The sequence below is a fragment of the Capricornis sumatraensis genome, chromosome 13 (assembly GCF_032405125.1).
Source record: "Capricornis sumatraensis isolate serow.1 chromosome 13, serow.2, whole genome shotgun sequence".
Taxonomy (NCBI): Eukaryota; Metazoa; Chordata; class Mammalia; order Artiodactyla; family Bovidae; genus Capricornis; species Capricornis sumatraensis.
In genome coordinates this window covers 70,482,607-70,621,636 of record NC_091081.1, presented here as the reverse complement: position 1 = coordinate 70,621,636, position 139,030 = coordinate 70,482,607, and the positions used below count along the sequence as shown (strand labels likewise).

Sequence of the window (139,030 nt, the reverse complement as noted above, 5' to 3'; positions counted from 1 at the left end):
AACCAGCTTGAACATCAGGGAGTTCACGGTTCATATATTGCTGAAGCCTGGCTTGGAGAATTTTGAGCATTACTTTACTAGCGTGTGAGATGAGTGCAATTGTGCAGTAGTTTCAGCATTTTTTGGCATTGCATTTCTTTGGGATTGGAATGAAAACTGACCTTTTCCAGTCCTGTGGCCACTGTTGAGTTTTCCAAATTTGCTGGCATATTGAGTGCAGCACTTTCATAGCATCATCTTTCAGGATTTGAAATAGTTCCACTGGAATTCCATCACCTCCACTAGCTTTGTTCATAGTGATGCTTCCTAAGACCCACTTGAGTACCTGGTACATACCTATTAATACTTCAACACTCACTTATCCTCAGAAAATTCTAACTATCCCAGTAGTTTTTCATTTGTACATTTATGCCCTCACAATAATCAGCACTCTACCATAGCACATACAAAAGTTCATTATACTAATTTTAACACAGCTATCTTTTCTTAATAGGCAGTGACAAAAATTGACAAGGATTCTATCTCATTCAACTTTATATTCCTACAACTTGTAAAGCACTTGGCATCTAATTCTGCAAAATATTTACTGAACAGAATGTATCATATGTAAAGTAAAAAAAAAAAAAGTTGCTGCATGTCATATCTTTATCCAAAGAAACAAATATCTGGTGGCTCAGAGGGTAAAGCATCTGCCTGCAATGCAGGAGACCTGGTTTCGATCCCTGGGTCAGGAAGATCCCCTGGAGAAGGAAATGGCAACCCACTCCAGTACTCTTGCCTGGAAAATCCCATGGATGGGGAAGCTTGGTACGCTATGGTCCATCGGGTTGCAAAGAGTCAGACACAGGTGAGTGACTCCACTTTCTTTCACTTATATACTATCAAGTACCAAAGCAGCTGTGAGGGGGGTATTTTTCGATAGAGGCGTGGGGAGTTGGTTTTTATATCCTTTAGTGTTAATCACTCACTCATGTACGATTCTTTGCCCATCAGGCTCCTCTGTCCATGGGATTCTCTAGGCAAGAATACTGGAGTGGGTTGCCATTCCCTACTCCAGGGGATCTCTCCAACCCAGGGATCAAACCCAGGTCTTCTGTATTACAGGCAGATTTTTTACCACATGAGCCAGGAAAGCTCTCCTTTAACTATATTCATATTGCTAGTGCTTCTATTATGTCTGCCTAGGGTACATCTGCCTCATGGACTTCATAAATTTTCCTTTGTATTATATAGTAATAACGTAACAGAGAAGTCAGCTCTGTACAGAACTGAGCCTGTGTTTTTACCTTGTCTGTGCACTATTTGAAACTTCATTCAAACTAGTAGAGCTTCCTATAATTTTCAGGCAGTTTCTCTACCAAGTCATAGCATTGTCCTTCAAAAGGTGGGTGATGATCATTTTCCTAAATTTTGGTCCTATGTAGAAAAACTCTAATATTTTCCCAAGAAATGAAAAGATATTAAATTATAAAGAGAAATTTAGACTAAGTTAGGAAATCTGCCTAAACTGATATTTTGATGCTTGCCACAAATGAGTTTAACATACCAGGTTAAAAAAAAAGAAACTTCCCTGAAATAGCAGAGACCCATACGACAAGATGAATGAAACATTTTTTGTGACTTCCACATAATCATATTTATCTCTAATTTAAAAATAAAGCATATGATACCAGGAACCTAATTTATTTATATATACAAACACATTTTTCCATCATTCATTTCACTATTTCGAATTTTCTAATGACTATACAGCCAGAATTTTCTATTTCTACAGGTATACTATAGAAATAGCATACCTCTTTTAAGCTTGCACTGTAAAGTGGATGAGGATGATGAAAAACTTAACTAAAACTGCTTCTAATTTAGGGCAGAGGAACTTTAATAAATCTGAAGAGTTTTCCAAATACATACCTGAATTCCAGATGACTGAAAATACACAATCATAAATATTCTATTTTACATAAGAAGATGCTTTTTTTGTAATCACTGATAATTTGGATTTTTTTTAGTGTTTGATTAAATATTCCATTTCTGCCAGTATATCCACTATGAATTATCCTCCTTAATGACACAAATTTATGCATTTCAAATTGATTTTCATATACTACATTTAACTGGAATAAAATTGAACAAATATTCTGCATAGGAGAAATAGTCATTAAAGCAACAGGACTCCTTTATTGGTTTCTGGTAGAATAGGTGAAATTCCTCCCACCTCTTATCAAAATATAGAAAACCCACATTTGTTCAAAATATTTGGTGCAGGCAAAGCATTCTAGCTATTGTAATATCATTTGGCTAAGAATTTCTTCTACATGGATAATTGCGTTTCAAAGGATCAAAACACAATGAGATATATAATACCTATTTGATTGCAAATGAATCATTTTATGATGAGGCAGTCCAAACTGTTCAAATTTCTCAGGTACCATTTTTTCAGCTTCATTGAAGTATTGACAAATACAACTTGTGTATATTTAAAGCGTACAACTTGATGGTTTAATATATATGTACACTGTGACACGATTACTACAATCAAGTTAATCAGCATATCCATAACCACACATTGCTATCACAGTTTTTGTAGTGAGAACACTCAGGATCAACTCTTTTGGCAAATTGCAGGTATACCATACAATATCATTAAGTATAGTGACAGAGAACTGTTGTAGCTCAATCAGTAAAGAGTCTGCCTGTGGTGCAGGAGAGCTAGATTCAATCCCTGGATTGGGAAGATTCCCTGGAGAAGGAAACAGCAACCCACTCCAGTATTCTTCATGGAAAATCCCATGAACAGAGGCACCTGGTGGGCTACAGTCCATGAGGTCGCAAGAGGCAGACATGACTTAGTGACTAAACCACCATAGTCACACACTGTTCATTAAATCTCCAGAAGTGATTCATCCTGCATAACTGAATGTGTATACTCTTTGAACAACATCTCCCCATTTCTCCCATCCCTGAGTCCCTGGAAAACACCTTTTTATCTTCTGCTTTTATGAGTTCAAATACTTTAGAATCCATATATAAATTACATCATGTAGTAATTTGTTTTTCTGTGTCTGGCTTATTTCACTTGTCCTCCAGGTTTGTCCATTGATGCTTTCGAATTGTGGTGCTGGCAAAGACTCTTGAGAGTCCCTTGGACAGCCAGGAGATCAAACAAGTCAATCCTAAACAAAATCAAGTCTTAACATTCATTGCAAGTATTGATGCTGAAGTTGAAGCTCCAATATTTTGGCCACCCGATGTGAAGAGCTGGCTCATTGGAAAAGATCTTGATGCTGGAAAAGACTGACAGCAAAAGGAAAAGGGGAAAGCAGAGGATGGTTAGATAGCATCACCAACTCAACAGACAGGAGTTTGAGCAAACTCTAGGAGATAGTGAAAAACAGAGAAGCCTGGCAGGCTTCAGTCCATGGAGTCGCATAGTGTCAAACATGACTTAGTGACTGGACGACAATAACTTATATGTAGTCACATCATCTTTATCCATTAATCCATTGATGAACACTTTAGGTTGTTTCTGCTGCTGCTGCTGCTGCTGCTGCTGCTGCTAAGTCACTTCAGTCATGTCCAACTCTGTGCGACCCCATAGACAGCAGCCCACCAGGCTCCCCTGTCCCTGGGATTCTCCAGGCAAGAACACTGGAGTGCGTTGCCATTTCCGTCTCCAATGCATGAAAGTGAAAAGTGAAAGTGAAGTCACTCAGTCGTGCCCGACTCCTAGCGACCCCATGGACTGCAGTCTACCAGGCTCCTCCACCCATGGGATTTGCCAGGCAAGAGTACTGGAGTTGGGTGCCATTGCCTTCTCCTAGGTTCTTTCTATATATTGAATATTGTGCACAGTGCTTCAGTGAACACAGGGGTACAGATTTCTTCAAGATATTGGTTTTATTTCCTTTGGTTACATACCTACATATGAGATTGCTAAATCATATGGCAGCTGTATTTTTCATTTTTTGAGGAAAATCTATAACATTTTCCATAATGGTTGTACTAATTTACATTCCCATCAACAGTGTACCAGAATTCATTTTTCCCTATATCCTTGTCAACATCTCTTTTGCCCTTTTGTAATAGCTGTTCTAACAAGTTTAAGGTAATAGCTCATTGTAGGTTTGATTTCCACTTCTCTGATGATTAGGGATGTTGTGCACCCTTACATTTATATACCTGTTGACCATTTGAATGTGCTCTTTTGACAAGTGTGTATTCAGGCCCTTAGTCCATTTTTTAATCAAGTTTGTTTTGTTTTTACTGTTTGTTTTTGCTGTTTGACTGGCTGAATTATTTATATATTTCATATTAAACCACTTACCAATTATATGGTTTGCAAATATTTTATCCCATTCTGTAGGTTGCTTTTCTTTGCAATCTCATTGAAAAATAGACAAAATTCATTGTCTGTTTTTGCTTTTGCTCCTGTGATTTTGGCATCATATCCAATAAATTATTGCCCAGATTAATGTCAAGAAGCTTTTCCCCTATGTTTTAGTCTAGTAGTTTTACAGTTTCAGGAATTATGTTTATTCCTTTAATCTGCTTTGAGCTGATTTTTGTAGATGATGGGAGAGAAGGGTCAAATTTCATTCTTCTCCATGGGGATATCCAGGTTTCCCAAAACTGAGAAGAGATTAACTTTTCCTTATTATGGGTAATTAGCATTCTTGTCAAAGATCAGTTGACTGCAGTTGTGTGGGTTTATTTCTGGGCTCTCTATTCTGTTACAATGGCCTATATGTCTTTTTTTGCAAGTATACTGTTTTGATATAGCTTTGTAGTATAATTTGAAATCAGGACGTATGATACCTCCAACTTTGTTTTCCTTTCTCAAGATTCTTTTGGGGTTCCATATGAATAGTAGAATTGTTATACTACTTCTGCAAAGAATGTCATTGGGACTTTGATAGGGCTTACATTGAACCTATGCACTGAATCTATGCAATCTTCCATTGAATCTTTGGGTAATATGGATATTTTATGAATTCTTCCAATCTACAAACAAAAGATGTCTTTCCACTCATCTGTGTCTCTTGATTTCTTTTACCAATGTTTTATAATTTTCAGTGTATAAGTCTTTTGTGTATTATGTCAAGTTATATCTAATATTTTATTCTTTTTGTTGCTACTGTGAATTAAATTGTTTCCTTAATTTCCTTTTCAGCCAGTTTCTGTATTTTGTGTTGTTTGTGTGTAGAAACATAACTGATTTTTGTATGTTGACTTTGTACCCTTCAACTTTACTGAATCCATTTATTAATTCTAACAGGTTTTGTTACTTGAGTCTTGAGAGTTTTCTACATATATAATTATGTTACCTGCAAATAGAGAAAAATTTACTTCTCCCTTTCCAATTTGGATGTTTTTTATTTCTCTTTTCTTAACTCATTGCCTTGGCTAGGACTTCCAGTACTATATTGAATAGAAGTGGTAAGAGTGAGCATTATTGCCTTGCACCAGTTATTGAAGGGAACGTTTTCATTTTTTCCTCACTGAATATGATGTTAGCTGTGAGCTCTTCATAAATGGCCTTTGTCGTGAACTTTGGAAGAATGTATTCTGTTGCTTTTGGATGGAATGTTCTGTGTGTATTTGTTAAGTTCATATGATCTGATGTTTCCTTAATGATATTCTGTCTAGATGACCAATCCATCAATATAAATTATTATATTTCTATTTCTCACTTTAGTCTGTTAATACATGCTTTCTCTATTTAGGTGCCTCTATGTTGGGTTTATAAAAATTTACAAATGTTAGATCCTTGATGTTGGATTGACCCCTTTATGATTATAGAATGCCCTTTTTTGTCTATTATAGTCTTTGTTTTAAAATCTCTTTTGTCTGATATGAGTATAGCTACCCCATCTTTCTTTTGGTTTCCATTTGAATAGAACAGCTTTGTCCATCCTTTCATTTCCAGCCTGTGCATTTCTGAAGTGAGTCTCTGGTAGAAGTGTAAAGATGAGTCTTATTTTTTACCCATTAAGCCACTCTATGTCTTTCGATTGAGGAATATATTACATTTACATTTAAAGTAATTATTGATATGTATTTATTTACAGCTATGTTGTTAATTATTTTCTAGTTGTTTCATAATTCCTCTGTTTCTTTCTTCTCTTTCTCTCCTTTGTAATTTGCTAACTTTGCTTATTGGTATTTTTTAATCCCTTTCTCTTTAACTTTTGTACATCTGCTTTCTTCTTTGTGGTTACCATTAGGCTTACATATAACAACTTATAAGGACTTAAGCTTGATAACATTCTAAGGCTCTATATTTATGCTCTCTGCCTCCACCAGGTTTTATATTTTAGAAGCCGCATCTTATATCTTTTTATCTTGTATGAAAATATTAGTCTTTCAGTCATGTCCAACTCTCTGTGATCTCATGCACCATAGCTCTGTCCATGGAATTCTCCAGGCAAGAAAAGTGGAGGGGGTAGCCATTCTGTTATCTACAGGATCTTCCCAGACCAGTGATTGAATGTGGGTCTCCCACACTGCAGGCAGATTCTTTACCATCTGAGCCAGCAGGGAAGCCTTACGTATCCCTTAACTAATGATTGCAGTTATAGTCCTTTATCATATGATTCTTTTGCATTATTCTCTAGTACTCTGTATCTCGTCTTCTAATTCTCATGAGATTGTCTTTGTAGAGCAGATTATTTCAATTTTAAAGAATTAAATCTAATAAATTTAATAAATAATTTATTGTTTTATTGAAATTTAATAAAATAATAACAGTCCAGCTTATAAGTTTTTTTTTTTCACATATTATGCTTTTGGTACACTATCTAAAAGTACCCCATTCATCACCATACCCAAAGTTTTCTAGTTTTTCTTTCATGCTATCTTTTAAGAGTTTTATATTTTTACATTTTATATTTATAGGATTGACCAAAAGGTTTGTTCTGGTTTTTCCATAAGATGTTATTGAAAGACCCAAACAAACTTTTTGGCTAACACAATAGACCTGTGATCTATTTTTAGTTAATTCTTGTGAAGGTGATTTTGTCATTTTTGAAGTATGAAAAGATTTCCAGGATTGGTACCCCAGTTTATAACATTATAGCTATGGAAAATAAGGATTTGGTTTACACGAGCTTGTTTTTAACTATCAAAGAATCTATTAGTTTTTAAGTTGGAAATCATTTGCTCCAGGGGTTTCTAAATATCGGTATTTAAGTTGGTTTCACTAGAGTTACCTGGATGGTTGGATGGATTTGGTTTATTTTATAAAAGTTAATTTTTAGGAACTAATAATCAAGAAGGGACTTTAAGACATATGAACATAATTGATGATACATGCTACTACTGTGTGTAAGTGCCCAATATTCTACTGGAAATCAGTGGAGAAATAACTCCAGAAAGATCGAAGGCATGGAGCCAAAGCAAAAATAATACCCAGTTGTGGATGAGACTGGTGATAGAAGCAAGGTCCAATGCTGTAAAGAGCAATATTGCATAGGAACCTGGAATGTCAGGTGCATGAATCAAGGCAAATTGAAAGTGGTCAAACAGGAGATGGCAAGAGTGAATGGTGACATTCTAGGAATCAGCGAACTAAGGTGGACTGGAATGGGTGAATTTAACTCAGATGACCATTATATCTACTACTATGGGCGGGAATCCCTTAGAAGAAATGGAGTAGCCATCATGGTCAACAAAAGAGTCCGAAATGCAGTACTTGGATGCAATCTCAAAAACGACAGAATGATCTCTGTTCGTTTCCAAGGCAAACCATTCAATATCACGGTAATACAAGTCTATGCCCCAACCAGTAATGTTGAAGAAGTAAAAGTTGAACGGTTCTATGAAGACCTACAAGACCTTTTAGAACTAACACCCCAAAAAAGATGTCCTTTTCATTATAGGGGACTGGAATGCAAAAGTAGGAAGTCAAGAAACACCTGGAGTAGCAGGCAAATTTGCCCTTGGAGAATGGAATGAAGCAGGGCGAAGGCTAATAGAGTTTTGCCAAGAGAAAGCACTGGTCAGAGCAAACACCCTCTTCCAACAACACAACAGAAGACTCTACACGTGGACATCACCAGATGGTCAACACTAAAATCAGATTAATTATATTCTTTGCAGCCAAAGATGGAGAAGCTCTATACAGCCAACAAAAACAAGACTGGGAGCTGACTGTGGCTCAGATCATGAACTCCTTATTGCCAAATTCAGACTGAAATTGAAAGAAGTGGGGAAAACCACTAGACCATTCAGGTATGACCTAAATCAAATCCTTATGACTATACAGTGGAAGTGAGAAATAGATTTAAGGGACTAGATCTGATAGAATGCCTGATGAACTATGGACGGAGGTTCGTGACATTGTACAGGAGACAGGGATCAAGACCATCCCCATGGAAAAGAAATGCACAAAAGCAAAATGGCTGTCTGAGGAGGCCTTACAAATAGCTATGAAAAGAAGAGAAGTGAAAAGCAAAGGAGAAAAGGAAAGATATAAACATCTGAATGCAGAGTTTCAAAGAATAGCAAGGAGAGATAAGAAAGCCTTCCTCAACGATCAATGCAAAGAGATAGAGGAAAACGATAGAATGGGGAGATACCAATGGAATATTTCATGCAAAGATGGGCTCAATAAAGGACAGAAATGGTATGGACCTAATAGAAGCAGAAGATATTAAGAAGAGCTGGCAAGAATATACAGAAGAACTGTACAAAAAAGATCTTTACAACCAAGATAATCAAGATGGTGTGATCACTCACCTAGAGCCAGACATCCTGGAATGTGAAGTCAAGTAAGCCTGAAAGCATCACTACAAACAAAGCTAGTGGAGGTGATGGAATTCCAGTTAAGCTATTTTAAATCCTGAAAGATGATGCTGTGAAAGTGCTGCACTCAACATGCCAGCAAATTTGGAAAACTCAGCAGTGGCCACAGGACTGGAAAAGGTCAGTTTTCATTCCAACCCCAAAGAAATGCAATGCCAAAGAATGCTCAAACTACTGCACAATTGCACTCACTTCACATGCTAGTAAAGTAATGCTCAAAATTCTCCAAGCCAGGCTTCAGCAATGCGTGAACTGTGAACTTCCAGATGTTCAACCTGGTTTTAGGAAAGGCAGAGGAACCAGAGATCAAATTGCCAACATCTGCTGGATCATGGAAAAAGCAAGAGAGTTCCAGAAAAACATTTCTGCTTTATTTACTATGCCAAAGCCTTTGACTGTGTGGATCACAACAAACTGTGGACAATTCTGAAAGAGATGGGAATACCAGACCACCTGACCTGCCTCTTGAGAAACCTATATGCGGGTCAGGAAGCAACAGTTAGAACTGAACATGGAACAACAGACTGGTTCCAAATAGGAAAAGGAGTACTTCAAGGCTGTATATTGTCACCCTGCTTATTTAACTTATATGCAGAGTACATCATGAGAAATGCTGGACTGGAAGACGTACAAGCTGGAATCAAGATTGCCGGGAGAAATCTCAATAACCTCAGATATGCAGATGACACCACCCTTATGGCAGAAAGTGAAGAGGAACTAAAGAGCCTCTTGATGAAAGTGAAAGAGGAGAGTGAAAAAGTTGGCTTAAAGCTCAACATTCAGAAAACGAAGATCATGGCATCTGGTCCCATCACTTCATGGGAAATAGATGGGGAAACAGTATAAACAGTGTCAGACTTTATTTTTCTGGGCTCCAAAATCACTGCAGATGGTGACTGCAGCCATGAAATTAAAAGACACTTGCTCCCTGGAAGAAAAGCTATGACCAACCGAGACAGCATATTAAAAACCGGAGACGTTACTTTGCCAACAAAGGTCCATCTAGCCAAGGCTATGGTCTTTCCTCTAGACATCTATGGATGTAAGAGTTGGACTATAAAGAGGGCTGAGCGCCAAAGAATTGATGTTTTTGAACTGTGGTGTTGGAGAAGACTTTTGAGAGTCCCTTGGAGTGCAAGGAGATCCAAGCAGTCCATCCTAAAAGAGATGACTCCTGAGTTTTCATTGGAAGGATGTTGTTGAAGCTGAAACTCCAATACTGACTCAATGCACATGAGTTTGGGTAAACTCCTGGAGTTGGTAATGGACAGGAAGGCCTGGCGTGCTGCAGTCCATGAGGTCACAAAGAGTTGGACACGACTGAGCAACTGAACTGAACTGAACTGATATGAAGAACTGGCACACTGGGAAAGATCCTCATGCTGGGAAAGATTGAAGGCAGGAGGAGAAGGGGATGAGACAGGATGAGATGGTTGGATGGCATAACTGACTTGATGGACATGAGTTCGAATAAGCTCCAGGAGTTGGTGATTTTGGACAGGGAAGCCTGGCATGCTACAGTCCATGTGGTCGCAAAGAGCCGGACATGACTGAGCGACTGGACTGAACTGAACTGAACTGAGGCGTGAACAGCTGCTTCACAGCTGGGAGCTTCCAGAATGCTAAGGTGCAAAAATGAGTCACGTTTTCTGAAACTAGCTCTGGTGATTCTATATTGAAAAACACATTACTCCATAGAGAACTATTCAACGGCTATACTTTGAAAATACAGGACTGAACATATACAGCATTGTAAAAACTGTTAAAATCTTAATTGTAAGCATATGCTACTGTATTAGAATTCTCTGTATTACATCAGAGAGTTTAAATAACATCTCTAGATATATAACTGGATCCCTAGTTTACTATTTTTGTACAGGTTAACAATAATGTCTGTAGAGACTAATTACTCAATAACATTGAATAAAAATGAAATCAGGCTGGGCTTATTTTAAAATATCTCTACCTGGCACCAGCAGGACTCGGTAAAATTATGAGCTTTATTTTCTGCTCCATTGGTGAAATGTGACATAAAACTATCAAAGATCACCTGTCGTAGCGCCATATACATTTAAGTACGGAGTTTCAAATTACATTTCCAAAAGAAAGGCTCCATTATATCCTGCACTTAATAAAAGGATTAGTTCTCCAATGTAGTGGGATTCTGCTTGCCTACTCTTCCAGCACTAGCGCTACTTTTTTAGCTTGCCTCCGGAAACTCTGGATAGGTCACTGATTTCCACTGAATTCTAAGGGGTTTTGTTTACGCAAATAGCTTCTCTTAGAGGTTTGTCATGAAGTTCGGTAGTAAGAATATCGACCACTCTGGACTGTCTCCACAGCTAACCGATCCTCCTATAGGCAAGAAGTTATTTTTGAGCTTCTGTGATCACACAGGCCAAGACGCCCTTCCGCAGCATAATTCTAAGTCCTCATTAGGTACTCAATCATCGAGTGCCCCATGTCTGAAAGTGTTAGTCGCTTAGCCGAGTCCGACTCTTTGGGACTCCATGGACTGTAGCCCACCAGGCTCCTCCGTGGAGGATAGAGTGGGTTGCCATTTCCTTCTCTTGGGGATCTTCCCGACCCAGGGATCGAACTGGGGTCTCCCGCATTGCAGGCAGATTCTTTACTCTGAGCCGTTATTTTCCATGCTATTGGTTCTGAAGCCGCTCAGTGATTTCGGAGTTTACCTAGGCATAAGCCTACCTCCAAGAGAAAAGGCTACCACTCAGTGAAGAAAAGGAAAAAAAAAAAAAAGCTTAAGATATTGGAAGTCCAGCTTCGTCACAATACGTGTAGTTTTTTCCTCATCTTAAAAATATTTACTCACATCTCCCCGAAGTCTTTTAAAATAACTTCTGAGTGAGACAAACTTTAACCGTAATTAATTAATGGCTGCTCTCTAGAAACAATTTACAAGGTGTACCTGTAGAATTCTGGTCTTTTTATTAAAGACACAGCTCTTAACATCTGTTTCAAGTGTGACCCGAAACCTTCAGCCAGCAGCCCCGCCCACTTCTAAATCCGCTTAGAGTGTCGCCTCTTCCTTTGACGTTCAGCCTATCCCATATTCTCTAATGGCTCAGTGTAGCTATCGCGAGACTCCAACGGTATCCTTCGAGAGTCTCTAACCGTGTAGACTTGCGCAAAAGAGACTCATGGAGCGAGGGTCGGAGAAAAGGGGCGGGGCGTCCCGACGTGCGCGTTCACCTTAACCCCACGCTCCAGCGCGCGCCCGACATCTAGGCGCTGTGGTTTCTGGGCCCCCCGGGAACCTCCACACAAACCAGCATAAAGCGCGCGTGCCCACCTCAGGCCGATGTTCAGTGGATAGCGAATGCGTGCCCGGGACCTGCAGGGGCATCAGAGGACCCTGGGCCTTGGTGCAGAGAGGCTCTAGGGTCTTGGAGAAACAGTCTAGGTAGGCGCTTGGGTGATAGAGGGTCAGGGGTCAGAGGTCGGGGGCGGAAGGCGTTTCTGGACGCATACAGAGGTCTCAGGGAGGGACGACTTCGTTGTTTTGGAGCCTGGAAAACTAAAAGGCTGAGGGGGAGCCTCAGCGCGAGTCTCCCCGACCCTTCCCGATCCCAGATGTGCGGGCCTGGGGACCGCCGCGGCTTGCCCGGGACGAAGAGGAGCCGCGGAAGGGAGGCTTGCTTTCCCTCCGCGGACTGGGGCCTACGGTGTCTCGTTCGAGGGTCCTAGGGCCCTTTATCTCGCTCCTCTGCCTCCAGGCAGCTTGTTTGCCCAGCCTGCTGGGAGCGATCGGCGCTGACAGCCTTGTTCAGACTCCTCAAACCGCTTTTGAGTCTTTCGGAAGAAAACTGAGTGGGTATCACCATTCTCCGCAGATATGCCCCTAGAGACTGGAACTGGGCAGCTGCCTAGCTTATTGGTGTGCGGGATTGTAACTGTAGTAAAGGGGAGGCCGGGGCCTCTGAGTTAAAGTTCTCAGGTACCTCAGGAATCAGGTTAATTACATTCGCATTCAAAACCAGCCTTGCATTTTGTGCCTTTTGACTCCGTGATAGTTTCTACTTTTCTGAACCAAGATATGTTTTCTGATGGTTGGCCGTCACTATCAGATAAACAGGATTAGTAAACAGTGACTTTGTGCCTTTTTTCTAAGGGACTTGACCTTAGCAGTGAAGTAAAAACCCTAGATGTTTGGTGTTTTCCTTTTTCCGCCTGCAATGTGGAAGACCTGGGTTCGATCCCTGGGTTGGGAAGATCCCCTGGAGAAGGGAACGGCTACCCACTCCAGTATTCTGGCTTGGAGGATTACATGGACTGTGTGTATATAGTCCATGCTCGCAGAGTCGTAGGTGACTGAGCGAGTTTCACTACTTCTGTTTGAATTAACTTGTGACGTTAATAAACAAAAATACTTTTAGAGTTATTAGAGCCAGTTTCAATTATTCTTTTGGATGATAGCAAGAATGATGAAACTCCCATGAATCGAAATGATACCTGTACCGTCACCAGAAAGGCTAGTTGGTTTATGATGAGAAATCATGCTGGAAGCAAGATAGTAGTGAGCAGTAGTGGGATAAATGTTCTGTATTGCAGTACATGGCACTTCCTAGAGTTTACAGAATCCACTTAGCCAATAAGCTGGCAGTTGAGAATAAAATGGTTTTGAAGGGTGCTATTTATAAATATCCTCTTGTCAGGCCTAAAGAACTGTACTTACAGAATTGTTAAATCTATTATTAAGAGTTCAGGCTAGAAGGATTGGGGGAATAGAATCTGCTGGTGAAAAATCAAGGCCTTTTGTAAGTATCTGTGACTAACTATATTTAAGAGTTCTGCAGAGGAAAATACTGTCAACCTGCTGGGGTTATCACTAAGAAAAAGGTTGTGGTAATGGTAGGTCATTGAGAACTTCTCAGCCATCAGTAGTGATTGAGTTTCACTTGCATAAGGCTTACCTTGCAGTGTGATATCTCAAATGTATATACTTTACGTTTTCCTGGATAGCCTAAGTCAGTACCTACCATGGGTTTGTTATGTATCATTCAGTATTAGCAATTATCTTTTAATGAAGAGATAGTAATTTGGAGGGGGGGGGCGGAATCTGAATAAGTTTAATTGATATCCATCTGTTGTATTGTCTTAGTAACATTTTATGTTTGTTTCCTAGCAATCTATCTTTGTTTTCTGTTAAAGACACGGATCAGTCAGTTTTCTCTGTTTCACTCTGGGCCAGAAATTGTAAGGAGTAGTTTCACACTACCTGTAGTCTGTTTGAATGTGGTTGAGTGAGATTCATCCAAAAAGAAATTTGAGTAAAAGTACTTCTGGGTCCTTGAGAAGAGAGAGAATATTCACAGAGTTAGAGATCTTTGTTTCACATTACTTTGTATATCATTTCCGTCCTGGCCCTGACCCGGCATTGGGAGTACAGTGCTGAATAGGGTACTGTTCCTGCCCAGCTTTCAAGCAGTTCAGAGTCAAACAGCTGAGAACACTGTAGCAGTTGGAATCAGAAAGAGAAGCCCTTAACTCAGCACACCTGGTTGTGGAACGTTTTGTGGGAGATTAGAATATCGATAGGCTGAAAAGCATGAAAGGGCATTTCAAGCAAAAGGTATTTAAAGGAATGAGAGTGAAAGTGTGGTTCATGTAGGAAACTGTGATATATAATCACGTTACACCCAAACACTGGTATTTAAGGAGGGGAAGAAGGGAAGAAGAAGATTCATCTGGTCTGAGGAAAATAAGAAGGATTTAGAATTGGAATATGATTAGAGATATATGGAATTTTACTGGGACTTGACTTAATAGCTGCCAGTTAACATTATGGTTTTGAGTAGCTTTGATCAAATAATTTAATCTTCTTTGGTTCAAGAATTATTCCTAGATAAAAGTCTCCTAAAAAAAAAAGTTAAACAAAACAGGATAGTGGGGCAGAGAGAAGGCAGAATGTTGGCTCAGTAGAGAACTGAATGAAAGGAGAGCCTGCTAGAAACTGTGGTATTTATTTTTCTTGAACTTATCATTGTAATTGATAAATACTTTGATAATACTGTGACATTGGAAGAATCAAGTTGGAAGCAAACATCTGAGTGAAGTGTAGATTATAGTGGTATATATAATTTAGAAGATACTGCATGAGGATGAGTGTTACCAGAGAAAAGAACAAAGAGTAAAAGGAAAGTGTTCTGGTTCAATAATATGTCTGTTACAAGACTGTCGTAATAGAAAGGGCACATGTTAACCTCTGTTTGCAGTTGATGGCCTCAGACTGGTCACGGGACTACTATTGATGCACCACCAGATGAGCAGACATTTCCCATCTATGCTGTACTTTGCCAGGAAAGAAATGGATTTCCGTCGGCAGCTAGCTATCCATAACAAGGTTTCTCAAACTTGGCTGGATGCTAGAATCACCAAGTGAGAGTGAAAGTGTTAGTCCCTCAGCTGTGTTCAACTCTTTGCGACCCCATGGACTGTAGCCTGCCGGTCTCTTCTGTCCATGGAATTCTCCAGGCAAGAATACTGGAGTGGGTGGTCATCCCCTTCTCCAGGGGATCTTCCCACCTCAGGGATTGAACCCAGGTCTCCTGCATTGCAGGCAGACTCTACTGTCTGAGCCACCAGGGAAGAATCACCAAGGGAACCTAAAAAAATTATGGAGGTAGTGCCTGGGCCCTGCCCCAGAGATGATAATTTAATTGGCTGGGCTAGTACCAGGGCATCAGGATTTTGACAATTTCCCCCAGGTGGTTCTAGTGTTCAGTCAAGTTTGAAACACACTGATCTGTAGTTCCCCATCTTGCCACTTGAAAGTTTGGTTATTGTAAAGTGTAGTTTATAGTGTTCTCTGCTGCTGCTGCTAAATCGCTTTAGTCGTGTCCAACTCTGTGCGACCCCAGAGACGGCAGCCCACCAGGCTCCCCTGTCCCTGGGATTTTCCAGGCAAGAACACTGGAGTGGGTTACCATTTCCTTCTCCAGTGCATGAAAGTGAAAAGTGAAAGTGAAGTCGCTCACAGTGTTCTCAGGGTGATGATAATAGCAACTACCACTTACTGAATATATGCTAAATTTCAGTTGCTGTGCTCTTGTGCATACACAACGAAGCTAGATAATTTCTAAGTGCCAAAGCTAGAATTAGAATTTAGGACCCCAAAACTCACATTCTCTCATATAAGCTGCATTGCTTTGCCAGATGTGAGATTCTGTAACCAGTTGCTTTGGGGGCCATTAGAGTTAATGATTCCATCATCACCATGTTACTAATATTATGGTGGTTAGTGAGCTAGATTGTGTAACTGGCCCAGTTCCCTCCCCATATGTCCCCACCTCTTGACTGAGTCCATCTTTGTGAACTTGCTTTGGCCCATGGAACCTTAGTGTTTTTACCCTGACCAAATGCCAAAAAGTACTTGTGTGATTGGATTTGGACTCTTACTCTTCAGTCACTGTCATAATATCATTCGTGGGTTTTATTGCTGGTATGAGGAGAAGGATGATTATACTTAGGAGGGCCAAGTGGCTTTTCCCGAAACCTAGCCTATATCAGCCAGTCCTAAGATAATCTGCAGATCTGTGAAAATAAATGATTGCTGTCTCCAGGCAGAGCTTTGGGTGATATGTTATACACCATATTTATGATGGTGGCTAACTGATAAACTGGTGTAAAAGACTGACTCGATTCTGGTATTCCAACCTGTGCTCTGAGGAGAACTGGACATAGACAAGCACTTAGTTTATTAGGGACTTTCTTTATTATTCTGATCTCTTATCCAAGGTAATAGGGGAGATAAGATGCTTGAAAAGTAGTTAACTATAGTCAGAGGTTGATTGTAGACCGCCACCTCCATATTCATAAACCAAGCACTGATTAAGGGAATGGAATTCTCGTGACTGACAGCAGTTTTTGATAGACATTTTGCAATTATGAAAATGTTCAATTATTGTCAGTCCATTACGGTAGCTTCTGGTCACATAGAGCTTTTGAGCACTTGAACTATGGCTAGGGAGAATGAAGAGCTGAGTTTAAATCTTTTTGTTTTTAACATAAATACTACCTCTTAAAGTTAGATGCAGCTGTTGGCATCCTTATGGGACTACACAAACAACTTCTTTGGGGCTGTTGAGGAAACCACTCTCCTTTTAAGTCACAAAGCTAACATGTTCCTCAGTAAGAGAAAGGTTCTGTCAACAAGGAAATGAGGTAGATCTTAGGTAGATAAATAATATTACTTGTTTGTTTCATGGTTATTGTCCTAGTCAGATTTTTATATTTATTGGGCCAACTTTGCTCATTACATTTTGTTAGTAAATTATGCATTGTATCAACACATTTCAAGTTTATTAGAATAAAGCTATTAATAGTTTTTAATTCACTTCTATACCTGCTCTTTGTTTTTACCTTTTAAATCAGTTTTATTAAGATAAACTACATACAATAAAATACAACAATTTTATATATACAATTTGATGAATTTTGACAAATGTATAAAATCATGTGATCACCTGTGGAACATTTCTTTTACCCCAAAGGTTTCCCTTCTGCTCCTTTGCTGTCAGTCACACCTCTTACCACTTCCTGACCTCTGGAAACCATAATCTGCTTTCTAACACTAGATTCTTTCTTTCTCTAGAATTTCATATAAATGGAATCAGGCACTATATAGTCTTTGACATCTGGCTTCCTTCACTTAGTATAAATGTGTTAAAAATTCATCCGTGTTATATGTATCAATAGTTAGTTTATTATGAGTAGCATTCTGTTTGTTTATCCATTCATCAGGTGCTGAACATTTGGGTTGTTTCCATGTTTAGGCATTTATTAACAAAATTGGTATTAACAAATTCAAGTTTAGGTTTTTTATGATTCTGTGTTTTTTATTTCTCTTAGGTAAACACCTGTGAGTGGGATTAATAGGCTGTGCAGAAAGTATATATTTAATTTGTAAGAAGTTGACAAACTTTTCCTATTGTAATGTTTGAGAATTCAGTTTTAGTTATTCTGTGTCGTCGGCCTTTAACATTTTAACTGTTCTACTAGATATGTAGTTTCTCATTGTGATTTATGAGTTGAATTTGCAATGCCTGAATGACTGACATGGGACTTCCCTGGTGGCTCAGATGGTAAGGCATCTGCCTACAACACAGGAGACCCGGGTTCGATCCCTGGGTCAGGAAGATCCCCTGGAGAAGGAAATGGCAACCCACTCCAGTACTCTTGCCTGGAAAATCCCATGGATGGAGGAGCCTGGTAAGCTATAGTCCATGGGGTTGCAAAGAGTCAGACACGACTGAGCAATTTCACTAAATGACTGACAATGGTAAGGATATTTTCATGTGTTTAGTTGGCACTTAGAGATCATCTTTTGTGAAATGACCATTCAGCAATTTTGTCAATTTTTTAAATAAGGTTTTTCTTAAATTGGTTTGCAAGAGTTATGTATATATTTCACATACAAATCTTTCATCAGATCTCTGTACTATTTTCTCTTTTTATGAAGACTTGACAGTTTTAAGAATAAGAAGTTTACAACTTTGTTTAAAGTTAATTATCTTTTAAAGGAGTATAAAAACAAAAGAAAAAGAATATTAATATTTTTACAGATATTTTCATTCATAATGCTTTTTTTCTTTGTGTAGGTCCAAATTTCCATCTAATATCATTTCCCTCTCCCTTGAGTACTTCATTTAACATTTCTTGTGCTGTGAGTCTCCACTTTAGGTTCCACCACCAGGTCCCACCACTACCAGCCCCACCACTAAACATGGCAGCCCCCTTGGTGATGCTCTCATCTCTTGTGCTAATACATTCACACTGTCACTTAGCTTTCCATTCTGATCCCTTCTGTGTCATTCTTTACGAAGCCCTCCAAGTTTCTGGACAGCTGAGCTGTCTCATCGTTTTATATTATCTTAGACAGGGCTAGATTGGGGGCAGAATAATTGAGAATGGGTTGTTAGCAGGGGTAGAGGAGTGTAGACTGCTCTGTGTGCTGAGTTTGTCTTCACAAAACCAAAACGCAGCTTGATGTTTGTACTGAATTAAATACCATGGTTTGATCTCCACTACTTTTATATCCTCTCCTCAGATACGGGATGGTGTTGAATACTTACTGGGGACTTATCCAGTACCTGGCTGGATTTTATTTAAAAAATGAGATTACTGAGAATATATATTAAACTGCACTTGAAGCCAAATTTTATTTATACATTCCTGTCTCTTTTTTTTCAGCTACATGCTTGGAATACATTGAATTAGGCACCAGCCATCATTGTGACTTTATGATTTAACTTCTCTGAGTTCTATGTTATGTATAGGAATTGGCTTTCTTTTTGGGAAAAGGGAAAGGCTACGAACTCCAGTATTCTTGCCTGGAGAACCATGGACTGTATAGTCCATGGGGTCACAAAGAGTTGGACATGACTAAGTGACTTTAAATATATATATATAGTTTAGTGCCTGCCTTATATAGGCTACTTTCAACTTAATTGAAAAAGCTTTCTTTTCTTTTTTTCCCTATATTTTAAAATTCTTTTCTTTTACTGTCTCTGCCTTATTTCCCCTCATTGCTGTCACCATCTTATTTCTTGTACAGCTATCCTCTTATTCTGTTTATCAGCTAATTCATAAAAAGAAATACATTTCCATATTTTCATATTCCTCTTTTGAAAAAAAATATATTTTTAGAGATTTTTAAGCTATGTCAGAGTCAAGTGAACCCTTTGGAATTATAAAGCAAAATTAAATCCTGTAATGATTATATGGGTTTAAGTGTTACTAAAAGTTTTCAAACTAAAAGTTTTCAAAGCATTTCCAGAATATTTGAGAGATTTACCCATCATGCATTCAAAAATCATTATACATATTTTTAGAATTTATTTTAAACAAAAATTTGTCTATATTAAATTTCTCTAAAAAGACCGTTCAGATCATTAGGATTTGTGTGATACAAGATATTATAGTCAATGTGTTCCATACCTGTATTTAACTTATTAAAAACAATTATCCATTGCTTTATGTATCTCTTTAAAGATGTCATGTTATGTGTGGGATTATTATTCTATGTTGAATTGCTCATCTGGGAATATTTTAATACTCAAATCCTCTCTTGGAATGTCTGCTGTTGTGTTTTTCTTCTAGGGTTCACATTTACCAAGAGAACTTGAGGATGAGCAGCCGACGGAAACGTGCTCCCCCAGTGAGGGTAGATGAGGAAAAGCAACAGCAGCTTTGCTGGAATATGCATGAGGACAGAAGGAATGAACCTCTCACCTTAACCGATGACGAGCAGTCCTGCCCAGGTTTGGACCCCTCTCCTGCTCACCGCATCATCGTAGATGACAGTCTACAGGAAGAAGTGGCTCATAGAGAAAAGAAGAGATGTTCCAAAGCCGTGAGCATCTCAAAATCAGTTGATAAAGAAGAGACTGGTGGTGTTTTTTCCCCTTTGTCTGTAAAGCTGAATATTGTAATTTCTCCCTATCACTTTGATAATTCTTGGAAAGCATTTCTAGGAGAATTCACTCTTCAGCTTCTTCCTGAACAGTGTTTAATTCAAAATTTTTCTGAAAAGAGTTTTACACTAATGAGTCCCGAGTTGAGCAATCAGTTCCTGATCTATGTTCATTCAGGATGTGAAAATGTAGAGAAAAAAGAAAGAGGACTCAATGAGCCAGTCAGTATCTGTGACAAGGGAATTCAAGTGGAGTCGTCCTTCAGCAGTGAAATGTTACAAGATTTGGGATGGCTGCAAAAGAAGAAAAGAATAAAACTTTACCAGAAACCAGAAGAAAATAACATTATCAAGGTATCAATTTATGTGGTGTCCTTTAAGGTTCTTCTGCATTGGATACCCTATTTTGAAATTAACTTAGAAGGAAGCCCTGTAAAGCCAGCGATAAGCATTTCATTATTAAGTGTCAAAGTACACTTCATTGGGGGCATTCAATAACTATAAAAATATATATATTTTATATATCATAGCCAGTCATTTCCAGGCTGTACTTCTTTGGGATCTTCCTGATTCACCGTTTCCAGCTCTACTCTCAGTGACTTCTTTTGATCTTCATTATCTCTTTCCCTTCCAGTAGCAATCCTTTAGTCGTTGCCTTTTCACTTCTTTCATCTCCTTTGTCTCTGGGCTGGTATGATATGAATGCAAATGCAGTTCTAGTCTATTTTCAGTTCAGTTCAGTTCAGTCACTCAGTTGTGTCCAGCTCTTCGCAACCTGATGAATCGCAGCACACCAGGCCTCCCTGTCCATCACCAGCTCCCGGAGTTTACTCAGACTCATATCCATCAAGTTGGTGATGCCATCCAGCCATCTCATCCTCTGTTGTCCCCTTCTCCTCCTGCCCCAAATCCCTCCCAGCATCAGGGTCTTTTCTAATGAGTCAACTCTTTGCATGAGGTGGCCAAAGTATTGGAGTTACAGCTTTAGCATCAGTCCTTCCAAAGAAATCCCAGGGCTGATCTCCTTCAGAATGGACTGGTTGGATTTCCTTGCAGTCCAAGGGACTCTCAAGAGTCTTCTCCAACACCACAGTTCAGAAGCATCAATTCTTCGGCGCTCAGCTTTTTTCACAGTCCAACTCTCACCTCCATACATGACTGCAGGAAAAACCATAGCCTTGACTAGGCGGACCTTGGTTGGCAAAGTAATGTCTCTGCTTTTTAATATGCTGTCTAGGTTGGTCATAACTTTCCTTCCAAGGAGTAAGTGTCTTTTAATTTCATGGTGCAATCACCATCTGCAGGGATTTTGGAGCCCCAAAAAATTAAGTCTGACACTGTTTCCACTGTTTCCCCATCTGTTTCCCATGAGGTTATAGAACCAGATGCCATGATCTTCGTTTTCTGAATGTTGAGCTTTAAGCCAGCTTTTTCACTCTTTCATTTTCAACAAGATGCTTTTTATTTCCTCTTCACTTTCTGCCATAAGAGTGGTGTCATCTGCATATCTGAGGTTATTGAGATTTCTCCCTGCAATCTTGATTCCAGCTTGTGCTTCTTCCAGCCCACCATTTCTCATGATGTACTCTGCCTATAAGTTAAATAAGCAGGGTGACAATATACAGCCTTGACTTACTCCTTTTCCTGTTTGGAACCAGTCTGTTGTTCCATGTCCACTTCTAACTGTTGCTTCCTGACCTGCATACAGGTTTCTCAAGAGGCAGGTCAGGTGGTCTGGTATTCCCATCTCTTTCAGAATTTTCCACAGTTTCTTGTGATCCACACAGTCAAAGTCTTTGGCATAGTCAAAAGCAGAAATAGATATTTTTTTTGGAACTCTCTTGCTTTTTCCATGATCCAGCGAATGTTGGCAATTTGATCTCTAGTTCCTCTGCCTTTTCTAAAACCAGCTTGAACATCTGGAAGTTCACTGTTCATGTACTGCTGAAGCCTGGCTTGCAGAATTTTGAGCATTACTTTACTAGCATGTGAGATGAGTTCAAATGTGCGGTAGTTTGAGCATTGTTTGGCATTGCCTTTCTTTGGGATTGGAATGAAAACTGACCTTTTCCAGTCCTGTGGCCACTGCTGAGTTTTCCAAATTTGCTGGCATATTGAGTGCAGCACTTTCACAGCATCATCTTTCAGGATTTGTAACAGCTCCACTGGAATTCCATCACCTCCACTAGCTTTGTTCATGGTGATGCTTTCTAAGTCCCACTTGACTTCACATTCCAGGATGTCTGGCTCTAGGTGAGTGATCACACCATCGTGATTATCTGGGTCTTGAAGATCCTTTTTGTACAGTTCTGTGTATTCTCGCCACCTCTTCTTAATGTCTTCTGCTTCTGTTAGGTCCATACCATTTCTCTCCTTTATCGAGCCCATCTTTGCATGAAATGTTCCCTTGGTATCTCTCATTTTCTTAAAGAGATCTCTAGTCTTTCCCATTCTGTTGTTTTCCTCTATCTCTGCATTGATCGCTGAAGAAGGCTTTCTTATCTCTCCCTGCTATTCTTCGGAACTCTACATTCAGATGCATATATATTTCCTTTTCTCCTTTGCTTTTTGCTTCTCTTCTTTTCACAGCTATTTGTAAGGCCTCCTCAGACAGCCATTTTGCTTTTGTGCATTTCTTTTCCATGGGGATGGTCTTGATCCCTGTCTCCTGTACAATGCCATGAACCTCTGTCCATAGTTCATCAGGCACTCTATCTATCAGATCTAGGCCCTTAAATCTATTTCTCACTTCCACTGTATAATCATAAGGGATTTGATTTAGGTCATGCCTGAATGGTCTAGTGGTTTTGCCCACTTTCTTCAATTTCAGTCTGAATTTGGCAATAAGGAGTTCAGGATCTGAGCCACAGTCAGCTCCCGGTCTTGTTTTTGCTGACTGTGTAGAGCTTCTCCATCTTTGGCTGCAAAGAATATAATCAATCTGATTTCAGTATTGACCATCTGGTGATGTCCATGTATAGAGTCTTCTGTTGTGTTGTTGGAAGAGGGTGTTTGCTATGACCAGTGCTTTCTCTTGGCAAAACTCTTATTAGCCTTTGCCCTGCTTCATTCCGTATTCCAAGGCCAAATTAGCCTGCTACTCCAGGTGTTTCTTGACTTCCTACTTTTGCATTCCAGTCCCCTATAATGAAAAGGACATCTTTCTTGGGTGTTAGTTCTAAAAGGTCTTGTAGGTCTTCATAGAACCGTTCAACTTCAGCTTCTTCAGCATTACTGTTGGGGCCTAGGTTTGGATTACCGTGATATTGAATGGTTTGCCTTGGAAACAAACAGAGATCATTCTGTCGTTTTTGAGATTGCATCCAAGTACTGCATTCCGGATTCTTGTTGACCATGATGGCTACTCCATTTCTTCTAAGGGATTCCTGCCCATAGTAGTAGATATAATGGTTATCTGAGTTAAATTCACCCATTCCAGTCCATTTTAGTTCGCTGATTCCTAGAATGTCACCATTCATTCTTGCCATCTCCTGTTTGACCACTTCCAATTTGCCTTGATTCAGGGACCTAACATTCCAGGTTCCTATGCAATATTGCTCTTTACAGCATCCGACCTTTCTTCTATCACTAGTCACATCCACAGCTGGGTATTGTTTTTGCTTTGTCTCCATCCCTTCATTCTTTCTGGAGTTATTTCTCCACTGGTCTCCAGTAGCATATTGGGCACCTACCAACCTGGAGAGTTCCTGTTTCAATATCCTACCATTTTGCCTTTTCATACTGTTCATGGGGTTCTCAAAGCAAGAATACTGAAGTGGATTGCCATCCCCTTCTCCAGTGGACCACGTTCTAGTCTATTTATGCCTACGGAATTAACTATAATCTGGCATATAAGTCTCTCCTTTGATAGACCTTTGTCTCCTCCAGCTTTATCTGTCTCCCTCTCAACTCTTTATCACTCTGCTTTTTATTCTGTCCCAGAAACTACAGATTGATTTGTTTCCTGCATACACCCTGATGTCTTTCTGCATCTGTGCTTTCACTCTCATACTTCCCTCTGCCTGGGTTGTTGCTCCCTCATCCCTCAAAACTCCTGGTCATTCCTCAATGTGCAGCTCAGGGTTTACTTCATCTGGGGAGATCTTTTCTTAAACTCCATGCACGGTGTTATGTGCTCTTCCCCCATAATACCTGACGCACATGCTTATTTTTGCCTTGATCGCTTGTAGTGTACTTATCTTCACGACTGAATAGAATACCAAATACTAAACAGATTTTCAGCAAATGGCTGAATAAATTTATGATTCATTTCAGGCTCTACTATTCACTAGCCAAGTAACTTTTTGTGACTCTTTTAAAGACTCTAATTTCAGCTTTTTTCCATATGACATGTAAATAATATTCATTTTACCTCGTACAACTGTGCTGAAAATCAGGGGAGGTAATGTAAGTAAATGTACTTCAAACTGTAAAGAAGTTAATATGTCTTCATGCTAATACTTGACATATACTTGGATATACTTGACTCAATACGTGGAATTCTAAAATGTTAAATTCACTTTTGTTCAGTTGAAAACATCACACGTGTGTTATACATTTCTCACACTGAAAAGCAGTTATATCAATAGCCCTATTTATAGCTTCAGAATTGACTGAGGAAAGGAGAAATTTTAGAAGCGTTAGATTGTAATTCTTCCCTGTACAGTCAAACTCTGCAACCTAGCATCCCCTCTCTGGTGACTGTGAGTGCCATAAATTGTGGCTCAAGTTAAAAACAGATTTAAGAATTAGTGGTTTGTATGCCTGTGTTCTGTCCACTTCTCACCCACATCAAGTCTTGATCTCTTCTGTCTTCCCTAATCCCTACTTTTATAAATATTTAAACACTTACTGCTGCAATACCAGGGCATCTCTAAGCAAACACAGAGCAGAATATAAATAATAATGAAAAGTATTCTTTGCCACTTATTCCAGTTTAATGCTTACTGAATTTTGTTCTTTACTGAAAGAATGTGAGACTCTCAGTGATCATGGAATCAGTCCCAGCATAATACAGGGAAATGAAGGAAACTATGCTTGTTGATTATCTACCATTAGGAACTTTTAAAATTATACTAAGTGGGCTATCTCATATAGTTGTCTCTCCATTTTGCAAATGACAACATTTGGGTTAAAATCAATCATTTTGTGTGTTCTTTTAGCTCTTAAATATCAATGCCAGTATTAAAATTCAAGTATTTTGACTGGAAAGCTTTATACTACATTGTTTCACCAAAGTCAAGCTGTACAGCTTTAATCAGGGCCTATTTTCCTGAACATTTTAGTGTTTGATCTAGTAATAGGGATTAGTAAAACCTATCTGTGTTTAAGAATCTTCTTGAGGAATCTGTATTTTTAACCAGTGTCACTGATTATTCTGATGATCATCTAGCTGGGAAATCATTGATTTGGTAGGTAGAATTGGCGTTCTCATCACAGTCTCACAGGTTTGGTTCCAGTTAGGGAAATATTTTTTTCTGGCTACTTCAGTTGTGCATCATACATAGTAAGCACTGCATTTGCAAAATAAATTTGTTATTGAAAGTGGAAATATATGAGATTTGGTAGGTATATATTTAGAGTTTGTGGGGTAAATACTCTGAATACCTTTAAAACTAATGGTGTTAAAAATGTGTTTCTTATATGGTCATAAGAAATGGTGTAGTACAGTCAAAACTTTCTAATGTTGATTAATTATTTGTAGGTTGGAATTTATCTTTTGGAAGCTGGCCTGGCAAAACCAGATTTTCTGAGTGATGCAAGTTCAAGAATGAAAAAGTTCAATCAACTCATGAAGAGAGTGATGGAAAAGCTATACAATTTTATTATTCCAGGTAATTTTTAAAGTAAACTTTAAAATTGCTGCTACTGAAGAGCTGTGGATTTCTCCCAAATCCTGTATATAACAACCAGAAAAACAGCTAATAAAACCATAATAAAATTGAACAACCAACATAAAATTGCTGTATGACAAAGTTATACTTATCTTAAATGCCCCCACTACTATACTTTTTGTCTTTTTCTTTTTTTTTGCTTAATAATATGCTTAGCTTATAGTGTGTACTCAAGAAATGTTGATAGCATCACTAGGCAGAATATAAAGGGATCTGAGCTGATTGGAATTTTTGCATTATTGCTGTGTTGTTGTTTTTTTTTTATTTTGTTATGGCCGGAGATTCTTGGCCGGCCTTTGCTCCACCTCTCCTTTGCAGTCTGACAAATAATCTCAAGAGCCTGCTTCCCATAAAGACCAGTTAACTTTGCTACTGTTTCTTGGCAAGAAGTTGCATCCTTGGTCAGGACTGCAGTTTCAGAGTTGTCTGCCATTGGTTCCCAAGGGAGAGTGTGGATGGCTTGCTGCAGCCCATCAGCACGACTGGAAAAACGGCTCAGATTCTCCAAGTCCTGCTCATGGTGGGTCAGCCTTATTTCTGGTGCAAATCAGAACAGTTTTATACTGGGATATCTGGGAAATCAGTTTCTAAGCTTGGTTATTGAGTTGTTTTTCTGCAGTACATTCTTTGCGAAGCTTCATAATACTAATAATAGTAAATCATTTGCATGCTAAAGACATAAAAAAAGAAAATCACTGGTTTCAGAATTGGAAGGAATGCTTTCAAGTACATCTAGAACTTTTTCAGAGTTATGATAAGAGTCCATTATTCTGCCTTTTAAAAATAATACAACTGGAACTTTTCAAAGGAAAACTTCAAATTTAATTACTAATAATATGCACCTACACTAACAGAAATAGCCAAGCATGTAACTACACATTTATTGTAAACTTTTGAAAATCTTAAAAGGATATAATTTTTATTGAAAAAAGTTAATTGTGTATTTTGTGGTACAGTCTCTATTTTAAGGCTTGTGAGGTATGTCCTACAAATGTGTGTAAGCCTGTTTGAAACCATTCAGTAATCATTGGCAACAGGGGCCTTGCAAATTTTTCAAGAGTTTGAGGGGGTTTTTTTTTCCACATCGTAGGCATGGCATGACTGAGCGACTTCACTTTCACTTTTCACTTTCATGCATTGGAGAAGGAAATGGCAACCCACTCCAGTGTTCTTGCCTGGAGAATCCCAGGGACAGAGGAGCCTGGTGGGCAGCAGTCTATGGGATCGCACAGAGTCGGACACAACTGAAGAGATGCGGCAGCAGCAGGCATGAATCTTTTTCCACAGGGCAGTTGTGCCCAACAAATGAATCTGAAATTCTTATGGATTTGTATTGGTGGCATAAGCCCTTAGTCTCCTAATTGGCCACTGCTGCTGTTACCAAATACCTATCCTTTTTTAGCATAAGAAATAGAATGGGAAACTTTGTCTTATTAGATATAGGAAAATTGTCTGCCTGTGGATTTTTTTAATGTTGTAAAAGTAAAATAAATTACTCTTTTACAAACTGCAATAGATACTCACATTCAGTTCCTCAGAGGCTTATTAAACATCTACGATGGGCATAGCACATGCTGGCTGCTCTGAGGGGCCATAAAAACAAAAGACAGCCTTTGCTCTCAAAAAGCGTTACAGTTCAGTGGGGAAGGGATGAATGCGCACAAACGATTATACTATGAGAAAGACTACAATGTATTGTTATATCCAGTGTATAAGAGTGTTGCATAATACAGAGGAGAGTATTCTGATCAGGGAAAACATAACGTCATGAAAAAAGTATCAATTACATTATCTTGAAGGGTGGAAGCATAGATTTTTGGTCAGTCAAAAGGCACACTAAGCAAAGCCCCAGAGTCGGGAGAGTATATGGTATGTTCTGGGAATAAGAATTGCTTATAATTATAAATGTAGATCTTGTTGTTCTGAGTACACTTGTTCTTGGATATACAGATGTGTTGGAAGAGGATGAGGAAGGTTCCGATAGTGAGCCAGAGGGACAAGACATTGATGAACTCTATCACTTTGTGAAGCAGACACATCAGCAAGAAACTCGGTCCATCCAAGTGGATGTCCAGCATCCTGCACTGACTCCTGTGTTGAGACCATACCAAAGAGAGGCTGTCAACTGGATGCTACAACAGGAGCATTTCAAAAGCACCCCTGCTAGTGGCAAGTATAAGATACTTAAAGAAAGGCAAATTGATCAGAGTAATTAGATGAGAGAGTTAGCGTGGAGGAAATCGGTCAGTAAACAAATTATATTGAAAGCATGGGAGAGAATGGGTGTGTTACTGTGAACAAAATTATTTTCTAAGACATCCTTCAAAATTGACACCTAGAGAAATTCATTTATGAGTTCCCTCATCTGTAAAAGTTTGAACTGATTTTTCCAACCAGAGTAAAGCCTGCCTTGATAGAATTTTTAAAAACCAAGAAATTTTTTTTACATGCCTCTCCAACTAAGAATTGCTTTTGTAACCTGATCAGATGGAAATTGTGCTAATATGTGAAAGAAACTGTACAATTTAATCATGAATGTTAGGAACAGAAAGCACGTTTATAAAAGTGGGAGACTAACGTGACTAATCTGCATTTCCTCGTTATACTTATTTTCTTTACTCCACAAAATAAATAGTGAAATGTCATCTAGTAAGTGTTTTTATAAAAGTAGTCAATTTATGGGAATCATCTGTGTCACTGCTTTATCATTGTCTTTAAAGGGTTGGGCACTAGATGAGATTTTTACATGACCCTAGGAAGTGAAGTGCTAACCATTTCTCCTTTTTCCTATATAGATTTATTTTAATTAGTGATGAATAACTCTTCCATATTTCTCCCACTTTTTTATCCAACAAACTTTTTTAAACTTTTTATTTTGGAACTATCAGTTCATAGCCAATATTATTTCTTACTCTTGCTTCTCCCATATTCTGAATTATTTTGAAGTAGTAATGCCTCATGAAGAAGGAAATGGCAACCTGTTCCAGTATTCTTGCCTGGAAAACCCCATGGACATAGGAGCCTGGTGGTACAGTCCATGGGGTCGCAAAGAGTCAGACACAACTGAGTGACTGGATAGCAACAATAATCCCACATATCATTTCATCTGTTAATATTTCAGTTTATTTCATTAAAAGATACAGGTTCTTTTAAACAAATATATATATATATATAATGAATTTTGAAACCCCAAAATTTCTCAATATCACTGTCTCTCTTCCTTCCTAACCCCCTTTCTATTTCTCTCTCTTTAGTTTGTTCAAATCTGAAACCAAGTAACATCCATATAGTATTGGAATTACTTGGTGTCTCTTAAGTTTCTTTTAGTCCATAGGTTTTATTTCCTCTTCTATTTTTTTCTTATATTTGTTGAAGAAATTTTATAGTTCTATAGAATTTCCTACAGGTTATTTTTTTCTCTAAAATAAAATAATTTTTTTTAACTAAGGAATTTTATTAAGGTGTAACATATACAGTAAATGCATAGATCTTAAGGGCACAGTTTGTTAAGTTTGGATAAATCTCTGCATCTATGTAACTAGCAATTCAGTTAAGACATAGAACCAGACTTTCCCAAAAGTAGACACTGGCCACCCATGCCTCTTTAAACTTGAAATGTGACTGTCCAAATTATGTGGTGTAAGTTTAAAATACACACTAGATTTCCAATAGTACCAAAAGAAAAGAATGTGAAATATCTCACTACTACTTTTTACATTGATTACATATTGAAGTGATAATATTGTATTTGATTGTTAGACAAAAATATTAAAATTAATTTTACCTGTTTCTTTTAATATTTGTATCATACAGTGCTGACATAAAATATTTCCATCACCCAGCACTTTCCATCATTGCCTAGTCAGTTTTCCTACTTCAGTCCCTTCAGGAGGCAACCACTGTCATCATAAATTAGTTTTGTCTGTTTTTGAAACAGACAGTGATAAAATGTGTCCACTCAGGCGGAGGGAGTTGCCTTCTTTCAACATAATGTTTTTGAGGTTCATCCATGCTGCATGTATCAATAATTCATTGTTTTTTGTCCCCAGGCTAGATTTTGTTGATTAAATCACATGTGTCATTTAGTGGTTTTTCGGTTCTCTGTGGTTCCCATAAATTAAAACTTTCTATCTTTTAATTTTTTTCATTTTAAAAAACCTGTATGTCTGTATTCCTACTTCGTCTATTAATCACTGAAGAAGGTAACAAAAAATGACTAACCATTTCTGGAAGTAGAGACATACTTACAACTTAGCAGTTGGTTTAAACAGCTTAAAATATTGGGAAGGGATAGTGGAAGATGCTGGTTGACACAGACTCAGTACTTCATTGCTGTAGTTTTAGATTTTTTTTTTTCCTCCGTTAAGCCTTTCCTCTACTCAGACCCATATGAAAGGTTAGATCTGATATAAGTTAATGTATTAGCCCAGTGTAATTTATTTGTGAAGTTATTTAACGATATAAGGTAACTTCTTTAAGCATGTATAAAAGACAAGCTGCTTTCATTTATTCGGTAAGCCTTGATATGTATTGGTTTTCTTTTCCTGTTAATCCTCTATACTAGTATAATTTGTACATTTTGCTATACTTTGCATAATTAAAATATAATTAAGTTAAATTATAAAGTTTCCAATAAAATATAATTGCAAGTATAATTTGCTTTAGTTTTTCTGTCTTATCACTTGCTTCTATGGAAAATAATTGTACGCTAAACAAAGGAAGCAAAAGAATAATATCTGAAGAATGAGAGCGGGGTCCTGGCCTTTTACCCACATGTATGTGTCTTCCCAGGGTATCCTGACTGTTGGCTTACTTTTATTTTAATGTGATTATCTGGCAGAACAGAAAATAAACAGAAAATGGTTTATTTTTCTTTAGAAAATGCCTTACACTTTCTATGGCGAGAAATTGTTACATCTGAAGGTTTGAAACTCTACTACAATCCATATACAGGCTGGTAAGGCAAAACTTTGCTTATGTGCTTGATATTGAAAACAAATACTATGAAAACCTATATGAGACTGATGGCATATGTCTTCAGCCTTGGCAGTACCTCAGAAAGGCATACTAAATTAAAGTCTCACTAGACAGTTTTATAGATAGGATAGACATGGAATTAATAGCACTTGTAATTTTTTGGTAGATAAATGCAGTAGGATAGACTTAAGATGTGTATTTATTGATATTTAAAGAGATAATATTTTTAAGTAAAAATATCACCTTATTAGGAGCCAGTTCATTAAACTTGTTAATTTTATTATAAAAGAGTTCTAGGAATCATTAAATATGATTATTGAATCAGTAGTTATTGCCATTTTTATTCACAGATTCATAAAGGTTACAGAAGGTAGACATGCTTCCCTTTATTTATGGGAGAAAAAAAATTGATGATAGTACCCATTCTGTTTCTGCACACTTAAGTTGTCAGCTCAGGCAGTTTTTTTAGTCTCACAGTTGTTCTATTCATGATCTAGAGTCTATAATTGTTGCAACTGAAAGTAGAGTTTTAAAAAGCTTAAGACTTTAATGCATTTCTCCCAGTTCTCTTTAGGAACAGTACGACTTATATTTGCATTCCTATGATGTGTTTTTCTTGTATTTTCCTTTAGCATCATTCGTGAGTACCCAAGTGCTGGACCACAGTTGCTTGGTGGGATCTTAGCAGATGAGATGGGTCTTGGAAAGACAGTGGAGGTTTTGGCTCTGATTCTGACACATACTCGACAAGATGTCAAACAAGATGCTCTCACTCTTCCTGAGGTAGGAGGAGTACTGCAGGGCTTGGGAAAGCAGAGCATATGTTCTCCAGAAAGCATCATATGTTGAACATTTGGTTGGCACTTAAGTCAACACTTTCAGTTTATTCTGCAGTTTATGATTTGTATTAGTTGTTAACTTCACATAGGCACAAAAAATGGGATATTTGTGACCTGGCGAAGTTTTTAAAAGTGATATTGGCCAACCAGGAAGGGGATAGGTATGCTGTTATTTATCAAGCTTCCTTCTAGTTGGCAGAGAAATTCTCTTAGGAAAGTTTGATTACTTCCTCAAATGTTTTGTCACTTCTTCTGATCTCCATATTACTGCTACATATTTTTGAGAGCTATTTTTCAAAAATTGTGCAAAGCTCAGATATGTAAATCTTGGGGTCAAATAATTAGAACTTTGTTAAAGGGTAAATAGCTTAGTAAGTAGATTTCTCAATGAAATGAACAAATGAAACAAATAAAACTTCTCAATAAATAAAGTCTTTATTCTAAAATGTATGTGTGTTAGTCGCTCAGTCATTTCTAACTCTTTGCAACCTCAGGGATTGTAGCCCCCCAGGCTTCTCTATCCATGAGATTCTCCAGGCAAAAACAGTGGAGTGGGTAGCCATTCTCTTCTCCAGAGGATCTTCCCGACCCAGAGATTGAACCTGGGTCTCCTGCATTGCAGGTGGATTTCTTTACCATCTGAGCCCCTTGGGAAACCCTCTAAAACGTATAGTTGTGTTTAAATATATACATTTTAGAGTTTATAAGAAAAAAAACTTCACTGAGACTCATAGCTTATAGCTTATATTTTCAGATAATGAAATCGTCAATTAGCACATTAAATCCTGCTGAAATGAAGCCACTAGTTAAAGACATAACCTTAATTACCTGTAGGGTCCACCATGCTTTCAACCTTAGCGGTTATATGATCTTTTGATAGGGTAAAGTTTGCAAAATTATCCTTTCAGATTTGAGTAAGGGATAGAGTAGGGAATGTCTGTTTCCTTTGTAGAAAAATGAGTTGACATGTACAGTTTTAACTATCAGTAACTTCCTTTTGAGGGTTTTTTTCTCATTAGCTGTGTTAATTTTAACTTATTTTGATTACTATTACAAATTCAGTGGGTTAATACAATTTTAAACAAGCCTTAAAACATATTAATTTCAGAAGTTTCACACTTTAATATGCATAATTTTTTAAAATGATGGCTAGCTGTTAACTCTGAAATAAAAAATAAGGTTTATATGTGTGAATAACTTATTTAGCCCTTTCTTTCATAATTTGTTACAATTCTTTTGTATCTCCTTAATAGAAGGAGGGTTAATTTTGTGAAGCAACTCAGAATACTGAAAGCAAAACACTGTGTAACTGCTAAACGTTGTTTTTATCAGGGAGAAGTGGTAAATTATTTCATTCCATCACATTATTCTGGCGGAAATGTAAAAAAGACAGAAACCCAGAATATGGAATTTGAACCAAAAGAAAAAGTTCAATGCCCCCGTAAGTATGAAATCTCTTAAAGATAACAGCCTTTGCAGTGATATTTGTTCTAATTCTTATAATCTTTAATAGAAATATCTTATAATTGTTATAAATAATTGTTTTTACAGTTGTTTATACTTTGCATAAAAGTTTGGTTACAAGGCATATTATCTTAACAAAACTAAAGATTTATTCTTTGGTTTGATTTGATCCAGATAATTTGTTGCTTAATTCGTAGATTAGCAAATTAATGTAATTCTTCTTAAATTATTTTCATTACTGTAATTTACTTCTTAATTGAGATAAGCTCATTACATATTCTTCAAAATGATGATATACAGACAGCATGTCTTTAATAAATCTTTATTTTTTACTTGGTTCTTAATGCACATTAAGATTAACTGAGTTTTATTTTCTTTTCACTTTAATTGTTTTGACTGAGTTAGCATATCCTTTTGCATTTAGCTACACGTGTGATGATCCTGACAGCTGTTAAAGAAATGAATGGAAAAAAAGGAGTTTCTATTCTTTCCATCTACAAGTATGTCAGTTCTATCTATAGATATGATGTTCAGCGGAACAGGAGTCTTCTGAAACGGATGCTCAAATGTTTAATTTTTGAAGGCCTTGTGAAACAGATCAAAGGCCATGGTTTTTCTGGTACTTTTACATTGGGGAAGAATTACAAAGAAGAGGACATATATGATAAAACGAGAAAGCAGGTAACAGCATTTATCAAGTAGTTATATGTGATGCTTTACAAAGTAAGTTGACAGATCCCACCTGTCTAAAGCTCTTAGAGCCAGATGATAAAAAAGAAACATTAGGAAAAGCACTAATGGCTATGACTTCTGTTTTCTACTTTCTGAATAAAAGTTCCATCAGAGTAGAAACTAAAAATAAGTATTAATTGAGTGGATTATGCAGTTAGTTTGTAAAGCATAATATAGGTTAAAATAAGATTTCTTCACCCTCATGCTATTGTCAGCACTCAAAAAGCACGTTCCATACTTTAAAAATGTTAATATATGACATCTGCATAACTCTTTACATACGATTTGAATCTTTTATATACGTTCTCATTTTCCCTTGTCATCACCTTTTAAAATATTTACATTTTGTTATAAAACTTCTCTTCTGGGCCAATACTACAACTTGCTTTTAAGAAAATAGTTAAAAATTTGTGAATATAAATCAAGAAAAGACTGATGACAACAATTCAGAATGTGGAGTTACTAGCTTAGCTACTGTGAAAGAAATTGCAGACCAAAAAGTTCTCTTCCAAGAGTAGTGAGTCTCCAGCATTTTCTCCCCAGCCAGGTTAGAATACTGCAATGAACTTCTGTGCCTTTAATAATCCTTCTGCTACCAAAAAAGGAAAATCTCCTTCAGTTAATGCCAATCGTTCCATGTTAATGTCATTCATTCCTCTGTTCGCCCTAGACTGTGACATCACTTCTAGGAAGGTGCAGCTGACATCTGCCTCCCCAGCACAGCCCCTGTCTGTGGTATAACCCCCTTATGCAATCCTGTAGCATCATTTTAAAGAGGCTTGCTCAGTTGTGTCCTACTCTTTTGCAACACCATGAATTGTAGCCCACCAGGCTTCTCTGTCCATAGGATTCCCCAGGCAAGAATACTGGAGTGGGTTGCCTTTCACTGTTCTCTCTTTTCCTACAGACTCCTTTGAGACCAGGAGCTAAATATGCCTCATACTTATATCCCCAGCACCTAACATGTTGCCTGGCACAGAATTGGCATTCAATAAATAATTGTAAAGAGGGTACACCAATAGAAAGGAGAAAGAAGGAATTTATTTGTTTATTGTAGTAACTAGTAGATTAATTTTTACTTTAGTTAAAAGCTATATTTTAATACTTGATATTTGTATAATTTCCCCTGTTGTTGTTTAGTCACTAAGTCATGTCCAACTCTTTTGTGACCCCATGAACTGTAGCCCATGGACTGGCCCCTGTGTCCATGGGATTTCCCAGGCAAGAATACTGGAGTGGGTTGCCATTTCCTTCTCCAGGGGATCTTTACAGCCCGGGGATTCAACCCCATATCTCCTGCACTACCGGTGGATTCTTTACCGCTGAGCCACCAGGGAAGCCCATAATTGCCCTAGTTTGTATTATAAACTACCAGTCTTTTATTGATTTAGACAGACCGTAAATTATAAGAGGTTGATAGCAAAATTAGTAGCTCCCTTTATTTCTAAGTTTGGTCCTTCCAAATATTAATTAAACAACAGTAGAGTTTTCTTTTCCTTTTGGGCCTACAGGGAGAGGGGTTCATAGAGCAATTTGAAAATCACTGATCAGGAGTGATTCTCCTCAGGGAAAGAGTAACGAAGACTGACTACGAGATTTTTATGTAAAGCATATGAAGTTGGGTGTTTAATTTTAGCTATGTCACTCCATTGAAATAAATTAAATAAATAATGTTTTTCATAGGCAGTGGGGAGTCCAAGGAAAACTCAGAAAGAATCCAGAAAATCAGGAAACAAGGACACAGACTCTGAATATTTGCCATCAAACACCTCTGATGATGATGATGATCCTTACTATTATTACTGCAAGCCCAGGAGAAATCGTAGTAAATGGAGGAAGAAACCCGTTCCGTCCACGAAAAGGGAAAAAAGCCAGCTGAACATCAGTCTCAACCCGCAAGATCACTGTCCACCTACTGGTAACTCTGAAATTACTGATGTTACTACATCTGAAAGTACATGTGTCTTTGAAGTCAATCAAGAACATTCAGCAAAGGACCAAGCTGAATCTCTAAATCCTGTTGGTGATGACATGCCACATTCTAATATCATGGGTCCCTATAATTCTTCCACTTATCGCTTTGAGTGCATATGTGGTGAACTTGACCAGGTAGACTGTAAGCCTCGTGTTCAGTGCCTGAAATGCCACTTGTGGCAACATGCAAAATGTGTGAATTATGAAGAGAAGAATCTGAAGATTAAACCTTTCTACTGCCCCCACTGCCTTGTTGCAATGGAGCCAGTATCTACAAGAGCAACTCTGATCATCTCCCCCAGTTCCATCTGTCATCAGTGGGTGGATGAAATCAACAGGCATGTGAGGTCATCATCTCTTCGAGTCTTGGTAAGACAGTTCGGACTCTTTAAAGGGATAGGAAAATATAAGTGTTTGCTTATGATAATTTTTATAATCTTTGTCACCTTGTTATTATCCCCAAAATTAACTTAATGAGATAATAATATTAAGTCAGAACTCAAAGAGGAAATTGAGAATAAGAAAAAGTACAGTAGACTGCTTATTCTTTTCTGACATCAGAAGTTAAAGCACTGTGAGTGGAAAGTTATGAAAGTTTTTGAAAAAGTCCTTAATCATATAAAGGAAAACATCTTTGTATTCAGAAAGAAATGCAGTTCAAAGGCAGCATTGTTTAATAGTTATCTGTTTGTATGATCCTGTATCTTTTAGCTCCAGAATCTTCCTCTGAAGCCTCAGTTACCCCTTCTGTAAAATAAGAATTTACTCATTCAACAAGTGAACACCTATTGTGTGCCAGAAATTGTGCTAAGTTCTAAAAATTGTACCCCCACACACTTTTTGTGAAGATTAAATGATTTGATAAAGTGCTGGCACATAGTGAGTGTTCATTTAATGTTATTGTTCACTACTGTTAGTATTTTTTACCCTTTGTGTTCTTCTTTTCTTCTTTCCACACAAATGTTATTGGAGATTTTCTATATTTCGGCCACTATGATAGGCATGTATAATACAGTAGTTTATAAAACACCAACTTTGCCACTGAGGCGCTCTGTTCTGTAGAGGAGGCAAACCTTGATTTGTATCTTGACTCTGCTAGTTTTGAGTAAGTCACTTCATGTTTCCTATGTGTGACATAGGAATAATAACAACTGACAGAGTTGTTGTTAAAGGTGGGAGATAAAACTTTGCAGTGCTAAAACATAAAAGGCATTCAGTAAATAATAGCTCTTATTGTTAAACTTTCTCATACCATTGTGCTTTTGCACAAACTATTGATTCCATCTACCCACCTACCTTTTCCCCTTTCTTCCACCCATGAAAACTCTTGAATGTACTTCAAGATCTACTGCAAATTTGAATTGCTCTCTGAGTTTACCTTCTTAGCCATAAAATTGGTCTCCACTGTGAAGCTTTCGCGTTTACTTGTGTTCCAGTTCCTTTCACATTGCTTATGTTTTTAGTCTTCCACAGTAAAATGCATCTTTCTCTAAATAGGTCTGGGATGTATCTTATAGGATGTTTGGTTATAAACAAATAGAAAGTGCTCAGTAAGTGTATAAATGAATGTCTGTGATTATATCCTAGGTATATCAAGGAGTGAAGAAAGATGGTTTTTTACAGCCTCATTTTTTGGCAGAACAGGATATAGTCATCATTACTTACGATGTCCTCCGTTCAGAGCTAAACTATGTAGACATCCCACACAGCAACAGTGAGGATGGGCGTCGCTTAAGGAACCAGAAGCGCTACATGGCTATTCCCAGTCCTCTTGTAGCTGTGGAGTGGTGGAGGATCTGCCTTGATGAAGCTCAGATGGTCGAATGTCCTGCTGTAAAAGTGAGAATTTCTGCAGAATCACTTGAGGGCTGGGGAAAAGACTGGAGGAAACTGTTCATAGGAAATTTAATAGTTTACATGTAGTTTAACCCACAGTATTGACATTCGCCAAGTTTGCCTTTGGACACTTTGCATTTGCTTTCTCTTATGCATGAGCTGTATAATCCTTAGAAATTATTTGGTACTCAGAATCATTGTTCTGTATGAAAAGTTCATGTATATTTGAAGAAGATGGTAGTTTTTATGTGATGTAGATCTAAGTAAACTCTACTTAGGTACTTTTATCAGCATTTCTGCCACGTGGAGTACTCTCCATGGAGGTTCTGGTAACTGACAGCTTTTTATCAGAGACCAAATGGTAATAGAAAAATGCTAGAGGAAAAGCTTTTATTCAGACTTCACTGTATGTCTTTATTCTGTCTTCTTTGCCCAGTCTGTGACCTGAACTGAATTAATGAGTCATGCCTATTAGCACAGTGGTTCTTCTCATCTGGAGGATGGGGTGGTCTAAGGAATGTATCAGTCAGCTGGGACATTTTCAATCTACCCATACATGAATTTCCTTTCCTCTTTGAAAGGACACATTGCAGCCTCCTGCTAATAAGAGCCCCATACTAGAAGATAACCCATTGACTATGATGTTCAGTATTGAGTGTGATAACTATTCTGTAAGGGCAAATGCATCTGACCTGAAGCCGGGGCTTGAGAGCTGTTTTCATAACTAAACACAATCCTTCTGCATTTTTCTTGTGTCTCTCTTTTCATTCTCTCCCATCAGGCTGCAGAAATGGCTCAGCGCTTGAGTGGGATTAACCGCTGGTGCATCAGTGGCACTCCAGTACAGAGAGGATTGGAAGGTAATGGATGGTTTCCTAACATGTTGCATTTATTTGAAAAACTTAAATTTTTTAAGCAAAAAGCATTGCTTAACTTTTGTAGAAATCCTTAGGTGATTATGCATATATTAAAATATATTTGATCCTAATAGTTGCAGACATCTATCTTTTTAAATGGAATCAAGTGCTTTTTATTTATATATACATATATATGAAGACAGATATGTAGTTGAGTAGTCCTACTGTCCTGATTTGAGCAGTTATTGTGCCTGCCTGAACACTGTAGACACAGGTTTGAATTGGACTCAAAGTTCCAAAATGGTGAGTAGAAAACAGGGAGAACCTGACAAGAAAGAAAGAGGGAAAGAGAGAAGAAAAAGGAATTAGTTTCACTTGGCTGTGTCTATAAAGATAAGGACTTCCCACTCACACATTTTAACTGATGCTTCTACATCAGTCTCATTCATACAACTAATTTTTTCTACAGAACATAGACAACATTTTTAAAACTTTTGTCCAAGTTGCAGATATTTAAGACTAAAAGTTTAAATAAGTAAATGTTGGTTTACATAATAAATTTCTGGAAAAACTGTCACTAAAATGTGGTTTAATTATAAAAATATAAATATCCTTAGTCCTATGACAGATATTTATCTTCAAAACCTGTCATTCTTGAAAATTCAGGTATTCATGTATCATTTGTTCTTAGCAGGATAACTTACTATTCTGCTAAAGTAAAAATATCAACATCTATTACACTGAACTGAGAAACACTATTTTTTGATGATTATTTTTAGGGGAAAAGAGTTTTTTAGGAAGATGTTTAAGTATATATTTAAATACCTGTGGAATTTTAGTAAGTTACATTAAGACGCATGTTTCTAGAATGCTGCTGCTGCTAAGTTGCTTCAGTCGTGTCTGACCATGTGCAACCCCATAGGTGGCAGCCCACCAGAATCCCCCGTCCCTGGGGTTCTCCAGGCAAGAACACTGGAGTGGGTTGCCATTTCCTTCTCCAATTCATGAAGGTGAAACGTGAAAATAGTCAGTCAGTCATCTCCGACGCTTAGCAACCCCATGGACTGCAGCCTACCAGGCTCCTCCATCCGTGGGATTTTCCAGACAAGAGTACTGGAGTGGGGTGCCATTGCCTTCTCCAATTTGTAGAATAATATCAGGCTAATTAAAAGGCCAAATTTAGTGGTCTGCTGTTACATTGGAAACTGTCCAATATGTTAATATTTAGGTGTTAGTAAGATAATCACAGTGGTGTGATCACTCACCTTGAGCCAGACATCCTGGAATGTGAAGTCAAGTGGGCCTTAAAAAGCATCACTACGAACAAAGCTAGTGGAGGTGATGGAATCCCAATTGAGCTATTTCAAATCCTAAAAGAAGATGCTGTAAAAGTGCTACACTTAATATGTCAGCAAATTTGGAAAACTCAGCAATGGCCATAGGACTGGAAAAGGTCAGTTTTCATTTCAATCCCAAAGAAAGAGCCAAAGAATGCTCAAACTACCGCACAATTGCACTCATTTCACACACTGGTAAAGTAATGCTCCAAATTCTCCAAGCTAGGCTTCAGCAATATGTGAACCGTGAACTTCCAGATGTTCAAGCTGTATTTAGAAAAGGCAGAGGAACTAGAGATCAAGTTGCCAACATCCACTGGATCATCGAAAAAGCAAGAGAGTTCCAGAAAAACATCTGTTTCTGCTTTATTGACTATGCCAAAGCCTTTGACTGTGTGGATCACAATAAACTGTGGAAAATTCTGAAAGAGATGGGAATACCAGACCACCCAACCTACCTCTTGAGAAACCTATTATGCAGGTCAGGAAGCAACAGTTAGAACTGGACATGGAACAACAGACTGGTTCCAAATAGGAAAAGGAGTATGTCAAGGCTGTATATTGTCACGCTGCTTGTAATTTCTATGCAGAATACATCATGAGAAACGCTGGGCTGGAAGAAGCACAAGCTGGAATCAAGATTACCAGGAGAAATATCAGTCACCTCAGATATGCAGATGACACCACCCTTATGGCAGAAAGTGAAGAGGAACTAAAAAGCCTCTTGATGAAAGTGAAAGAGGAGAGTGAAAAAGTTGGCTTAAAGCTCAACATTCAGCAAACGAAGATCATGGCATCTGGTCCCATCACTTCATGGGAAATAGATGGGGAAACAGTGTCAGACTTTATTTTTCTGAGCTCCAAAATCACTGCAGATGGTGATTGCAGCCATGAAATTAAAAGATGCTAACTCCTTGGAAGGAAAGTTTTGACCAACCAAGATAGCATATTCGAAAGCAGAGACATTACTTTGCTAACAAAGGTCCATCTAGTCAAGGGTATGGTTTTTCCATTGGTCATGTATGGATGTGAGAGTTGGACTGTGAAGAAAGCTGAGCGCCGAAGATTGATGCTTTTGAACTGTGGTGTTGGAGAAGACTCTTGAGAGTCCCTTGGACTGCAAGGAGATCCAGCCAGTCCATTCTGGAGGATATCAGTCCTGGGTGTTCATTGGAAGGACTGATGGTAAAGCTGAATCTCCAATACTTTGCCCACGTCATGTGAAGAGTTGACTCATTGGAAAAGACCCTGATGCTGGGAGGGATTGGGGACAGGAGGAGAAGGGGACAACAGAGGATGAGATGGTTGGATGGCATCACCAACTCGATGGAAATGAGTTTGAGTGAACTCCGGGAGTTGGTGATGGACAGGGAGGCCTGGTGTTCTGCGATTCATGGTGTCATAGAGTCAGACACGACTGAGCAACTGAACTGAACTGAAGATTTCATTGAACTCCAGAGTTAGCTAGGAAGGTGTAGAGAAAATGCCTATCACAGTTACTTTATTCGTATTTTAATTTTAAAGGAATATGAGCAGTAATTCTGCAGTTCCCTGGGTACTTAATTTGGGATGAATAAGATGTTGGCAGGTGTTTTGAGCAACTGGCACCCTTTAAAAATTTTTGATTAATTTTCTAAACAGCTTTATTGAGGTATGAATGACATATAATGAAACTAGAAATATTTAAAGTGTAAAATTGGGGAGTTTATTTCCGCAATCAACATAATGACTCCAAAAGTTTTCTCATGTCCAAGTTATCTTAAAAAATAGCATTTCCTGAATGTCTGGAAATTTAGTTTATTTTTCATCTTTTCTTCCGTGATTCTCTGATATCATTAATGCTATCACTCTTATAATATATCAGGTTTTGGGGGGTTTTTTTGTGTTAATAGTAACTGCGGTGGGAATGTTAGCCTGATGTGACTTCAGTTCAGTTCAGTGTCAGGAATCTCGGTCCATAGTTCTTCAGGCATTCTGTCTATCATATCTAGTCCCTTAAATCTATTTCTCACTTCTACTGTATAATCATAAAGAATTTGATTTAGGTCATATCTGAATGGTCTAGTGGTTTTCCCCACTTTCTTCAATTTAAGTCTGAATTTGGCAATGAGTTCATGATCTGAGCCACAGTCAGCTCCCAGTCTTGTTTTTGCTGACTGTATAGAGCTTCTTCATCTTTGGCTGCAAAGAATATAGTCAGTCTGATTTTGGTGTTGGCTATATGGTGTGTAGAGTCTTCTCTTATGTTGTTGGAAGAGAGTGTTTGCTATGACCAGTGCTTTTCCTTGGCAAAACTCTGTTAGCCTTTGCCTTGCTTCATTCCGTACTCCAAGGCCAAATTTACCTGTTACTCCAGGTGCTTTTTGACCTCCTACTTTTGCATTCCAGTCCTCTATAATGAAAAGGACATCTTTTTTAGGGTATTACTTCTACAAGGTCTTGCAGGTCTTCATAGAACCATTCAACTTCTTCAGCTGACTTACTATGTTGTATTTGGAAGTAGAAGTCTCATTTGTTTTCTTTTTGTGGTAGACCGGGGTTTCTCCACCTTAGCCCCATTAACATTTTGAGTCACATATTCATTTTTATTAGGGGCTCTTCTGGTTATTTTGGATACTGAGCTTTTACACTCCTGATGCTTGTAGTGTTCTTGCAGTTGTGACACCCATAATTGTCTCCAGTCATTGCCAGATGTCCCCAGTGGGCAAAATCACATCCTTCCACCCCAGTCAATAGCCACTCTGCTAGACTGATAGAGATAAATAAGTTTTGATGATTTATTAATTAACATTTGTTTTTGCTCCATGATAAAGTCAAAAATTTTAAGTCAAACCATCCTAAGTCAGAGACTATCTATCTGTATTCTCAACATGCTTTTTTTTTTTTCTTTCAGATCTTTTTGGGTTAGTGGTATTTCTTGGTGTTGAACCTTACTGTGTCAGACACTGGTGGGTTCGACTTCTCTATCGTCCTTATTGCAAGAAGAATCCTCATTTCCTCTACAGCTTTATTGCCAAGATAATGTGGAGGTCTGCGAAGAAAGATGTGATTGACCAAGTCAGTAGGATAAGTATTTACTGATTAAGGGTATTAGGAAAAAATTTGAGAAGCAGCAGAGTTGGGGTGAAAAGTTAAATTTCCAAGTGACTTTTTTTTTTTCCTCCTCTGTTTAGATCCAGATACCCCCTCAGACAGAAGAAACCCACTGGCTTCACTTTTCTCCAGTGGAAAGACATTTCTATCACCGTCAACATGAGGTGTGCTGCCAGGATGCAGTGGTAAAACTCAGGAAGATTTCCGACTGGGCTTTGAAGCTCAGCAGCCTGGACAGAAGGACTGTCACCTCCATCCTGTATCCATTGCTGAGGCTCCGACAGGCCTGCTGCCACCCACAGGCGGTTCGGGGCGAGTTCTTGCCACTCCAAAAAAGGTTTTATTATCAGTTTTCTTATGCTGTAAGAGATAATAGTGTAGTGATCGACAATACTGGGGGAAGGAAATGGCAACCCACTCCTGTATTCTTGCCTAGAGAATCCCGTGGACAGAGGAGCCTGGTGGGCTGCTGTCCATGGGGTCGCACAGAGTCGGACACGACTGAAGTGACTTAGCATGCGTGCATACATAGATAGTATTAAAGCAATTAACTTCCTAGCCCACGGTTTCATTCAGGGTCTTAGAACTGAGTTGTCATCTGTTTTTAGCAGTGTGGTGATTTTTCTTCACTATGGAACCCCATTTGTGAAAGAGAACCACATCAAAATTATTTTCATGGTTTTGAACATATTTTTAGGACTGTTGAAGGGTTTTGTTGTTTTTTGGGGTTTTTGTTTATTTGTCTTCTGCTGCACTTCAGATATGAAGTGCTTTTGTTCATTTTGTGTTGTATTTTTTGGTTCTGACATCAGGGAATTAGGTGAATTAGATTCCTATTAAATATTTTCTTTATAATTATACTAGCTATATTCTTTGATTATTCCTTTCAATACTCTGTTGTCCCACAAAATTTGTTTGTTTGTTCATCAAACTGTGATAGGAACTAGGCTCTTTTTTTTTTAGCACTTCATATTAAAAAGATATCCTTTCAAGTGCTATAAGAAATATAAAGAGGAATTTGACTCTTATCCTTGCCTTTGAGCAGTTTGTAGATAACTAAAGGCAGTGACAAAGATTAATGAAAGTGTTAGTTGCAAGTTGAAAGTTGAGTCTGACTCTGCAACCCCATGGACTGTAGCCTGATGGGCTCCTCTGTCCATGGGATCCTCCAGGCAAGAATACTGGAGTGGGTTGCCATTCTCTTCTTCAGGGGATCTTCCTGTCACAGGGATCAAACCCAGGTCTCCTGCACTGTAGGCAGATTCTTTATCATCTGAGCCATCAGACAAAGATTATAGATCTCTATAATGTAAAGAAAACATTGTGTATTTCACAAGAGGTATATATGAGTTGCTGTGGGGCTTCCCTGGTAGCTCAGACAGTAAAGAATTTGCCTGCAATGCAGGAGACCTGCCTTCAATCCCTGGGTTGGGAAGATACTCTGGAGAATGGAACGAATGCCCACTCCAGTATTCTTGCCTGGAGAAGTCCATGGACAGAGGAGCCTGGCAGGCTACAGTCCTTGGGGTTGCAAGAGTCAGACATGACTGAACGACTTCACCACCACAACCACCATTTTGCACTTTAGGAAGATTTTTCTAGTTCTGCTCTTCACTGACTGAAATGAGAAAAAGTTAAAGAATGAGAGGATCAAAAGAAAGCTTGCTAGAATAGTAAACTAATAATGGTAGTGATGAAAATGGAGGTAAACGGATATCAAGGATCACAAAGACTCTGTAACAGAGACTGGCACTCTTGATCTTATGTAATATTATTCTCTCACTTGGAATCTTCTTTCTAGTTCTGTAAAACCTGCCTTTTCTTTTAGCACCATGACAATGGAAGAACTGCTGACATCCCTGCAGAAGAAGTGTGGCACTGAATGTGAAGAGGCGCATCGGCAGCTAGTCTGTGCCCTCAATGGCTTAGCAGGCATCCACATCATTAAAGGTAGAAGGTGATGCTTTGTTATCTTCAATTCTTCTAAATACTTATAGTGTAAATCAAAGTTACAATTATAGTTATAATGTAAATCAAATTCTCCCCAGAAAGACACTTTCCCACAATATTAATCATAATTTAAATAGGTCCAACTTAATGGAGAGCAGTTACACAGAACATTTAAAAAAAAAATGTTTCAATATGCTTTCACCAAACATTTCCACTTTTAGAAGCTTTTTGTGTGAACAGTCGAAACAACCAAAATGCCTAGAAATAGAATGGTTAAATTGTGACACATTCAAGTGAATGTTGGTCATTGACTTACAAAGTAGTATCACTTGTAAGTTCACTCTCCCAACAAATATTCAAGTATTTGCTAGGTGCTGGTTATGATTTAGGTACTAAAAATAATGTACTAAAATAAGTGTCAATCTAGCCTCATATCTGAAAAATTCATTTTTCTATAAGCATTTTATAGTATATATAATACTATTTTATATATATATATATATATATATATATTCTGTTTTATCCTCCTGATTGCCATTACCATCCCTATTTTAGGGATTTAGTTTAGTCATTACCATCCCTATTTTATTTGAGAAAATGGGTTCAAAAGGCTTAGTTGCTTTGTCAAGATTACAGCTAGAAAGTGACAAAGAGTTTGCCCTGGATCTCTCGATTTCACATTAGATATTTAATTTTTTTATTATCCTATGTCCTCCTCTTTATCAAATAGGCATTTGTAAACCTCAGTATTATACTATATAATAGGTTGCAACTCACCATCAAAAATTTCTGATGTTGAGTGATATGTCACTTGTAAATGATCACAAAAATAAATTTCAGATTTCCCAACTTGATTATGAACTGCATTTCTCATTTTATTCTGTGTTGTTATGACTCAGAAGCTTAGACAGTAAATGAATTTCTTCACTTGGCCTTTTTTCTAGTCTCCTGTCAGACTTGTCTCTTTTCCCCTGCTGTGAAATTATACACAATATGAGAATTGGGAGGGTTATTCATCTGATCAATGTCCAGACACTGTAGCACTCAAAACAGGATCAGTGTGTGACTGGCTCCTGTGTGGCAAAATGCCGTGCTATGATGTAGCAGGAGGTGCCTCACTGCTCTTTCCAGGTAGTTTCCACTGCATCCTCACCGTAGTTATTTTTCTGTGGCTGGAAACTATTGCTGATTGTTAAGAAGAATTCCTATTAGAAAGTCCGTTAATAAGTGGTATGTCTATTCTCATTTAATTGTAATTATAAGCTTAACTGTGGGGGATTAACTACTTTCAGTTTCTAGTTTAATTCATAGTAGTATATTAAATAATATACATTTTTAAAAGTAATATTACATATTTAACTTACATAATTTAAACTCTTCTAATATTAGAGACCAGATAGTACAGATATGACTTCTAAATGAAATCTAAAATTTATATTAACCTCTAAAGGGATTCACATATTACATGCGAATATACATATATATGATATACAGTGTATATTTTAAGGTCCTCACTGATTATGGTGTTAAAAACATGATGTTATTTCAATTTTATGTACTAGATACATGAAATATATATGTGTGTGTTTATCTACACACACACACACACATATATAATATAGAAGTGTTTTAGGTTCAGTTTTCTGAGAAAGAAAGCTTTTTTTCCTGATCCTCACATACATTTTTCATTTCTACATGTGTTTTTTTGGAAAAAATTAGTTTGGCAGTATCGAACCAGTACAGTTTGTCTAGTTGTTAATAGGTTTAGTGCCATCAAGTGGCAAAGAATGGGCATTTCCATATTTGGCTTATATTTGCATAGCTTATTGAATATGGATATTTTTATGTCAGTCTGGGAAAGACATAAAAATATTTTTTTCACTATAAAAAATCTTTTTTACACTAAATAGTGAAAAGAAAACAGATATTATAATGAATAGCTCAGTTTCATCTGCTTTTATTATAGTCTAGTCATTGTACCTTCTTTAAAAGGTATGATAATTATGAAGAGAAAATTGTTAAATGAATTCTTTATAAATGACAGTATAAATATTAATAGAATCCATATGTCTTTTGAAAACCTAAGAGAGCTCATTGTGTGAAGATAATTGTGTTACTCCTACATTATAATGCAACTTTATTATTGTGAAAGTAATCTGTTTTATAAAAATGAATAGAGATTAGATGACTTGGCAAGTACTGTGAAAATGTGTGCTTTAGAAAGCTTTATATTAAATAACTGGTAGAACTAGATATAAAACAGTGGTATAAAAGCAAGTGTTTTGTGCAACAATATGAATGTACTTAATGCTGTTGGACTACACTCTTAAAAAAATGGTTGAAATGGTAAATTTTATTTTATGTATACTTTACCACAGTAAAATATACATATATGAAATCAGCTTTACCAGAGAGAGAGTGTGTGTGTTAGTCACTCAGTCACGTCCAACTCTTTGCAACCCCGTGGACTGTTCTTCTGTCTGTGGAATTCTCCAGGCAAGAATACTAGAGTGGGTTGCTATTCCCTTCTCCAGGGGATCTTCCCGACTCAGGAATTGAACCCGGGTATTCCTCATTGCAGGCAGATTCTTTACTGTTTAAACCACCAGGCACATATATATATCACATATATATATATATATATATATATATGTGATATATATAATATTCATTATGGCTATGAGCAAAATTCTAAATCCATGATATTAATGAAACTGGTTTAAAGTTTAAAATAAGCAAGTGTATGCAATGATCAGGATAAAAGCTTTTTCCTCAGCAAACTGAAATTAGAACATCTCTTTATCTTTTTCTCCCTTGTGTTTCATGATTTTGCCACTGTTAGATTTTCATTTTAATTATATGTATAAATTACTGGTTTTGAGTTTTTCCCTAGGCAGCAAAAAAGATAGGTTCCATTAGTCAAAGCCATTAAAAATGTTTCACCTCCCCTTCACTGAAGTCTAATGAAACTTTCTGAAAGAATCAGGTAGTAAATATTTTAGGCTTTGTGAGCCATAAGATTTGTGACAACTATTCAGCTGTTGTAATACAAAAGCAGCCACAGACAGTACGTAAAGTCCTCGTGACTGAGTTCCACTAAAACTTTATTCATGGACCCTGAGATTTGATATCATGTAATTTTCACATGTCACAAAATAGTATTATCTTAGTTTTTATTTCAACTATTAAAAATGTAAAAATAAATTCTTAGTGTGTAGACCCTACAAAATACAGTCAGATAAGACCCATTGGCCATAGTTTGTCAGTTGTGCTTTTATACTTTTTTACTTTATTTGTATGAGCTACTTTTTAGGTATAACAAAAAAAAGCATAAATCTCTTAGACTAACTGTGAATTATATAACCAGAAATAGAAAAAATTCTAAATTTTTGAAATGTAGTTATAAACTAAATCATTCTGGCCTAATACCAACAGAAACAATACCTATCAAGAAGAGTGCATTATTTTTCTGAGAAGTACGTGTACATTGGTCATAGTGTTTTGAATATTTGTTTATAAACACATGTAAATACCCTAAATTTGTCCTTAATTTCAAACATCCTAATGACTACTGCTTGGAAGTCATTAACCTGAGAAAGAAGAAAACATTAGTTTAAAAGTTAGAGTTTGTTTTTTAGCATAATTTTAAAACATTCTATTTGACTGGTGTTCTATTTGTATGGAATTTTAACCCCCAAGAAAGGGTGCTATCATCAACTTTTTTTACTGGGGCAGTCATATTAATACCAACTCAAATTCCTTTTCGTAAAAAATAAATTAGGGAGTTCTAATCAATGCTGTATTTTTACAGTAGATGTTTTTAGATGACTTTGAGAGCTAAATATGTGATTTTCTTATTCTTTAAACATATTTTGATTATCCAGGCGAGTATGCTTCGGCAGCAGAACTATACAGAGAAGTGTTGCGTTCATCTGAGGAACACAAGGAAAAGCTCAAAACAGATTCACTGCAAGTAAGTAAACTAAACAGTTTCAAACTGTGTGATCTTTGTAAAATAAGTTTTCTGAATATTTAAGAGGACGAAAGGTAACAAGTGGAGTGAGTCACAGTCACTGGGGATAAAGCTTAAAATTCATGTTCTCTGAACAAGCACCCAGGATGTCTTTTTGTATAGACCCAAAAGTTTGAGAAACACTAATATTCTGTCTACTTACGCCAGTATTGGCCACAAGGCTGACTGATAAGCCTAACCTACATTAGAAAAGCAGCTCAAAACATTCATATTTCAAAGAATGGCGTCAGTTTTATCACTTTCGCATATTTACATCAGCATATTTCTTTACATAATATTCAGCAAAAAAAGAAATTGAGTTTCACTCAGCAGTGGAACTAAGTAATAATAATACTTATCCAATGGTCTTCTAATTTAGCTTTGTAGGTCTTTTTGGGAGATTTGGGTATTTGAATTGTAACACTTAAGTGTGAAATTTCTTCTTCTTGATTCTATCAGTGGATCATATAGACAAGACTCTAGCTAAATGGTAAATAAGATCCCTTTTATGAATCCTGGTAAGTTTAGGCTTGAGTCCTAGGTGAGGCTTCTTTTTTACTGTTCAGAACCTAGATCTTGGAACCTCATATTCACCTGTGTCTGAGCAGGTGCTATGAGGAGTGGTATGGGGGAGGGGGAAGAGGAGAGAAAATTAAATACTAGTATCCTTATGTATGCATGGATGAGGATTACAGAAGGCTTTGGACCTTAAGCAAATGTGTTTACCTTATGAGAGAAGGAGAAAGTGCAAAGATACTATACTCCTGAATAAAGGAAACAAAAGTGGACAGCTAAGTCTAGTGTGCCTGAGTTCAAGAGTGAAGAGTAAACCATCAGTCAGCCTGGTTTCTTGCTTTGAGTCACAGTAACTTAGCCTGCTGACCAAACATAACCCAAGGAATGTCTAACTCTGTCCAGTCAAATTAGCCACTCTGCTCTGTTGGGATAAATGTGTAAGGGAACAGAGAGAGATAAGTGTTCCAGTCCATTCCACCAGCTTGTGCAGAATGCAGCAGAAGGCTCAATACAATCACAGACTCAATATCACAGTGAGATGTCTGGCTTATATTAATATTTAATACAGAGATTTAAGATGGAGTTTTCTCCTTTATTCTATGCCATCTTCACCTCCAGCCCCTCCTCTTTTCAGCCCTTAAATTCAACAGATCCAGGTCATAGCCCTGTTTTCTTATGTATTTCATTATCTTTGGTTTTATAATATCATAAATTGCTAGGCTCATCCAGACTCATTTTCCAGAAGAGGAATCAAGTCTATCTAGTCAACCTTTCTGGTTTACTGGACTTACTGGACATATTCATATTTCCTCATATAGACAAGTGCATGTATAAGAGAAGTTACCTATATTACTTACTTTGTTAAATACATAGACATGTTTCATAAAACCATATATTTTAACTGAAAATTTACATCATTATGAATTAAGATAATTACAGTAAAACTGACTCTGAAGAAAGTTGGTATTCAAGTTATTTTTAAAGGAAAAGAATTCGATGATTTGGCCTTAAATACATTATTAGTGTTCTGTATGCCTTAGTAGATTCTCCCCTAGAGTCACCTGCGTTGGCTGTCATAATTGCTGCCTTTTGTGTGTTTGTAGAGACTTCATGCTACCCATAACTTGATGGAATTGTTGACAGCCAAGCACCCAGGGATACCTCCTACCCTGAGAGATGGCAGACTTGAGGAAGAGGTACTTTTTTTTTTTTTCATTGTGCCTATAAAAGAGTTTTTTCTCAGACTTCATGTTCCGGCTAATTGATACAGCCTAGGAAATCAAAAGGTAATCATGTTTCCTTGCTGCTTTGATGTTCCAAACTTTGCTGTGGTGATTTTGGGTGGCATAGAATAGGAACTTTCCATATTATTTTGTTTCTCTGATAATCTTCTTGCAGCTGTGTGGCAGCTGCTTGTTGTAGACACGGCTGCTGGTAGCCAACAGCACAGGATGTGAATAAACAACAAATTAAAGGAAATCTTGTTGATTTCATGACAGACCTGCCAAAGGTGTAGTTTAGTAAAAATAAAGTTTTCTATGTTTTCCACCCTTCAATGTATTATTAAAGCAATAAATAAACTCAAATTTTCACAATAACTTATGTCCTCAAAGAAATTCCTTCTGCAATGAACATCACCTCTCATTAGAAACAGTGACGTAAAATAGTTTTAATACACTTATTATGCCAATTCCCCAGTGAATTTTTGCCTCATTAAAGATCAGAAAGATGGCAAACCTAAAAGCAAAGGAGTAGTAGATGTGTTTGAAAACTACTGAACTTGTAAATGGAGCCTTTATATAAATTAAAAGGATAAAAAATGAGATTTTGTAAGTATGCACTTACTTGTAAGTAAGTATGTAAGTATTTTTTAAATATGTATCTAGCTAGATGCTAGATAGTAATCTAGCATCAAGTGTATGAAATTTTCAAGTGAAAAAGTGTATGAAAATTTTCAAGTGAAATTTTATTCCCAGTGCAGACGTCTAATCTTTATATGTAATGAGTCATTCTATTAAATGCTTTCAGTGACAGGAAGCTCTCTGGGAGACAGTCCTATCTATTGGTAGACAGCTGTAATGACCAGCTAATTACAGCCAAGGAATTGTAATGGATATTAATTGGAAGGTTGTGACAGGAAGAGGAAAATTGCATCAAGAGGTGAAGGGTTCATACTATGTAGATGTATTTCCAAGGAAATCACTCTATCACTTTGGCCTAACTCTTACATGATATGAAGCCTTGGTATTTCAAAGCTGGACGAAATTCTAGAAATTATTCATTTCCACCACCTCTTTTTGTAAATGAAGTAACTAAAGCCTAGGAAAATGAAATGGCTGGTCAAGAAAGGTGTGTCTATTCAGTTGACTTCATGAAATTGCTGTTGTTGTAAGTCAGAAGTAGTCTACTATTGGCAATTTCTTATGGCTCATCCCACTACTAAGTGGAGTATTGGGATTTCCAGTTCAGTAGTCTTTCCAGTTTTTCTCCCACTGTCCACATAGCCTCTGATCATCCCCTTTCTTCATTCATAAAATAGTTTCCAGAGTCAGTTAAGTATTTCAGTTAAATGGACAAAAGTGAATTCCCCTAAATTTCCTAGTGGAAACTTACACAAATAAAATTTTTCAGTGTTTCTGTTGCTTTGCAAATAACATGATCCTTTTTGTCTTGAGAAGTTGAAAGGGCCCCAATTTTTGAATCCTTTTTGTATTAATCTTCTTGGACTGCCATAACAAAATACAGACTAGGTGACTTTAACAATAGAAGTTTCATTTCTCACACTCATGGACTGGAAGAATTGCTGTTGTTAAAATGTTTATGAGGCCCAAGGCAGTAGACACTTTCAGTTTAATTCCTATTAAAATTCCAATGGTATTTTTCACAGAAGTAGAATAAACAATCCAAAAGTCTGTGTGGAACTAGAAAAGATCCTGAATAACCAAAGTCATCTTGAAAAAGAACAAAGCTGCAGGCATTATGCACCCTGATTTTTCAGCTATATTATAAAACTACAGTATTTAAAAGAGTATGGTGTTGATATAAAAGCAGAAACATAGATCAGTGGGAAAGAACAGAGAGAGCCCAGAAAGAAACCCACCCACATATGGTCAGTTAATTTATAAAAAAGAACCAAGATTCAGTTCAGTTCAGTCGCTCAGTTGTGTCCAACTCTTTGCAACCCCATGGACTGCAGCATGCCAGGCCTCCCTGTCCATCACCAACTCCCGGAATTTACTCAAACTCATGTCCATAGAGTCAGTGATGCCATCCAACCATCTCATCCTCTGTCATCCCTTCTCCTCCCGCCTTCAATCTTTCCTAGCATCAGGGTCTTTTCCATTGAGTCAGTTCTTCACATCAGGTGGCCAAAGCTGGAGTTTCAGTTTCAGCATCAGTCCTTCCAATGAATAATGGGGACTAATTTCCTTTAGGATGGACTGGTTGGATCTCCTTGCTGTCCTAGGGACTCTCAAGAGTCTTCTCCAACACCACAGTTCAAAAGGATCAATTCTTCGGCACTCAGCTTTCTTTATAGTCCAACTTTCACACCCATACATGACTACTGGAAAAACCATAGCTTTGACTAGACGGACCTTTGTTGGCAAAGTAATGTCTCTGCATTTTAATATGCTGTCTTGCTTGGTCTTAACTTTTCTTCCAAGGAGCAAGCGTCTTTTAATTTCATGGCTGCAGTCATCATCTGCAGTGGTTTTGGAACCCAGGAAAATAAAGTCTGTCACTGTTTCCACTATTTACCCATCTATTTGCCATGAAGTGATGGGACCGGATGCCATGATCTTAGTTTTCGGAATGTTGAGTTTTAAGCCAACTTTTTCACTCTCCTCTTTCACTTTCATCAAGAGGCTCTTTAGTTCTTCTTCGCTTTCTAACATAAGAGTGGTGTCATCTACGTATCTGAGGTTATTGATATTTCTCCTGGTAATCTTGATTCCAGCTTGTGCTTCATCCAGTCCAGCATTTCTTATGATGTACTCTGCATATAAGTTAAATGAGCAGAGTGACAAAATACAGCCTTAACGTACTCCTTTCCCGACTTGGGACCAGTCTGTTGTTCCATGTCCAGTTCTAACTGTTGCTTCTTGACCTACATACAGATTTCTCAGGAGGCAGATTAGGTGTCTGGTATTTCCATCTCTTTCAGAATTTTTCAGTTTGTTGTGATTCACACAGTCAAAGGCTTTGGTATAGTCAATAAAGCAGATATTTTTCTGGAATTCTTTTGGGTTTTCAATGATCCAGTGGATGTTGGCAATTTGATCTTTGGTTCCTCTGCCTTTTCTAAATCCAGCTGGAACATCTGGAAGTTCGCAGTTCACGTATTTACTGAAGCTTGGCTTAGAGAATTTTGGGCATTACTTTAATAGCGTGTGAGATGAGTGCCATTGTGCAGTAGTTTGAGCGTTCTTTGGCATTGCCTTTCTTTGGGATTGGAATGAAAACTGACCTTTTCCAGTCCTGTGGCCACTGCTGACTTTTCCAAATTTGCTGGCTTCTTGAGTGCAGCAATCATCTTTTAGGATTTGAGATAGCTCAACTGGAATTCCATCACCTCCACTAGCTTTGTTCATAGTAATGCTTCCTAAGGCCCACTTGACTTCACATTCCAGGATGTCTGGCTCTAGGTGAGTGATCACACCATCGTGATTATCTGGGTCATGAAGATCTTTTTTATATAGTTCTTACTCAGTAGGGAAAGGACAGTCTCTCCTTTTTTCTAATTGAAATATGGTTGATTTGATATGGCTCTTCCTTGGTGGCTCAGATGGTAATGAATATGCCTGCAGTGCAGGAGATCCAGATTCAGTCCCTGGGTTGGGAAGATCCCCTGGAGAAGGAAATGGCTACCCACTCCAGTATTCTTGCCTGAAGAATTCCATGGGCAGAGAAACCTGGGAGGCTATAGTCCATGGGGCTGCGAAGAGTCGGACACATCTGAACAACTAACACTACCACTACTATAGTTAATTTATGATACAGTATACAGCATAATGATGTAGTATTTTTATAGATTATACTTCATTATAAGTTATTGAAAGATAATGGCTATAATTCCCTGTACTATACAATATATGCTTGTTGCTCATCTGTTTTATATGTCATAATAGTTTGTGTCTCATCCCTGATTTCCCCTGTCGCCTTTCATCTCCCCAGTGGCAACCAGTAGTAGTTTGTTTTCTATATCTATGAGTCTGTTTCTGTTTTGCATATATATTCATTTTACTTTTTATATTCCAAGTGTAAGTAATATAAAATATTTGTGTTCCTCTTTCTGCCCTGTTCACTGAACATGGTATTCTCTGCATCCATCCATGTTTCTGCAAATGGCAGAATTTCTTTTTTTGATTATAGCTGAATGATATTCCATTATAAATATTTACAACAGCTTCTTTATCCATTCGTCTCTGTTGATGGGCACTTGGGTTTTATCATGTCTCGGTTAATTGTAAATAGTGCTGCTCTGAATATCAGAGTGTATGTATCTTTTTGAACTAGTATTTTCATTGTTTTTCCATCTGTTTACTCAGGAGTGGAATTGCTGAGTCATATGGTACAATATCTAGTTTTTTGAGGAATCTCCATACTGTTTTCCTTAGTAGCTATACCAGTTTACATTCCCACCAACAGTGTGCAAGGGTTCTTTTTTCTCCATGTTATCCCCAACACTTGTTATTTGTAAATTTTTGATACAGTCATTCTGACGTGCGAGGTGATACCTCATTGCTGTTGTAATTCATATTTCTCTAATAATTAGTGGTTTTGAGCATCTTTTCATGTGCCTTAGCCATCTCTGTGTCTTCTTTGGGAAAATGTCTGTTCAGGTCTTCTGCCCATTTTTTAATTAGGTTGTTTTTTTGATATTGAGTTTTATGTGTTGTCTATATACTTTAGATGCTGACCTCTTATCAGGGATTTAGATATTAACCCCTTATCAGGCAGTTAAAAAAATAGGCACAGGATAGGAATAGACATTATTTCAAAGAAGACATACAGATGGCCAACATGCACATGAAAAGATGCTCAATATCGTTAATCATCAGGGAAAGCTGGAAGTCTGATACCAAGGTCTCATCAGGATTGGTTGCTCCGAAAGATTCTCTCCTTGGCTGATAGAAGGCTGCTTTCTCACTGTGTCCTCATATGGCCTTTTCTCTGTGCACTTGCATCCCTGGTGTGTCTCCCTTTTCTTTTAAGGACACCAGTCATTTTGGATTAGGGCTCCACCCTTATCATCTCATGTATATGCATTTACTCAATCACTTTCTTGAAGACCCTGTCTGTAAATATAGTCACACTGGGGGTTAGAGCTTCATCATACAGATTTTGAGGGAACACAGTTCAGTTCACAAACCCTGTGTTAGTGTATATTCTCAAGTGTTAGTTCTAAACTGAAGTAATTCCAAGGAATTATAATAACTGAATGAGACAAGAAATTCTAAAACGTATTCCTGCTTTGCCTTATAGTTTAAAATGTTACTGCTCTTCCTCCTCCCTTTTTTTTTTAAATTAAAAAATTAGAAATTTGGAGAGAAATCCTTGGAATTTTTTATATGACTTACAGGTAAATGTAAGTCAAGGTGGCCTCCAGATAAATTCTCTTCAACATACATATTAGGAACTTCTAGCATGGGTTTTGGAGAAGGCAGTGACACCCCACTCCAGTACTCTTGCCTGGAAAATCCCATGGACGGAGAAGCCTGGTGGGCTGCAGTCCATGGGGTCGTGAAGAGTCGGATGCGACTGAGCGACTTCACTTTCACTTTTCACTTTCATGCATTGGAGAAGGCAATGGCAACCCACTCCAGTGTTCTTGCCTGGAGAATCCCAGGGACAGAGGAGCCTGGTGGGCTGCTGTCTGTGGGGTCGCACAGAGTCGGACACAACTGAAGCGACTTAGCAGCAGCAGCATGGGTTTTACATTCTCTACAGTATACTTGAGTTTAATGCTTAAGTTAAACAGATTTAAGTAAATAAAGGAAGCACACTGTTCTTGAAACATCATACTAGATTATTTTCTTGACCTGTAGTGAAAATTTATACTTGTTTCATGTTTTAACACAGGCCAAACAGCTACGAGAGCATTATATGAGCAAGTGTAACTCAGAGGTTGCGGAAGCCCAGCAGGCTTTGTTGCCTGTGCAGCAGACTATCCGTGATCTTCAGAGAAAGGTATGTATGTAATTTTCCTTACTCACATTTTTATCCACATAACATTTTGGTGGTGTGAAGACCTTTGGGAGTGCGATGTCAAGTGGGCCTTAAAAAGCACTACTGTTAGTAAAGTTAGTGGATGCAATGAAATTCCAGCAGAACTGTTCAGATCCCTAAAGGATGATGCCATCAAGGATTTGCGTTCATTATGCCAGATAATCTGGAAGACCCAGCACTGGAAAAGGTCAGTCCTCATCCCAGTTCCCAAGAAGGGTACTACCAAAAAATGTGCTAACCATCAAACAGTTGCACTCATCTCTCAAGCTAGTATGGTCTTACTTAAAATCTTACATGCTAGGCTTCAGCATTATGCAAACCAAGAACTTCCAGATGTCCAGCTGGGTTTCAAAAAGGAAGAGGAACTAGAGATCACATTGCCAATGTTCGGTGAATTATAGAGAAAGCAAGGGAATTTCAGAAAAACATCTATCTCTGTTCATCAGTGATGCTAAATCTTTAACTATGTGTATCATGACAAACTATGGAAAGCTCTGAGAGAGAGGGGAGTACCAGACCACCTTACCTGTCTCCTGAGAAACCTGTGTGCAGGTCAAGCAGCAATAGTCAGAACCCGTCATGGAACAACCGATTGGTTCAGGATTGAGAAAGGAGTATGACAGGGCTATCTGCTCTCACCCTGTTTCTTTAATCTGTATGCTGAGCACGTCTTGAGAAATGCCAGGCCGGATGAGTTACAGGCTGGAATCAAGACAGGCAGGAAAAACATCAACCTCAGATATGCAGATGATACCACTCTAATGGCAGAAAGCAAAGAAGAACTAAAGAGCACCTTGATGAGGGTGGAGGAGGAGAGTGAAAGAGCCAGCTTAAGACTAAATATTAAAAAACTAAGGTCATAGCATCTGGCCCCACTACTTCATGGCAAATAGAGGGGGAGAAGGTGGAAGTAGTGACAGATTTTCTCTTCTTGGGCTTCAAAATCACAGTGGATGGTGACTGCAGCCATGAAATCAAAGATGAATGCCTCTTGGCAGGAAAGGGATGACAAACGTAGACAGTGTGTTGAAAAGCAGAGACATTACCCTGCCAAAAAAGGCCCATATAGTCAAGGCTAGTCTTCCCGGTGGTCACGTAAGAGCTGGACTGTAAAGCAGGCAGAACACCAAAGAATTGAGGCCTTCCGACAGAGGATGAGATGGCTGGATGGCATCACTGACTCGATGGACTTAAATCTGAGTGAACTCCGGGAGTTGGTGATGGACAGAGAGGCCTGGCATGCTGCAGTTCATGGGGTTGCAAAGAGTCGGACATGACTGAGCAACTGAACTGAACTGTGGTCCTGGAGAAGACTCCTGAAAGTCCCTTGGACAGCAAGGAGATCAAACCAGTCAATCTTAAGAGAGATCAACCCTTAATATTCCCTAGAAGGACTGATGCTAAAGCTGAAGCTCCAGTATTTTGGTCATCTGATGCAAACAGACAACTCATTGGAAATAAGTCCCTGATGCTGGGAAAGACTGAGGGCAGAAGGAGAAGAAGGCGTTAGAAGATAAGATGGCTGGATGGCATCACCGATGCAATGAGCATGAACTTGGGCAAACTCCAGGAGGTGGTGAGGGACAGGGAGGCCTGGCCTGCTGCAGTCCATGTGGTCTTCAAGAGTCAGACACTACTGGAACACTGAACAACAACAACATTTTGGTTTGTGTTCTGATCTAGGGAGAAACTTGAACTTTCTTGTCATCTTGGAATTCTTAGCACCTAGTATAGTGAAGTGAAAGTCACTCAGTCGTGTCTGACTCTTTGCAACCCCATGGACTGTATAGTCCATGGAATTCTCCATGCCAGAATACTGGAGTGGGTAGCACTCCAGTGCCACCAGCTTTCCCTTCTGCAGGGGATCTTCCCAACCCAGGGATCAGACCCAGGTCTCCCACATTGCAGGCGGATTCTTTACAACTGAGCCACAAGGGAAGCCCATATAGTACCTGGGCCACAATAAATGTTTATTTGCTGTTAACAGTGTTTATGGATTGAATGAACAGATACAGAGATAAATCACCTATTTTGAGGTTATTCTGTTTGATTTCTTTTAAGGTGTAATGGGGTTTCCTCTACCTTTGGTATATAACAAGTTGTCTTTTGAAGAAAGTAGACTTCCACAACCTTCTTTTGATCTTAGATGTGTATGTTTCCAAAATCTTTCGAGGTTTGAAATATTAGAACTATAAGTATTTTTCTTATGAAATATGTGCCATTTGTCATTTCTAAAATTTCTCTTTCATGAAGTCAATAGGAAAGTTTAAAGAGGAGGATACACAAAATACACTTTTAGTCTTTGATTTTAATCAGTTACACCACGTGTTATTCTTCCTAATTCATTAATTATTTAGTATTCAGGCATATAATTTCATTAATTACCATAGATTATTCATTGAGTAGAATCTTGTTCAGTTAGTTGAGGATAAGCATGAAGTCTTTATTACGCTGAGAAAGAAACCTGTTACCTTTCAGATATAGAGAGTGAATACTGAATTTTAAAGTATTTTTTTTTAGCACAGCTTTGTTATACATGTATGTACAATAAATTCTCACTCATTTAGAGTAATCATGAAATAGGTGTTCCATTTAATTATATATGCAGATGTTGTATTCATTCATTGTATAGCCAACATGTCTATTTGTCTCCCTACTACTATTGTGATTTTCCTGAGAGTGGCATTTATTGTTCCTTTTAGAACCCTTTTCAATGATAGAAATATAGTGAGTAGTGAAAAGATATTATTTATCTTGTTTACAGATTCATTCTAATTCTCCTTGGTGGCTGAATGTGATACACAGAGCAATAGAATTTGGTATTGAAGAGGAACTTGCTCAAAGAGTGCGAAATGAAATAACCAGCAACTACAAGCAACAAACTGGCAAGCTTTCTATGTCAGAGAAGTAAGAAAGTAGCACAAAACAGGATAGTTGTATTAGTAGTCATCCCAAATATTCAGATCATTTGGCATTAAGAGTTATGGTTAAAGATCATAACATACTGCGGTTATGAACATCTGAATTTTATATTTTGTTAAGTGTATATTTCAAACCAAAATATGAAGTATAAATCTAAAAGATAAGCCTTTTTTCCTGTATATTAGTCATTTTTAAATGTTTTCTTTTTTAGTGCTTTTCTTTTTCTATTTTTTTAAAATCTGCTTGAAGTATTTTTTTTGTATCTTTGTTGGATAAAGTTGCTTAAAACCAAACTGAAGCAGAGTTTTGAAATAGGCTCTGTTTTGGAGATTTTTGTCCTTAGGGTAAGCCATTCCCATTTCCCTATGTCATTCATTCCCTGAGAGCTAAACTTATAGTGCCACAGTGAGCAGTTTTATATTTTAGAGTCTTTGTCTCCCCGTCTTTCTTCTTATCAACACTTAACATTCTTTAAGATAAATATATTGGATTATTGCTCTTGATGTATGTATGAATGGTGAATAATTCTTTCCAAAGAACAGATATACTCTGTCAAAAGTACCTTCAGTGGTTTAACTGAAAGGGATGTCTGCCTAGTGTGGGAAACTTAGGTGTTGTGGCAGACCTGGATTCTGGGTGGAAGGACCTCTGCCTCTCAGATCACATCCCAGTCAGAGGTCAGCCTTGGCATTAAAGCTGGTTTTCAGTGAAAAATTCAGTAACAATGTCTGTTAAATATTTAAAGCATTTTCATTTACTCTTCTAAAAACTTTTCCAAATGTCTGCTAACACCCTAAAAAGATATGCTCCATTTTCCATGTGTCATTATTAACTTGGATGTACCTTAGTATAATCTTTTTTTTCATCATACAGAACCTGATAGACTTCTAATTTCTAAAGTATATGCAGGACTTCCCTGGTGGCTCAGATGGTTAAGCATCTGTCTACAATGTGGGAGACCTGGGTTCGATCCCTGAGTCGGGAAGATCCCCTGGAGAAGGAAATGGCAATCTACTTCAGTACTATTGCCTGGAAAATCCCATGGACAGAGGAGCCTGGTAGGCTACAGCCCATGGGGTTGCAGTATTGAGTTCAGTTCATTCACTCAGTCGTGTCCAACTCTGCAACCCCATGGAGTGCAGCACACCAGGCCTCCCTGTCCATCACCAACTCCCAGAGTTTACCCGAACTCATATCCATTGAGTCGGTGATGCCATCCAACCATCTCATCCTCTGTCGTCCCCTTCTCCTCCCACCTTCAATCTTTCCCAGTGTCAGGGTCTTTTCAAATGAGTCAGTTCTTCACATCAGGTGGCCAAAGTATTGGAGTTTCAGCTTCAACATCAGTCCTTCCAGTGAACACCCAGGACTGATCTCCTTTAGGATGGACTGGTTGGATCTCCTTGCAGTCCAAGGGACTCTCAAGAGTCTTCTCCAACACCACAGTTCAAAAGCATCAATTCTTTGGCACTCAGCTTTCTTCACAGTCCAACTCTCACATCCATACATGACCACAGGAAAAACCAGAGCCTTGACTAGACGGACCTTCGTTGGCAAAGTAATGTCTCTGCTTTTTAATATGCTCTCTAGGTTGGTCATAGCTTTTCTTCCAAGGAGCAAACATCTTTTAATTTCATGGCTGCAGTCACCATCTGCAGTGATTTTGGAGCCCAAAAAATATAGTCTGCCACTGTTTCCACTGTTTCCTCATCTATTTCCCATGAAGTGATGGGACCGGATGCCATGATCTTCGTTTTCTCAATGTTAAACTTTAAGCCAACTTTTTCACTCTCCTCTTTCACTTTCATCAAGAGGCTCCTTAGTTCTTCCCTTTCTGCCATAAGGGTGGTGTCATCTGCATATCTGACGTTATTAATATTTCTCCCAGCAACTTTGATTCCAGCCTATGCTTCATCCATGTACTCCAGCATTTCTCATGATGTACTCTGCATATAAGTTAAATAAGCAGGGTGACAATATACAGCCTTGATGTACTCCTTGTCCTATTTGGAACCAGTCTGTTGTTCCATGTCCAGTTCTAACTGTTGCTTCCTGACCTGCATATAGGTTTCTCAAGAGGCAGGTCAGATATAGTCTTAACCTAAAAAGCAAACAAATCCCATTTATATTTTTTTACTTTTTAATTTCCATAAATTTTTTGTCTTAACCTGTTTGATTTACAGTTTATCAGATTGGTTAAGAGCTTTGAAATTTAACTCTTAGTTCTGCCACATAGCTTTCTAGCTTTAAATTACTTTAATTCATTAAGCTTTATCTACATTGTGGGGACCATGATGTCTTTTGAGGTTAATAGGAGGAGTGCTTGGCAAAGTGGCTGGCATTTAGTAAGTGGTTAATAAAAATACATGTGTATATGTACAAGTTCCTGGTAATACGGAAAATAACTGTTGGCCATTTTTCTTCTTTCTTCTTACTTTTCTGTCTTTACTTTTCATTCTGCAGTCACCACCTTTCCACAAAGAGCATCGATGTCAGGGGGCATCAGTCAGAGTTAAAAACAAAAAAAATGTGACAGTTCTCATCTTTCACAGACATCAGAGGCAGAGACATAGGTTTTGCTTACTGTTTTTTGGTTCTGAGGCCAGCATCTATCAGATGATTTTGTCATCTTTCATAGTGAGCTACCCAATGTTATTATTCTTTGTTTACTAGCAGATAGCAGTTGCATACATGCCTAAGGTAAACTCACCCAGGTTTCACTTGGTAAAATGTTCAGTTTCTTTAACACGCTGTCAACCACTTTTTGAATTTTCAAGAAATTGACCTACTGTTCTTTTCTTTGTTGTGTGTGGTGCTGGTGACGGGAATCAGGTTCCGTGACTGCCGAGGACTTCAGTTCTTACTGACAACACATATGGAAGAGCTCAGTAAGTTCCAGAAGCAAGTGAGAGAGGCTGTAAAAAACCTGGAGGGACCTCCATCTCGGCATGTTATTGAGTCTGCAACAATCTGCCATCTCCGACCAGTCAGACTTCCTCTCAACTGGTGGGTAATAGCAGAAATCACCTGGCGGATGGCGTCATTCCTTTGAGCTAGATTTTTTCTCAGAGAAGAAACAGCAGCTCACATAAAATTTGTTTTCATTTGATTTCAGATAGAAATAAAGATGTGTTGTTAATCTAACTTAAAAAATAAAAACCTCTCTAAGACCACATACCAGAGGACTATGTATTTTTTTTTCTAAAATGGCTTATTTGTTGTAACAAAAATGTAAAGTATAAAATACTCAGCCTCTTTTAGAGATTACCTGATTGCCAGATATGTCTGTGACTCTTTCTCTCATAATTTCTTCTTTTGCAGCTGTGTCTTTTGTAAGGCTGATGAATTGTTTACAGAGTATGAGTCGAAACTATTTTCTCACACGTAAGTTCTCTGATGGATTCAAATGAAACATTTTACAAGACTTGGTCTTTTTTTTTTTAATATTTATTTTTATTTATTTACTTACTTGGCTGCCCTGGGTCTTAGTTGTAACAGACAGGATCTTTTTACCTGTGGCATGTGGGACCTAGTTCCCTGACCAGGGATTGAGCCCGGGTCCTCTGCACTGGGAGCTCAGTCTTAGCCACTGTACCACTAGGGATGCCGTAAGCCTTGGTACTTTGTAGGATCATATTTTCCTCAAAGTACTATTTTTTTCTCTCTCCTTTTCCATCAGTTTATAAACCTTAGCATTTGACCATGTAACATGCTCAGTTTCCCCTTTGCTGAAGTTTACCCTCTAAATGTTAATGTCTTGTGTTAATAGTAGTGTATGTTAACTTGAAGGGAGGACACAGACTGTCCAGACAACAGATTTGAACTCAGATCCCTGCTCACTAATGTGCATAGTGGACTTCTCTCAGCCTCAGGATCCTCATTTGTAAACTGAAGATACGTATAACCATGACATTAGCAAAATTATGCTGATTTTACAAACATGGAAATTGAGGAAAGACTAAGTTCTGATTGCCTCAAAAAAAGGAAAGAAAGAAAGAAAATAGTTTACTTTCAGGTCATCTTGTGGCCTTTTCTGTTTGTATCGTTGATAGTGGTAATTTGTGTTTTGTATTTTAATTCTCAGAGTAAGATTTTAGCCTGGAATTTATAGCCATTTTTTACTGTGCCAGATTGCTCTTAAAAGAACACTGGTCAAGTGTATGATGCCTCAAGGCTGCTGTGGTTTATCCAAAGGCTTGCTAGCATGATCTTGTAGACATGACATTGAAAGTTGTCAGTATTGTTGATGAAATAATTGTTTTTGACCTTGCTTTTCTGTTGATTCTGCCAATATCGCTTTTACGGTACTTGTTACCCATTGACAGTAGTTATTGTGGTTTTCTTCTCAAACACCTTCAGAGTCAAAGGCCAGACTGCAATATTTGAGGAAATGATAGAAGATGAAGAGGGACTGGTGGATGATCGAATAACTACCACCAGCCGTGGTCTGTGGGCAATAAGTGAGACAGAGCGATCTATGAAAGCGCTCCTGTCATTTGCAAAATCACATAGATTTGATGTTGAATTCATTGATGAGGGAAGTAATTCAATGGATCTCTTTGAAGCTTGGAAGAAGGAATATAAGGTAACAGTAATTTATATCTTCCTTCCTGTATTAAAAATTCTCCACCTCTACATTAATTTTAATTGCTACTTTCCTTTTTCTCTCTCAATCTTTAAAAATCTGCTTCAGAAAGTTGAGGTATACACGTGTTCCCCATCCTGATCCCCCCTCCTTCCTCCCTTCTAATACCACCTGTGGCGGATTCATGTTGATGTATGGCAAGACCAATACAATATTGTAAAGTAATTAACCTCCAATTAAAATAAATAAATTTATATTATTTAAAAAAAGAAAGTCGAGGTATCATAATTTATCTTTCCATGAAATGTAATGATTGTACTAATTAATAATAAATATACTGACGAAATAAGCAATTCCTGTTTATTAAATTGCTGAAAATAAGAACTAAAATGAAATTTAAATGAAACCTTCTATTTAGCATTGAAAGTATGTTATTCTTGTTTTAGCTTGACCTTACACTGATGTTCTTTGAAATCAGAGTATTACTTTGTTTCCTTTTTTGTTTTGTTTTGCTTTTGTAAATAACAACCAAACATCAGCAACCTTGAAGACTGAACTTAGTAAATAGTTCTCAACATACAAGACTAGAAACCATTGCAATTAATAATGCACAAAGGGACCCTCCGTATTCATTCATGAAATTCTGTACTTGAAATTCGAGAATTTATTAATTTTGAATTTTCCTTTATATCAATTCAGTTCATGTCTGACTTTGTAACCCTGTGGACTGCCCTACACCAGGCTTCCCTGTCCATCACCAACTCCCATAGCTTGCTCAAATTCGCGTCCATCAAGTCAGTGACGCCATCCAACTTTCTCATCCTCTGTCATCCCCTTCTCCTGCCTTCAGTCTTTCCTGGCATCAGGGTCTTTGCTAAGGAGTCAATTCTTTGCATCAGGTAGCCAAAGTATTGGAGTTTCAGCTTCAGCATCAGTCCTTCCAATGAATATTCAGGACTGATTTCCTTTAGTATTGGCTGGTTGGATCTCCTTGCAGTCCAGTGGACTCTTAAGAGTGTTCTCTAACACTATAGTTCAAAAGCATCGCTGCTTCAGCGCTCAGCTTTCTTTATCTTGATGATCCAAGTCTCAAATCCATACATGACTACTGGAATTCTTTTTATGTAGATTTGTTAGTCCCTTGTCCTGTTTTGCAAGTGAGATGGGGGAGGAAATAAAAGAAATAGGTTTTTTTTTAATTTATGCCATTATAATTCCATTTGATATCTTTTATTTATTTAATCTAAAGTTCTTCCTTTTAAAGCAGGATAAAAATTTCTCTCAAGAAAGAGAAGCTAAGTTGTCTATCAGTTCATGCATTTAATAGTTTAGGGAATGATACTTATGTAGAGTCCAAAGTGTTGGTTTGTAGTAATTTTTTTCTCTTCGCGTTACTCTTCTAAAAGCAAAAGCACATTAACACCGTTAATTACAGCAGGTCATGGAAGAAGACAGTACTGTATACAGTGTTCACTTGCCCTGCAGTCTTCCTTTGAGCTCACTTTAGCCACGTCTTCTGTGTCAGAGGAATGCTTATCACACATTTCACCCCGATCTTTGTGCACTTTTTTCTCTGTGACACTGCAGACTAAACCCTTTTAGACTGTGTAAATGAATGAGATACTGCTTCACACATCAGGATCTAACTTAAAGCATAATGTTATTGAAGACAGCATATCAAAAAATGTTATAATGACTGATACCATTTTTACAAATTTCAGAAAATTATATAACCAGATTATTAAGTATGTGTAGATTAATATAACTCCAGTGAAAAGTACAGAATAATAAGTCCAGTTCAGAATAGTGGTTACTCCATCATTGGGGGTTGAAGGAAGAATATGTGAGGCAAGAGAGCAAGGCAGCTGAGAAGGAACACAGAGGCTTTCTAAGGAGCTGACATTCTCTTTCCTAATTTGGATGATGTGGACTCAGTTGTGTAATTTTAATATTTTCATTATCCTATATACATATTAAAATTGAGAATGTGAAATATTGTATAATAAAAAGTATTTCTTTAGAAAATAAAGCAGAGATTCCACCAGTCTAGTACTGAGCTCTAAAAATCTTTGATCCTACCAAGAAATCTTAGGATGTGCTATTCCTCAGATTCTGAAGAAGTGATATACTCTAGTGTCCTGTGAAGATTATCCAGTCACACTTCATCCCAAAAATGTCCCAAGATTGCTTGCACCTTAGACCCTAATGAAAAAACTTTTATGTCTTAAGACCTCATTGAAGATTCTAAGTGATTTTAACCAATTTTAATTACGTGCTTTACCCCTGTCTGTCTTCTCTGTTCCTTCAGTTGCTTCATGAATACTGGATGGCTCTGAGGAATCGTGTGTCTGCTGTTGATGAACTTGCAATGGCTACAGAACGACTGAGAGTCCGTGATCCTCGGGAACCAAAGCCCAACCCACCAGTTCTTCATATCATTGAGCCTCATGAGGTAATCTGCAAGTGAATCACAGAAGAGAGCACAGCGAATAGATAGTCACAAAAATGTGAGACACATAGAAGAGATCAGGACAGTGATGTTTTCAATAAATGTTTCCTGACTACTCTTAGTTTGAACCCTATGATGTTTTTGTTTTTGTAGGTTGAAGATAAGCAATTTCATATCTATCATGTGCTTAGCATCACTGATTTGGTACATTTGTGTGTTTCTCTTTCATATTGCATATTCATCTATTCTTGAGCATTTTCTGTGTGCAAAAACCTATTCTTGGTCAGTTTTTAGACATGTGTCCTGTTACCCCAGCATTTTCAGAACTGGGAAACTCTTCCCCAAAGAGTGGCCAAGAACCTACCTTACCCTATTTTCCTTTGCTAAATGATGAACAGATATTGACAGATTCAGTACAGTTCAGTTCAGTCACTCAGTCGTGTCCAACTCTTTGCGACCCCATGAACTGCAGCACGCCAGGTCTCCCTGTCCATCACCAACTCCCGGAGTTCACCCAAACCCATGTCCATCAAGTCAGTGATGCCATCCAACCATGTCATCCTCTGTTGTCCCCTTCTCCTCCTGCCCTCAATCTTTCCCAGCATCAGGGTCTTTTCAAATGAGTCAGTTCTTCACATCAGGTGGCCAAAGTTTTGGAGTTTTAGCTTCAACATCAGTCCTTCCAATGAAAACCCAGGACTGATCTCCTTTAGGAAGGACTGGTTGGATCTCCTTGCAGTCCAAGGAACTCTCAAGAGTCTTCTCCAACACCACAGTTCAAAAGGATCAATTCTTCGGCACTCAGCTTTCTTTATAGTCCAACCCTCACATGCATACATGACCACAGGAAAAACCAGAGCCTTGACTAGACGGACCTTTGTTGGCAAAGTAATGTCTCTGCTTTTTAATATGCTCTCTAGGTTGGTCATAGCTTTCCTTCCAAGGAGTAAGCATCTTTTAATTTCATGGCTGCAGTCACCATCTGCAGTGATTTTGGAGCCCAGAAAAATTGACAGGTTACTATCTGTTAAATCCCTCTTTGTATCTCAAAATTTAAAAAATAACTCCACCAACCTTTCTTCTTATTATTAAAAATATATTCTTTATTACTTGTTTCTGTCCCTTAAATCTTTTAAATCTTTTTTTCTGTAAAGCTTGGAAACTGTAACTTAGAAAAACTTAGAAAAGTTCATTATATACTATTTCTTCTATATAGCAAAATATATGCAGTTTTAAAAATATATTATTTAGAATCCATTTTGCACATTTGAGTTTTCACACTTAAATATGTTTCTTGAATGTTGAAAGGATGAATTAAAATAGAAGAATTTTGTGTGTTTAATATAATGTTACTATCTTAGAATAAAGATGTTTTATTTTGCTTTTCAGGTAGAACAGAATCGTATGAAACTACTAAATGATAAAGCTGTTGCTACATCCCAGCTGCAGAAAAAGCTTGGGCAGCTTCTTTACCTGACTAACTTGGAAAAGGTATTGTTTCTAAAAGATGTTAATTTTTCCCATGTTGCCCTATCAATAAACCACTTTATTGATTCTCTTTATTTAATCTGTTAGTCCCATAATTAATGCTATAGGTGTTTTTTTAATCGTTTTTTTGTTTGTGTTAGTTACATGTCAGAACACTAGCTATGTCTGCAGTACCTGTGCAGATCAGGAAAGAAGATGATGTCTATAGAGAATATGTTACACAGATAATGTAAAGGGTATGAGTATATAGCATAACACAATGTAAACAGACTAGTTCAAAACCTTGAACAGTAATAGTATTGCAGCATGCCTCTGGGTGAAGGTGGCACTGTATAATACATACACCTGCCTCCATTAATGCATGCATAGATTTTTTTAATTTGTTACCTGAAATTGTGCAGTGTGTTTGGAAACCTACTAAATAAGAGGATATGGCAATGAATTATTTAATGTAATTCACAGCATATTTTCTGAGCAGTAAGCAAAGTACTATATCAGACATGGATGAATGTAATTCAGCTTTCTGGCAAGCATAAATGTGACAGTTAACAAAGTAACTTATCAGAAAAGTTACTTATCAAAGAACGTATCAGAGTAGATTTTTGGATAGGAAAAATGATGCATAGAGTAGACTACAATTGGTCCTGAAAAACTGGTGCAAAATAACATTTGAGTGAATGTCATTAAATCTCAGTGATGACAAAATGAAAAACATTCATTATCGGTAAAATAGCATCGTCATTCAGAAGGTAGACTTTTGACCTAAACAGTGCAAGCTGGATCATGAAGTCACTATTTTCTAAATATAGGACTTTTTTCAAGTTATTTTCTTCTTTGTCCCATTTGTAAAATAAGAATAGTAATTCTCTTGTAGGACTCCTTGTAAGATTAAATGAATTAATATATGTAAAGTGTTAAGAGTGTTTCCTGGCTTATTAAACCATTTCTACGTATTTGATAGTAATATGTTTATATTATTACAATATTTTAATATTATTACTATTACTATAATGATGACTACTGTTTTGGCAGGGGGGTAAAAAAGAGAAAAATTCGAGGTCAATCTCATGCAAAAATCCCAGATATATAAAAATAACATGGGAAAAAAATTTTAATATTTCTGGACATGAGTTTTTAAAATATAAGATTTCTGTACTTTAAATATGAGGGTCAAAATTAAGAGACAGTTGGTCATTTTTTTAGTTATAGAATAAGTTGATATCCTCTATATGTTGAATTATTTTTTAAAAGGTTAAAATCCCAAAGATATAATCTATATGGGAAAACCCATTTGACTAAAAATAGAAAAATATATTTAGTTTATAAATGAAGGAAAATAAGGAATCCATAAACTACTACACATAGGACAAATCCAACTCATCACCAGTTTTTGTAAATTTTAAAGATTTATTGAAACAGCTATTGTCATTCATTAAGTATTGTCTGCAGCTGCTTTTGTGCTATGTAATAGCAGAGTTGAGTTATTGCAGCAGAGATCATATGGCCCACAAAGCCTAAAATATTTACTACCAGGCCCTTCATGGGAAAAATGCTAATTCTTATGTTAAACAAATTAGAAGAGAAAACAAATGATAGATTGTTTATAAAATAATACAGTAATGCCTTCTCTTGTGTGCATGCTCTTAGTTACTCCACTCCCACACTGACTCTGGCCTTAGCCAGATGATTTGCTTTTGGCCTTGTGTCATAGCAGAGATTCGAAAAGTCTATGCACTTTGGGGACTTCGCAGTTAGCTCAGTGGTAAAGGACCGCCTACCAATGCTGGTGACACAGGTTCCTTCCCTGGGTCAGGAAGATCACTTGGAGAAGGAAATGGCAACCCACTCCAAATCCCATGGACAGAGGAGCCTGGCGGGCTACAGCCCATGGCGTTGGAAAAGAAACACAACTTAGGGACCAAACAACAGTAATGCCCTTTGGCATTCTCCCAGTTGCATTGTTTTTTTGGACTCTCAGACTAAGTGAGGAAGCCCAGGTTCCATTCTTGAGGAGCGAATACCTCAACTTAGCCCTCTCCCCAGACCAGCTCTTACCAACTGCTAGACATGAGTGTGGAGCCAGCCAAAAGCAAATCGGTCCATCCCAAAATTACCCAGGTGCCCAGTAGAATCAAGAGAAATAAATGTTTTTTTAGCCACTAAGTTTTAGGTGGTTTGTTACATGTTACCTGAAATAAATCATTAATTAAAAAGGAAAAGGATAATTCAGTTCAACTTTTTAAAATGCTTGCATACTTACATTATAGTTAATGGAGTTGTTTTAACCATTAGAACTGCTGAATCCATGCACAATTTACTTTTTTTTTCCTGCTTATAAAAGTCAAAGGGTAATCAAGAACAGTTTAGTAATCTGTGAGTCTTAATTTACTTTACCTTGTTGTCCTCAGTTTTAAAACTTGTTCATTTTGATGACTTTGTTTTAGAAATCTTCCAGTTTTTAAGGAGATTTTGAAAAGCTATTTTGACATGATTTCCAGGCATAGATAGCTCTCAAATCAATAGTATTTCTGCTTAGTGAAATTAGAGAAAGGGTCCTGAGAAGAAATCAGCATTAATAAGGAATTATGTGAATAAATCGGAGAAGGTAATGGCACCCCACTCCAGTACTTTTGCCTGGAAAATCCCATGGACAGAGGAGCCTGGTGGGCTGCAGTCCATGGGGTCGCTAAGAGTCGGACACGACTGAGCGACTTCACTTTGACTTTTCACTTTCATGCATTGGAGAAGGAAATGGCGGCCCACTCCAGTGTTCTTGCCTGGAGAATCCCAGGGACGGGGGAGCCTGGTGGGCTGCCGTCTATGGGGTCTCACAGAGTCGGACACAACTGAAGTGACTTAGCAGCAGCAGCAGCATATGAATAAATGCTGCCTCTTCCCATGTCTGTGATCCCATGCCAACTGGATATGCAGAATACCTATTTCTTGATTTAAAAAAAAATCTAGCATGAAAGTAACATTTGAGAATTTAGCTAAATTGTATCAATATTTTGCTTTTTATTTTGCCTTCTATAATAATCACAAATAATCATAAATACAGTAATATGACAGCTTTCACAAATGGTATTAAAGATTGTGTCCATTTTTTTGTTCACTCCTTAAATAAATTTTATTTGTACATCTCAGGATTGATAGTATTAGGTAATATATGAATTATTAGGTCATCTCAATTATTAGATTATTTTAATTCAGTTGCCAATATTTACTTTTATAAATGAGTTGTAAAACATGTATCAGCTTTTAAAATATAACTAATACATGTTTTATTTTTTCTTTTTTGGACAGTCTCAGGACAAAACATCAGGAGGTATTAATCCAGAACCTTGTCCAATCTGTGCTCGGCAACTGGGAAAACAGGTGAAATTATAATAAATACTGCATGCATTTATAAAATACTTTACAGTTTTCAAAGGCTTCTACATACAAATTCCCCTGCTCTACCCTCAAACCTTGCATGCAAGGGAAATATTATCTCTGTCTTAAAGATATGGCCAGAGGTTAACTAACATGCTTAATATCAAATATGTTTGAGTAATGTTTTTTCCCTTAAGTGACAGGTCAAACATGTTTCTAGAATAACCCCATCTTTTTTATTAAAGATGAATAATTTTAAGCATTGTTTTCAGTCACTTGACTGTCAGTTTATCATGGATATTTGTGAATTGTACAGAAATACAATACAACATACACAGATTTACTTACGGTATTACAAATGTATAGTAACATAGTTCTTACTTAATATTATTAATATCTAATAGTACAAGAATTTAAAGCACAAATAACAGTAATCCTAAAGGAATTTATGTGTTTGAATATTAGTGTACAGATGTCTAAAATAAATGGTACTATATTAGTTCTCCTCAAAAAGATTATTTTTATTTTATGAAATGTGATTTACAATACTGTAAGTCCCTACTTTGTATGATAAATAAATATGTGATAGCAGAATAGTCTTTGTTTTTTTTTTTAATTTGAAAAAGTCTTTTTTCTTTTTCTTAAATGGGTAAAAGTGTCTCTGGCACTTTTTTCCTATGAAACTAAGAGTAAAAGTTTAAATATATGAATTCTGTACTCTGACCATCAGTAATCAGAAAGCACATACCTTTTAGTCTCCATAATTTATGGAGAAGATTTTAAAGGATATTTTATTGATAATAAATCTTAAAAGGATAGATTGGAAACTGAGCAAAAGAGTATTAATCTCAGTAATACTGGAGATTACGGATAAAAAAATAAGTGATAAAAGCATTTTGACAAAAATTACTATAATAAATGGAAAGGATCATAGTGTAAGTAGTGTAAGTAGTTTCTTTACTTTTAGTTTTGATGAGATTCATGCAACTAGTTTGTCTCAGAAATTTTATTGTCTTTACCATTTGCATCTCATTTTCTGTATAGTAAATGCTTTAACATATAAAAATTAAATCTGTTTAATAAGTTGTATAGAATGTATTGAATATGATATCTGAGAATTAATATTGTAGTAATCTATTACTCTATTAGAGTAATTTGCATTTTTCCTAAATACTGAAATGAGAACACCAACATCTTACAAAATGTTGATGACTATTAGTCCTCCTATTAGTGTGAGCAGAACTAAAAACTACAGTTCACTAAAAAATAGTTTAAAAGTATAATTTAGTTTTTATGACTTAAAGGTTTTTTATTATTTATCATGAAATATTTAGGAAATGAAATGATGGCTCTCTTCCTCTCCTTTTAATAGATTTATAGATTGGAAGGCATCTTTGGTAGCATCTCACTGAGGCACATTCTGTGTGTTTTCTCCTTTAGTGGGCAGTACTGACCTGCGGGCACTGTTTCTGTAATGAGTGCATTTCAATTATTATCGAACAGTACAGCGTGGGGTCTCACAGGAGCTCCATTAAGTGTGCCATCTGCCGCCAGACCACGTCTCACAAAGAAATCTCCTATGTCTTCACCTCAGAGAAAGCCAGCCAGGAAGAGGACATCCCTGTGAAGGTAAAGTCGGTGAAGAACATGCATAGTCAGAGCAGTGTAATAGGAGTCCGTATCTGGCAGTGAGAGCGTCAGAGTCAGAGCAGGGCTGGCTCAGGGACTGTGAAGCAGCTACTGTGGATGTAGATGCACTGCCTGAGAGCCTCAGTGCATCTACTCACTCCTCACGGGAGGAACACAGGAATGCTTTTTCAAACATAGCAATAATTATGCCCACTATAGCAAAAAAGTGACATGGTAGAATTCCATTCCTTTTTTTTTTAATAAATAGTGTTTCTGAGCACTACAGATATTAGATAGAGCTCTGGTGCAATTCCACGTTTCTTTCTCCTCATTTTTCCATTCAGCCCAGTGTATCAGGAAAAAGAAGATATGCCCCACCAAATTGAGGGATAAAATAAATTGATTCCTGAAGTTATTAGTGAAGACTGTCACAAGGAGATAGTGCATTTTTAGATGGCATGGATTGGTTTTCACTATAGTGAAAACTTTGCTTTATTTTCCTAATTTTTTTCCCATGCTTCATTCAGAACTTTAAGAAAGAAGAATATAATTTAAAATGCAAATAAAATAAATTCCAGATTTGTTGTTTAGTCTCTAAGTTGTGTCCAACTCTTTTGTGACCCCCATGGACGGTGGCCCACCAGGCTCCTCTGTCCATGGGATTTCCCAGGCAAGAATACTGGAGTGGGTTGCCATTTTCTTCTCCAGGACCAGGGATCAAACCTACGTCTCCTACATTTACCACTGAGCCACCAGGGAAACCCAAAATCCAAGTAGGATCTGTAATTGAACTTTCTGCCTGAGGGGGTATTTATTTAATGAAAAGCCTTTACTAGGTTTTTTGTTCTTTGTTTTATGTAAGCATGCTTTTTTTGTTTGTTTTCCTAACCACACTTAAAGGACAATTCAACATATGAGTATGGTAGAGAATGTAGGCCAGAAGAAGTAGTTGGAAGACTGATGGAGCTGGCTCATAAGCTAGAAGCAGTAGAATATTTTTAATTAATTCCTTCTCCTTCTGGGTCCCTGCTGCTGTCTGCTCACTTGTTGTCCAAGGTTGTCTTTTGTGAGTAGACCGAACCACAGGTCCTTATCGGAGAACAGGAGATCTTTTTACTATTGTTACTATTACTGAAATATAGTTGATTTACAGTATTAGTTCCAGGTGTACAGCAAAGTGAAAGAGTTAAACATATACCTGTGTCCACTTTTTTTTTTAAGGTTCTTTTCCCGTGTGTGTCGTTAAGAGTATTGAGTAGAGTTCCCTGTGCTATGCAGATCCTTATTAGTTCTCTGTTTCATATAGAGTAGTGTATATATGTCAATACCATTCTCCTGATTTATCACTCCCCCTGGCAACCATAAATTTGTTTCCTACTATTGTGACTTGTTTCTGTTTTGTAAGTAAGTTCATTTATACCAATTTTTTAGATTCCACATATGAGCAATATCATGTGATATTTGTATTAGTTCTCTTCAAAGAAGATAGGTATTCAGTACTCCAGATGTGACTGTAGAAATGGGTAACTCAGGTGAGGTGGTAGAAGCTGAAGCAATGAGATTTGAATGTTGAGTAAGTGGTCCAAGTGGAAGGTATATAATATCCGGAGTTGATTGTACTTTAGCCTGTTGACCACACAGAGAACTGCTTTCTTTTTCAGTTCGCCCCCCTCCTCTCTTCCTACTCTTACAGTTTTTTCCTTTCCTTTGCATAAAAAGTCTTTTTTTCTTTCCCTCTCTCTTCTCCTCTGGCCTTAGGCATCCCAGGGGCCACAGATGGCATGCGTGGCTCATGTCAGTACAGGGAACAAGCATAAGAAGGAACTGCTGTGTCAGACTTCATGCAGTTTAGGGAGTGATTGCCCTGGCTACCAGTAAACAGCACCATCTCTCTGAAACTGAGGCCATCAAACCCAAACACCTGTTCGTTTTATGGCAGCTATCTTAGACACCTAGGAGAAAGATCAGGACAGTTACATATGCTGTCCTGTTGGGACAGGAATATCAGTGTACAAATACTGTATATTATGCTCTGACTTTTTCCTGTCTTTCATGGGTATTGATGAACACGGGAATTAATTGAAGGATCTACCAAAACAAATTTTTGTAGCACTGAAACATGTTTACATTACCATATATAAAATAGATACCCAGTGTAAGTTCAGTGCATGAAGCAGGACACCCAAAGTGGGTGCTCTGGAACCACCCATGGGGATAGGGTGGGGAGGGAGGTGGGAGAGGGGTTCAGAACGGGGGGGACACATGTGTGCCTATGGCTAATTCATGTTGATATATGACAAAAACCATCACAGTATTGTAAAGTAAATATCCTCCAATTAAAGTAAATAATTTTTTTCCAAAAAGAATAGAGAATTTATCAAAGTTAAATCATCTTAGATGTACATATACTTCTGTTTCCTTTTTATTAAATACGTGACTGAATATTATACTTACTGTGCGAGCAAGTTTTATCGCTTCTCTGCATTCTCACGTTGCTTCTCTCTGCATTTACTTTTTGTTTTCTGTCGCTGTTTCTGTCTGCCATTTCTGCCTTCTGCTGCCTGTGTCCTTTTCTGACTGTCACATTTCTGCCATCTTCTTGAAGCATCTGCTTGTTTTCTCAGACTCGCACTGCACTCTGACCGTCTGAGACTATCCCACTTAATTGATCACATCATCTGTCTTAGAGTTGAGGGATATAAAGATGGCTCTATGTAAATACTGAAGGCATTGTTTTGAAATTTATTTCATTAAAGTTTTTATCTGAAATGTTGACTTCACTCTAAGCATTCATGTCCAGACACTCGGACACAGCAAACAATGTAATTTCATACATGGTGCTTAATCATCTAGCTGATCTCTGGTAAAGGATTTTTGGAGAACATAAAAATAGAAGTAAATAAAATAAGACTTTTTTTTCTACTGGTATTTCCCAATGTAAGGAATCCTGTTGATTGACCACGGAAATAAAATGAATAAAGTATTCATTAGTGAATTAGGTTATGCATTTAAGTTAAAGACTGTCTCTACCCTAACAGCAGTGTCACAGTATTCTTAAGTGACCCTTGGAACTTCCTGGGCATTTTGCAAAGTGAACAAAATTCCCCCTGCGAGTTCTGACAACTGCCAAGCATTTTAGAGGGTGACGTAGGCCTCCTGGCAGAACATAGGCCCCACGTGATCTGTTCCCTGTGTCCTCAGTTTGGCTCTCTTTCATACAAAGCATTTTTGTCATTGGAAACCCTGGCCCTGTAATGAACAAGATTCTTACGTCATAAGAAGTTTCTATCCAAGAGAGAATACATGGATATAGCCACAGCAAAACAGCACCTGCTACACACACAGAGGTTCAGCTTCTCAAACTTTTGAGTGCCTAGTGATCAAGTGCTCTGTTTTTTAAATTAAAGTATATTTTCAGGCTGTATTCCCGTAACTTTTAACTTGTTAGATCTTGGATCTGGTCCAGAAATCTGCATTTTTAACAAGCAAATCTATTGCTGGTAAAGATGTTTTATACAACCTTTTGTAGAGGAAAAAAAAATATTGTATTTCTACATTAAAACTCAGAGAAACCTAGCAACACCATTTGTCAAACTGTACTATGTGTAGGATCATGTTGTTTCTTTTCCTTTTTTTTTTTTTTTCAGTTTGTATTCAGTTGACTTGAAGGTGACTTGTAAAGTCTGTCTTGTACTTTCTCACTGTCATTAAAATATCTAGGTGGATGAAAACTGACTGGTAAATTCTGACTGAGTTTAAAGTTGACATAAAATAATTTGGTAAATATAATCCACAAGTGGTTATATTTAAATATGCTCCTCTAAGTATTCCTATATAAGATACTTGATATTATCTTGTTGCTGTTGGTCAGTCCCTCAGTCATGTCTGACTCTTTGTGACCCCATGGACTTCAGCACCCCAGGCTTCTGTTGGGCTTGCTCAAATTCATGTATGTTGAGTTGGTGATGCCATTCAACCATCTCATCCTCTGTTGTCCCCTTCTGCTCCTGCCTTCAATCTTTCCCTGCATAGGGTCTTTTCCAGTGAGTCAGCTCTTTGTTTTAGATGGCTAAAATATTGGAGCTTCAGCTTCAGCATCAGTCCTTCCAATGAATATTCAGGACTGATTTCCTTTACAATTGACTGGTTGGATCTCCTTGCAGTCCAACGGACTCTCAAGAGTCTTCTCCAACACCAGTTCAAAATCATCAATTCTTTGGCACTCAGCTTTCTTTATAGTCCAGCTCTCACATCCTGCGTGACTACTGGAAAAATCATAGCTTTGACTAGATGGATCTTTGTTGGCAAAGTAATGTCGCTTCATTTTAATATGCTGTCTAGGTTTGTCATAGATTTTCTTCCAAGAAACAAGCATCTTTTAACTTCATGTCTGCAGTCACCATCTGCAGTGATTTTGGAAGCCAAGAATATAAAGTCTGTCTCTGTTCCATTGTTTTCCCCATCTATTCCCCATCTATTATATTTATATATAATATCCCCCATAACCTTTGGGTCCAAATAAAATTTTTAACTTTTTTGCAATTGCTACCTTTTTATCTCTTTGAAATAATTATTCAAAATACTCTAAAGAATAGGATATTTTTGTGGCTAAGTGCACTTGTAAAATTTCCCACCTAGGCTGCCTGGGTGGAGTTTCCACTGGACTTTATTGAAGAAACATGTGAAAAGCCTGACCATTTTCCCAGGCAAGAACTTGACAAATATTCCTGATTTGTGAGATCAATCATATATAGACTGTGTAACTGCACTAAATTGTATCTGTCACTATCAAAAGGGTTTTTAGCATGGTGAACAGGTGCAGACAGAAATAAAACAATGTTAACTGATCTTACTCAACTAGAACTACTATGGACAGCACAGGCAAATTGTAAGAGTCAGCTCTACTTTAAAAGAAGTCCAAAATAAACGTAATAAAAGTCAGAAAGTCCCAAGACAGGAAATTACTTCCTCTGTACTGTTTTCCTAAAAATAGGAAACATTCAGGTTATTTGGAAGTTATAAACCAATAAGAAAACCTAAAGAAAAATCTGAGACCTATTACCAAATTATAGCCCTAGTTATAACTGATGAAAGATTATAGTTCTTTTGGGGGCATGAGGGAGCTAAATTGTATCAATTTGTCTTTTTAAAAGTGATGTTCTTCAGTTAAATGAATTTTCAAAAAAAGCTCTAATCTCAGGATTTTTGACTCTTATAGTAAGTTTAAAAGATTGCAAAAAATCAATCCGAGCAATAGCTGGAAGATTTAGATACTAACTCTGCTCTGTTTCAGCTGTGATTGTCCCATTTCTAACAAGGCTGACACTCCTTTCTTGTGGCAGCTAACAGAGGCAAGGCACCCATTTGACCCTGGAGCAGTGAGAGGTGCTGTAGGTACAATATTATACAGCACTAGAGTAATGACATAATTCAGAAGACCAGTTCATTTATGATAAAGTGTGTGTTAGTTGCTCAGTCATGTCTGACTCTTTGCAACCCCATTGACTGTAGGCTTCTCTGTCCATGGAATTCACCAGGCAAAAATATTGGAGTAAGTAGCCATTCCCTTCTCTAGGGGATCTTCCCAACCCAGGGATCAAACCTGGATGTCCTATATTACAGGCAGATCCTTTACCATCTTAGGCACCAGGGAAGTGTTTATCACTTACGATAAACACAATCCCAGTGCTATCACTGATACAATTAAAAGTTCCCAGGATTACAGTTACATGTCTCCCACCCATTCCCCTAAAACCCTTATTCATCTGTCAAAAATCAGTATAATGTTATGTTTTAGTGGAAGTAATTTACACAAAAGATTAAAATAAATTCAGAATGAAATGAACAGCACTCAGTGAAAACTAATGTTCTCCTTCCTACTTTGCCTTGCCACTGTGAACAATTTCTGTTTTTATTTACAAAGATCACCTCTATGATTCTCAGTAATACACATCAATTTTGTTTCTTAAAGTACTAGCTTTAGACAGTATCTGCTGACTCCTCACTATAAAATAGGAAAAATTAATGCATCTGTTCCTCCGTTCCTTTCCTTTGTATTTTTGTAATATTATCATTTTTATATTATAATATTTATACATCCACATTTTGTTATATAAATGCTTTTCATTACAGAACCAAGTAGAGTAATTGAAGTCATACAGAAAGGAGCAGAATCCTGATCCTGTATCATTTAAATTTACTTTTCAGTGAAGAATCTTTTTAAGTACCCCAGTCTAATAGAAGTTCTCACTTTTTCAGCTAGCTTCCTGCACTTCTGTGTCAGCCTTATCTGATATCATTATTCATGTAACCCTCATTCTTTGATTCTTTTTTTCACTGTGCTATAACTGCATCAAGAAATTTTAACATGATGAGCATGTGAATGGCAAATCAGTTTTTGCACTTCTGAAAATAACTTCATTCAGCCTTCACTTTAGAGTCATAAGTAATTGGCCTCCTTACTATGAGACATTATTTGACATGTCTTGTATATGTTAGTTTGTGTGTATTTCACATGTATAGAATATATAGAATATACCTATACCTACTAATATGGTAGCTCAGACAGTAGAGAATCCGCCTGCCATGCAGGAGGCCTGGGTTCAATCCCTGGGTTGGGAGGATCCTCTGGAGAAGGAAATGGCAACCTACTCCAGTATTCTTGCCTGGGAAATCTCATGGACAGAGGAGCCTGGAGGGCTACAGTCTGGGGTTGCAAGAACTCTGACATGACTGAGCGTCTAAGCACACATAGCACACAGTGTAGTGTGAAGCTATGGTAAAGATAATATACAAATTACTCAGTATCTATAAAATCTCTAAGGATATGGTCTGCCTGCAGAATCTATAGACATGAATATTTTCTCTGATGTTTGATGAAAACTGAATACATTCATCATCTCCATTGTGTTGAGTTTTTTCTGATGCTCTTCAGAACACAGCAGACACTGTAGCCTTTAATTCTGCCAGTGGAGCCAAGCCTGACCATGAGAATCCGTAGATGCTACGAAGGAAAAGGTGTGGGAGAGGCATATGGACGGATTTAATAGAGGAAATAAGAGAAGCTGAAGGAAGGAGGACTAAGTGAAGAAGGGTTATAACAGGCAACGGACTGTTGGTTCAGTTGTGAACTGCCCAGCTCTGCCTCAGAGTCCACAGTTTTCACTTTTATTGTATAAGTCAAGTCACCGAAGAAAAAAATAGAAAGCCATACTAACTTTCTAGTCATGGAGCACTATTTTTCTTTTGTTTATATGAATCAAGTACAGGTAGCATTTTGCTGCTCCAGTTGGAAGGTGCCATGTCTGTTCTCTCTTCTCCAAGTCAGGAGTCTCAACAGATAGGACATAGATGTGGAGGGAATAGTGTGAAGCCAACTGCAATCTCTTCTCTACCATACTTATGGGCTTTTCTAAGGTGCACCCTCTTTCCCCAGTAGTAAGACCTCAGAGAATAAAAAGCAGTACCTCTCTCTAAGTTGCATTGGTAAAATATTTAGACCCATTCTGGAGGAGAGGTGTTGATCAAAGTCTAAATAAATTAAATATTACTTGACTGTTTTATTGTTAGAATTCTTTTAGTCTCCTACATACATGATAGAAACAAAACTGAGTTTTCTATCCTTTGCTGAGTGCCGAAGAATTGATGCTTTTGAACTGTGGTGTTGGAGAAGACTCTTGAGAGTCCCTTGGACTGCAAGGAGATCCAACTAGTCCATCCTAAAGGAGATCAGTCCTGGATGTTCTTTGGAAGGAATGATGCCAAAGCTGAAACTCCAGTACTTTGCCCACCTCATGCGAAGGGTTGACTCATTGGAAAAGACTGATGCTGGGAGGGATTGGGGGCAGGAGGAGAAGGGGACGACAGAGGATGAGATAGCTAGATGGCATCACCCACTCGATGGATGCAAGTTTAAGTGAATTCTGGAAGTTGGTGATGGACAGGGAGGCCTGGCGTGCTGCAATTCATGGGGTCGCAAAGAGTCGGACATGACTGAGCAACTGAACTGAACTGAACACGTTTAACAGCTTTTAATGCAGAGTCTATGATTTCAGAATTTTACAAGAGCCTGAGAGTATAGAACTGCACACTCCAATCAAATTTAACTCTGATTTTTAAAAATGTTAATTATACCTACTTACAATAGATAAGAAGCTACATGACCTTTCTCATTTTAGTTGTGCTAGTAGACAGCCTCTAGGCCAGATTTCATGAGAAATTTTTTATTAACCTTTATTGCTAATGGAGCTCTACTCTTTTTCATTGCCTTGACCTAATGATCTGGAGCTTTTAACTTTCTATTTAATTTTCTGAAAAGTGAAAGACCTGTGTATGTAGCTTCGAGATCTAGTCTGATTTTGCTCATTAAATTATAAGTAGGTAAGCAAAAATCTTCATAAAGAATATTTTATAAGATCCTTCTCTTGTAAAGAAGGAAAATTCCAAATTCTTTTTCTTCAGTATTAACTATTATAATGCCCTTGGCTGCTTACCTCATGCAAGGAAAACCAGAAGAGGCACTGGCTTGGTCTGCATGGCTGCACTTCACATGTCTCTTTTTATAGCTCCTCGTTGACCTTAGAGAGAACTTGTATCTCAGAGAGAATGGCCACAAAGATACAGTGAAGAGAGGCAGAGGACAAATGAAGAGTCTTTATTCCAAAGCTCAGGCTTGGTCACTGATGTTTCAGAAACAAAGGAAAACTGAACATTAATCATAGAGTCAGGGTTGGCAGATACATATCTGGAAAAACTGGAGACTATCAAGAAAGGATAGGAATGAGGAAAGGGACAAGAACAATAGAAAAGGACAGAGGTGCTATAATTAAATGCAACTTTATCAATCTCATATATTAAGGAATAATCTAGCAGTTTGGGGGTGGGGTGTCTATTCCTACGCACCCTCCTAATTCCAGTTTAACTTTTCATCTGTGTGTTGACTGACATGACTAAAACATAAGCTGGGTTGAATTAAGGCTACCAATTTACATGTCTTGAGAATATTTATACTTTCTTAACACCTTGCACAGGGATAGATTGACATCCCTTTTTCCTCTCCCATGTCTTTTTTGCCTTTTCTGTGATCGCCTCCTATACAGATACAACATGTATATAATCCATCACCTTCTTCCTGTTTCAGTGAATGTTCAACAAGTGATTGGAGGTGAATCAACAAGGTGAATGTTTCTTTTCTGTGGCAGTGACCACATTGTGTAGTCTCTTCAGAAACTAGCAGATTTGAGCCAAAGTTCATTTATGCATATGAGATAAAAAGAAACATTAAGAAGAACAGTAGAATGTGGATAATGCTTATTAAGCTGGTATAATAAAGCGTTCACTTAAGTCACTTCCAAGCCAGCCCAGCAGTATAAGACTTTCCTTTGCTTTTCTTCATATTCTGTAACATACGTTAGACTGTATGCGTTTGGGAATAAGGGAGTATCTTCATCTTTGTACATCCAGTGCCTACTGTAGTTCTTGTCACTTATGTGCACAGAAAATTTTTGTTGAATGATTTAAATAATCAAATGTGAACTTGCCTGAAATGTTGGAGGGATTGAATGATAGAAGAATGACACAGAAGTCTGCCCTGTCTCTTTGATCACTTTTATTGACTCTGCTCTTAGACCAACCATGGTCTTTTCAGTATTATTTTGGGACTTTTGCTTTTCACTTGGAAGGGGAAAGAGCACACGCAGAAAAGAGAAAAGAAAGTTAAGAATAAGGATCTCTGATCCTAAGGATTTGAACTAAAAGTCCACAGGGTTGGCTGACTTTATTAACCTCTCCTATTGCTGCTGATAGGTAGGTGAAAAAAAAAAACAAGAGTTGATAAACCTAAATGAAATGGTACCACCCTCCAATCACTTACTTCTTTTAAGACCAATTCCCCAGATTTCATTACATATTACTAACCCAAAATCTCCTCAAGCTTGCTTTGTGTTAGATTAAATCTGCTTGTCTTTCATGACTGTTCTTATCTGAGTCTTTCTGGGAAAGCGATAGAGACCAGTCACAAGATTTGATTTGCCTATTGTTGATCATTCTGAATGAATAAAAAAATACGTTGAGAGTTTTAAATTGTATTCTAACCTCTTTTATTTTCATTTATCTGTATTGTTTTACTCAGATTTGTTTGGGATTGAGAACTTTAAAAGTACATATTAAATTTTCTTTTACATTAAGTAAATTGGTTAAGTGTATACTACTATGGAAGACCATGCACAGCTCTAAGAGATATAAAAGTAAATGCCATTTAGTCCTTGTTTTCAAGTAGTATATCAACTGATAAATGACAGAAGTATTCTATACTCAGGTATGATATCATATCAAATGATACTACATAGAACCATCACAGGGCAGTTAATTAAAGAAAAAGCTGTTCCTTTCCAAATAAAATCTCTCATCTTTCCCTTATGAAAGACACATTTAACTGTCAAACACAGAAAAGCCTAATAAAGTCAAAAAAACATCTAGTTTATAAACCCACATACCATTCATCAAGCATTTGTGAGTTACTGAAACTAATATAATGTATTAATACAGTACTTTTGCTAACCTTATTGCATTTAATACAATTAAATGTGAACTACATATAGAAAGGTAGGAAAATATTTACAACATGAATTTAACGTGCAGTATTTGAGTGGTCCTACAAACCAGTTTATTTTTATTGGCAAGGAATATGGGCAGTTCACAGAAGAGAAATTCTGAATGGCCAGCAAGTGATATTCAAGCTCATTCTCAGGAAAATGCAGATAAATGAAAATTTGGTTCCTCATTTTACCTATGCTATTGGCAAAAAATTGAATTTTAACAAGTGTACTAAGAAGCAGGCACATCTAAACTGTTGATAGTTTAAATTTCTAGCATTTCTAGGGTCAGTGTGATAGGGAATCTACTGCAATCCAGATAATCTAAAAACTTTTTTTTTAACCTTTGACCAACAGTTCCACTTTGATATGCCTATCCAACAAAAACTCTGTGCACACATACCCAATCCTCTAAGTATAGTCACTGAAGTATTGTTTGTAAGAACAAAAAAGAGTGAAATTAATGTAAATTTATATTAATAAGCAAATGTGAGAGTTGGACTATAAGGAAAGCTGAGCACCAAAGAATTGATGCTTTTGAACTGTGGTGTTGGAGACGACTCTCCTTGGACTGCAAGGAGATCCCGTTAGTCCATCTTAAAGGAAATCAGTCCTGAATATTCATTGGAAGGACTGATGCTGAAGCTGAAACTCCAATATTTGGCCCACCTGATGTGAAAAACTGACTCATTTGAAAAGATCCTGATGCTGGGAAAGATTGAAGGTGGGAGGAGAAGGGGACGACAGAGGATGAGATGGTTGGATGTCATCACCGACTGTATGGACATGAGTTTGAGTAAATTTTGGAGTTGGTGATGGACAGGGAGGCCTGGTGTGCTTCAGTCCATGGGGTCGCAAAGAGTCGGACACGACTGAGCGACTGAACTGAACTGAATTCTAGTCTTTTCCTTCACAGAGTTGCCACTCCAGGTTGAAATTTTGCTTATAAAAGGTTATTCTGTTTTCTTTTGAAATTTTTGTAAGAAGCAGCTTAATTGTAGAAGAGTTCATAGTTATCCTGGTGTTTCACTTGAAAATATCTTTGAAAATAAAACCTTGCAGGGAACATGGAAGTTTCTTTCTTAACTGCTAAAATGATCACTTTATGCTAATTTCCTGTTTTCTTTTATGTGAGATAGTTTTGCTCTTATTTAAGATAATTTTTAGATTGAAATAGTTCCCTTATACTTTTTAACCTTTCAAGTATAACTGAAAGTCTACCTATCCAGAGAAATAAATGTAGATATAGGACTTTAATATAAGAACTTAAAAATCTTCCTTAATTCTTTGTTGATGACTTTAAACTTAATAAAGCTTTCTTCCTTATTTGTTTCTATTTTTACCTTTAAGTATCTCTGTGTAAAAGTAATAAGGGGGCATGATGTGAAGGTAATAGTAAATTGGGAATATTTTTACTTTTTGGTTACATCGGCCCCTCTTGTAGGGTGATCTGATGTCTCTGAAAGGTTACCAAGTGTCTACTATTTGGAGTATTAGGCTAAACGCTTTGTACACATTTTCTCCTTTGACCATCACAGCAACCTTTGGAAATAAATATAATCATCATCCCTGCTTGACAAACTAAGGCTTAGAAAGGTTAGAATCTTTATAACTAAGGAGCTGCAGAACTGGCAATTGAATTTCAATTTATCTCACTCAAAGTCTCATGCCCTTAAGCTCCATGTCATACCATCTCCCACAGCATTCTAGGAGGAAAACTTTCTCAATGAAGGCTTCAAAAACACTTGCTTTATTTCTTCATTTTCTTATTCCTTTATCTTAGAAATGGTTATGCAGAGTACAAAAAGCAGTTTTTAAGTGTTTATCTAGCTTTGCATAAATCTGCCTCTGTCCAAGTGGACATCATTTGTACCTCTGTCATTGTCCTTTGTAATGCCCTTAAAAGAAAGGATTTTTTGTGGGTTAGGTTCTTTACTATTTGTTTACATTAGAGTTTTGATTCATTATATTCTGAACAATTTCAGTGCCATACTATCTAAAGTGGTGTGTATTTTAATATATATTCTGATTATCTAAAATAACAAAGTTTTGTAATTGTAAAATATAGCCACTTAACTAAAAAAGCTTATCTTAGGGTCTTATAAATTTCTGGAGTGCTTTTTTATATTTGATTTTCTTGGGATATAAATCTGTAACTTCTGCAGTTTGAGGCTAAAGAAAATTTCCAGCAAATACGAAATGAAAAAGAATAAATACATATGTACCTATCATACAGTTTTGATGGTGTTTTACATTGACTTTCCATTCCCTTGTTGATTGGATTTTATTTGATAATAATGGGTTTTCGTCTTTGTGTTCAAAGGGCAGCCATTCTACAAAAGTGGAAGCTGTGGTCAGAACTCTGATGAGAATCCAGCTTAGAGATCCAGGGGCTAAGGCGCTTGTTTTCTCAACGGTACAGTCAACATCCTCAGTGTTAACTCAGACTGGCTTTCTGTTTCCAGTCAGTTTATATCTGAGAACTAACTGTTAATGTTTGCCATGATGTTATTGAGATTTAGAATTACTGATCGACTTTTCCTTGTTAAATTTTTTTACTTATATCCATTGGATAGAATTATTTTTAGAGAAATTTGATGATGCTTCACAAAGCAATTCCCATAGCTGTATTTTATGTTTTTAATATTAATTTTACTTAGGGATTTCTTATATTACTATTTTAAAATTGAAATCTATAAACTTGAAAGTTATTTCACAAATGTACTTGGTTAAGGAAAAGAACATTAACCTATTGAAAAAAAGGTATTGAGTAGAACTTCTAGTTTTCATTTTTGAAAGATAAATAGCCACATCTACTTATATATTCTGTAATTTATTTTCTATTATGTTTATTTTAATTCATTTATTAAAGATGCTCATTTTTTTACCCTATCTTTAACCAGCATTTGATTTAAAATATCTTTCAGGATAGAAAATAATATTAATGATATTACACTTGAAGTTTATGTTTTTGTTTACTTAATTCTGAGGTATAAAGCTTATTTTGGTTTAGTCCCTTTTCAAATCCTTTTTACATGAAAGCTATGCGTAAATATTTGGTTTTCTGTTTTCTGTGTTCTTAGTGGCAAGATGTATTAGACATTATTTCAAAAGCTCTCACTGACAACAACATGGAATTTGCACAGATCAGTCGTGTTAAGACATTTCAGGTATGTCAAGAAGACTTTACTCATGTTTTTTGGAGTGAATTCAGTTACAAACTGAAACTGCTCTTAACTAGCTTACTTGCATTTATTGTCTTGTGTCATATAAACCACAAAAACAGTTTGAGTTCTTGATTGACTATAAGATTAACATTTAAAGGCAAAGTAAGCAAACTACATTTACTTTCCATCTATTCAGTTATATCCATAGCAAACCATATTTAAAGACCTTACGACTTGAGGTCCGTTTCTTTAACATAGGAAAAGATGGCCTATAGTATACCTTTTGAATGGACAGAGGCCTCATGCCCCTAAAATTAAGTTCTAAAAACACCGCATTAGGCAGAACTGCATATGGTCAAATTGTGCTTACCTCACACTCAGCACAATGACAGATACAAACCTAAGAAAAAAACACCAAAAAAAGACCAAGTGAAAATTTAGCAGATTCATGTCTCTTATACTCACTCTAGCACTTTCTCTCACTCCTTCTTTCCTCTAAGCTCATATGGTTTCATTTGCATACATCACATGCACGTATCTTGTGATTCTTCTATGTATTATTATATGTATTATAAAGAACATGAGAGGTTGTGTGACACTTTTTTTTTCTTAAAGTCAAGCCACATGATTTTGTTTTCTAAAATTTGTCATCTTACATTTAATTTTCTTAATTATTGCCTTTCACAATGACCTGGATATCATTGGGCATTTTAGCATGAGCTGTAGTATCCTGCTTTTATTTTTGACTATCCAGCTAAAATTCAAATGTACCTTTCTTTTTTTAGGAGAACCTGTCAGCATTTAAATATGATCCCCAAATCAATATTTTGCTGCTGCCCCTGCACACAGGTTCTAATGGATTAACTATCATTGAAGCAACTCATGTTCTCTTGGTGGAGCCCATATTGAACCCTGCCCATGAGCTTCAGGCCATCGGAAGGGTGCACCGGATTGGACAAACAAAGTAAGGACTAAAGTTAGCCTCAGTCACATTTGCTCTTGTTTCTAAGATACAAGTCAGCATTTAAACTCTTCATTTATGTTCATCTTAACCTATTCATTTTTAGTGACTTACTTATATATTAAATTTTCAATTCTTATTATATGACCAGAAGATATTTTGCGATTTCCAGTGACTGTCCTCCAAACACCAAATCCCCACATTCTCCCAGATTTTCCTCTTTCCTTGTTCAGAAGCTACCCTGGTCACTTCATCAAGATAGTTTCTTAAAATACCTAAGACAACTATTAAGCTGAAGGTATCTGTCATAACTTTGAGAAGAACTGATTTTTGATTTGCTGAAGTAGCCAGTATTTAAAAGAAGCCATATCTCATGCATAACTGAAAACAAATAGCTCTTATAAATGCTTCCCCTTAGGAAAGTACAACCTTCCCGATCTAATATAAGAGATAGTTAAGTAAACCTAATAGTAAATATTATGTAATATGTACTACTTTTATTCCAATATCAGAATGAATAATTATCCTTTATACAGCCTCTCAGATGCACTACCTCCTGGATGTTAGATTCTTTCAATTTGTTCTAATGCATCCATACTCAGTTCAAATCAGTCCTTTAGTCATGTCCAACTCTTTGCAGCCACATGGACTGCAGCATGCCAGGCTTCCCTGTCCATCACCAACTCCTAGAGCTTGCTCAGACTCATGTCCATCAAGTTGGTAATGCCATCCAACCATCTCATCCTGTCATCCCCTTCTCCTCCTGCTTTCAATCTTTCCCAGCATCAGGGTCTTTTCCAATGAGTCAGTTCTTCACATCAGGTGGCCAAAGTATTGGAGCTTCAGCATCAGTCCTTCCAGTGAATATTCAGGACTGATTTCCTTTGCAATTGGTTGGATCTCCTTGCAGTCCAAGGGACTCTCAAGTGTCTTCTCCAGCACCATAGTTTAAAAGTATCAGTTCTTCAGCACTCAGCTTTCTTTATGGTCCAACTCTCATGTGCATACCTGACTACTAGAAAAACCATAGCTTTGACTGGATGGACCTTTGTTGGCAAAGTAATGTCTCTGCTTTTTAATATGCTCTCTAGGTTTGTCATAGCTTTTCTTCCAAGGAGCAGGCGTCTTTTAATTTCATGGCTACAGTCACCATCTGCAGTGATTTTGGAACCCAAAAATAAAATCTGTCACTGTTTTCATTGTTTCCTCATCTATTTGAAGTAATGGGACTGGATGCCATGATCTTCATATTTTGAATGTTGAATTTTAAGCCAGCTTTTTCACTCTCCTCTTTCACTTTCATCAAGAGGCTCTTTAGTTCCTCTTTACTTTCTGCCATAAGGGTGGTGGCACCCATAGTAAGCACTTGTTAAATAAATATTGATTGAACCCTTGCTATATGTCAGGTATTATTCTAGACACTGGAGGCTTCCCTGGTGGGCTCAGCAGTAAGGGATCCGCCTGAAATACAGGAGATGTGGGTTCAATCCCTGGGTCCAGAAGATCCCCTGGAGGAGGAAATGGCAACCCACTCCAGTATTCTTGCCTAGGAGATCCAATAGACAGAAGAGCCTGGTGGACTAGAGTCTGTGGAGTCACAAGAGTCCCCAGGACTCAGTGACTAAACAATGATGACAAATATGCTCTACCCTGAAGATTCAAATTGAATAAGATATAATCTTGTTTCCCCAATGAGATCACTATGTAATACAGGAAACAGATGATTTGACATATTATAGTAGAATGTGCAAAAATAGGAATACTGTGGTAACAAAGAAGAGCGTGCACTCTTGTACCCTAGAGAGTCAGAAGAGGCTTCATTAGACTGAGTCTTGAAGGACTAATTACTCCAGAGTTGGCCTAGAGAAGGGTGCTCACACAGCAGAGAGTTGCTTGTGCAGAAACACAGAGGAGAAAATCCAGATGATGTTTCTCAGGACCGTCAGGAGTTTGAAGTTGCCGGGGTATAAAGTATGTGCAGAGGAGTGGCAGGAGGTAAGGGCTTGTATGCCACACTCAGAAACATAGCCTGCTCTGTAAGCAGTGGCCGAGAGAGCAAACGACGGCTTTAATTTTAAGCAGGAAAGAGACATTCATCAAGCAAAATGTGACAAAGTAATATAATTGTAATAAAGGCAAGATTGTTCTAAAGTACTACCAAGTATCACTTAAAATGTAGTTATGTCTTACTGGGTTTTTTCTTTGTTTGATTCGGGTTTATGTGGGGGACGGGGGTGGTTTTGTTTGGTTTGGGGCCGTACCACACTGCATGTGGTTATCTTAGTACCCTGACCAGGGAGCAACCCCATCCCCCCTGAAACGGAAGTGCAGACCCTTAACCACTGGACCACCAGAGAGGTCCCTGTTTGTTTTCGCCTTGTCTTATATTTTTAAGCACTGACTTCTTATCTTATTGTTTTCTAAAGCATACAGTGGGCTTATCTCAGATGTAAGACCACAAGTCTATAAAGGCCACTCAACACTGCTTAACAATCCTACTTTGCTTCCCTAGTATATAGATTTTTCTGCTTTCTGAAGAGTGAATCTGCAGTCTCTCTGTTCCTCCTCCTTGTTGAGGGAGAAAAGGGAAAACAGCTGCAGTCAGAGTAGAAGTAACTCATCTTTCCATCACCAACTTGAGCTGTCTACCTCCAGCAGTATCCACATAGTTCATTCAGTAAATTTTTATTGAGCTCCTGCTGTGTGCCAAGCACTGTTCTAAGTACTTGAGATGCCCTCACCTAGCTTAAATACTAGTTGTAGGGGATTGGTAGAGACAGACGGTAAACAATAAACATAATAAGTAAATGCATATACTATGTTAGGGGCAGGGTAAGGAGGATTTAGCCACCCTGCAGGTAGCTGGGCAGGAAGGGAATCCAACCTCCGTCCCCCTCACCATATGCTTCGTCCCTGCTAGCCTGCTTTCTGCCCTTCAGACTTTCGAAGCTTGTGCTCGGACGTGGCATTGATTTACTGCTGCTTCTGTCAGGTTGCTCCTCCCTGTCCTCTGCTTGTAGCCACCTATTCTCAGCAGTCATGTTTCAGGTCATATGTCAGCCTCCTCATGACCTTGTCTATACCTGAAAATGTCTTTTTGGTGTGTTTTTATTATGTCTTCCCTCAGTAGATACTGTAGATATCGGTTCATTGAGATTAGCTTGTTGTACTCGCTGTTGACCAAACCCCCTCACCCCAGCACCTGGCTTAGTACCTGCCACAGGAGATACTGACTGATAGATATAGCATGTAATATATGAAGTTTATTCATTCTAAACTGTTCTACAGGTGTTTTTAAACTTATCATTGTTATGTACCTTCTAGACCCACTATTGTACACAGATTCTTAATAAAAGCGACAATAGAAGAAAGAATGCAAGCAATGCTGAAAACTGCTGAAAGGAGGTAGGTAACAGTTCGCTTCAAGTGGATGGCAGCAGTGTTCCTGTTCATCTAAGGTTGTGTAAGCATGTAGAACGTCTTCACCTAGATGATCACTTAGTCAACCAAAAGATGTAAGTGCATATACTTTTTATAGAGCAAGGTATGACATTTTACCTATCCAAAATTTCCCAGCTAATACTCCAAGCATTCTATATTTGACTTAATTTATTAGTAGGGATTATAAGTTTGAGCAAACTCCGGGAGATAATAAAGGACAGGGAAGCCTGGAGTGCTGCAGTCCATTGGGTCCCAAAGAGTTGGACACGACAGAGACGGAAGAACAACAGCAGATACATAAAAAAATATTTAAGTGATTCTGCTGTTAAAGAAACTTTATTTCAGAGCTATTATACTTTTAATCACCCATATATATTTTGCCAGTGGAGGGCTTTGGGAGAACTAGCCTATATTTCCTTGCCATGCTGGATTACTTTTTAAATGAAATCTATCTTTATGCCCAACCTAAAAGCCTTGGTCTGAAATCTGTAACATGAAACTTAGAGACACTTGTTGGTTACATGCAAGTTAAAAAGTATGGACTTAAAACTAGGCTGGTAATTGTATTATTACTCTTACAGGCAGAGCAGAAGCAGGGAGACTAAAACAGCCTTAATTTTAAAAACTTAAGTTTGAAATCATAAAACTTCCTAACATTTACTTCCTAATATATTTTCTTTCAATATTTGTTTTCTTTCCATATATGTTTTCTTGAAACATAAACTAATGCCTGACTGAATTCTGGTGAGATAGGTGTGATTGCAAGATAAACTCAGAAGAGATGATTGCCTTGGAAGGGATGGTTTCTGCAGAGGTATTAGTACTTTGCATAGTAAAGCGGCCATTGAAAACCAGAAATTCTCTTTTCATTGGTGGTCTGTGGAAAAGAGAGAGGCTGCCACAAAAGCTTTTTGCCTCAAACATGAAGGCTTTTTCTTGGTGGTATTTCCAAATAAAACAGAATTCAGTGATTATATTTAAGCTGCCTCAATAAAAATAGCAGCTTGAATTTTTCTTGAAATTAACTTTGGATAGTAAGAAGGTAAGTTGTAAGGTGAAAGCCTTAGCAGTAGTTGGCAAGGGGTTTTGTTTATTAAGTGTACAGAGGAAAACATTTTATGGCAAAGTTTGAAAATGCTATATAGAAATCTTTCCTAATTTTAACAAGTTGTAATAATGATCCCATCATCTTCTTGGAGTTTCTTATAACTCAATTACAAAAAATTAGGGACATACTCTTATATTAAGAATATAATATTAATATATTTTTATGTCTTACATTATTATGAGACCAGAACAGTATATAAAGACAAACATAATAATTTATTTCTGGGGGTTTCTTTCTGATTCTGCTCACTTGGAAAATCCCGCAGTCACACGAACCCTTCCGCAAAGCATTCCGAGGCCTCTGTCTTGACCGTGGCTGACCTGGCAGACCTGTTTACCAAAGACACTGAAGACCTTGAATGAAGTACATTTGGTTCAGTCCAGACTTTAGTGTATTTTAAATTTTTCATAGTTTATAGAATAAAGTTATAAGTAAAACAGTCCAGTAGATGTCAGTAAACACTGTTCTTAGTTGAATGAATTTATCGCTTTTTTGGTTGTACAGTCCAGTAGTTTTTGAGTCCTTTTCAATATACTGTTTCCATAATAGCTATCAAGATCTTTAATTTTACACTCCTAATAAAATGTTTGGGCTCCCCAGGTGACACAGTGATGAAGAATCCACCTGCCAATGCAGGAAACATGGGTTTGATCCCTGGGTGAGAAAGATCCCCTGGAGGAGGAAATGGCAACCCACTCCAGTATTCTTGCCTGGAGAATCCCAGGGACAGAGGAGCCTGGCTGGCTACAGCCCACGGTGGTCGCAAAAGAGTTGGACACCACTGAGCGACTGCACACATGCACACACACACAAAAATACTTATTTTTATTCCAAAGAATATCTCTATCTGAGGGAATTAAGAGAGGTATTGTGTACTTTTCTTTTGATAAAATCAGTCTTAAAAAGAAGTTAGAATAAGAGAGTAACTCAACTATTCTAGTTTTATATGACTCAGTATACTCAACCAAGATAGATCTCATTTTTGGAAGAGCCTTTAGTATCTTTAGCACAGGATTCACCAATATCTTATTAGTAATATATTTAAAAGATGATGAATTATATTAGCTCCCAGTTCTTTGAGTAGTTATAGACTGTAACTCCATAAATAGTAACTTCAGAGTAATGTAGCTCCAACAGTAAGTTAATATTAGACAATTATTTCTTTTCTCTGTATCTTGCTACTAAAAATTGAAACACTGAACACTTTAAGTATTTCTGTTATATGTTAAATATTACCAGTGTAGGCAGTTAACATAGCTTTATTAAGTGTATTAATGTTTAATTAAAATTGTTTTCTCTACTTTTAATTTGTGTTCTAAATGTTTATGTTTTAAGATTGATCTGTAAATATTGCAGTGTCTATAATTTCAGTTCTTATGATTATAGCAATATGGCAGGGTTTTTTTTTATCATTATTACATACTAATGTCTTAGATTCTTTTTCTTTCCTATGTTCTTGTGTAACTAGACTTTTTAGCCACTAATATCTAAATTTATGGTAGGATTTGTTATTTCATTCCACTAGTACTTCCCTCAAGGATTAGCATTTGATCTTTGTAACAAGAGAATGTCATATTCACAGAAGCAAATAATTGCCAGTGATAATAACCCAGTGTTTCTTCTTCTGTGAAGAATTAATGGACTTTGAAATTGTTAAATAAGGAGTAGCTTGTTGTATCCTAGCCATTTGATGTAATACAAATGTTCTTGATTTATTTTCTTTGAGCCTTCAGAGTTTCAAATGACCCTCAGGACTCATTAACTCCTACTTAGTTGTCCAGAAAACTAACAGGAATATACCCTGGATCACATTTGTCCAAGAGGCTTTGGTGCTTAGTTAAGGTGCATTTTCTTATTCTGGTTTATAGAGTGACATAATCCAACTGAAGAAAACACACACACATTTTTGGTGCTTATTCTTCAGTTGAAGGAAGATATGCATTGATTCTTTTGTATGAAATTAGACAAAACTATTATTTTTGTAGCTCTTTACATGTTATAAAGAGCTTTCCTATACATTTTTGTGTTTAATTTGCCCACCAGTCCTGTGAAGTTGATGAAATTTATAGCATTCCTGTTTTAAAAGTAGAGAACTGAGGTTCAGAAATACTAAGAAATATGCCTATGACACATAGCAAGTAAACAGTGGAGCCCAGGACCCTTGGCTCCAAATCTCATGTTTTTTCTCTAAATCATAACTTGCTGCAATTCAGAAGGCCCTTGGTTCTAATTTAATGATGGACATGTTTCAGTATTTCTTTCTGTTTCTGAGTATTCTTTTTTGCGCTACAGTTTTAGGGAAAGTAATTTGATAATGCTTCAATTTTGTATAAAGAGAAATATAAAAATATGAATAGATAAATATACCTATCTGTATTAGAGAAAAACTGCTCTTATTTATTTCTGTAAAATGTCATCAATTAAATAAATATTTTAGTGTAAATTGAAATTTGGGCATTTATTAAATTTCTGATCTATAGAACATACTACATGGTTTTCATTTTTTGTTTGTTTTGGTCTTTCAAAAAAAGGTGTCAAAATTGTTTAAACCACAGAACCCTATATTTTATAGACATTCTTTCTTCAAAATAGTTGTGACAGTTTAGTTGCTCAGTCATGTCCAACTCTTTGCGACTCCATGGACTGCAGCACGCCAGGCCTCCCTGTCCATCACCAGTTCCCAGAGTTTACTCAAACTCATGTCCATTGAGTCGGTGATGCCATCCAACCATCTCATCCTCTGTCATCCCCTTCTCCTCCTGCCTTCAGTCTTACATGAGTCAATTCTTCGCATCAGGTAGCTGAAGTATTGGAATTTCAGCTTCAGCATCAGTCCTTCCAATGAATTCAGGACTGATTTCCTTTAGGATGGACTAGTTGGATCTCCTTGCTGTCCAAGGGACTCTCAAGAGTCTTTTCCAACACCACAGTTCAAAAGCATCAGTTCTTCATCACTCAGCTTTCTTTATAGTCCAACTCTCACATCCATATGTGACTACTGAAAATACCATAGCTTTGACTAGACAGACCTTTTTTGGCAAAGTAATGTCTCTCCTTTTTAATATGCTGTCTAGATTGGTTGTAGCTTTTCTTCCAAGGAGTAGGCATCTTTTAATTTCATGGCTGCAGTCCCCATCTGCAGAGATTTTAGAGCCCAAGAGAATAAAGTCTCTCACTGTTTCCCCATCTATTTGCCATGAAGTGATGGTTCTGGATGCCATGATCTTAGTTTTCTGAATGTTGAGTTTTAAGCAAACTTTTTCACTCTCCTCTTTCACTTTCCTCAAGAGACTCTTTGGTTCTTCACTTTCTGCCATAAGGGTGGTGTCATCTGCATATCTGAGGTTATTGATATTTCTCCCTGCAATCTTGATTCCAGCTTGTGCTTCATCCAGTCCAGCATTTCTCATAGTTATGACAGTTCTCCCAAATAATTGTTCAAAATAAATTCCAATCTAGTCTCCACATCTTGGCTGCAAACAAAGGGCTTTTTTTTTTTCCTCCTCCTGTCTTTTTATATTTTCTGAAATATCACCATACTTTTAAAAATAGTTGTTCTTAAATGAGTACTTTATTAATGAACCACAGAGGGAAAATAGTAAGGTAATTCAAGTCCTTAGTGAGCTGAAATGTGTTTGGAACTGGGACTGTATGTCTCTCTCTCTCTCTTTTTTTTTTTTTTTTTGGTTGTGCTGGATCTTTGTTGCTACATGGGCTTTTTCTCTAGTTGCAGTGAGCTGGGCGCTACTCTTTGGTCGCGGTGCACAGGCTTATTGCAGTGGCTTCTCTTGTTGTGGAGCATGGGCTCTAGGGCATACCAGCTTCAGCAGCTGCGGCACATAGGCTCACCCTGGGCTCTGGAGCACAGGCTCAATAGTTGTGGTTCACAGGCTTAGTTGCTTCACAGCATGTGGGATCTTCCCAGGTCAGGGATCAAAGCTGAGTCTCCTGCATTGGCAGGCGGATTCTTCACCCAATGATCCGCCAGGAAAGCCCTGCATCTCTCTTAAATGAATCCAAGTAACCTTACTAGGACTGAGAAGACTTATTTATATATAACGAAGTCCTATAATGTGAAATACACCTAATTCCTTAGTCTCTTGCTTCAAACTCAGGTAGCTTTACCATACTTATTGCAATTTCAGCTTTTCTCTTTGTGATCTCAGCAGAATGGCCCGTGTTTTAGAGATAGCTTATTAGGGATTGGCCCCTTTTATACTGTATTAATAAACTTAAAACTCTCTACATGATAATTCAACATACAACCACAAATTCTTTACAGTTATCAAACTTGACAGTATTTGTCAAAATATTTAGGATTTGAATTTAACAATGCAAGATGAATCATCAACCCAAGTTACCCTGTTAAGTAGACAAAGAAACAAATGATGTCTTTTAAATCTTATGCTCTGCTTTACAAGTTCTCCCAATATTTAATTGTGCTTGAGTATTTTTATGTTTATTAAACTAGGATAATCTTTGGGAAATGTGAAAATCACCTGTGCTAAAAGAGCTCAGGCCTTGTTAAGCTGAATAAAAAGTATCTTTCAATTTTTCTAGAATTTAAACAGAATCCCACAATTATATGCTATTTCTTAATTTCTTACTGGCATAGCAATATAAAAATGACATGCTACTGAAATGAAACAGTACAAGCAATATGTTTTAAACCTGTCTACTCTGGTAAAGAAAAATCTAATCTTCCATAATGCTTCTTGAAAGTGGGAGCAGTCAGCTCTACCTTTTATATAATGTACAAGAATTTCTGTGTACCTTCATTGCGTTGTGAATTTCACATAAATGGTATCACACATAAGGCTTAAATATGAACCACTTGTGAGCCTTCCTTTGAAGGAAGGAGTAATGGATAAACCACAAAGGGAACTCAGTTCTCATAATGGGTATGTGGTGTTGCTTCTGAGTTAACAGACTACCATATACAGAAAATAGCAGGAGAAGTTGGCCAGGACCAAAGTTGACATCTCCAACTTTCCTTTGCCTTCAGTTAGCCTTTCAGAGCCCTGCATACTTTATCTTTGAAGGTCCTATACCATCCCTTGAACCCTATTCCATTATTTAATATCAGTGACTCTCAAGACCAATTTTGTTCATTAAAACTGTGTTATATTGGAACCAAATCTTTCGTACTACAGCTTATGCTTTTTCCTTGCAAAATAGAAATAAAATTTAAGCTCCATTACTTGTGTAACAATTCTTTGTAAGGATGACTAAATTATTCAGTGACTTTTTCTTTCTGCCATTCAGTTATTCCATCCCTTCGGCCTTAAAGAGCTTAATCTCCAAACCCCTGTGGTATCTTTGTCTTCTAGTAAACCTGCTCTTAAGTTCCAAACCCTCAATAGAGCCTATTCAAAACACAATTTTGAGCAAGAACCTATTTTCAGCACATGGAATCTTTTCACATCTGTGATTTGTATGCCTCACAGTTCTGATGACTGATTCTTCCATTGCCTTAGGGAGCAGACATTTGTCCCCAAATTTCCTCAGAAAGAGGAAGAGCTTCCCCAGATGAGCTTCAGAGGGGATGTCCCCCTGTGTACAGTCTTCAGGTCCCTGGAAAGAGTTTTGTAGCAGCCCAAACCGGCTTCCCAGGTGGCTCAGGTGGTAAAGAATCCACCTGCCAGTGCAGGAGCCATAGGAGGCTAGGATTCTATGCCTGGGTTAGGAAGATCCCCTGGAGGAGGAACCCACTCCAGTATTCTTCCCAGGATAATCCCATGGACAGAGAAGCCTGATGGGCTACAGTCCATGGAGTCGCAGAGTCAGACATGACTGAGCAGGCAAGCAAAGCAAAGCAAGCTAATAAGTATAACCCATATAAACAGAAGGTCTTCAGAGTCCTCAATAATTTAGATGGCACCTGAGACCAAAAATTTTGATCCTGAGACCAAAAATTTTGAAAACTATAATAGCCTATTTTTAAATTAACTCTAGTGTCTCCTCAGCAGGAGCAAGGCAGGGAATGGGCAAATTTTTCTGGCCACATTGTAAGTTGCTGTATACACAATTTTGTTGATCATGGACAAAGCCCTATTGTAGGAAGAAGTCTGTCCACACAGCGGCAGCAGTGTTTGCAAGTCTGACAGACTATAAAACAAAGTTCCATTTAATTTTACATCTTACACTTTGTTAAAAAAAACAATGAAATGGTTGAGGTTGCATGTAACAGCTTTTAAAAGCTGTGTCCACATAAATGTAAACAAGTAATATTCTGTGACTGCCCCAGGACAACAGAAATTATTGTTACCTGTGATGGTCAGATTTACGAGTCATTTTGTCCAGGCTGTAGTCTCAACCAATCAGATACTGTGTGGCTATGAAATGTTTTCGTACGACTAGTGTCCATAATCAGTTGGCTTTAAAGGAGATTATTCTAGATGAGCTGAGCAGACATGATTTAATCAGTTGAGAGTCTTTCCAAGCAGATGTGAGACTTCCCAGAAGAAATTCCACCCGTGGACAGCAACTTCAGCTCATGCCTTAGGGTTCCAGCCTGTCCTTCTTGATGGCCTGCCCTCTGGACTTCAGACTTACCTAGCCAGCCTCCACAATCACATCAGCCAATGCCTTGCAATAAATCCTTGAATATGTATCTCCAACAGGTTTTGTTTCTCTGGTTGAACTCTTGATCCAGACTATCCTTGGAGAAACAAATGGGTGATACAGTTTATGCTACCACTTTTAAATAGCATTGTAATGTTTCTAAAAATATATACTCAAAACTGTTTAACTGTGACTTAAACATCTAAAGAATAAAGATTGCACCCCAAAGAAATGGTAGTTCATGAGTATCATTGGGTCAGTAAGTGGACTCCCATGGATACATTCCAGGGATCGGCAAGGAGGTCCATTAAGGTGTGGAAAGAAGATACTGGAACTCATTCAGAGTGGAGGGTTTTTTATAAAAGACAAATTAAGCTTCCTCTCATTTAATATGCAGACCAACACCTTTATTCCCATCCATATTTATGGCAGTCACATGTCACCTATGTAAGTGAACATGGGAGCTACTCATGTTATCAGGTAAAATAGTTGTGAAGAGTTTCATCCTTATAAGATACCGGCAGGGAGGAGCTGGTTTACTGAAGTCAGAGAACAGGCCTGAAACATCCATTATGACATTGATTCTCCATGGAGAAAGGAAATTTTGAATACAACATGAGTTCTCAAAAGGAGTTAGTGAAATAATTTCTGGAAGTTTTTAGTACAAGTGAACTTTAAGGTTCTTTTAAATCTGGTAGTTAAATCACCATGGCATTTTCCATTTTAGATTTTCTTTCTGCCAAAATATTCAGTGCTAAGTTCTAGAATCTCTTTAGCCAAATGAATAATAAATACCAAAAAAAGGAGGCTGCTATTTCCTTTTCCAGAAAGTGAGTAAACATAGAATGCATTTATTCCTTTCTGAAAACATCAAGTAACTCAATGAATTCAGTAGAAAAGGCATTAAATGTTTGTTGTTGGGTGGGCAGTAAACTTTTGCTGTTGTTTTTTAGTTGCTCAACCATGTCTAACTCTGCAGCCCCATGGACTGTAGCATGACAGGCCTCCCTGTCCGTCCCTATCTCCCAGAGTTTGCCCAAACTCATGTCCGTTGAGTTGATGATGCCATCCAACCATCTCATCTTCTGTTGCCCCCTTCTCCTCCTGCCTTCAATTTTTCCCAACATCAGGGTTTTTTCCAATGGTACAGTTAATAGTTGCTGAATTTAATTGGTTGGAATAACATAAACACTGTTCACCCTAGAGGAGAGTTGTGTGGGTTACTAAAGTCAGCAAACATCCTGTCTGATAAAGAGAACAAGCTAATGGACGTTAAATCATATAACACTTTTCCTCCAGCTGTGCTTTTCCTGTGTGTTTCATATTTAATAGTAAGAAGTGCTGTTTGATTCTATTCTCTGATTGTGATATCAGAAATGGTTACACTATTACATAAGATTTATTAAAAATTGCCTGAAGCTATTTGTTTCTTTTGGACTCCTATGAGTCCAGCTGCCAGAAAAGTGGTGCCTCTGCCCTGAAATCACAAGTCAACTACGTTGACAATCAGTGGATCCCAGATATTAAGGAACAGTGAAACCTGCTCAGAAGACCACCGTTCAGGATAACGCACTATAGTGTTTCTCTCATACTAGATGAAATAGTGGGTTATTTTCCTTTTCAGTTAGAGGCAAACTGGACCTCTAAAAAGCACTGATACTCAGGAATAAGACAATCCAATTTTTAAATTAGGCAAAGGAACTTTTAATAGACATGTTTTATTTCAAAATAAAGATACCAAAAGCTTAATAAATCTAAAAGTTCTATAAAGTTACTTTTAAAAATACTATGTATATTTAATATTGGCACAATATTATATCACTAATGGGGCTTCCCAGCTAACGCTGGGGTTAAAGAACCCACCTGTGAACACAGGCAGATGTGAGAGACACGGAATTACGGTCATCTGTACTGTACATACTTATAACTGACAGTTTGTACAACTTGACCTGTATCTCCCCTCTGAGAAAGACAAGTGGCCATAAGCACATGGAAAGATGATGAACGGCATTAGTCCCTCGGAAAATATAAAAACCATCAAAACCCTAATGAAGAGGTTGGGGGAGGGGAGAAGAATGAGTAAGCAGAGCACAGAGGACTTTCAGAGCGGTGAAACAATTCCATAGGACAGCCACACCAGTGGATCCATGTTATTTTACATTGTCCACAACACCAAGAATGAAACCTAATAAAACTATAGACCCTAGGTGATAATGATGTGACAAAATAGGTTTCATCACTTGTAATAAATTGCAAGTTTACCACTCTGACATGTGATATTGATAGTGGGAGAGTTGAGGTGAGGTAGACATGGATGGGAGTTTCCTGGGAACACTGTACTTTCTGCTCAATTTTGCTATGAACCTATAAGGGCTCAAAAAAATAAATAAATCCTATGGGGAAAAAAAGACTCACACAAATAAATAAACCCTGTGGGGGGAAAAAAAGAAACATAATGAAGTACCATTTCACACCCACTGGGATGACTATAATCAAAACAGACAATGACAGGTTTGGGCAAGGAAATGGAAAGTTGGAGCTTGCACACACTGCTGGTGGGAATGTAAAATGGCACAGTCTCTTTGGAAAACCGTTTGTCCGTTTCTTAAAAAGTTAAACATAATACTTTCAGGTCTGCCACTCCTATGTGTTTACTAAAAAGAAAACACATATGAAGACCTGTTTGTGGATAATTTGGCAGTTCTGCACACTGTTAAACATAGAGTTACCACATGACCAGCAATTCTACCCCTAAGCATATTAGTCATCTAGGGCTTCCATAACAAAATACCACAGACTGGTTGTCTTAAAACATAAATTTACTTCTCACAGTTCTGGAGGCTAGAAGTTGGAAGATCAAGGTATCCTCCCATGATCTCTCCTTTGTGTACGTACACCCTGTATGCGTGCATGTCATTGAGTCATGTCCGCCTCTTTGCAACCCCAAACGCTGTAGCCCACCAGGCTCCTCTGTCCATGGGATTCTCCAGGCAAAAATACTGGAGTGGGTTTTTATTTCCTTCTCTAGGGGATCTTCCCCACCCAGGGATTGAACCCACATCTCCCACAGCTCCTGAATTTGTAGGCAGATTCTTTACCACTGAGCCAACTGGGAAACCCACTCATATACCCTTGGTGTCTCTCTTCATAAGGACACAAGTCATGTTGAATCATGGTCCCACCCTAAAACTTGTTCATGTCTGCATTATTTACAATACGAAAGTAGAAACAATACAAACACCTATCGAATGACAAATGGATTAACAAAATATTGTAAATATACAATGGAACATAATTTAGACTCAAGAAAAAAATCCCTGATACATACTATCAAAGGATGAATCTTGAAAACATTCTTAGTGAAAGAAACCAGTAGTAAAATACTATGTGCTTCTATTTATATGAAATGTCTAGAATAGCCCAAATATAGAGTTAAAAAATTAATTACTGGTTGCCTAGGTCTGAGGGTGCTGGGGTATGTGGAGTGATTGCTAATAGTTATGAGCTTTCTTTATGGGAGGATGAAGATTCTAAGTTTTAAACTTAGATTGTAGTGACAGTTGCACGATTCTTTGAGTGTACTTTAAAAGTTGAATAGTACACTTTAAATGGCTGGGTTTTATGGTGTGTGAATTTTACCTCAATAAAAATATTTTAAAACATTTTTTAACAGCACAAGATTTTTTTAAAAGTCATTTGGCATGCAAAACCTTTGGCAGAGTGTATTCTCAATTAAAATGAGACAGATGGTCTTCAAAATATCAGGCACACATTGTCAAGAATATTGTACCAGGGGCCTGTGAAACTCATTGATATCTGGCAGCCACAGTTAAAATCGTGTGTCTGTGTATGTGTGTATGTAGCATCTCAAATTGTTAGCTCTAATTGACACTCAAGTGAAGAGAAAGCCTTGGGACTAGAATGGCTAACAAAGGCATAGATAAAGTTCTTAGAAGTGAAATAAAGGGGACCAGAAAAACATCTATTTCTGCTTTATTGACTATGCCAAAGCCTTTGACTGTGTAGATCACAACAAACTGTGGACAGTTCTGAAAGAGATGGGAATACCAGAACACCTGACCTGCCTCTTGAGGAATCTGTATGCAGGTCAGGAAGCAACAGTTAGAACTGGACATGGAACAACAGACTGGTTCCAAATAGGAAAAGGAGTACGTCAAGGCTGTATATTGTCACCTTGCTTATTTAACTTCTATGCGGAGTACATCATGAGAAACGCTGGACTGGAAGAAGGACAAGCTGGAATCAAGATTGCCGGGAGAAATATCAGTAACCTCAGATATGCGGATGACACCACCCTTAAGGCAGAAAGTGAAGAGGAACTAAAAAGCCTCTTGATGAAAGTGAAAGAGGAGAGTGAAAAAGTTGGCTTAAAGCTCAACATTCAGAAAATGAAGATCATGGCATCTGGCCCCATCACTTCATGGGAAATAGATGGGGAAACAGTGGAAACAGTGTCAGACTTTATTTTTCTGGGCTCCAAAACCACTGCAGATGATGACTGCAGCCATGAAATTAACAGACACTTACTCCTTGGAAGAAAAGTTATGACCAACCTAGATAGCATATTGAAAAGCAGAGACATTACTTTGCCATCAAAGGTCCATCTAGTCAAGGCTATGGTTTTTCCAGTAGTCATGTATGGATGTGAGAGTTGGACTGTGAAGAAAGCTGAGAGCTGAGGAATTGATGTGTTTGAACTGTGGTGTTGGAGAAGACTCTTGAGAGTCCCTTGGACTGCAAGGAGATCGAACCAGTCCATTCTGAAGGAGATCAGCCCTGGGATGTCTTTGGAAGGAATAATACTAAAGCTGAAGCTCCAGTACTTTGGCCACCTGATGCAAAGAGTTGACTCACTGGAAAATACTCTGATGCTGGGAGGGATTGGGGACAGGAGGAGAAGGGGATGACAGAAGATGAGATGGCTGGATGGCATCACCGACTCGATGGACGTGAGTCTGAGTGAACTCCGGGAGTTGGTGATGGAGAGGGAGGCCTGGAGTGCTGCAATTCATGGGGTCGTGAAGAGTCGAACACGACTGTGTGACTGAACTGAACTGAACTGCACTGAAAGGTGACTATTATCTTTCAAAATCTCTTTAACCTTCATGATATTCTTCTGTCGTTTTAGTCCCTGCATCATGTCCTACTCTTTTTGTGACCCCATGAACTATAGTCTGCCAGGCCCCTCTGTCCATGGGATTTCCCAGGCCAGAATACTGGAGTGGGTTGCCATTTCCTTCTCCAGGGGATCCTCCCAACCCAAAAATCAAACCCACATCTCGTCTCCTACATTGCAGGCAGATTCTTTACCACTGAACCTGGGAAGCCCCATGATTTTCTTGGTAAAGCCCTAATCTGGTGCACTTGCCAGTTTCTAATGAAAGATCAAATGGTCTTTCAACTCAGCTAATGACTCTAAACCATGTAACCTCAAAGTAGTGTTTTCTTCCCATCCGAGAAATGCAACATAGTGCCAGTGGCACTTGGCGGACATAGTGCCAAATATTGAGCTGAACAATAGATGTGTAAGGCTCAGCTAAAGGACTGCAATTGTGTTGTGAGCTATGGAATGAGCTATGAGCAACGGCATAAGCCAGGGATTCTCAACCTCAGCATTACTGACATTTTGGACTGAATGATTCTTTCCTGGGCTGACTATCCTGTGCACCATAAGCTGTTTAGTTATATCCCTAGTCTCTACTCACTAGATGCTATTAGCCCACCCCACCCCCAAAATGATGACAACCAAAAATGTTTCCAGACATAACAACGTATGTCCTGGGGGTGCAAAATTTAGAACCACTGGCAAGTCTAGAAAGACTTATCATTTTCCATGGTAATAACATAGACCATATATTAAAAGGAAAATTCCATATATTGGACTTTTACTTCACTAGTATAAGCTCAGCTGGTTTGAAATATTCAGAATATTGTGTATGTAAGTGACCATATTCTTTGCCAAGTTTCTTTGGAAGATTGTCATAGTTTGCTCTAAAATCTGAATCTGATGCTGAAATGCCAACATGGAGCCACAGGAAAAAAAATTATATTTGTATTATAGTAAAAGACTGCCCTTGGACACCTTTGGACACTTATAAATGGAAACATTTCAGAGCAGTTGAAATGTAATTGTATAATCTACTTTGCTGTGTAGTAAAAAGATTTGCTGTCCACTGACAGAGAATTTGAAAATACACTCAATGATGGGCACCAACTTGGCATGGCAGAAATCACCTCATTGTCCTTCTAGCATAAATCATCTAAGAAAGAAGGATATAATCATGTAAGTTCTGATACATTGTACTTCAAGAGTTTTAAATGTGAATTTACTGCATTCTGAAACTATAGTGTGGATGACATCTGCTCACACATTTAAATATGTCGTATCAATGTACTGTCACTGTGATGTTAGTTTTCCCACTAAAAAGTCTTCACCTACCTCAAGAGGACCATACATATACCTGAAGTCTCTGGGGTTAAATGATTCCTTTCTTTCCTTCCTCCTTTTCTTCTCCCTTCCTTCCTGCTTTCCTTCCTTCCTCCCTCTCTCCTTCCTTTTATGAGCATCACTGAGCCACTAAAGCTAACATCCTCACCCACTCTTGCAATTATTCTACAGGAAACCATGGACAAGCTAGCCTCTCTTATAAGTAGAATGTGAGGCTTTACCAGGAATCTTCCCCAGAGTTCAAGTCCAAATTATTGGCTACAAGTGTTCCCAGGTGGCTCAGTGATGAAAACTGTGCCTGCCAATGTAAGAGATGCAAGAGACGAGGGTTTGACCCCTGGGTCGGGAAGATCCACGAGAGCAGGAAATGGCAACCCACTCCGGTATTCTTGCCTGGAAAATCCCATGGACAAAGGAGCCTGGCAGGCTACAGCCCCAGCATCACAAAAAAAGTTGGACCCAACTGAGTGACTGAGCATGCAAAGGAATACAAACTTACAGAAGGAAAGTGTTTTCCCCAAACTTTCAAAAAACTACATGAAGTTGTTAATGGGAAGTTTTGTTAACTAATGATATAAAATAAAGCTACTGGCTGTTTTCTCTATCTCTGTAAATGGCACTCCGTCTTTCCCTTACTCAAGCCAAAAACCTCAGAGTCATCCGAATCTCTTTCTCTGCTCTCATCCTTCACATCTAACCCATCAGTCCACCTTCATCCTACATCTGGACTCCAGCCACTTTTCAACACCTCCAAAGCTGCCACCAGCCCCACCATACTCGCTCTTAACTGAATTATTGACAGGTTCTTAGAACCTTTTCCCAACACTGCCACCAATGTGATGCTTTGAAGATAAATGACAGATAATGTCCCAGCTCTGGGCAAAATTCTCTTGGTCATTCAAGTCACTCAGAGGGAAGCCTAATCTTCATGAAGGCTGGCAGGCCCCATCCGATCTGTCCCTGTCACCTCCCTGTTCTCGTCTCCCACACACCCTGTCAGCCTGTTTCATCCTCAGAGTGCTTTCTGTACCTGGAACATGCCAAATGTGCTTCCTCAGGGCCTTTGAAATGGCTGTTCCCTCTGTCTGCAATGCTGCTCCTCCAGGTACAAGCATGGCCCTAGCTTCCCTGGTAGCTCAGACAGTAAAGAGTCCACCTACAGTGTGGGAGACCTGGGTTCGATCTCTGGGTTGGGAAGATCCTCTGGAGGAGGACATGGCAACCCACTCCAGTATTCTTGCCTGGAGAATCCCATGGACAGAGGAGCCCAGTGGGCTACAGTCCATGGAGCAGCAAAAGAGTTGGACACGACTGAAGCAAAATGGCTGTCTGGGGAGGCCTTCCAAATAGCTGTGAAAAGAAGAGAGGCGAAAAGCAAAGGAGAAAAGGAAAGATATAAGCATCTGAATTCAGATATAAGCATCTGAATAGCAAGAAGAGATAAGAAAGCATTCTTCAAGATCAATGCAAAGAAATAGAGGAAAACAACAGAATGGGAAAGACTAGAGATCTCTTCAAGAAAATTAGAGATACCAAGGAAACATTTCATGCAAAGATGGGCTCGATAAAGGACAAAAATGGCCTGGACCTAACAGAAGAAGAAGATATTAAGAAGAGGTGGCAAGAATACATGGAAGAACTGGACAAAAAAGATCTTCACGACCCAGATAATCATAATGATGTGATCACTAATCTAGAGCCAGACATCTTGGAATGTGAGGTCAAGTGGGCCTTAGAAAGCATCACTACTAACAAAGCTAGTGGAGGTGATGGAATTCCGGTTGAGCTGTTTCAAATCCTGAAAGATGATGCTGTGAAAGTGCTGCACTCAGTATGCCAGCAAGTTTGGAAAACTCAGCAGTGGCCACAGGACTGGAAAAGGTCAGTTTTCGTTCCAATTCCAAAGAAAGGCAATGCAAAAGAATGCTCAAACTACCGCACAATTGCACTCATCTCACACGCTAGTAAAGTACTGCTCAAAATTCTCCAAGCCAGACTTCAGCAATATGTGAACCGTGAACTCCTTGATGTTCAAGCTGGTGTTAGAAAAGCAGAGGAACCAGAGATCAAATTGCCAACATCTGCTGGATCACGGAAAAAGCAAGAGAGTTCCAGAAAAACATCTATTTCTGCTTTATTGACTAAGCCAAAGCCTTTGACTGTGTGGATCACAATCAACTGTGGAAAATTCTGAAAGAGATGGGAATACCAGACCACCTGACCTGCCTCTTGAGGAATCTGTATGCAGATCAGGAAGCAACAGTTAGAACTGGACATGGAACAACAGACTGGTTCCAAATAGGAAAAGGAGTCCATCAAGGCTGTATATTGTCACCCTGCTTATTTAACTTCTATGCAGAGTACATCATGAGAAACGCTGGACTGGAAGAAGGACAAGCTGGAATCAAGATTGCCGGGAGAAATATCAATAACCTCAGATATGCGGATGACACCACCCTTATGGCAGAAAGTGAAGAGGAACTCAAAAGCCTCTTGATGAAAGTGAAAGAGGAGAGTGAAAAAGTTGGCTTAAAGCTCAACATTCAGAAAATGAAGATCATGGCATCTGGTCCCATCACTTCATGGGAAATAGATGGGGAAACAGTAGAAACAGTGTCAGACTTTATTTTTCTGGGCTCCAAAATCACTGCAGATGGTGACTGCAGCCATGAAATTAACAGACACTTACTCCTTGGAAGAAAAGTTATGACCAACCTAGATAGTATATTCAAAAGCAGAGACATTACTTTACTGACTAAGGTCCGTCTAGTCAAGGCTATGGTTTTTCCAGTGGTCATGTATGGATATGAGAGTTGGACTGTGAAGAAGGCTGAGCGCTAAAGAATTGATGCGTTTGAACTGTGGTGTTGGAGAAGACTCTTGAGAGTCCCTTGGACTTCAAGGAGATCCAACCAGTCCATTCGGAAGGAGATCAGCCCTGGGATGTCTTTGGAAGGACTGATGCTAAAGCTGAAGCTCCAGTACTTTGGACACCACATGTGAAGAGTTGAGTCATTGGAAAAGACCTTGATGCTGGGAGGGATTGGGGGCAGGAGGAGAAGGGGACGACCAAGGATGAGATGGTTGGATGGAATCACGGACTCGATGGACGTGAGTCTGAGTGAACTCCGGGAGATGGTGATGGACAGGGAGGCCTGGCGTACTGCGATTCATGGGGTCACAAAGACTCGGACATGACTGAGCGACTGAACTGAACTGAACTGAACTGAACTGAAGCAGCTTAACACAGCAGAGTACTCACATGGCCAACGGTCTCACTCTTTGAGAACTGCTGCTTGGTGTGTTCAGTGCCTACAGAAACCCCTCAATGGTGTGTCTCCTTTTTAATTATAAAGACCTTAGGTTGGTCAGAATTACCATGTGGCAACTTTCCAGTCTTCTATGATGTTACATGATAAATTGAAATCGAAGAAAAGCTGCATTTGTCTGCAATCCACTTAAAACGATCAATACATCGCCATTGAGTGAAACAAGTACCACTTCAAAGTGTCTGAAGAACCAACTTTAAATACAGTGTAAGAAGTAAAGTAAGGAACTGTCACATGCCTCAGGGCAAATACATTTACCATTTAAATGCGGGTTTCCCTGGAGAAACCCTGAGTGAATGTTAGTCTAGTTGTGTCAAAAAGCCGTAACACAAGTGCCTTCATAGCCCAGTAAAAAGAAATAGGATGGCATTGAATCTTCAAACATACTTGCAAATTAGCTGTGCTGTAGTAATTTGTATAAAGATTCCCCTTAAGATCAGCAGCTAAATAACACACACTACAGCAGATTATGTTTTTACCTGCAACATTGTTTTATGCAGAAATCAATGAAATCATCACCTCTTCCAAAGATTTGATTCAGGTGGCAATTCCAAGATGTTTTTGTTGTTGCTGTTTTTACAAAGCATTTCCGGCTTTATTAATATGGATTTATTTGAAATACATAAAAGTGGGGAGGGGGTTCCTCCTTGTATAGATATCCTGGACTGAAAGGGCAATATGCCCCATTCTCTCCTCAGGTGGTAGAGGCTACCACTTTAACAGGTGGAATCATGGCCATCTGTAGAAGTCCAATCATTTTATGGTCAACCAAGTACATATATGGAGAAGGCAATGGCACCTCACTCCAGTACTCTTGCCTGGAAAATCCCATGGGCGGAGGAGCCTGATAGGCTGCAGTCCATGGGGTCGCAAAGTCGGACACGACTGAGCGACTTCCCTTTCACTTTTCACTTTCATGCATTGGAGAAGGAAATGGCAACCCACTCCAGTGTTCTTGCCTGGAGAATCCCAGGGACGGGGGAGCCTGGTGGGCTGCTGTCTATGGGGTCACACAGAGTCGGACACGACTGGAGTGACTTAGCAGCAAGTACATATACTATGCATTGTTAAACTTCCTTCAAGTCAGTTAATGACTTGGAAAACAGGGAACAGATACATTTATTGTCTACATAAAAATATACTAAAGTCAATGTTAGTTTCATTGATTGAAAGTTAGAATTAACCAGTAAAATATAAAGTGAGGGGAACAGATAAATATTCTTTTTTAATATCTGTTGGGACATTTCAAGGATCTGGAAGGTGTTATAATTACCTAGAAGACCTCTTTTCAACAAGCAGCATAGAAAATTCAGTTCTCTGGATAGGAATTCACATTCTTTTGAATGAGCCTGATCATTTAGTGATCTCAGTAGCATCTCAGAAATATCAGATGAAAACTAATATTAACAACTGCTTTCCAAACACTGCCTGGAGGAAAATATTTATTTCTAGCTGTTCCATAATGCTTAGCATAAAATAATCATGCAAACAATTTAAAGCACAAAGCTATTATCTGATGGTTCAGCAATAAAAGTATCTGTCTGCAATGCTGGAGACATAGGTGATGAGGGTTCGATCCCTGGGTCGAGAAGACCCTCTGGAGAAAGGAATGGCAATCCACTCCAGTATTCTTGCCTGGAGAATTCCATGAGCAGAGGAGCCTGGCAGGCTACAGTCCATGAGGTCACAGAGTCAGACACGAATGAGCACATGCTTTGCAAAGTAGGTACTAAGCAGATACTTGAATTAGTGTTGCAAGCAACTTATTAGTTGTCTAATGGTGAATAACAAATCACTTCAAGATTTAATGACTTTAAAATTTATAATTAATTTATAGCTCTCATGATTTCTGTGGATCATGAGTTTGGAAACCACTCTCATGAGGCTGTGTCCTGCAGGCTGTGGATGCAGTCACTTTAAGGCACAGCTGATACGTACCCTGGATTTAACCTCTGGCATGTAATTGTTTGCTATCTGCTTTATTCCACTAAACCGTAGGTTTCATTCAGGATTTTTCTGTGGGGTATTTTTTGTACTTTATTCCCAATATTTAGAAAAATATTTGGCAGAACATCTTCAAACAGTATTTGTTCGACGAATGATATTATGTTTGGAAATTCTTCCCCGTTAACAAACAACATTTTTAGAACTTGATCAAATTTTTTGTTAAGAAAAAGGATGGTGTCTCATGAAACACCCAGGAGAGGCTATTACTGAAGAAGAATGAAAACAAACTATTATGATGCAAGATTTCTAACTTTCTCCTAAAGATAACTTTGATAATTCTTTGTAGATGCCTGTTTGTTTCCAAAGTGATATTTCAAGAAATCAGCTGTAAGGGTAATTGTTTTATAGTAGACTTAAATATATGTATAGAAATATTTGTTATATATATTATATATATGTCTAGGCTATAGGTTCTTCTTCAGGTACTGAACCAGACACTAGAGCAGTGAGATGTAAAAACAAGACTCTTCTAAGACAACTACATTATCTCCCTTTGAATCATTACTTTTGTTGTTGTTGTTTCTAAGAACTGAGTAATGGATTCCGAGCAAGAAATCTAAGCTCGTGGATTCCTCAGCTGTGTGATATTAAACAAAAGTTCTGGACTTTAATATTTCCTGAAAAATAGAAATAAAGATAATGATGTTACTTGATTTTATGCTCAGAATTGTGTCCGCATCAAAATTCATATGTTGAGAATCCTAACCCCCAGTATCTCAGAATGTGACTGCATTTGCAGACAGGATCCTTAGAGAGGTAATTTAGGTATAGTGTCGCAAATAGTCAGACATGACTGAGCGATTGAACTGAGGTCATATGTGTAGGTCATAATTCGATATGCTCAGCATCCTTAAAAGAAGAGGGATTAGGACACAGACACAAGCTTGCACAGAAAGAAGGTGAGGAGAAGACATGGGGGAGACATATCTATAAGCTAAGGAGAAAGGCCTCCGAAGAAGTCAGCCTCGCTGACACGTTTATCTTGAACTTCTAGTCTCCAAAACAGTGAGAAAATAAAATCACATTGTTTAATTTACCAGTCTGACCACAAATTCGGAGGCTTAAAATGATAGAAATGGGTTTTTTCCAGGCCTGCAAGCCAGAAGTTTGAAGTCTGTCTCACTGGAGTAGAATCAAGATGGTTGTAGGGCTGCACTCCCTTGGGAAGCTCTGGGGGGATGTCCCTTCCTTGTCTCTTCCAGCTTCTGGGGCTCTGACATTCCTCAGCTTACAGCTGCATCTCTCCAAGTTCTGCCTCCATGATCATGTCCCTTGACCTCTCTCTTCTTTCTGTGTCTTTCCTCTGCCTCTCATTTAGACTGACACTTGTGATTGCATTCAGGGCCCACCAGGTTAATCCAGATAATCTTCCTCATTGAGACCCTTCAGTTCAGTTCAGTTCAGTTCAGTCGCTCAGTTGTGTCCGACTCTTTGCGACCCCATAAATCACAGCACGCCAGGCCTCCCTGTCCATCACCAACTCCCAGAGTTCACTCAAACTCATGTCCATCGAGTCAGTGATGCCATCCAGCCATCTCATCCTCTGTCATCCCCTTCTCCTCCTGCCCCCAATCCCTCCCAGCATCAGTCTTTTCCACTAACTCAACTCTTCACATGAGGTGACCAAAGTATTGGAGTTTCAGCTTTAGCATCAGTCCTTCCAAAGAACACCCAGGACTGATCTCCTTTAGAATGGACTGGTTGGATCTCCTTGCAGTCCAAGGGTCTCTCAAGAGTCTTCTCCAACACCACAGTTCAAAAGAATCAATTCTTCGGCGCTCAGCTTTCTTCACAGTCCAACTCTCACATCCATACATGACCACTGGGAAAACCATAGCCTTGACTAGATGGACCTTTGTTGGCAAAGTAATGTCTCTGCTTTTCAATATCCTATCTAGGTTGGTCATAACTTTTCTTCCAAGGAGTAAGCATCTTTTAATTTCATGGCTGCTATCACCATCTGCAGTGATTTTGGAGCCCAAAAAGATAAAATCTGACCCTGTTTCCACTGTTTCCCCATCTATTTCCCATGAAGTGCTGGGGCCAGATGCCATGATCTTCGTTTTCTGAATGTTGATCTTTAAGCCAATTTTTTCGCTCTCTCACTTTCATCAAGAAGCTTTTTAGTTCCTCTTCCCTTTCTGCCATAAGGGTGATATCATCTGCATATCTGAGGTTATTGATACTTCTCCTGGCAATCTTGATTCCAGCTTGTGCTTCTTCCAGCCCACTTAGTCACTTTTATAAAGACCCTTTCCATATAAGCTACCAGGTACGGATTCCAGGGATTAGCACCGGACATTGTCGGGAGCCGTGATTCAGCCTGGTTGGGGGACGCATTCAGATCCACACTGAGAGAACACAAGGTGCCTTCCTGCGATGCTGGTGTTAGCAATGCTGAATGAACAAGACCTTCGGTGTACTTGCTCATGTTGAGACCAGGGAGAGAAGAAGAGTGGGAAAGACAAGACTGAGACTGAAAATCCATCACAGAACATCTCTATAGGGACTTCCATTTTGAGCTTTAGCATCCTATTTTAAAGTTTTAGGGTTTATATTCTGGAGCGGAAGTAAGTATTTTGGATGTAAAAGAAGGATATGGATCCAGCCAATAAGTGTAGGCAATCTTTAAGTGTTGTGCCCAATTTTGCCATTCACTGTAGAACTTCACTTACCAGAATCCTGCTTTCTGCCCTCTGTCCATCCTTCCACCTGACAGAAATGACAGGTTACTTCGTGTCATAGTAGCTGATGTTTGTGTGGGAATAGCACTTCTGACTTCGGAATCCCTGGTGGCCAAGGGCTCAAATAGGAAGTGGCAACTCAGAGTCTCCTTTAACCCTTTTTGCCACTGGCGGACTCTTCCTTTCATGGAAAATATGAGGTGCATCTGTGTCCCCATTTTCCCAGCACATGAGTGCTGCACCTTTGGCTCCTCGAAAGCTACCTGAGATGAACCCTCTGCCAGTTTCAAAATGAGGTCAGAAGTTGCTAACTCCTGGGGATGCTGCCAATAACGTCTGATAATAATAATGCCTCCTGGCTTCCCTGGTTGGCTCAGTGGTAAAGAATCCGCCTGCTAATGCAGAAGACACAGGAGATAAGGGTTCAGTCTCTGGGTCAGGAAGATCCCTGGAGAAGGGGATGGTAATCGCCTCCAGCATGCCTGCCTGGAGAATCCCATGGACAGAGGAGTCCAGCGGGCTACAGTCCATGGGGCCGCAAAGAGTCGGACACAACTGAGGGACAGAGCATGTGTAGACAGTACACAGGGTTTCCCAAATGGGGCCAGCATGTGAGTCTTAAACTCCCTGGAACCAAATTTAGAGACCCCCCGCTCTATACAATCATTCCTACTTTGTCTTGAAAGCTCGCTGAAGCAGATGAAGCAAGATGCAGCTGAACCCAACTCTTGGAGAGACTGCCCAGACTCTCCTCCTTCAGGACGCAGCTCCCTGAGAGAAGCCGGTTCTGGAATTTACTCTGATACCCATTGCTTCTCACTGTGGTTGGGATGGCAGCTTGAACTGGAATGAAAAGTAACCACTTATTTCCTTCCAAATGCATATGGGGAGAGCATTAGAGGGGCCAAAGTTGGTAAAATGTGAACTCCAAAAGGGAGTATAGTGAAAGTATAGCAGTTTATGAAAATGTGCAGTTTACGGTTCTGAACATCCCATGCTAGAAATAAACAGAAAAGCACCACGTCTCAAATTATCTGTTTCTGTTTTGAATTTTATTTATTTCATGCTTTAGAGTTACTGGACTTAAGAAAAAAAAGGACATTAACAGAAAAAGCTAGTGCCAGTAACAACTTTGCCTACTGCTAAAGACCTAGATATGTGGCAACTGAAAAGGAAACAATCATTTCAGTGTAAACTGTCTCAGAAATCTGGGACATCATCAAGCCTTGGTCCCTTTGGGCTTTTCACTTAGAAAGAATGATGTGCCTTTTCTTAAAGTTGTCTTTATCCACCAAGCCTTTTAAAATCTCATTCATAAGCTAAATGACTTTTAAAATAACTTTATCTTTGAACCAGATAGCAAAGTGTTGCCTTGTTATAAGAGGCTTTATTATTTGTTCTGATTTTTGTTTTGTTTTTACTGTCATTGCTATTTTTACTTTTCAAAAAATATTCCATTTCTTTTTCAAGCATCTTTCTTAATTAAATATATTCGGGGTAAATAAAAATAGTGAGGGTTGCTAAGTCACTTCAGTCGTGTCCAACTCTGTGCGACCCCATAAATGGCAGCCCACCAGGCTCCCCCATCCCTGGGATTCTCCAGGCAAGAACACAAGTGGGTTGCCATTCCCTTCTCCAATGCATGAAAGTGAAAAGTGAAAGTGAAGTCGTTCAGTCGTGTCTGACCCTCAGCAACCCCATGGACTGCAGCCTACCAGGGTCCTCTGTCCATGGGATTTTCCAGGCAAGAGTACTGGAGTGGGGTGCCATTGCCTTCTCCGATAGTGAGGGTTATTCAGTATTAAATGTCTTTAAGGAATAAATGTGAAGACCCCCGAATTAAAGGTCCAAAGCAAGAAAAGGTAAAAAGATGAAAAATAATGAAGCAAGAAGATGATGCTACAGGCTTCAGCCCTGAGAGTTTTGCCTTAAATTAGAGTCACAGACAAGAGGAGAAGAGGTGAACTAATTTGTCAACAAGATATGAGAATAAACCACTCATACTGAGAAATGTTTTGTGGCTTCATGAAACCGCTGCCACCCTTATGATTCAAATTACTCATGTGGATAAATAATAAGTAAAAAAGATTATCGTGTAAGATTTTAACACAATCTACTTAGCAGCAATATCCCAATAATCCCCTGGAGGAGGAAATGGCAACCCACTCCAGTATTCTTGCCTGGAAAATTCCATGGACGGAGGAGCCTGGCAGGCTACAATCCATGGGGTCAGAAAGAGTCAGACAGGACTGAGCAACTGAACACAACACAACAACAACCTCAATAATACATCACGAGAAAGTCTTCAACGCCCTGTATCCTATGAGCATAGGTCCTGCTGCCTGACAACTAGCCACTTAATGAGTCACTAAAAGCAGCAGGAAGCAGCAGCCAGAAGATGCTGCTTGTCAAAGTTACCTTTCTAAAAATACTTAGATCACGTCATTTCCCTACTTAATACTTATTCCAGCTCCTTGTTGACAATGGAAATGTCCCAAACCCCTGAATAGGGCACAACTGTCCTTTATTAGCTGGCCCAGCACTACATGTCTGTTCCCATCTCAGCCACTGCTATGAACTGTATTGTTCCCCACTCCCCAAATTCATATGATGAACCCCCGGTGTGATGGAGTATTCCCTGGTGGCTCAGTTGGTAAAGAATCTACCTTCAATGCAGGAGACCGCCAGCAATGCAGGACACACAGGTTCAATCCCTGGGTAGGGAAGGTCCCCTGGAGGAGGTCATGGCAATCCCCTCCAGTATTCTTGCCTGGAAAATCCCATGGACAAAGGAGCCTGGCAAGCTACGGGCCACAGGCTTACAAAGAATCAGACGCAACTGAAGCAGCTTTCCATACATGCACATTGCAAAATGGCAGCTCACCAATGTCATTTTCATCCAAATGACTTAAAATATTTGTTGCTTATTGAAAGGGGCTATACCACCTGGGCTTCCCTGGTGGCTTAGAAGTTAAAGCATCTGCCTGCAATGCGGGGGATCTGGGTTCGATCCCTGGGTCAGGAAGATCCCCTGGAGAAGGAAATGGCAACCCACTCCAGTATTCTTGCCTGGAGAATCCCATGGCTGGAGGAGCTTGGTGGGCTATAGTCCACGGGGTCACAAAGAGTCGGACACGATTGAGCGAGTTCACTTATACCACTTAAACTTGGGCAATATATTACAACATATGAGCATTTATCCATGCATTTCTTTGGAAATCTGGTCTTATATATGTCCACTTTTTATGGCTAGTCTCAGTTATAGTAAGTGTGTTATTCTGAAAATTTCTCCTTTGGTTAACCTTTAATCAAAATTTCTGCATTCATTTTTCTTATTTTCAAGCCCCAACATAAGTAGTGCTTCATCTAAAAATCCCTCACCCCTTTACCTGTGCTTCCTTGGGTTTTCTTTTGCGCATTAGTGATAGCACAGTGTATTTAGTGATGCACGGCGGTATTTGATCGGCTTACACAGCCACCTCCTTCAGGCTGGGTGGGTGTTCCATGTGCACCTTTATATCCTATTCATTATTACAGAGTCAGACATAGTTGTTGTTCCACGCCTGATATCCTTAGAGCCAAGCTCCAGTCTAATGAGATTTAACACTAGGCACAGTTTGATCTTACTCACTCATTCATGCACCCAACCAAAATTAACTGAGCACTTAGCACATTCCAGGTACCTATTTGTGCCAGAAGCTGAAAATCCTGAGACTAAGACTTCATCCCTCCTAGCTCTGTAATCCAGGAAATTTGGTTGCATGTGAGAGAGGGTTTTCTAAGACACTCATGGAAATAGCTTGATGGAAAACAAAGACAAAATTTTCTGTACTTCTTCAGCACTCTTACACAGGCATAAAATCTCTGTTTCAGAGAGAAATGCCACATCTCATACAGTCAGAACATAGAGTTTGACACTCAAAACATGAAAGTAGTTGTTTAACACTGTCTATGCAACTGGGCTTCCCTGGTGGCTCAGAGGTTACAGCATCTGCCTGCAATGCAGGGGACCTGGGTTCAATCCCTGGGTCAGGAAGATCCCCTGGGAAAGGAAATGGCAACCCACTCCAGTGGAGGAGCCTGGTGGGCTTCAGTCCACGGGGTCGCAACGAGTTGGACATGACTGAGCGACTTCACTTTCACTTTTCACTTTCATGCGACTGGTAAACTGTACTTTAGATAGTGTGAGTATGAACAGCAGACACAATACCTGTCTTTAAGTACACATTGCACTCATTGATGATAAATAAGTGAAGTGAACTCGCTCAATCGTGTCCGACTCTTTGTGACCCCGTGGACTGTAGCCCACCAGGCTCCTCCAGGCAAGAATACCGGAGTGGGTTGCCATTTCCTTCTCCAGGGGATCTTCCTGACCCAGGGATCGAACCCAGGTCCCCCACAGTGCAGGCAGATGCTTTTACCTCTAAGCCACCAGGGAAGCTGTGTTGAAAATAATTTTAGCAGTGTAGAGGTTTCTATTAGCATACAATTTAAATTTAGGTTGCAAAAGGCTAAATGGTGTTTAGAGATTAACAATGGTTCAACAAAAATCTGCTTTCAATAACACTAATGAGACTGCAAAACATTTTATCATTCAGAAGGAACAAGGATAGAATTCAACTTAAGGTTCAAAAGCAGTTTATACTCTTCCTGCCATTCCGACACATGCTGCTGTCTTTCTTTTTTTCTGTTCTTCTAATTATGGTGATTACAGCCTGCAAAGCTGACTGGCCATTGTCAGCAAAACTTCCACAGTTTTTTATATTAGTTTGGAATCAGAAACATCAATTAGAAACCAGTTCTCTAATGGCCACTAACATGTCCTCGTTGTAACTGTCATCTTGTTACTGCTTAGTTGGTGACCCTTACTATGCTGACTTTTCATTTCTTTGTTTTTGTATTTGTATTACAAGTGCCTTTCATTTGTCATTTGAAAAGGCGCTCCCATATTGCTTTCTGGAACACAGACAATTTTGTACCCAAATTGGTATTATTATCTCCAGGCATTGATTTGACCAGATGGGTAAGTTATTCTGAATAATAATGATGTATACGTTATAGTACAAGTAAATACTATATTCATAGAAAGAACAACACTGAAAAGTACATTAAGTTGAAATGTTTAAAATTTATTTTGATTTTCCCATAAGAATAATGTTACAATAGAGTTCCCAACCAGAAGCCCCATGCCCAAGTTCTATAAATAATGTCAAATGTCATACTAAATAAAAATAAGTAGCATATCATTTGAACAATGTCATTTTTCAAAACTCCATATGGATCAATTAGAAAAATGCAGAAACTAACCATCAAGACAAAATTGCATTTCATATGACAGGCTAATTAGGTGAGATGAACTTGTTGGTCTTTTGCTGAATTCCAAGTCAGGATTCACCTCTTCAAAAGCAATTGGACCTACGTTTCACTTATGTCTGCTCTTATCTAAAAGTACATGCGTGCGTGCCTAGTGTCTTCAATCATGTCCGATTCTTTGCGGCCCCATGGACTGTAGCCTGCCAGGCTCCTCTTTCCATGAGATTCTCCAGGTAAGAATACTGGAGTGGGTAGTCATTCCTTTCTCCAGGGGATCTTCCTGACCCAGGGATCAAACCCGCACCTCTTACGTCTCCTACATTGGCAGATGGGTTCTTTACCACTAGCACCACCTGGGAGGCCCATCTGTAGGTACATGCACATACAAAAGCTGCCTGGGCAGAAATTTTGGCCTGCTTTTCATGTTTCTGAAGATGCCCATGCTGTATATTTTATACCACCAAAATATAAGATCCATAACAATCACAAACACAATGGTTGATATCAGATTTGCTTGCTATTCTGCTATGAATTATATAATTGGTTAGTGAGTCACCAAGTGATGTCCGACTCTTTATGACCCTATAGACTATAGCCACCCAGGCTTCTCTGTCCATGGGATTTCCCAGGCAAGAATACTGGAGTAGGTTGCCATTTCCTTCTCCCCAGAAATTTCCTGGATCAGGGTCTGAACTCGTGTCTCCTACATTGGCAGGCAGATGCTTTACCACTGAGCCACCAGAATTATAGCCGTGAATTATATAGACATACAGGCAAATGACTCATTTGAAAAAACCCTGATGCTGGGAATGATTGAAGGTGAGAGAAGGGGACGACAGAGGATGAGATGGTTGGATGGCATCACTGACTCGATGGACACGAGTTTGGGTAAACTCCGGGAGTTGGTGACGGACAGGGAGGCCTGGCAGGCTGCAGTCCATGGTCGCAGAGTAGGACACGACTGAGAGACTGAACTGAACTGACAGGCAAATGAGAAGAGCAAAGTCAGCGTAGACCACAAGTAAATTTGTGTTTGTCAGCCCCGTCGTGAGGAGCCGTAAAGTCCAAACCACAGAACGCTGCAGGTCTCAGTGTCAGTAGAAGATGGGCAGGATGCTGTGTCTTCCAGTGTTAGAGTTTCAAACCTTTAGATTTTCTGTAGCTCTGTGATGCATTTGTTGAATATTATAGAGGGAGGAAAGAACAGAAGAGAATTGCTCTGTTCTTTAACAGTTTTTTATTGAGGTGTACATTCACATAATAAACAGCACACAATTAAAATTTCAGCTTCATAAATTTTAACATCAGAATGTCCTCATGAAACCATCACTACAGTCAAAACCATGAGCATCTCCGTCATCACAAAAAGTTTCTTCATTTATCTTTGTCATCTATCCCCCCCAACCAAATCCCCTGAACAGATCTGCTTTCTGTCGCTAGAGATTCATCACATTTTCTAGACTTCTGAATGAATGAACTCAAACAGAGTGCACATTTTTTTGCCAGGCTTCTTCCCCTAAGCATAATTTTTTGAAGATTTATCTATATTGTTACATGTATCAGTGACAGAGGCAATCATAGTTCTCACCCTATCCATTTTCGTCTCAAAAAGATCTCTCTCCTGCATTGCCTGAGGTCTAGAAAACCATTGTTTTATATATTCAGTTTTATCGTTTGTTTGTTTCATAACAAGAGCATAAATCCTGCCCTTGTCCTTTCATCTTGCCAAAGAGCAGGAGTCCCTGTCAGAGTTTTGCAGGAAAAAAGGATTGTTGTTGAGGCTTATTTATCCCTTTCTAGGTTTTGAAACATTTCTACCTAACATAGTATTCTTGTACTTAGCATGTGTTCTACAGTGACCAAATGACATCAGACAGCATCAATCCACTCTCAGGGGACACCAGAAAGTAGCAACCCAGGACCTCTGCTTCACCAAACTTGTCCTTAAGATGGATGCTAGTCTAGAGTTGACTTTCCTTCTAGAATGTAAGCACTTGAAGTTCGAAAAGAGGGGGAAAAAAATCAAAGGACACTATGCAATTTGTGGGATTACAAGTTTCCAGTACCGTTAGTTTCTATATTTTAAAAAATTGCATTCCATAAACTAACTTTCCCACCTTTTGCAAACACAATTTTCTCTGCTAATACAGCCATTTGAAAGGTAACAACAACAGTAATAAGTGGATACTGAATGCTTACTATCTAATAGGACATGTTCACACATATAAAGCCGGCTCTACCTAGGGTCTCTTTTCAAAGCCAGTGCAGGCTCATGCTAATTTGGCAAAAAGACAGGCTGATTAATAATATTAATGAGCACTAAAAATTTGTATTATCCACAAAGCAATATTGCAATTCTTTGTTCGTGTTCATTTACTAAGTCATGTCCAATTCTTTGCAACCCATGGACTGCAGCACTCCAGGCTTCCCTGTCCTTTACCGTCTCCCTGAGTTTGCTCAAATTCATGTCCATTGAGTCAGTGATGCTATCAAACCATCTCATCCTCTGCCACCCTCTTCTTTTGCCTTCAGCATTTCTCAGCGCCAGGAATGATATCACCTTCCTAACAGTCCTATGGGAAGGCATTATTGTTATATTGACAGAGTCTCTCCTTGACAAAATGTTAGCCCAGTTCAGTTACTCAGTTGTGTCCAACTCTTGTGGACTGCAGCACGCCAGTCCTCCCTGTCCATCACCAACTCCCAGAGTTTACTCAAATTCATGTCCATCAAGTCAGTGATGCCATCCAACCATCTCATCCTTTGTTGTCCCCTTCTCCTCCTGCCTTCCTTTCCCAGCATCAGAGTTTTTCCCAAGGAGTCAATTCTTCGCATTAGGTTGCCAAAGTATTGGAGTTTTAGCTTCAGCATCAGTCCTTCCACTGAATATTCAGGACTAATTTTCTTTAAGGTGGACTGGTTGGATCTCCTTGCAATTGAAGGGACTCTCAAGAGTCTTCTCCAACACCACAGTTCAAAAGCATCAATTCTTCTGACTAGACTTTGTTGGCAAAGTAATGTCTCTGCTTTTTAATGTGCTGTCTAGATTGGTCATAGCTTTTCTTCCAAGGAGCAAGCATCTTTTAATTTCATGGCAGCAGTCACCATCTGCAGTGACTATGGAGCCCCCCACCCCCAAAAAAAATATTCTGTCCCTGTTTCCACTGTTTCCCCATCTATTTCCCATGAAGTGATGGGACTGGATACCATGATCTTAGTTTTCTGAACGTTGAGTTTTAAGCCAACTTTTTCACTCTCCTCTTTCACTTTCATCAGGAGGCTCTTTTGTTCTTCTTCACTTCCTGCCATAAGGGTGGTGTCGTCTGAGGTTATTGATATTTCTCCCGGCAATCTTGATTCCAGCTTGTGCTTCTTCCAGCCCAGCATTTCTCATGATGTACTCTGCATAAAAGTTAAATAAGCAGGGTGACAATATACAGCCTTGCTGGACTCCTTTCCCTATTTGGAACCAGTCTGTTGTTCTGTGTTCAGTTCTAACTGTTGCTTCCTGACCTGCATACAGATTTCCCAAGAGGCAGGTCTGATGGTCTGGTATTCCCATCTCTTTCAGAATTTTCCACAGTTGATTGTGATCCACACAGTCAAAGGCTTTGGCATAGTCAATAAAGCAGAAATAGACATTTTTCTGGAGCACTTTCTTTATCGATGATCCAGCAGATGTTGGCAATTTGATCTCTGGTTCCTCTGCCTTTTCTAAATACAGCTTGAACATCTGGAATTTCACAGTTCACATACTGTTGAAGCCTGGCTTTTGAGCATTTTGAGAATTTTGAGCATTACTTTGCTAGCATGTGAGATGAGTTCAATTGTGCAGTAGTTTAAGCATTCTTTGGCATTGCCTTTCTTTGGGATTGGAATGAAAACTGATCTTTTCCAGTCCTGTGGCCACTGCTGAGTTTTGCAAATTTGCTGGCATATTGAGTGCAGTGCTTTGACAGCATCATCTTTCAGGATTTGAAATAGCTCAACTGGAATTCCATAACCTCCATTAGCTTTGTTCGTAGTGATGCTTCCTAAGGCCCACTTGACTTCACATTGCAGGATGTCTAGCTCTAAGTGAGTGATCACACCATTATGGGTATCTGGGTCAGGATGGTCGTTTCTGTACAGTTCTTTTGTGTATTCTTGCCACCTCTTTTTAATATCTTCTGCTATGTTAGATTCATACCATTTTTGTCCTTTATTGTGCCCATCTTTGCATGAAATGTTCCCTTGGTATCTCTGATTTTCATGAAGAGATCTCTAGTCTTTCCCATTCTATTGTTTTCCTCTATTTCTTTGCATTGATCGCTGTGGAAACCTTTCTTGTCTCTCCTTTTTATTCTTTGGAACTCTGCATTCAAATGGGTATATCTTTCTTTTTCTCGTTTGCCTTTCACTTCTCTTCTTTTCGTAGCTATTTTTAAGGCCTCTTCAGACAACCATTTTGCCTTTTTGCATTTCTTTTTCTTGGGGATGGTCTTGATCACTGCCTCCTGTACAATGTCATGAACCTCTGTCCATAGTTTTTAAGGCACTCTGTCTATCAGATCTAATCCCTTGAATCTATTTCTCGCTTCCACTGTATAATCATAAGGGATTTGATTTAGGTCATTCCTGAATGGTCTAGTGGTTTTCCCTACTTTCTTCAATTTAAGTCTGAATTTGGCAATAAGGAGTTCATGATCTGAGCCACAGTCAGCTCCAGGTCTTATTTTTTGCTGACTGTATAGAGCTTCTCCATCTGCAAAGGATATAATCAGTCTCACTTCAGTATTGACCATCTGGTGATGTCTATGTGTAGAGTCTTCTCTTGATTTGTTGGAAGAGGGTGTTTGCTATGACCAGTGCATTCTCTTGGCAAAGCTCTATTAGCCTTTGCTCTGCTTCATTCTGTACTCCAAGGCCAAATTTGCCTATAACTTCAGTATTTCTTGACTTCCTACTTTTGCATTCCAGTCCCTTATGATGAAAAGGACATCTTTTTGGGGTGTTAGTTTTAGAAGGTCTTGTAGGTCTCCATAGAACCAATAAACTTCAGGTTCTTCAGCATAACTGATTGGGGCCTTAGACTTGGATTATTCTGATATTGAATGATTTGCCTTGGAAATGAACAGAGATCATTCTGTTGTTTTTGAGAAGCATCCATGTACTGCATTTCAGACTCTTTTGTTGACCATGATGTCTACTCCATTTCTTCTTAGGATTCTTGGCCACAGTAGTAGATATAATGGTTATCTGAGTTAAATTCACCCATTCCAGTCCATTTTAGTTCACTGATTCCTGACATCTCGATTCTCACTCTTGCATCTCCTGTTTAACTACTTCCAATTTGCTTTGATTCATGGACATAGCATTCCAGTATTGCTCTTTGCAGTATTGCTCTTTACAGCATCAGACTTTACTTCCATCACCAGTCACATCCACATCTGGGTGTTGTTTTTGCTTTGGCTCCGTCTCTTCATTCTTTCTGAAGTTATTTCTCCACTGATCTCTAGTAGAAGTAAGAGGCAAAATCATCTTTGAGCCTAGCAGTGAGACTCTGGAGTCTTTTTCTTGTAATGCTTTCTCCCCATTAGCCTTTGATTTTATTTTCAAAATTAAAGCCATGGATTGTCACTGCTTTCTGCATGGGAGAAATCTGCTTTTATTTAGAAGATGAAAAGCAAATCTTTCAGGCTTTTGCAGCAGTGCTTATGTCCAGTTACTGGGCATAGCACTGTTACTTCCTCATTAAGTTCCTTTGCCAAAGTTCTTTGTCTTTTTCAGGGCAGAAGTAATACTGCAGAAAGCTGAGTTGTGAATTGTCCACTCAGTGCTGTGCAACAGAAAGTTCTGTGATGATCTAAATGTTTTATATTTGCACCAGCCAAAGGACTAGCTTCCTGCCACATGTGGCTATTGAATGCTTGAAGTGTGGCTAATGTGACTTGGGAACAATATTTTTCATTTATTTTAGTATGGGTTAATTTAACTTTAAAATAAACCTCCACATATGGCTAGAGGTTGCTGTATTGAGCAGTGCAGATCTGTCTCAAAGAAGTTTCCATTTCTCACCCATGGGGTAGCATAAAAAAGCATTTGTAAGATATTAATTCAAATCTATGAGAACCAAATAAAGGCTCCAGCTTCTCTCTAGGATTTCATTTTAGCCACTCTTTTCCCCCTTCCCCTCCAAACAGTACATACACACACACTCTCTCTCTTTCTCTCTCACTGTCGCACTAGATGAATAGCTATTTCCTGACTATATCTTGGACTTCCGTGTTGCCCAGACTTTACAGCTGTGGTCTTACCTGCCTGGCATGTCCCTTCCCCTTTGCCTTGCAAATGTCTCTTTCATTCTCGAAAAGTCATCTTCTCTTTCTTGCTCCCCTTGTTCCCGTGGACAGGGTCCCTTGTTCCAGTGTTGCTAGGTAAAGATGATATAAAATGAAGTATCTATCAAGTCATACACAGAGACTGGATGGAGTAGCAGGGAAAGAGACAGGAGGCAAGAATATCCAAATCCAAATCAATACCACAGAACTACAGGGAACATGAAGTGTCCCTGGTACCACATCAAACATCTTTTTGTGATAAACCTCAGCTCTGCCTCAGTTATCTGTAAGACGGTTTAGTGCATAGTGCTGTTTTGAACAGGGTTGCTGTAGTCCCTTCAGTTGAGAAATACGAGTTTGTGTCATAAATGTACCCCATCATCTCATGTGGAGCATAGAATTGCCAGTTTGGGGCTTTCCAGTAGAACACGATGGCCCCCAGGACACTTGGATATGATTCTCACGAAGGGTAGAGTTCAGGAGTCTTTACTCTGTTACTATTCAATATGTTCACGGTGTCCCTAGAGTTGGTAAGAATAGTGCAGACTACAAAGGAAATCTTTCAGGGCACTTTGGAAAGAGTCTTCTAAGATACTTCTCATTACTAAAGGACAGCTGAGATATGCCACTCAGATACAAAGAACTTGCCCATCGAGTGGATGCAGTGAGCTGGCATCCTCCAGCTTCGGTACCTTCAGGAGCCTAGACAGCTCCCAGGCACTGCTTGGGCATGGCTTACAGGAGCCCTGCCATCTCTCTCCAATGCAGAACTCCTCTTCAGTCAATCTTTCCACCACAGCTCCCTTTTGGGTTGGCCCAAAATAAAATGAAAACAGACTCAGATGAGGAAAAAAAACCAGAGGGAAGGGGAAGGTGGGAGAGGACAAAATAGATACAAAGGATTAAGAGGCACAGACTTTCAGTTAGAAAATGAATAAGCCATCAGGATGGAATATATAGCATAAGGAATATGGTCAATAATATTTGAATAACTTCGTATGAGGACAGGTAGTTACTAGAATTACTGTGGTGATCATTTCATAATGGATGCAAATGTCAAATCACCACACAGCACACCTGAAAAACAAACCTCATCAGTTTTTTTCATAACCACCCAGAAGGTTGATTTAGAGAAAATTAACAGTCAAGCTGCAACCAAAAAGTCATAAAATCTGAATGTGCAGTTAACTGTTGGATCCTGTGGAAGTAAAAGCCAAAAAAAAAAAAAAAGGATTCTTTGGGTTTTTGTCAGTTTTTGATCTATTCTTTAGCATGCCGGGTACACAGCCTCCCTGACAGGGGTCATTAAAGCCCTTACAGATTACAAAAGAAATCTTGGCTTCCCCCACCCAAGCACACTTGTATGCACGTGTCGATCAAATAAATTTAGTTTATTTGACTAGAAACAGCTGTTATCTTCTCAGACATTGTTTCAAAAAGATAAGGTGGAAATTTTTGAGTTTTCAAGGCCATATGCAATAACATTTCCTTTTAATCAGAAACTAGATCTTAGCCAAAAGGCTGAGAAATGATTCCCTTTCTAATCAGGAAGGAACATTACTAATGTGGTAGTTGTGACCTCTACTCAGTAATGTTCCTTACTTTCAAGTTCAATTCTTCAGCTGGGTTCAGAGTGTTATGTAAGAAAATGTTGAGGATGTGGATCATTATTTATGAAGAATTCAACATCAAACTTTTCATATCGTATCCATTTACTTCTTTTAGTCAGATTTTAGGCCTGTAATTATCCAATTTGAAAACTGCTGAGTTATCTTCGCATAATGCCAGGTTTGATAGGCAAACCCTACTCGTAGAACAAATGGCAAAACAGACAAGTACCATACCATATAGGAAGCTCTGTAATAGAAGAAAGAGCTAAATCCAGTTTGGGGAGAGTAAGAAAGTAAGACAAAAACTGGAACCTGAAAAATGAGCAAGGATTAGCAAGATTTCAGCAAGGTTTGGGGAAAGGGGAAAATGCTGAGTTAGAAAAAATAGCATTTGCAAATTTCCCTGAAGCAAAAGAGACTGGATAGTGTTTAAGGTTAAGTATAGAGTTTGGAGGGCTTCTCTGATTGCTCAGATGGTAAAGAATCTGCCTGCAAGGCAGGTGACCCTTGTTTGATCCCTGAGTCAGGAAGATCCCCTAGAGAAGGGAACTGCTACACACCCCAGCATTCTCGCCTGGAGAATCCCGTGGACAGAGGAGCCCTGTGGGCTACAATCCATGGAATCACAGAGTTTGACACGACTAAGTGGCTAACTACACTTTTCATAGCGTTTGGAAGAATGAGGGCAGGTGATGCTGAAAGGTAAGATTGGAGATGCAAATAAGACCAGATCCTCAAAGAAGGACGCATTCATGGAGCCTTTACCTCTAAACTTAATTGCTAAATCACAAATATGCTGACTCCTCATTTATTCCCCAAGATAAACATGCTTAGAAAGTGTATTGTCATTTTTATGAAAGAAATTAAATTGGCTCAGTGGAAAGTGATTTGCTACATTTATTTCATAGAGGTACTCTGTACTCTGGGCATGAGACAATCCCCTTGATATGAAAGTGACAGGTGGTTGAGGAAGGAATGTTGAGAGCCAGAAGGAATGTTGCCTTTCTCTCTGCAGCTCACAAGTTGTTCCCAAGCCACAGATTTCCACACCCTTCTGCACAACCCATTAGGAAATTCATCCATGACTCTTGTAGGATTAGACCTTAGACTGATTCCCACGGGGGGTCTTTGGCCAAAATAAAAAGTGACTCATTCGACAGAATTAGGACCCTGAGATTCTTGCTTCTATTTTTAAAGGTATTAGATCCAGAGAATCCAAGTTATAATGACAAACTTCATGGGTAAGTTAACTGAGTAAGAATGACAAACCAAAACTTCCCTGGAGTGTAAATTGCATAGTCACAACTACTTGGCAAGGTTAGAATAAAGCTTGTACAATAGTCGAGTAATGTGGTGACCTGACTGTCCTCTCCATAAAAGTGACTGGTCACCAGGCTGACAGATTATAAGCAAATCAAGATAAAAGAGGGTTTTAAGTAATATAAAATTAGCATTATTTTATATTGCACTTATTGCTCATTTTTCAAGGGTCCTTGCTGAGGTCCTTATAAAACAATGCCTAAAACATTGTATTAATAAATTAATATGTAATATGTATTAATACATAATATGTAATAAATTAACATGTGGCAACAGCAGGATTTCTGTCCTTTGAGCAAGTATAATCTTTGACTTTAGGTCTTCTCGTTGCCTTTAAGTGGGGAAGAATAAAACTGTTAAAAATAATGAATAAAATTATCTAGGAAACAAGTCCAGATATTTAGGTCTGTTGAGGTTTCTTATAGTTATCTGTACTCCGTATCACAGTTGAACTATATCACAGTTCTGCTCTTAGCAAACTGGCAAGCTTCCCTTTGGGGTTAGGGATGCAAAAAAAAATAAAAAGTATGTTCTCTCTTAAAACAAATATGACTGTGTGACTTCGCATTCAAATTAAAAATTAATGGGTATATTGGAACTTTCTCAAAATTAGGTTGGAAATCTATTGTAAACCACTTTAAGCTTTGGGGTGGAGAGGGCAGAATTTATTGCCTTAAGTAACCAGACAGGCCATCATGGGTCAGCTGTGAACAGGTTCAGGAGAACATGCATTGTCGTCAGGCTCCTTTCTCCACCTCAGCTGTGTTGTCCTCATTCTCAGGCTCTTCCAAAGAGCTGGCAAAGACAGCACCATGCCACTCTAGACTCCATTATATTATGGCTGTAGGTCCCAGTGAAAGAGAGCACCTCTCCTCTTAACAATAAGAATTCCTTACCCACTCTTGAACTGTTTGCTGTGTGAAGGAGTCTTGACTGATCTGGCCTAGGTAACTGCTAGCTTGACCTTGGGTGAATGAGGAGTGGGTAATGGGTTGGGTCTCCAGAAAGAAAAAGTACAGAGTGAACAACAAAAAGAAAACAAAAAGAAAAAAATAAGTTGCAGATATCTTCCAGTTCAGTTCAGTTCAGTCGCTCTGTTGTGTCTGACTCTTTGCGACCCCGTGGACTGTAGTATGCTAGGCTTCCCTGTCCATCACCTTCTAGACAGGCAATCAAATAAAGAAAAAGTTTCTTTATCAAGAGCTAAAATATATAAGCATCTTTAGAAAATAATTTTCCACAGTTCTGTCCATACTTCACAAGAATATGTTATAATACTGTTTAGAAGGAAAATTATTTGTCTATTCTACCAAAAAGGATTGTTTAAGATCACAAAAAACTTCCCAGGACACTATATTAAAACATGTTTTAAAATAGTGTATTTAAATTCAAATGACTATCAATAGACATATTATTTCCAGTGGAAACAAAAACACTTTGCTCAGAATATGTCTTAACGGAAGTTAATTGGCTCACGTATCAGGCAAAGAAAAAGAATCAGAATGACATTTTGGGAACTGACTGAAAGGTTGGTCTACTTCTAAAACTTACTCATTGTGCTATACAACCAAAACTCACTAGCTTCTTGATGAAAATTCTTAGGGTCCTTCAAAATCTTCTTTGTATAAGATACTGTAAATAAAATATTAACAAACATATCTTTATACATAACTTAGAGGGGTTGATCTTTATTCCATTCTGTTAAATAAAAGGATGCTTTGTTGCTGTTTAGGCACTAAGTCATGTCTGACATTTTTGCAACCCCATGGACTGTAGCTCACCAGGCTCCTCTGCTCATGGGATTCTCCCAGCAAGTACACTGGAGTGGGTTACCATTGCCATCTTCCTGACCCAGGGATTGAACCTGTGCCTTCCTCATTGGCAGGCAGATTATTCTTCACCACTGAGCCGCCAAGGAAGCCCTAAATAGATGCTTGCGTACATGCTAAGTCACTTCATTCATGTCTGACTCTGCGACCCTATGGACTGTAGCCTACCAAGTTCCTCTGTCCATGGGATTCTCTAGGTAAGAATACTGGAGTGGGTAGCCTTTCCCTTCTCCAGGGGATCTTCCCAACTCAGGAATTGAGCTGGGGTCTCCTACATTACAGGCAGACTCTTTACCAACTGAGCTATGAGGGAAGCCCTGGGGTGGGTTACCACTTCCTCCTCCCGGGGATCTTCTCAACCCAGGGATCGAACCTGTGTCTCTTACCTCTCCTGCATTGGCAGACAGGTTCTTAACCACTAGTGCTACCTGAGAAGCCCAAAATAGATGCCTGCTCTTAATCTATTGCTATTGAAACCAATTTTGAGAGTGGAGACAGAAGAGAAGGAGGGGTGGAGTAGGGAGAGAGAAAAGGCTACAGAGAGAGAACAGCCAGTGTTTTATGTTAGACAGACAGAAAGAAAGAGAGACAGAGAGAGAGAGGAAAGAAGAGAAGAAAAACAAGAAAGAAATAAAAGCAAGACTGACTGTGAAAAAGCTGGGACAGTATCAGACCATAAACAAAATGCCTTCCAGAGCAGATTATGCAAAAGGCATTTCACAAGGTAAACAATCCCCTAACCATCAAGGTTGTGAAAGAAACCAGAAACTAAAAAAGGAAGAGGTCTCTCCTCTCTCTGTATTGGTTAAGAGAAATTCCTAGTGTCTTTGAGGCTGAATCTCAATCTCATCTTGAGTTTGATTCTCTGACATGCTCTCCAATCCCTCATTTCTTCTAGAAGGGTGAGATACTATCTATTCCTCATGAAATGAAAGCTAATTTTATTTTAAACACATTTTATTCCACCTTTTAATTTGCTTGGGCTACCCATTAAGCTCTTCGCAAGCAGAAAGTGAGGCCGTAGAGCTAGCAGATGGAAGCTGCCTGGGAAGGAGCTGACCTTTACAGGCGCGCCGCGTGGTGGGCTTTCCCATCCACCCTCCCTTTCTCCACTGGGTACCAAACTATATTTAAGTATAATTTCACCCTGCCTGAGCTTTTTCTAGGTAAAGACTGGTTTCTGGGTCAGAACCCTGCTCTGTGAATACTACTAAGGTCCATGTTTTGCACATACAGGCTTTGAAATCACAATTTATCTTTTATTTGAACAGTTCTAAGCATAAGATGGTTAGGTGCTTAGATATAAAAAACCACAGTACCTCCTTCTCGGGCTTTCCCGGTAGCTCAGACAGTAAAGAGTCCACCTGCAATGCAGGAGATTTGGGTTTGATCCCTGGGTCAGGAAGATCCCCTGGAGAAGGGAATGCTACCCATTCCAGTATTCTGACCTGGAGAATTCCATGGACAGAGGAATCTGGTAGGCTATAGTCCATGGGATCTCAAAGAGTCGGACATGACTGAGGGCCTAACACACACACCTACACATCTCCTTTTCGCAGAGCAGCCTGTGGTATTATTAAGAGCAATTTGCCCAGTGGTGGAGAAAGCAGGAAAATTTAGTGCCTGGTAACCAGATATCTGCACAAGCTGGTTTGTCTCGAATAATTATTAATAATGCCTCCTTTTACTCTTGAAAAAGTTCTGGTGTGGATGAAAAAATATAAGATCACTCTACAAACAACCCTAGAGATATTTTTAAAGATACCCTTGCAGTCTGTGGACATGGATATATACTGTGATACACACAAGAGCTCCTTGACAATAAGTGATTAGGGTAATTGCAATCATCAGAAGTCTGAAAACATATCACAGCCATTCGCTTTATTATCCTTTTACAGATACTGCATTTTTTTACAAACTGAAACTTTGTGGTGATGCATTCCAAAGAAATAATGAGTGGGCTGCTCTGCGTGCAAAGTGGACTCTTGAGGAGGAAACTACTCCTGGTGAAGATGCTGAAAATATCGTTGAAATGACAACAAAGGATTTAAAATATTACATGAAATCAGTTGATAAAGGAGCATGGTGTTTGAGTGTGTGTATGCTAAGTTGCTTCAGTTGTGTCTGATTCTTTGTGATCCTATGGACTGTAGCCCCACCAGGCTCCTCTGTCCATGGGATTCTCCAGGCAACAATACTGGAGAGGGTAGCCGTTCGCTTCTCCAGGGGATCTTCCCAACCAAGGGAATGAAGCTGCATATCTCATGTCTCCTGCATTAGCAGGCAGGTCCTTGGAGAGGACTGAGTAATTATGAAAGAAACTCCACTATGGGAAAATGGTATCAAAGAACATTACCTTCTACAGAGAAATCGTTCATGAAAGCAGGAGTCACTCAATGTAACCAACTTCATTTTTTTTCTTATTTTAAGAAATTGACATAGTCACTCCACGCTTCAACAACCACTGCCCTGATCAGAAGCCATCAACACGGAGGTAAGATTTTCCAACAGTGAAAAGAATACAACCCACCAAAAGCACAGATGATGGTTAGCAATAAAGTATTTTTAAGTCAAAGTAGGTATATTGTGTTTTTAGACATAATGCTATTGCACACTTAACAGTATAGTGTAAACATGACTTTTATATACACTGGGAAACCAAAACATTCTTGTGACTCACTTCATTGCAATATTCAATTAATGGTCTGGAACCAAACCTGCAATATCTCTGGGGTGTGCCTATAAGTAATTAGTGATCCATTATCTTGTTCAGTTCTAGATTTTCCGCTGAACCTGCCTGTCAGTCCTGCTGAGCCCGGAACAATAGACAGTGAGCACACAGGCACACAAAGAAGACAGGCTGTCTGGGAAGCATGGGAAAGGCTTGCACCACCCAGGGGAACTGGGAGAATATGAGCCCTGGGAAGGAACTCACATGTTTTTAAACATGGAAGTCATTACAAAATGATGAGTCCGGAGGGGAGGGAAGGGGTAATAGGAAATCATATGTTGCCTCTGCCTGGTTCTGCTCCTGTCTATTTTATCTCACCTTGTGGTAAGGGGTGAGGAAGTTAACAAAAAGCACTTATATTAAGTTAAAAGCACTTGTATTGCCACCATCGAGCTTAGAATATACTCTGCCCAACATCACAACAACTGTCCAGGATGAACTGCCCCTCTTGGCCACCCCCCCATCCTCCCTGCATTTGTTTACTTCCAACTGTAAAAGGGAAGTTATGGTGCAAGCATGAAGGGGACAACCACTTGGGAAACAAGTTCCTGATAGAAGGATGGCATCGTCAGTGGGTCTGTTCTGTTATCTAAACTGCAGTTGGGACACTCATAATCGCAACTCAAACTGCAAGAACGTTTACAACCATAATCATCGCTGGAACTGCAGGGAAGAAAGAAAAACTGTGGTGAATAAACACTAGTCAACTTAAAGAAAAGAATATTGGTCAGTATACATGCAAATACTTGCTCCACAGCAGAAATGCCTAATTTTTAAATAAATAAATTGAAATTTATTCCTGGTTTAAACCAATGGTTTCCTCTGGTGTTTGATATATTGTAGTACATTATGAAAGCAGATCAGCAAAGCAAAGATGTCTGCTTGGCATTACTCCTTGAGACTATTCAGTTTTCACTGATGAAATAGGAGAAAGAGACACTTGTATTAGGACTCTCCAGAGAAATGAAACCAATAAGAGATATATTAAAAATTTTGTATAAAAATATATTAAAAGTTTATCTAATATAGATCATTATGTATATAATTTACCATATAAATTAGATCTATAAGTATATAGATATTTACACTATATATATTACCTCTTCTGTTTTTTATCTCTTCTGATCTATATAAGAGAACAAGAGAGAGAGATTCATTTTAAAGAACTGCCTCATGCTGTTGTGGAGGCTGGCAAGTCCAAAATCTGCAATGTAGGCCAGAAAATGCAGACCTAGGCAGGAACTGCAATTCAAGGCCACTAGCTCTCTGCTGGCTGAATTGCCTTTCTTCCTAAGAGGTCAGTCTTTTTCGATTAAAGCCTTCAACTTGTTGGATGAGGCCTACTTATATTAAAGAGAGTAATATGCTTTACCCAAAGTCTACTGATTTAAATGTTATTCTCACTTAAAAAAAAACATTCACAGAAATGTCTAGAATAATGTTTGACCAAGTGTCAGGATAGCGTATCCTCACCAAATGGACACATGAAATTAACCATCACAATCAGTGTCCCCAGTGTGATGCTACCTTAGTCTTGGTCACACCTTCAAAGCCCACTTAATAGTCAAAGGGACTATATTTGTAACATAAATAAAAATAAGACACCTAATAGAAAATTATTTGCAATTAGTAACATGGAGCAGAGTTCTTTCCTAATTTAGTACAAAATACAATAAAGAAATTAATTCCCTTGATTTTGTCCAGGTTTCCTGAACTACATTGTGAAGGATACCACCTCTAGGAAAATGATCATACCGATTCAGTCTTTGCAACTGAGAAACACAATAATAAGATGTAGATAAATACAGAAGGTTACATTGATTCATTCAGACTTGCTGCTTCTGACCTAAATAAAAGAATATGCAGTTAATTTATCTCAGAACATTGTCAGGAAACCGTGTTTTTAACTTGGAAATCAAAAAGGTTTTTTTTTTTAATAAAGCATACTTGAAATGATATGGAAATGTGTTTCACCACCAGAACAGCCCTTCTATTTTTAATCAAGGATAGTTTCCTAGTGTGTAGCAGTTACTCTGCACAGCCCCTAGGACAGTCTTGGAGTGGAGTGGTGAGCCAACAGTGACTGTCCCAAGAGGTTCTCTAGATGCTGGAATACCTGAACCCCAAACAGAGGCCCCTGGGCTGACATGTGGGGCTGTCAATAGCACAGATACTTTAAATAGAAACTTGAAACCTACTGTCCCAGAAAACCATCCCAGTGTTTATTTTTCTTTCAGAGAAAAGTAGGCTGTGAAAAATATTTTTCGAAAATAGACTAAGACACTTACACAGTGAACTTAATATAAGTTATCTCCCTATAAATGTAAGACATCACCCTGAGATGAACTGTTCTTTATAAAAGAAGTAGCATTGATTCCTGGAAATGAGAACAAAATATTGTTTGTGGTGAATGATTTCTATTTGCGTTTTATCCCTGGTAGTAACTAATTATTTTTACCACTTAAGATTTAGATCAATGAAAAGTGTGAAATATTCAATGATCTTTTCTTCTTGTTATACTCTCTTGTTATAGAGAATATTCTCTATAAAGATGATTATTCATTCATTTTGCTTCTTCAATATATTTTGAAAGCTGTGTGCTGGCATTGTGAGATATGCCGGAGATTGGTCAAGGAGTAAGACTCAGCTTGTAACCTCAAAGAACTCCAGTGCTAGCAGGCTAGGGGAAGCAGGCAGGTAAGCACCAAGGGTATGTGTCATGAAAATAGAGGAACAAAGACACAGGGGAGGAGGGATGAGCCTTTATTCAGAAAGAGGAGGTTAATGACAGTGTCAGCCAATAAGAAATATTTAAATTCTCTAAATGTGTGCTGTGTGCCCAGCACTAGATGTCGTTACCTTCTTTTGCCTGGTGTTAATCCCTCAGCAATGGAGACCTTGAACCAAGTTGAACATGTGTTGACCTCATGACTCTTCAAGTGGGCCTCATGGAACATGGGATCTGAAAGAGGGCACTTCTCACAAAGCTTGATTACAAGTCAGAACTGAAGCTTCAATGAGAGGCTGCTAACTGAAGCACGATCTTTAGGAAACTCAGAGCACATCTTCCAACATCTGTCAAACATGAGGGCTATTACCCCCATTCTCCTGTCTCAACCATCCTCCATTTGAGAGGTGTGAAATAGTCTGTGTGTATTTACTTACCAACATTTATTGTTCATACTCTGCTGCCTACTTCCAGAAAGAATTTTGGAACACTTCCTTTTCATAAAGATATCCATATGATATGGTCATTGAAAAAATAATACATGTTAAGTAATTGAGGAGGTAGTGAGTATTTTAACCTAGTTTGCCGCAAGTGAGCATTAAGTTTACCTCTATTCGTACGCTGATAGTCAAGGGGAAAAAAGGAAAGAAAAAAAGAAGATGGGAAAGGGTGAGCAAGATGGCACTCACATTACTTTTATCATTAGGTAGAAAAGAAAATTAGCCATTCAGAAATGTCTTTACTCTTCCTCTAGGGCAGAATCCCTAAGGGAGGAATAGTGTAAAAATGTCTCTACAAAGGGAATTATGTAAGCACTATTTATGTAAAGGATGAGGATACATGCTCTGTGTGTGTATGTGTATGTATGGTGTGTGTGTGTGTGTGGTATGTGTGTGTGTGTGTGTGTTATGAAAGCTGAACGCAAATTGTTAAAGCTTCCAAAAGGTCCCTCCATAGGGAGCCAACATAATGATAATATCTCCCATTTATTATATGTTGACACTGTACTAGGGCTTTATGTATATTTTCTCTGATAATGTTGTAAGATAGATGCTATTTCTCTGATAATGATATGAGATAGATGTTCTTCCACAAGCTACTTAGAACGGAACTTAGAGACCAAGGAATTTGGCTAAGTTGTAAAGCTAAGATATAGATCTGTGTCTGCCTGATCTAAAGTCAATGTTCTTTCCACTCTACTCACCAAAGCATGTAGAATTCTGTTGATTTGATGTGGAGACAGAAGTAGAACAACCTGGAAAGTGCTAATCATCATGTCCTTATATCTCCAATAACTGTTGTCTAAATCCACTTTGACACAGTCAGAAGAGCAAACCATCTGAGTTTAAGATTGCTGACAAAAATCTGCAAAGCTGATATTTTGCAAAAGAAAATTTAAATGTTTTATACACTGGGTCTCTAAGAAGCATAGCAAAATTTCTTTTAAATTAAGGTTTGCCAGGTATACACTTTTCAAGGTGAGGACTAAATCCTATCTTCCTGCAAGGCTAGGCTGTGGGGCTGATTATGGTTAAGTGCAGTCACTCAGTCGTGTCCGACTCTTTGCGACCCCATGGACTGTAGCCTACCAGGCTTCTCCATCCATGGGATTCTCCAGGCAAGAATACTGGAGTGGGTTACCATTTCCTTCTCCAGGGGATCTTCCCGACCCAGGGATCGAACCCAGGTCTCCCGCATTGGAGGCAGATGCTTTAACCTCTGAGCCACCAGGGAAGCCCTGATTATGGTTAGGGCCAAAGCTTTTCTTCCTAACCAGGTTAGCACACCAGATTCTACACAATAAAGCTTAAAAGCAACATACATCAGTAAAGACTCTCACTTGAAAGTGACAGAAATCCAATTTGAATCAATATAGAACAAGAATTAGTGATCTTACAAAATCAAAGGAAGGGTGAACATCCAAACCACCTGAAAGGTTGAGATTGTGCCCCATGAGTCAAAAGAATTTCCCACCAGGTCTCTTTTCTCTCTCTCATTTGCTGTCTCTTTCTCTCTGCCAAGTTCTTGCACTGAGTTAGGCTTTCTCCATGTGGCAGGAAATATGATCACACACAGTTCCCGAGTTTTACATCTCAGTTCCATCATAGGGTAGGGCTGTCTCATACAAACTACTTCTCCCTCCCCAAGAAACAAATAAACAACCCAAGTAGAACATCTTGGTTTGGTTGCCCAACTGTGGAGTACTCAACACTTTCAAGGAAGCAGAGTTGCTCAGAGAACTGCATGATTGTAGTAGAAAGAAGAGCAATTTTCAGAAGAGTTGCTTTTCCAGAAGTCAGGAGGTGATTGGTAAAACAAACAGTAAGTATACTCCATAAGATTGTCTTGTGTCAGTGACTTTTAAAAACAGAGATTAGCAACAGTGAAGTATTTCTGTATAATAAAATAATAGTTTTTTACCTGATGATTAAAATTTTCATTTGTTAATACTCTTATTGCAAAAGACATTCAAGATCATTTAAAGGGATATATAAAATAAACCAGTTACCAATAATATATGACAGTAAGTCATAAGCTACAAATTATATGAGAGTCAAAAAGTTAGAACAAACATGGAGGCAAAGTAGAAGTAGAAATTAATTAGATGAAAAGTGCAATCATACTGTTTATTTTGAGCTACAAATTTTTGCTCTATAAAAGGGAATGATAGGACAATTCATGGTACCCATAAAATAAAAACAAATCTATTTCTCAAAATGACCAGGACTAGTCCTTATAGTAAGTCCAAAAAAGATATGTTCCTGAGCTGCTTCATAAAATAGAGAAAGTGTATTCCAAGAACACAAGATCCATAAGAGAATTAATAGAAAAATTCTCAATACAAACCCAGGGCTCCATACCCAGTACAATTCAAGAACAACAGTTTTGCAGGGAATATAACTGTCTGTTCTAGAAATACATCTCCTGGCCCTTAAGAGATTTAATCCAGTGATAGATTTCATGCATTTACTCAGTGAACAAGTATTGTGTACCTACTAATTGCCAAACACAGATGTTGGAAATACAATGGGAACAAAATATGAAGGAACAAATGGAATGTGCATCTTTCCTAAATCATTCTTGGACATTGCTTCTCTTAGTTGAGCTTTTAATAATAACAACAAAAAATAACCTGAATAACAAAGAGTTAAAAAATGTACTCTCAGACTTCCTGGGTGGCACAGTGGATGAGAATCCATCTGCCAGCACACGGGACATGGGTTCAATTCCTGGTCCAAGAAGATTTCACATTCTATGGAGCAACGAAGCCCATGTACAGCAATTACTGAAGCCTGAGTGCCTAGAGCCTGCAATAAGAGAAGACACCGGAGAGAGAGAAGCCGTCCACCTCAGCTAGAGGGCAGGTCTCACTTGCAGCAACTAGAGAAAGCAGGCGCATAGCAACGAAGATCACTGCAACCAAAAATTAATAAATAAATAAAATTTTTTAAAAATGTAATATCT

The 139,030-nt window shown here is 38.4% G+C and overlaps 1 protein-coding gene across 2 annotated transcripts; it reads left to right on the top strand.

Annotated features, from left to right (window-relative positions):
- The first annotated feature begins 19,951 nt into the window (after window positions 1–19,951).
- Window positions 19,952–94,934, top strand: SHPRH (SNF2 histone linker PHD RING helicase). Of its 2 annotated transcripts, XM_068984895.1 has the most exons (29): window positions 19,952–20,590; window positions 25,941–26,070; window positions 28,081–28,299; window positions 31,009–31,087; window positions 31,740–31,890; window positions 33,279–33,387; window positions 33,835–34,091; window positions 35,826–36,485; window positions 37,704–37,955; window positions 38,734–38,812; window positions 43,040–43,203; window positions 43,320–43,576; window positions 45,068–45,189; window positions 49,074–49,162; window positions 50,821–50,913; window positions 56,801–56,908; window positions 59,712–59,854; window positions 62,702–62,875; window positions 63,191–63,253; window positions 64,229–64,454; window positions 66,763–66,906; window positions 68,293–68,394; window positions 71,695–71,766; window positions 73,204–73,392; window positions 86,308–86,400; window positions 87,068–87,154; window positions 87,937–88,115; window positions 91,437–91,517; window positions 92,927–94,934. In XM_068984895.1, exons 1-29 carry the CDS (start codon window positions 19,952–19,954, stop codon window positions 93,021–93,023), a joined length of 5,058 nt encoding a protein of 1,685 aa, XP_068840996.1. In that variant the 3' UTR covers window positions 93,024–94,934. The 2 variants fall into 2 exon arrangements, with proteins under 2 accessions (XP_068840996.1, XP_068840997.1); XM_068984896.1 differs by lacking the exons at window positions 19,952–20,590; window positions 25,941–26,070; window positions 28,081–28,299; ... (1 more) ...; window positions 31,740–31,890; window positions 33,279–33,387 and having other exon boundaries at window positions 33,874–33,910; window positions 33,994–34,091.
- The last annotated feature ends 44,096 nt before the right edge of the window (window positions 94,935–139,030 follow it).

Bases quoted from the DNA above. Each gene is read 5' to 3' on its own strand.
- SHPRH (XM_068984895.1), top strand. From the start codon at position 19,952: ATGAGCAGCCGACGGAAACGTGCTCCCCCAGTGAGGGTAGATGAGGAA. The intron at 43,577-45,067 runs GTTTTATTATCA...CTTTTCTTTTAG, and splicing joins TTCTTGCCACTCCAAAAAAG to CACCATGACAATGGAAGAAC. The intron at 73,393-86,307 runs GTAAAGTCGGTG...TTGTGTTCAAAG, and splicing joins AAGAGGACATCCCTGTGAAG to GGCAGCCATTCTACAAAAGT.